Here is a 144,179-nt window from a genome sequence, read left to right as displayed (position 1 = left end):
CATAGATAGCTTTTACAATGTCAAGGTAAGTTCCTGTTATCCCTAGTTTTTCTAATGTTTTGAACATAAAGAGATGCTGTACTTTGTCGAATGCTTTCTCTGCGTCTATCGAGATGATCATATGGTTCTTATCTTTAAGTCTATTGATGTGGTGAATAACATTTATTGATTTCCATATATTGAACCATCCTTGCATCCCAGGGATGAATCCTACTTGATCATGGTGTACAATTTTTTTGATGTGTTTTTGTATTCGATTCGCCAGAATTTTATTGAGGATTTTTGCATCTAGGTTCATTAGAGATATTGGTCTGTAGTTTTCTTTCTTTGAGGTGTCTTTGCCTGGTTTCGGAATCAGGGTGATGTTGGCCTCATAGAATGAATTTGGAAGAGCTCCCTCTTTTTCTATTTCCTGAAATAACTTGAAAAGTATTGGTATTAATTCTTCTTTAAAGGTTTTGTAAAACTCCGCTGTATACCCATCCAGTCCTGGGCTTTTCTTGGTTAGTAGTCTTTTGATTGCTTCTTCAATTTCATCCATTGATATTGGTCTGTTCAAATTGTGTGTATCCTCCTGACTCAGTCTGGGCAAATCATATGACTTAAGAAATTTGGGGTAAAATTGGGGGTTCATAACCCACTTCAATCTAATGTATGAAATATGATATGTCAAGAGCTTTGTAATGTTGTGAACAACCAATAAAAAAAATAAAGAAAAAAAAGAGAAATAAAAACAAAGATATACAAAAAATAAAAAATAAAAGGCATAAAAACACACTGAAATAGGAGGTATCATTTAAAAAAAAAGAAATTTATCGATGTCTTCACTATCTTCTATTTTATTGGAATATAGGTTTTCAAGATAATTTCTAATTGTCTTCTGTATTTCTGTAGCATCTGTTGTGATATTGCCTTTTTCATCCCGTATGTTAGTAATTTGAGTTCTCTCTCTTTTTCTCTTCATTAGCATGGCTAATGGTCTGTCGATCTTATTTATTTTTTCGAAGAACCAACTTTTAGTTTTGTTAATTTTTTCAATAGTTTCTTTTGTTTCAATTTCATTGATTTCCGCTCTGATTTTAATTATTTCTTGCCTTCTGCTACATTTGCTGTTGTTTTGATCTTCCTTTTCTAGGGCTTTGAGATGAAGTGTGAGCTCATTTATTTGTTGGTTTTTTTCTTTTTTTGAGGAATGACCACCAGGCGATGAATTTTCCTCTTAAAACTGCTTTCATTGTGTCCCATAGATTCCGATATGTTGTGTCTGTATTTTCATTTATCTCTAAGAATTTTTTGATTTCCTCCTTTATGTCTTCTGTAACCCACTGATCATTCAGTAACATATTTTTCATTTTCCATGTGATGTAGGATTTTTCCTTCCTTCTTTTATCATTGATTTCCAGTTGCATTCCATTATGATCAGATAAAATGCATGGTATTATCTCCACCCCTTTATATTTACTGAGGGTTGCCCTATGGCATAATATATGGTCTATTTTTGAGAAGGGTCCATGTGCTGCTGAGAAAAAAGTATATCCATTTGATGATGGTTGATATATTCTATATATGTCAGTTAAGTCTAGGTTATTGATTGTGATATTGAGTTCTATAGTTTCTTTATTCAACTTTTGTTTGGAGGATCTGTCCAATGGTGAGAGAGGTGTGTTGAAGTCACCCATAATTATTGTGTTGTGGTCTATTTGATTCTTGAACTTGAGGAGAATTTGTTTTATGAATGTCGCAGCACCATTATTTGGTGCATAAATATTGATAATTGTTATGTCTTGTTGGTGAATGGTTCCTTTTAACAGTATACAATGTCCTTCCTTATCCCTTTTGATTAACTTAGTCTTGAAGTCGATTTTATTCGATATGAGAATGGCCACCCCTGCTTGCTTACGAGGAGCGTGTGCATGGTATATTTTTTCCCATCCTTTCACCTTCAGCCTGTGTATGTCTTTTCCAATCAGATGTGTCTCCTGGAGGCAGCATATTGTTGGATTTGTTTTTTTAATCCATGATACCAACCTATGTCGCTTTATTGGAGAGTTTAAGCCATTAACATTCAGAGTTACTATTGATATATGGTTTGTAATTCCATCCATGTTTGATTATTTATCCATTTTTTAAAAAATTTAGTTGTTTCTCCATGATTATCTTTCCCCTCGCCCTCTGTCTTTACCGAGGCACTTCCCACTGATGGTTTTGGTTATTGTTTTTCATTTCTTCCTCATGTAGTGTTTTGCTCAAAATGTTTTGTAATGCTGGTTTTCTGGCTGCAAATTCTTTTAACTTTTGTTTATCATGAAAGATTTTTATTTCGTTGTCATACCTGAAGCTTAATTTTGCTGGATACAGAATTCTTGGTTGGCATCCATTGTCTTTCAGTGTTTGAAATACATTGTTCCATGACCTTCTTGCTTTCAGTGTCTGTGATAAAAAATCTGTTGTTAACCTTATTGGTTTACCCCTGAATGTAATCTGTCTCCTTTCTCTTGTAGCTTTTAATATTTTCTCTTTGTTCTGTATATTGGACATCTTCATAACAATGTGTCTTGGCATTGGTCTACTGTGATTTTGTGTGCTCGGTGTCCTGTATGCATCTTCAATTTGTATATCCGTTTCCTTTTTTTATTTCTGGAAAGTTTTATGTAATTATTTCATTCAGCAGGTTACTCATTCCCTTGGTTTGAATCTCTGTACCTTCTTCTATCCCGATGACTCATAAGTTTGGTTTTTTTATGTTATCCCATAACTCTTGGATGTTTTTCTCGTGATTTTTTACCAGCCTTTCTGAGTTGGCTAGACTCTTTTCAAGATGATATATTTTGTCTTCATTATCTGACGTTCTGGCTTCTACTTGCTCCACTCTGTTAGTGATACTCTCAATTGAGTTTTTAATTTGGTTTATCGTTTCCTTCATTTCTAGAATTATTGTTTGATTATTTTTTATAATCTCTATCTCCTGATAAAGATTATTAACTTCTTCTTTTATCTGTTTATGTAATTCATTCTCAATGTGTTCTTTCGCTGCTTGAATTTGCTGTCTTGTATCCTCTTTAAGGTTCCATTCCATCTGTCTAAGGTGTTCCTTGAGTTCTTTATATGACCATTTTTCTGATGACTCTAGGTCCTCCTGAATATTTAGGCTGTCCTGCATTATTTGTACTCATTTTCTTCCTTGCTTTTTGAAGCTGCTCATGTTACTTCTTGTTCTGTTTGACTGCTGAGTTACTGTTTACTCCTATAAATTTATTTGATGCTTGGGAGGAAAGGTATTAGAAGGGAAGGGAAGAAGTCACTAAAGAGAATGAGAGTAAGCAGGTAGAATTCAAGGAAGGGGGGATAAGATATTTGAAAAGAAATGCAAAGACAAAAGAAGAAGAAAATAGGAAATAAAAAAAGAAAAAAATTTTTTTTAAAAAATAATAAAAAAATTAAAATTAAAATTAGAAGAAAAAAATTAAAAAAAAATTGTAAAAAAAATTTAAAAAAACAAGAAAGCAAAGTTCACAAATGTGTAAGCATAACCCTGCCATGACGAGTTCCCCTAGAGTTGAACTCTCAGAGTTAAACAGTGGATTTCTGCTTTGGTGAATTGTGATGCTTTGTATCCACCCTTCTGTATCTCTAATTGGGAGCAACAATTTGTTCTATGACCTAACTTTTCTGGTGGAACTATGAAGAGTTGCTGGGGTTTCCTTTATTTTTTTTAGTTTGTTCAGCCTTTTACTTCTTGTTAAGATGGAGTGGAGTCATTAAAACTCCTTTATGTGCAAGACTGGTTTACATAAGTCCTCAATTTTTCATCACTCTTGTTAATAGACCTTAAAATACATAATATTGAAATCCATGTGCAATCTGCATTTGGGGTAAAATTGGGGGTTCATAACCCACTTCAATCTAATGTATGAAATATGATATGTCAAGAGCTTTGTAATGTTGTGAACAACCAATAAAAAATTAAAAAAAATGAAAAAAAAAATGAAATCCATTGAGCATGCTACTGCTTCTTCACACTATTCCTGAGAGATGAATAGTTTTGCAAAGGCTTTGTCCACATATAATATCAGCATTCACAAGAAAATAATACCATTTTAGTTTAAGTATGATGTGTCCCCCAAAAGCTCATGTGTGACACAATACAAGAAGATTTAGAGGGAAATTATTATGTTATGAGAGCCTTAACTCATTCAGTGTGTTGGGGACTAACTGAGTGGTGACTGTGGGCAGGTAGGGTATGGTTGGTGAAGGTGGGTCATTGGGGCATGCCTTAGGAGTATATACTTTGTCCCTGGAGAATGGACTCCCCACCTTCCTGGTGTAATGTCCTGAGCTGCTCTCCTCCACCACAAAATTCTGTCATGATGTTCAGCCTCACCTCCGGCCCTGAGGAATAGAGTCAACTATCTATAGACTGAGATCCCTGAAACCATGATCCCCAAAATAAACTTTTTCTCTTCTGATTGTTCTTGTCAGGTCCTTAGATCACAGCAATGAAAAAGCTGACTGAAATATTCAGAAAGCACAAAATGAAAATCAAACAGCATGTAAAAGTAAAATATTCCATGAATCCATGATGAATTGAGCATTCACCATGTGTAGGTTCCCTAATACATTTCCAATGAAGCAGAGATACTTTTTTCTCCTTTAAAAAGGATGTACCAGTAAGAAATTATTCTCATAAATTAGAAGCATTAAAATTTAAAAAAGTGTTGTTAATAGACAACATTGGTAAATGTTTTGGGGTATGATGCAGGGCGTATATGAAACTTCTCAGACCCAGAGGCACAGGTCTACTATCAAGAGCCTTTTCATACTATTGAACAGGATGATGGCTGGACCTCAGTCAAGGTTTACTCTTTGTCAAACTTATCTTCCTTCTGCAAAATGAAAAATATTGCTTCCGAATGAATCCATTTGGACTAGTAGAATATCCAACAACTTTTGAGTCTAAGTGTTTTTAGAAACAGTTTTGTTCTTTTGAGCTGCTTAGTTTAAAATTAAACTTGCCACACCAAGCAAGATGATTGCCTCAGAGTTAGTCCCAGAAAATAGGTCACCCTCCATGTCATGCTCCCTTCATCCCTGCAACTGCCTCAGATGACTCCCAGCACATGCAGGCATGTCTTTCTTCAAACTAACCGATGGTAGCACTTCCTTTTGAGCCAGATGCAGTATTGTTAATTTGCTGGAAGACATGCTATTATTAGCAAGACTGGCCTTACACAAAGATGGGGTAGGCAGCCTCTAGTGTTATTTCAGTGACAATGGGAAGGCACCCTTTGCCAAAAATATCTCTCCAGGCTGTTCTCTGAGGCTTAAAATCGTTTAATGAGGACTTTGCATTCCCTTCCAGAGTTGGATATAAAGATGATAAATTAGATACCCTTGAGAGAGAGAAAAGGACTTCCACAGTATTTGACTCTTATCCCAGCAAAAACACTTAACTATGTTACTTTATAATTTTTCTGTTTGCTTGTCTGTCTATCCCCAAGAGATTGTAGATTCCTTAAGCACAATGACTGGGTCTCAGTCTCCTGACTTCTCAAGACTTTTACCAACCTGGCAGAAAACAAACTGTATACAAAATGGCAAAAGAATGGATTGATGAAAGAGCAAACTTCTATTTATCTAAAGGACTAAGAAGGAACACTTTCTTAGGAATAGAGATGAGAGAAAAAATAAAAACATTATCAGGGCTCCAAAATAGGTGACTATCTCTCAAATAACAATAGCCATGACTACCAAATGCCCACTACTGAGGATATTGTCATCTTTCTGGTCCATTGTTACTGCATTCATTTACTTTTCAAGGCACTACATATTCGGGTTTATATTTTTTTTAAGAAAAAAAAAAAGCAAACCCATTTTCTAAATGTTTCATTTCTAAAGAAGCAAAAAAGGCTGAGCAGAGTTTGGCCTCCCAAGGATTGGGCTTTGTGACTCTTTTAGAAAATTACCTCTCACTGCAGGAGGTGATTTGTGAAAACTAACACAAAACTCCAACCTTATATGAAATAAAATTTGTTCAAAGTTCAAGCCTGTATTGGGGAAATTAGAAACATCAGCCCACCTGGTTCATTCTTACATTCTGTCTTTAGAATAAGAAGCACACTGCACAAGATGATCTGATTGCAATAATCAGGTTCATGATATTTTAACACAAACTTAAAAAAACCCATACATTAAATTTTCAGCTCTTAAAAATATCAAATAATTTGTTAATTTTACAAGTATTTATTGAGCACCTGCCACATAATAACCTCTGCTCTGAGTGCTGAGCATTTAACAGTGAAGAAGAGCAACAAGGTCATGTCCAATTTATGACTCCCAATCCATGTATGAGTTTGAGCCTTGTTTAAAAGGATGACGTGGTGAATGGAATAATGCCAAGAATGTCTGTGGTATGCATTGTTTGTTGATAAAGAGTAATATTTTAACTAGTTTTTTTTATCAAAATTACTGTCACAAATTGACTGTGTCAATAGTAATCAGAGTTAGTGAGGAAGACCATATAAGTCTTCAATGGTATATATGTGTGTGTGTGTGTGTGTGTGTGTGTGTGTGTATGTGTGTGTGTGTGTGTGTGTGTGTGTGTGTGTGTGATTCGTTTGTTTCTTGATAATATGGATTGAACCTAGGGCTTCTTAACCACTGAGCCACATTCCCAACCCTTTTTATATTATATTTTGATACAGGGTCTCAGTAAGCTGCTTAAGGCCTTGCTAAGTTGCTAAGGTTGGCTTTGAACTTGCAATCCTCCTGCCTCAGCCTCCTGAGCCACTTGGATTACAGGCATGCACCACTGTTTGACTTGTACGTCTTTGAGACACTCTTTACCACAGACAGAAGAACATTTGATGGTGTACTGCAAGCCTATGCCCTAATCTGGCTCTATCATGACATAAGGCAAATTAGTTAAAATCTATGTACCATTTCTTCAAAGACAAGGTGAGAATCATCTTCCCTGCTATTTTGATGCCATAAGACAATTTCAATGATAGGAATTATGTTAGTAACAACAACAGCAGTGAAAATTTGGGCACACTTATTATGGGCCATACATGTGCTAAGCCTTTTTTTAATCATCTAATATTTTCAACTGCATGAGATTGGTGCTTCAACTTTTCAATTAGTTTGTAGGTGGATAACCCAACTTAGAGAGGCTAAGTCATTTGTTCAAGACCAAATAGAAGTGGAAGATGGGATCCAAACTTAGATTTGATCTTTTCCAGGGATGGGTGTAACTCATTGGTAGTGTTGGTAGTGCAAGGTCCTGGCATGCATAAGACCCTGGGTTTGATCCCCAACACTAAATTTTTTTAATAAAATTAAATTTAAATTAAGGATATGATCTATTCTAGACCCTGACCTAGATATGGAAATATAAATGCAGCAAAGCAATTTAGCACATTTTATCAGAGATGGATATTAACTTTTTTTTAGTTGTAGTTGGACACAATACCTTTATTTTATTTATTTTATTTTTATGTGGTGCTGAGGATCGAACACAGGGTCTCGCATGTGCTAGGCGAGTGCTCTACGGCTGAGCCACAACCCCAGACCTAGATATTAACTTGATTGTAAATAAATTTGTGATATCCTGAGCTCTAGGAGCTTAAGGGGAAAAAATGGATAATGGTTCTCTATTTGGGATCTATCATCCAGCCTTTAACCTACTCTAACATATTATTGGCAGGATCTCATAAAAAAATTTCACACTAAGACTCTATTATCTGATAAATGGTTTACTATGTTATCCTTCTTAGATCATTAAATTATATTAGGTAATATGAGCCACAAGAATTGTGAAGAAGGCATTTTTAGAATTAGGAGTCTCCTTTAGTGCTCCTTATATTAAATTCATAAGCAATCACTTACTCTGCTTCTGCATAGAACCAATATTGCATAGATTCACTAAAATTATTTGCACAAGCTGAGACAGATACTAGAGATCAAAATCTGGGAGTGTGTTTAGAAGTTTACTTTTCCTGAACTTTCTCTAATTGTTTATATAGGAAATACTTGTTGAACATATACTACATGCAAGAGATTTTTTTTAAGAGAGAGTGAGAGAGGAGAGAGAGAGAGAATTTTTTTTAATATTTTTTTTATTTTTTAGTTCTCGGCAGACACAACATCTTTGTTGGTATGTGGTGCTGAGGATCGAACCCAGGCCGCACGCATGCCAGGCGAGCGCGCTACCGCTTGAGCCACATCCCCAGCCCTGCAAGAGATTTTTATAAGCAGCATTTCATTTGATGCTTGTAGCCTCTTTGTGAGCTAAGTATTATTATTTTCAACTTTTCAGATGCATGAACTAAAAATATAAAAGTTAGGCAATTTGTACAATATAATATAGCTAATATACACATCAGAATAATAAATAATCTGACATATGTGATTGGTGTTCCAGCCAATAGGCATATCTTACTTTCTCTCCTATCAGATCCCAATGTTTTCAAAGCAACAATATGTTCAGACCTAGAAGATAAACCACATATCATTTCATCCAGCAATGCATTCCTGTAACCCTATGCCAATGAGCAAAACTCAGCTGAAAATTCTGAAAAAGCCTTAGGAGGAAAGGTTATTTTGGTGCCACTGCTGTCTTTTTGTATCTTGTTTTGGACACCATAGTGTCACAGCATGGTATGTGGAACTACACAAAGGAGCCATTTTTAGTTCATGAGGAAAGTTATCACTGTCTCACAGAAGAAGACAGAATTCAAAGCATTTGGCTCCTTAATGACACTGTGGAGATGCAGATCAATCTGGGGGCCACTTCCTTCTTGACTGCTATATGATTCAGCTGCTATTAATTAAGTAATTTATTATCTGTAACCAGAAGCATTTTTAACAACTACTGCAAACTTGAAAATATAACAAGAATCAAATGAATGTTGTACCAATTGAGTGCTAGTTAAGAGCAAGAAAAGATCCTGTAGGTTGAGATTTTTAGAGTGAGGGATCGAAACTAGGATGATTTAGAACTGGTTCTTGAAGGATGGTAGACATTTATAAAGATAGAGAGCAAGAGGAAGAGTATTTCAAGCCAGGGCCACATTTGTCTTATTTGCTTCTGTAGCTCCAGTTCCTTGCACAGTTCACAGTTCATAGCAGGTGCTCAATACATGTTTGTGAAATGACTTAATAAATGAGCAAAGACATGGAACCAAGAAAGCACAGAACACTTTATACAGATAAGGGACAAGGAAAAATATATGGTATAAGGAATGGCGGGAGCTTAATTTAGGGCACAGGCTGAAGATTCAGATTTGAAGTTGTCCCTTGAGAGATTTGTCTTTTACCTTACCCCTTCTTTTCCACCCCAATCTTATAATCATAATAAAATCAATCAGGTAATTTGACATGGTGACCTATAGTATGTTTGGTTGACAAATTAAGAAAGTTGTGGGTCAGAAGAATTGCTAGGTGGCCTTATAAACCCAGAAAACATTAAAATAAAGAATTTGGCATTTGGAACATGACTAAATCAGTCTTTCAGCCTAGAGAGTAGATCCTAAAACCTCACCCCAATGTCTTTTCCTCTGAAAAGAAATATGTTTGTCTTGAGGAAGTCTTTATGTTAAATGGTTGCTTCTCTTCTGATAGTGATTTCTTGGAAACTGAGCTCTGACATCCTTAATGGTATTCTTTTGCAGTTGCCATATTGAGTGCTCTGGTATAACAGACAAAATCATTGATCAGGAGCTAATACTTTCATAATAATTAAAATTAGCTTACCAAGGTCATTTTCTACTCCAATGCAGTGAAGTGAACTAATCTTTAGAAATATAAAATAACACATAGATATAATAATAAAATAAACCTCATCAGTAATAAGATGTTCAAACCATGAAAAAGTTAAGATTGAATTGGAATTCCATGAAACAGATCTAATAATCACCAAGTAAATTTTGTCCCTTGCCATTCTCTAAACCTCAACTCCACTTTCTAGTCCAAATCGTCCTTCTTTCTCCCTAGCAATTGTGGTTCAGGAAAAAGTCAGAAACTCATCCACAACAATGTATCAATGTCTGATAATAACAGCTGTTATTTACTGAACACTTTTCATATGTGAGGTGCTATTATGAGTGCTTTACAAATATCACCCTTTAAAATACATATAATCTTATGAGATAGATGTGATGATCATTTCATATTCTACAGGGGAGGAAATAAAAGACTGTGAGAGGCAATGCAACTTATTCAATATCACTTGTCACACAGTAGGGCTTATATTTGAACCCAAGTGTTTTAATCAGCTTTTTCACTGCTGTGACCAAAAGACCTGACAAAAACAACTTTAGGAGGAAAAGTTTATTTGGGAGCTCACAGTTTCAGAGGTCTCAGTCTGTAGACAGCTGGCTCCATTCCTCAGGGACCAAGATGAGGCAGAACATCATGGTAGAAGAGTGTGGCAAAGGCAGCTAGGGACATGGCACCAGAAAAACAGAGAGACTCCATTCAACAAGCATGCTTATACACCCCCAAAGACATGCTCCCAATGACCACCTCCTTCAGCCACACCCTACTCGTTCACAGTCACAACTCAGTTTGTCCCTATCAGGGAATTAATGCACTGATTGGGTTGAGGTTCTCATAACCCAAACATTTCACCTCTAAACTTACATTGTCTTACCCATGAGCTTTTGGGTGACACCTCATATCTAAATTATTATACCAGGTGTCCACCTGGAAATCTGTTAGGTTACCCACCATCCTATGATATCCCTCATACATTTATTTTATTTTATTTTAATATCAGAGATAAAACCTTAGAAAAGAAAAATGAAATCCTTTAGGATGAATTTCATTTTTCAAGGGAGGGGTATAATTGGCTTGATGTTTCAATACCTTTCCATCCATTTTGGATATGCACTGCCAGACTAAGGACATTATTTTAGGTAATTTTTCCCCCAAAGATCACTTAGCTCCTGAAATCAACTATATTGATTTGGTTGATGTTGCTGTTATCCATCTTCTCACACAACCTATCAAATGGCTTTTGTGTTGATTGAGTATGAGTTCATGCTGATTTAACAAGTTTGTAGCCTACAGTTATTTTTGTGCTGTATTCTCATAAGTGCGTGTTTATTTGTATTCTTCTTGAATTTCTTTTTCTAACTTGATTCCCTGCCTGTCTTGTGTTTGTCTCACATGTAGACAATAACTCAGAAAGACACAGATCTTCCTACAATACCACTATGTAAGGAATACCCTTTAGTTTAATTGCCCAAACTGTGGACAAGATCGTGATCACACTCCTTGAAGAGCACCATTTCAAATACATCAGTAATAAAAAAAAAAAACAATTCTTAGATCAAGACCTACAGCTCAAAAGTTACTTTTTTCTTTTTTCTTTTATTTATTTTTCTGTGGGGATTCAATTGAACCCAGGACCTTAGGCAGGTGCTCTACCAGTAGGCTACCATCCCAGCTCTATTAAAAGTTACTTTAACAAGAATATGTTTACACACCAAATAATGCAAATAATTTCAAGCATCACTAACTTGGAATTAGGTTGTGCTTTCTTTGAGGCCCTTCATGAAACCTTAAGCCAAAAGGCTCTGTCCTGGCTCTAGCCCATGTTGTCATTTTTTTTCCTTTGTGATAGTGTTAGAATGCTTGCCTAGCATGCATGATATCCTACTCCAATGCAGTGAAGTGAGCTAATCTTTAGAAATCTAAAGTTATATATATATATATATATATATATATATATATATATATATATATATATATATATATAAAACAAAATAAACCTCAACTGTAATAAGATGTTCAAACCATGAAAAAGTTAAGATTCAATTGAAATTCCATGAAACAGATCTATTCCTGGGACCCAGGATATCATGCATGCTAGGCAAACATTCTAACACTGAACTACATAACCACTCCCAAGTTGTCTTTTCTTTATCCTGTCTTCATCCATGATCCGTGCCCTGGTTTTCTTAGAGTTGATATACAAATTTCAATCTCTCTGTATACAATTATTCAAAATCCAAACTCTTAAAGCAGTGGTTCCCAAATATCAAAGATCACCCAATGCACTAAATCAGAAACTCTAGGTAGTGAGGCCTAAACTTGTATTTTAAAGCAACCCAAGATATTCAGCTGGATTTGGGAACCATTGGAATAAGTACAGTTTTTATCAAGTACATTTCTACAGCTCTTGTTTTGTGTTTACTACTTCCATGGTATTTGTAAATGTTTATAAAATTAAAAGTGGTGAGGTTTTCCAGCATGCTGTCTCCAAAACTGAATCTATTACAGCTGCCTACAAATATTTTCTTCTGTCTATGCTATGGTGGGGAAGACTCTGTAGATGGCCTTCCTAAAATGTAGTTCACATAATATTGACGCCCTCCAGAATGTTTATAAGTGTCCTTTCCTAGTAATTCCCAATGTTCTGTGGTCAAATGTGTTTGAGAAATGGTAGGCTGAAGAAAGGTAAACAAAATTTCTTACTGGAGTGACTCTCAGTGCTAATAATATGCCAACATTTAGTATGAATGCCACAAGAAAATGTATTATACAGTATTTCCAAATTAATGTTTTAACTGTGGATATAACACATGTAACATAAAATTTACTATCTTATCCATTTTTAAGCATAAAGTACAATAGTGTTAACTATAACATCAGATCGTTGTGCAAGAGATGTCTAGAACTTTTTCATCTTGTATGACTGAAAATCTATACTTATTGACCAACAACTCCCCATTTCCCCCCTCCTCCCAACCCCTGGAAACCACCATTCTACTTTCTATTTGTAAGAGTACAACCACTTTAGATACCTCAAATAAGTAGAATCAGGTAATATTTATCTTTTTTTATGAATGGTTTATTTTGTTTAGCATAAAATTCTCAGAGTTCATCCATGTAAAACATATGACAGGATTCCCTTGTTTTCGAAGACTGAAAATATTCTGTTATATATTTCAGTTCTTTGGGGTAGGTTCCCAGAAGTGATATTATGGGTTTATCTGGCAGTTCCATTTTAATTTTTTGAGGAAACTCTATTCCACTTTCTATAGTGACTCTGCCATTTTACATTTCTTTCCCAAATTGATTTTGAACATGGAAGCTTTTTCCCTTGGAATATTTATCAGTATTTCAGGGAAAATAAGAATATCAAAAGGCATAGTTTGGGAGACACTGTTATAGTTGGCCTTGGATTATATTTTTGGGGAGCGGGGTTTGGGTTTTGAAAAGGAAAAGAACAACTTCTAGGCTGAGTCTACCTCAAAACATACTCTCCCATCATGCTGGATATTTTATGTGGTTTGCCTCTAGACAAACTACCCTCAAGAAGTTCACAACTATTTAGGGGAGAAAGAACTTATTAACATTCAATAGTTAGTACAATAAAAGTATTTACTCAAGGTTTAATAAATTAGTATGTTATTTTTTAATAATGAAGTAACATGGAAAATGTTTGAATTTAGGACACTTAAGTAGTATTGATCTCATTTATAGGCTCTGAATTTGCTTTGGCTTATAGGAAACACAAGGACAGGTGGTCTTTATTATCCAAGTACCCATTATCCAAGTCCCAAAAATTTAGAGGATGTGAATAGAAACAGATGTCATCATAGCACAAATTTACTAATGAACTAGTTACTTCAAAATTAGCCTCTATTTAAACATCTCTTCCTGCTTAATATGAGCCCATGTTGGCCAGTTTCTAACCGATTTTTTAAAAATTATGTATTTATTTTAATTAAGTATATATGACAGCAGAATGCATTTTGATTCATTGTGCATAACTGCAGCACAACTTTTCATTTCTCTGTACACGATGTAGCGTCAAACCCTATGTGCAGTCATACATGTACCTAGGGTAATGATGTGCATCTGACTGATATTTTGATAAAGTCAGACAATGCAAAACAAACCAGTTTCAAAGAGAAATTGCAAATCTTACAAAACATTTTGGACTGCATGAAGTTGATGAAAGTGATGCTGAAGAACAACACTGATCACATGTACTGTCATTGAAAACTGAAGATCTTGTAGAGAAAAATCAGCTAACAAATGAAGAAAAGAAAATTAACAAAAATTGTATCGAAATACATACATCAAAAGGAATTTGTTTGATTATTAAAGGACTAGAAGAAGTCCTTGGAGAAATTAATGAAGTCTTTGAGTGTTTTAGCCCTTTGAACATTTTATTGTAAAAAAAAATGCAAATCTCTAAGTTTTGCCCAAGCTTTGGTACATCTTAAACTTTATTTTCATAATTTTTAGTTTTCATATTATGAAATTGTCACTATTAGGGTTTGACTTGACTTGTGTATATCATTACCAGTCAAACAGAACATTCCTTTATTCTGCTTGGGAAATTAGCCAAACACATTGCATTTTCTCGGTTATTTTGGGAAAGAATGGTTTCACTTGGAGGCTTCTTTATTTACTTCAGTTTGCAAATATTCTAGACATTTGCAGGTGCCAAATAAACAGAGTAGCACTCTACTTCATTTATCTCCCCCTTCCAGATGGAGTACCTGGCATAATACTGAGCATTTAGTTGGTGCTTGAAAAAAAAATAAAAACAGTGATTAAATTAATTTGAATCCCTTCCCTGAAGATTCACAATCAAGAAAGTTTAGCCACTTTGATTTCCCAGGCATTTAAAATAAGTTCCAAAGCAGACACAACTGAATACTTGTTCAACAAAAAAGGGAGAACTTTGTAGACAGGCTCACATGAGGTCCAGTCATTGCAAGCATTTTGTGGATACAAAACATATAAAGATGTAATCCATTATCCCTGGACAGTATGACAGTTTGAGTATGTACGTGGGCTCATGCTTCAGTTTTCTCAGGGAGATTCACCTGGGACTAAAGCACATAATTTGTTCAGGATTAACATTGTATAGACATGATTTGAATTAGAAAAAGTGTAAAGGTTACCACTGCATTTGTGTCTTTTTTAGAACATTTATGTTTTTAAAATTTATGGTATTTCTCTGTATGATTATCAAGTAAATAATTTTCTATCATTCATAAAGTTAATCAAAAGTATTAATGCAATTGCTAACAATGAGATATGCTTGAATTTATTTTATTCTTCTTGATTAAATGTCTGAAGGGATTTTTCTACCAGTAAACTAAGCACATAATTCATAATTAAAGTATTTGCTAAAATTTTTCCTTCTTTGAGGAAGCTTTTAATTTATGATAGAAGAGACTATAAAGACAAAGTACTTCAATAGCTGGGTGTGGTGGCACATAACTATAATCCCAGCATCTTAGGAAACTGAGGCAGAAGGATTGCAAATTCAAGCCCAGCCTCATTAATTTAACAAGACTGTGTCTCAAAATTTTTTAAAAAAAAGGCCTGGGGATGTAGCTCTATGGTAAATAAAAATGAAAAGTACTAATAAAAAATAAAAAGACAAAGTACTTCAATAGTTGAATTGTGGGACCACAGCTACACCAAGAAGGATAATTTACTCCTTGGATAAGCTTTTTTTTTTGGGGGGGGTACTGGGGATTGAACTCAGGGTTACTCCATCACTGAGCCACATCCCATCCCTATTTTGTATTTTATTTAGAGATAGAGTCTCACTTAATTGCTTAGTGCCTCGCTTTTTGCTGAGGCTGGCTTTGAAATCATGATCCTCCTATCTTAGCCTCCCAAGATCCTGTGATTACATGTGTGGGCCACCACACCACGCTCATGGATAAGCTTTTAAAGGTATGATCAAGACAACTAAAGTGGTCTAAGCAATTATGAAGTAACATTCCCTTTGCATTGGCAGAGTTGTTTGTTCCTTCTCTTCTACGCTGACCTAGCCTTCAGTGGGGTTACCACTGGTAAATATGGTGCCTACCCAGGAAAGAAACCACACAAAATAATTCATATACTTTTCTCCATCACTGAAAAAGAGAGGTTAAAGGGAAAGAGAATTTTATGGCAAAAATATAATGACCAAAATTGTTTCTGCCTTCAATAAAAAAGTGATGAGTTGTTAAATGTCTGAAAACTTAATGGAGGTTAGTGTCTATGTAGAACATGATGATAAAAACAGCAGTTCTCAAATTTTCTGTCTTTAAGGGGAACCAAAAACAAAGTCAGCAACATCCCTACCCACTCCCATGTGCTTCTGCATCACTGCAACCCACGCACATGTTATCTCAGGCAGCCAGCATCATGTTTGAGAAGCTTCCTATTTGCCTGCTACTTCAACTGGGATCTTGAGATGGTTTGGAGACAAATCAGAATGCAGAAAATTTCAGGTTCTCTAAGATATTCAAAGACCTTATAACAACTGGAAAGTTTTTAGAAGTAATTTTTTCCACAAGAGTTCCTTAGTGCCTGAGATTTTAGTACATGTTTCATTTATTCAGAAGACATCCAAAGTAAATGCTAATTTGAAGGGGGAAAAGGCATTAGACTCATACTTCTTTTTTGGCTTTGCTGTAAAAATAAAATCCTAAGAGGACTATGTGTTCAGTGTGCCACATGTTGAAGAAAAGTAACATTCATCAAGCTCATTTCCTGCAGAGCAAACCTCCCACATCCAGTCCATCCAAAACATCTGGATAATTGGCCCCAGCCTGGTGGGAGCCACCTCACCCCCCTCTACACACACACACACACACACACACACACACACACACACACACACACGATTCCTGGATAATTGTTGATCATTAGGATGCAAAATCATCTCAGAGCTCACCTTGGATGTCTCTTCTCCTTTCTGTCTCACCTGCTATCTTTAGTTTCAGCTGCTTACTGACTACCAGAGCATGTAAAGACATTCAAAATAATGCCATTTGAAATAAGTGTTCCATAATTTAAGAAAAATACACAAATCCACAGATGGTATGAAGACTTCTCTTCCTCGTGGTGAGGCAAATGATATTTGCTCTTTTCTTTTTTTATTCAGTTCTTTCTCTTCAGTTCTTTGGGGCTCCAGAATAAAGTAAATGGTTCCTAAGCCCTTCTCCTGCTGATTTTATACAAAGCACAACCCAGTGCTTACCATTTTTTAGATTGTCCAAATCATTAAGATCAGGGTTTCTTATCAGAACAGAGTAGTTATCTTTCTAGATTGAAGGAGAAATTGAAGGTAGTTTCCAAATCTTATGTAATTCTAGGACTCAATTTTAAATCCCTTTAAGTCATAGGTCTTTATATAACCAATATTTTTCACAATGTGTAGCACATAGTAGGTTTACAATAAATATTGGAAGAATGAACAAATGAATGAATAAAGGGCTGTGATTACAATCTGCTTTAGAAATCATCTGACAGAGGTGTCAATACCAATACTCAATTGATATGCAGTTTCAGCCTTCCAAGATTCAGGGATTGCTAAGTCACCTTCAACTATTGGTGTTCACTGTCTTCTGGTTGTTAAATATTTTTAATATCTCTGTTAGGAATATTTTCACTTTAAACATGTTTTCTTACAGTGCATGCATAAAAGTCACTCAAAATGAATCAGACCTAGGTATTAAACCAGAAACTGTGACTCCTGGAAGAAAATGTACGTTCAACACACCAGCACATAAGCACAGATAACAACTTTCTCAATAGGACACCTAAAGCTCAGGAAATAATGCCAAGTGTTAATAAATGGGATGGCATCAAATTAAAAATTGTTTGCATAACCAACAATTAAGAATGTGAAGAGACCCTGGGCACGGTGATGCATGCCTGTAGTCCCAGCAGCTTGGGAGGCTGAGGCAGGAGGATTGTGAGTTCAAAGCCAGCCTCAGCAATGGCAAGGCACTAAGCAACTCAGTGAGACCCTGTCTCTAAATAAAATACAAAATAGGGCTGGGGATGTGACTCAGTGGTCGAGTGCTCGAGTTCAATCCCTGGTACCCATCTCCCCCAAAAAATTAGTAAAGAGAGGTCAGAATCACAGTCTAAAACAGCATATAATGTGAGAGATCCACCGTAACCCCAGAAGAAATTTCTAATTTTGCTGACTCCTAGCACCCAATCTTTATCAGTCCAGCCCAGATTAACACTTTTTTCCCCATGAGCCTACTCCCTCACTTGGGCCTTAATAGCATCAAATCTAGACTACTGGCTAAAAAGAAACTTCTAGCTTCAGGGTCTACTAAATTTTCCTCTTCCAGTAAGCAAGGCAGTGTTTTGTATAATTAGGGGCAGGGAGAAGATGTATGGATGACACTCTGATGCTAGGTTAGTGTACCAAGATATTTCATTTGACCTGGAAATAGAGATTTTAAGTGCCAGATAGACTAAGACAGTGAGTGTTTTTGACCATATGTGGGTCCTAAACATATGCCATTTTAATCTCTCTTGCCTTTTTAACTTCTCCTAAGATCATCATTGTTATGGTTTGAGTTTAAAATGTCCTCTCAAAACTCATATATTGAAAGCTTGGTCCACAAGGGAGCAGTTTTCAGAGGTGGGGCTTTGGAGAAGTGATTGGATCATGAAGACTTTAACCTCATCAATGGATTGATACATTGATGGAGTCAAAATTTAATGAGCTATTGGGAGATGGTAGAAACTGTAGGAAGTAAGGCCTAGTGAGAGAAATCAGGTCACTGGGGGCATGCCCTTGAAAGCTATTATCTTGTCCCCAGTACCCCCTTCCCTGCTTCCTGCCCACAATGTAGTGAGCAGTTTTCCTCTACCATATGCTACAACTATAGTATTATGCCTCCCCACAGGCCCTCAGCATTAACAACAAGTGACCATGGACTAAAATCTCTGAACCCATAAGCCAAAATAAACCTTTCTTCCATTAAATTGATTTTCTCAGGTATTTTTGTCACAGCAATAAAAGGCTAACAGACATCCTGAGAAAAATTTTCAAACCACTAAAAATGCACATTTCTATCCTTAGTTCAGAGACGAAAGTATTAAAATCCTAATCTACACCTCTCAGTCAGTGCTTTCAACTTCAAGGTACACCAGTAGAGTCAATATTGCTCAATGGTTTCTCACATTATATATTGTATGTATATGGAGGATATGATGAAACTATTTTTTTGTATGGGAGAGTGAACCCAGGGATGCTTAAGCACCATCGCACCTGGTTATAATGAAACTCTTGACTGTATTCTGACATTATTTCTTTTTCTAGCTTTATTATTATTATTATTATTATTATTATTATTATTATTATTATTATTATTGGTGGTGGTCATGGTGTTGGTTCTAATGATTGGACTTAGTGGCAATTTACCACTGAATTACATCCCCTGTACTTCTGAGTTTTACTTATTTTAAGACAGGGTCTCACTAAATTTCTGAGGATGTTACTAAGGCTGAGGCTGCAATCTTTCTGTGTCAGCCTCCCAAGTTGCTGGGATACAGGTGTGTACCACCTCTTCTAACTCTATCTGAAATTTTTAATGTCCCCTCCAAGAAAGGATTCTGAATTCTGAAACAGCATGGATCAATGTTTACTAAATCAAAAGAGCAGATGCCAATATTAATCCTACTCAAAATATGCAGAGAAACCATCCTGACCAATTCAACAGAATACAAGTGGCACTTCCCCCAAACTCTATAGGTCAAATACCCATTATGACTTTGGAAGGATATTTTAGCATTGTATTAACTGACTCATGTTCATAGAATACAGCTCATCTAAAAGGAAGGACCATATTTACAGAGTTTGCCATCAAAAATCCATTTTAAAAAATGTCCTAGCAGTATCACATTATCCTACATTACTTTTCTTTATATAAGCATTTGTACTTCAAGGTAATAGAGAGAGTTGAAGCATATTCAGAGAGTAGACAGCAAGATGCTTCTAAATGCTGCAGTATTTAACAGCAGCATGAAACAGTGGTTTTGAGTGTAAGAGACATGCCTTACCTTGTTAAGACACTTTGCACAGCTCTTTCAAAGGACCATCCTCCAAGCTTCTTGCCCCTTCAGCAGTAAAAATATCAGAGTTCATGTGGCTGAAGAGCTTCACTAGTACATGCAGTGTGACTCCTCCACAGAGATGTTTGCACTTTTAACAGTAAGAGTGTGGTATAGTAACCTCTTAGGAAGTGACCCAGAAAACATTCACATCTGTAGACATAGTGGTCATAGGAGGGATAATACATTTCTCAAAGTGTCATCAAAAAAAAATTGGAAGTATAATGGTACGGGCACCAGTTACATGTATTTACTTATCAACCAAACAACTTGAGGTTATAAGCTCATATTTAAAAGGTAAAAGCAAGTACTTTAAAGAAACAGCAAATGGGAAACAATAAGATCAGTGACTACAAGTGTATACTTATGGTCATACATAAATGTGCTTAGGATTTTATTTAAAGCTATCCACTGATGAAAATGAAGGACAAAGCTTGATCAGTTATAACTTCACTAAGGGCAGGAAAGAATTATGAGAATACAGTCTTTACATCTACTTTAAAAAGTGCTGCTTAGATCCTAAAACACTTATCTACACTTCTTCAAGTTTTAATATTAATAACTTAAATATACTTATTAAAATTATATGAAATGATCCTAGAAAATCATTTTAGAATGCAAGGGGCACTATCAATTGGGAAATCCCTCCACCCTATAGATCAGGGATAGAGCACTCTAGAATTGGTCCCAAGGTTTCCTGTTCAAATGCCCCTCCCTGCCCATGGCAATTCTCTTGTTCTTTTCAGACACCTGAAGTAAGCTCTTTCATATTCCACTTCTCTCTATCTCTAAACTTCACTTTTGCCATATCTTCACTTTTTAAACCACAGTATTTTCATATTGCCATTATTAAAAGAAAAATTGGGACCAGTTCAATATAATAAAGTCTACTTGAGCAAAAGAAAAAAAATTAAATTCTGGATCCAGGTAGTATTCCAGACCAAAGATTGTTTTGAATTGAATGACCCACCCCATTACATGTACAGGTTATATTTATAGTCACAGAAAAGGAAGTGTCATACAGAAAGAACCTGATTGGTAAAACTTGGACTTTGCCTTATGTGGGCATAATTTGGGAGCCTTCATCTAGGAATTGGCTAAATGAAAGTCTACTGTGATTGGTTGAGGCTCAGTTGCTTAGTTATAAAAATATATATACCTTGATTAGACTACAACCTTTTTGCATATTAAGCTGGGTTATAGTTTACTACACAAGAATTCCCTTTTGGGCCAAACCCATGTTACAAGTGCACATGCTGGTTTGAACCAATTAATTTCACTTCAACACTATTCATCCTCTCTTCCTGCCTCTCATAGAATGAGGTCCCAGCATCTTACCATGTTGTTTAACTACTCATCCCTGTTCTATTATTCACTCATTCTCTTAAATCATCTTCAATTTCTTTTCTCTCCACATATAGACATGCCCAGTTCTTCCTTCACTCTCACATTTTAAAAACTCCTATTATTTACCCTGTATCTTCCTTCATTTGCCATCCTAATTCTTCCACCTCTGCATGAACATTTATCAACTGGTACCTCCATCTTCTCATCTTTACCTTTTGCAATCTGATTTTTGTCACAAAAAGTCCATGGAAATTCCTCTTTCCAATATACTTTTTGTTCATTCATTGAACAAATATATATTGACCACCTTCCATGAGTCAGGCACTATGCTGGGAATATGAGAGCAACATCAATAAAATTAAGTCTCTACCATAAAGCCGCAATTTGACAAAAATGAATACACATCTCAAGCTAAAAGATATCTCCTTCCTTTCCTCTTTTAGAGATATTCAAGTTCTACTTCTCTGACCCTCTATGGCATTGCTAACTCCTCCTCTAACTCTATAATGTGAGTTTCTCCAAAGTTCAGGCCTACAATTCTTTTCGCTTTCTGCACTCTCTCCCACAGTGGTCCCATTCCTGTTTTAGCTTCAGCTTTCTCCTTAGCCTCTTCTCTACAATTCAATTACCATCCTAAGAGACCATCATACATTTAAAACAAATTGCTGGTAAGGGACACCAAAACACAATTAGAGAGGAGGAATTAGTTCTGTTTTTTGTAATAGCACAGTAGGGTAATTATTGGTTAAAACAATCTATGATATATTTCAAAATGACTAGAGAGAAAAGTTCAAAATAACCAACATGTAAAAATGATTAATGGTGGAAGAAACAGAAATGCTTATTGCCCTGATTTGATTATTGCGCATTGTATACATGTATAGAATTATTATAATATACCCCATAAAGATATACAAATATTATGTCTCAATAAAAAAATTTAAAATCAAATTGTGAGATAACATCATAGGATGCTTTTTGATCATAAACTTGACCTGTCAAAAAAGGACCCAAAAATAAATAATAAAAGAAATAACAGTGGCTCAGTGGTAGAATGCTTGTGTAGCATGTGTGAGGCACTGGGTTTGATTCTCAGCACCACATACAAATAAATTAACAAATAAAATAAAGATCCACCAACAATTAAAAAATACAAAAAAAGACACAACAAAGCAGAAGCTCTTTTTACAGACTTCAATTTATTCACTAATAAACTTTTTAAAAAGAGTAGTAACAAAAGCAATCATTGAGTACTTTCTATGTACCAAGTACTATTACAAAATTACTTGCAGTTAATGTCACGATACCTCATAATGACCTTCCAGAAGGGACATCATTATTATCCAAATTTTACAGAACAGGAAACTGAGACATGAAAATAAGCAAACTTATCATCAAGTAAATGAGGGGGGCAGGCTTCAAACTGAAACACACTAGGTTAAACAGTTAAGGCCTACTCATCCAAGCAGCAGAAATTTGAAATTTTCAAATATTAATGCTTTGTATGATTCATTTTTCCAACTGTCCTTTCTACTAAATGCCAAGGACATCATGACCCAGAAGCTGGGGTTATAGGAAGTTGAGTAGGGGAAGGAAAGTTATACTTATTTTCTTTCTTTAATGGGTACCAATGAGACATCTAAACATTTCCTTTATTATACAACATAATTATCTCTGAGTTCATCCATTCATTCAATTGTTTACTTTCCATTTGTTCAAGTTGTTACTATGAGCCTAAATTTGAGGTCATTCTGCATTTTGACAAAAAAAAAAAAAAAACATAAACAGGGCTGGGGATATAGCTCAATTGGTACACACACACACACACACACACACACACACACACACACATAGAGAAACAAACAATTGGGGGGTTGAGGGACTCTTTTATGAACTCTCCATGGGAGCTTTTGCATTTCCACGGCCAATAAATACTTTGGCATGGCAATTAACTAACTCTGCTTGTACTCTTTGATCATAAGAGCATTAAAGTCTCACTTTTTATGTCTATACATGTAGTGATATATGAGCCTAACAAGAAATGTGAACACGTTAGTCCTTTTCGTATGGGGAAGAGAAGAAATACATTGAGATTTACATAATCTGTGTATATACCACACCCATTCTGTACCAACAAAAGCCCCAAGGGAACAGATCAGGGAGGGAAAAAACCCATCTTGGCTCAACTGAGGTGTACAATGATGATAATTCATATTACATTGACACTCCAGACTTCAAAGTATGTTCACAGAGACATCATTTCATTTTATACAAAATGAAAAACAAAGCTTGCTTTTGGCAAGAGAAGTCTGTCCTTTAGGCATCCAGCCAGGCCACCCAACTTATATCCTTAAATGCCACCCCTACATCCTTTTGTCATTTTCTTCTCATTCTCTGTATCCTTTAGATGTACATTTCTTTCTGTACTTATGGCCAATCACCCAATGCAGAAAGTTTTTAAAAGTGTGTCTATCATAATCATTCATCCATTCATTTAAAAAACATCTATTAAACCCCTAATATGTGCTAGGCACTGTGTTAGGTGTTGGATATACAATTGTTTGCAAAAACATAAAGTGCCTTCTTTAATTGGGGCTTGCTCCACCACTATCTTCATCAGTTTGGGTTCGTATAGCAGAATGCCATAGGTTGGGTGGTTTCAACAAGAAGTGCTTATTTTTCACAATTCTGGAGGCTGGAAGTCCAAAGTCAAAGTCAAACATGGGGCCTTGGGTGGGGGGAGATAGAAATCAGTGGCAGAGTGCTTGCCTAGCATGTCCAAGGCCCTGGTTCTATAGCATCAGAAAAAATAAAGTTCCAGCATAGCCAGATTCTACTGAAAGCCGTGACCATATGCACTGGATTATAAGTAACCATCTTTTCCTCATTGTATGCTCACAAAGGAGAGAGAGATATAAAGCAAGCAAGCTCTTGTGTGTCTTCTTACTGGAATACTAAACCCATCATGAGGACACCAACTTCATTATCCAACTACCTCCTGAAGGCCCCACCTCTTAATACCAACACATTGGGTGGTAGAATTTCAACAGAGGAATTTGTGGGAGGGCACACAAACATTCAGTCTATCACAATCACACAGAACACTACAGACTGGTCAGAAGATAAGTGTGCTGGCTCCACTTTATTAGTTTTTAATATCAGATTTGTCCTTTCAACTCTGTTTTTTTTTCTATTTCTCAGACTTGGAAATACAGTTTCTTGAATTGGCTGTCAGAGCTTAGTTCATCAATAACTCTAATTTGACACTATATTCCATCTTTGGCATGCTATTTCCTGTATATAATAGTCACAGGTCATGCCCATCTGGCTTTGTTATTTCTACCTCAACAATAAGAGTACAACTGGACCAACAGCCCCATTATGGAAACTAAGATAGGATCCTTGCCTCCTTTCTTTGAATTCCTGCCCTTATAGCTTTCTCTTTTATCCTATTATTCTCTCTTCCATATTGCTTTCATTTTCCCATTCTATCTCTCCCTTGGCTCCCCTTCTTTGTCCATTAGCCATATCCTTTAAAACCCTGGTAATCCCCACTGGTAATCTCCAAAGTCATTCTACAATAAGGCCCAAAGACACATAATACATTTTTGCAGTGCTAAAGATGAAGCCAGGGCCTCACACATACAAGACAAACACTGTACCACTGAGTTACAACCCCAATATCTATAATATATTTATTTTCCTTTTTTTAAATTTTATCATTCCCATAGTACACTTAATGAACTGTGCACATTTTCCATATTTCCTGGATCCCAAAGCTATTGCAGCTATCAGAGAGCCCAGCTTGCAAAACCAGAGAAACCTGCTGTCATCAGAGTCTCCCAAAGCCACTCATCTTCTCTGGAATGTAGGAATTTTCTTCAGTAGTCAGCTTTCTAAAAACATCATTTTCTGGGTCATTTGTTCTTCAGGATTGCCACTGTTTTTGAACAAACATACAAGCTTCCTGCTTTGGGAAGTATAAGGCTTCAGTTTCTGGTCCTCACAAAGAGGATTTGAAAACCTCTCAAATTTCACAGCATAAGAAGATGCCCACATTGCCTCTGTGGAAGACTGCTTCCAGATCCTCAAACATGTCCTGGAAACAATGAAATGTAGTAAGACAAACACTGGATTGCCCCCCTTGCTATGCTGTTGATTTACTTATAGACTCCGGACAAGTCATTTCCAATAGGCTTCAAGTAACTCATACACATGTACAGGCCATTTTAGGCCATGCTCTGGTTGTTTCCAGCTCACAGTGTCCACAAGTCCATCTCTGTAGCCTCTGTAACTAATTAGATTTCTGTACCCATTTTATTCGACTTGAACATTCATATAATATTTATGGTTTCCTAAATACTGTGACAGTGCTAGGTAGAGCTATTTGAAAACAAACAGATAGATGAAACCAAACAAAATAAAAGGCTGGCTGCAGGTGCTTGTGTTTTTTTTTTGTTTTGTTTTTTTTTTAAAGAGAGAGTGAGAGAGAGAGAGAGAGAGAGAGAGAGAATTTTTAATATTTATTTTTTAGTTCTCGGCGGACACAACATCTTTGTTGGTATGTGGTGCTGAGGATCGAACCCGGGCCGCACGCATGCCAGGTGAGCGCGCTACCGCTTGAGCCACATCCCCAGCCCAGGTGCTTGTGTTTTACATTTAGACACAGCTAATTTCAAAAAAAGCAGATTGACAGGAGTCAGTGTCATGGAAACGGCCTGTGAATACTGTAAGAATCACAGGTAAGCTGAAAGCACCATTGCTGTTGAGGAGCTAGAAGCAGAGGCCTCTGTGTAGACTGTGATTTTCTTCTTTGAATTAAACCACTCCAGTAACAGGAACCAAACTGCAATTCCCTTAGACATTTAAATGACTCACATATTTCAGTGCTTGAACATCAGCTCTGTGAATACCTAAAATGGGACTAAGTGAAAATTGGATAACATTTGCTTGACATTGTCATTGGCCTTTCTCTAATGTCAAAGATGGATTTGCATAATTATGCTGAAAGCTAGGAAACTGCCCCCAGCAGGAGCCTTCCTGGCTGGTGTTAGGTTTTAGTTCTACTCCAGCTGTGACTCTCAAAATAAAGAAAATCTCCTTTCAGAAATGAACAGAGTGCACACTTGCTAAGAGAGTGTAGTAACCGCTTAACGACAATTTACTTTGCATACTGATTTCCGAGGCCTAATTAAGATAGGTCTGATAAGCAACTGATTGACTGAACACCCTTGTGCTTGGTAGGAAAAGGGCTTCAGAGAGGACGGAACCTGAGTGATGTTACTTCATAAGCCTCTTCCTGATTAAAATTCTTTCAAGCTAGCCAGATGCCAGATAGAAGCCAACTTCTAAAGACTGCCACTGTAGCAGGTGTGTGTCTGTGGTGCAATCCTGATTTTCCAAGGTCACTGCAGTCCTAAAATGTCCCTTTTGAATGTCTCCAAAGGGAAAAGGCTGAAGCAGGTGAGGCCTCTCCAAAAGTTCCCCAACTTTAATCCCCTCCACAGGGGACTCACTAACCTCAGGCTCCCATTGTCCATAAGCTTTTTCACTTCCAAACTCTGTTCTCAAGAAGGATTCAAAGCCCTTTAACAATCTAAAGAATTACTTCTTAGGAATCAAGGAATCATCTCAATTATTTTTATACTTTCAGTTGTAAATAACAACAGGTCTGTTTTGTTATAATTGTAAATAACATAAATAACACACAAGTATTTGGAATATGTTAAGAAGAAGAAAATTCTTTTTTTTTTTTTTTTTTGTACTAAGGTTTGAACTCTAGGGTGCTTTATCACTGAGCTACATCCCCAGCCCTTTTTATTTTCTGAGACAGAGTCTCACTAATTTGCCCAGGCCTGTCTTGAACTTCCAATCCTCTTGCCTTGGCCCCCTGAATTGTGGGGATTACAGGCATGCACCACTGCACGCAGCATACATATTTTAAGATCCTGGAACAAAGCTGCAACTAAAAGTGAACATTCCGTTTGCAATCAATTCACAGAGACATACATTGCCAAGGGCAGCAAGCTCACCTGACACTTGTGAAATCATAGCATTTAGATCAATCATAGGATCAGTTTTCCAAAGCATATTTTCATGAGACCTAATAATATATTTTATGTTGATGTTTTGGGGTTTACAAAGCTATTTATATGCTTATTGTTCACCTTTTCCTTCATCAAAGGAATTTCTTTTTCTTTCTTTTTTTAAATTTTTTTGTTCATTTGTTTGTTTTGTTTGTTTGTTTGTTTGTTCTGTTTTTCTTTTTCTGAGATAAGCTCTAAAGTTGCCCAGGCTGACCCCAAACTTCCAGTCCTCCTACCTCAGCCTCCCAAGTGGATGGAGCTATCAGTTCATGCTACTGTGTCCAGCCCAGAAAGGATTTATATCCTAGCTCTGGGTTTCATTACACAATTATAAATATTCAGAATTATGTCATGGGGAAAATCACAGATGAAAAGTAGCCCTCTTCCATTTATTTGCACTGCTTATTATGTTCAAAATGTGATTGTTTCTTTGTTTGGTTGTACTGCTTATATGACACCATTAAACAGAACCTGTGTGTGTAGTTCTCTGACCATGTTATCCTGTCTTGTACAGAGAGAACTTTTAACAGACTTCAAATGCTGCAGAGCACAACATACCTTCCAGCTTCCTCTGGTCTGAACCAGAGGTTACTACTTGTGCAATTTGCTAAACAGCAATTCACTTTAGAAAAATTTCATAAACACAGAATAGGACGATAGACTGATTCAGAATCTCTGATGTTTTTCAAAGGGCAAATGTTTAGCTTTGGATGTAAAAAGGCAGCAGCAAAAACAAAAACTACATCCATTTTTTAAACAGATTGTTACTGTGATTATAACACATCATACTTGTATAGCACCTTATATTTTACAAAGTCTTTTTACAACCATTATCTCATTTGCCACTGCCACCAACCCTGTGGGATAGCCGTTCATTAATATAGGCATTTGACAAATGCAGAAATTCTTGGCACAGAAATGTTAAGTGACTTACCCCAGGATATACTGTGACTTGGTATGCATAAGAATCAGTTGACTTTTGTACCAGATAAATGAGGAATGGTGATATCTGAAGAGCTCAGGATTCTGTCCTCTATGAGTCCTCATTGTGAAGAAAATCTCACAGCAGTGTGGAGGATTCTCATCTTTATTTCAACTAGTGTTTGCAGAAGCAACACACATGTGGGTTGCTCAGTGCAACTGGCAAGATACAAATGTAACAGGTAATGTTCAATAATGAACTAATGCTCGGCATGATCTGCCACATAATCAATGTGCAGTGTGACCCAAGAACCACAAAGCACAAAAAGTGTGAATTCACTTGGATTTCATGATTTTTCCTGATCAATTTAGTAAATTAAAACCTGCCCCTTAAGCCAGGCCTGGTGCTGTGCATATGTAGTCCCAGCTGCTCAAGAGACTTAAACAGAAGGATCACAAATTTGAGGCCAGTCTGAACAAGTGTTGCAAAACCCTGTCTCAAAACAATAAGTAAAATAAAAAATGAAATAAAAATCTGCCCCTTAAGTAACTCAGGGAATAATTTTCTTACAGCTTTTTATTAACCATCAACCAGACACCTAAAAAATATTGAAGAGTAGCCTGTTATTGAATATTCTATGAGAGAGCTAAATCTCAAACATTAGATATCCTGCAATATCTATTAGGAATAATTTCCAAGATCTGAAATAACCATGTTCTCCAGTTTCCCTGATGTCTAACAATACCAATTATCAAGAGCACAGGGATACTTCCAGATCCCCTTCCTACAGAATTGTTTTAAAAGCAAAAAAAGAAAAACAGAAATGGAGGTCAGAACATATTCCATGAAGGTGGTCTTTCAAAAAAAGGAAATGGGAAGTTCACAGCATTTTTAGCAAAACTTTGCATTCCTTAGAGATATTTTAAGGTAATTTAATATTCAGTATTTTAAAGGCTATTTCTATGGGGAAAAGATCTATTCACGAAATTTTATTATTGAAAAATAGCTACTAAACCTGCTAGCTAAAATGTGTTTATGTGAAAAGCTGCACCCTGGAGAAGGTAATTACTACTTTTATATGTTTCCATTGCCACTGCTCAATTCTCATTTTCATAGCTTAAAAAGAAAAACAGGTTTAAATAATGCAATGCTTATTAGCATATGAATATGGACTTAATTGTCCCTTTTTGACTCTAAGAGGTAATTGGGAATGTCTCCTATGTAAGTGGGTTAAGGAATGCACCACGTGCAATTATAACTAAAAACTTTCATTTTGAAAATTGCAACCTTATCTCATTGTCTTTTAGTAGCACAATAACTGCCTGTCACTCTGTACTTTCCTTAGAAGATCTGTTATAGGAGTATGTGTACAGTAGTAAAAACAAGTATATTCAGTGTATTGAATTACAGCAGAGTCTGTTAGAGCCCTGTAGCACTCTGTAATATTGCAGATATGCAGGTTTCATCAACAAAGCCAAGAGGACAGTTGAAAAATGACAAACAAAACCAAAATGGTTATTTGGCACCAAGTAGACTTTGAGAAAACCTCAAGGATTTTGTTGTTGTTGTTGAATTCAGCTTCTTTTTGAACTGGAAAAACCAATTCAGGAAGTGGCATAGTCTGAATGTTCTAGAAGTTTCTCAGAAATCTCTTCAGTGACCTTTTCTGAGATTCATTGAAAAATGTTTTCATCTAACACTGCAAGTTTCTCCTTCCCACCAGCTTAGAAACAAGCCTGCTGCATTTTAAAATGCATGCTAGAAACCATTGAGATTTTTATTAAATTTGCTTGATGATTATAAACACTCATTTTTAAAACTCCGGCTCATTTGTATATGTGATTGCTCAACCTGCTAAAGTAAAGAATTTTCTTGAATAACCAGATTAGTTTTTGGCCATGTATTGCCAAATGCTAGTTTGGCTAATTGTATTTGTTTGGATTGTTGGACTTTCATCCAAAATGACTAATCAAAGTGCCATTTCATAGATCGCATATATATGAATTTCAAAACATCTTTGCTATGCACACTTTGTATCACATGGAGCTAGTTTTCAGTATATTTGTTCTATGTTATACTGACATCTATGGACTCCATAAAAGAAATTCAGTTTTTTAGAAAAATTGTTTTGGCTGCTTATAAGCAACTTAAAATGCATCTCAACTATGTAGACTTAGAGTCCCTTGATCTATTATGTGTGAGCTACTAGTTGATCTTTGAACCTTATCACTTAGGTCAAAATCATAACAAAACTCTTCTCCCTACCTACATCAAAACTGAAGGAAGAAGCAACAAGGAAGTCTCCATTAGTGAAGAATGAAGGTCTTCTCTTTAATGAAGGGTGGCCCTTACTGGTAAAACAATAAGGAGGATTCTTTTAGTGCACATGAATCCATTTATAGTCTTCATGCAAAAATATCCATTATTATAATGGCTGTGTGCCAAACACTGTGCTAACTACTAGGGATAGAAAAATTGTACACTAAACTCACCCTCAAGAAAGTCATAGTCAAATGAAAGAGACAGAGAAATAAACATGCAATGTACAACAGATTATGATAAGTACTAGGATAGGGTGTGTTTGTCAGGACAGGCTAAATGCTGTAACAAACCTCAAGATTTCAGTGCCTGAAGCCAGTAAAATTTTTTGTTGTTTTTCACTCAAGTCAAAGTCCAATGTGGTCAAGAGGAGTCAGAGGCACCTCTGCTCAAGCCAGTCATTCAGGAACCCAAATTCCTTCATTCTTATAATACCACAGACTTCAATTTATGATCTCTAAAGTCATTATGGAGGGGAAAGTATGTGGAGAAAAACAGCCACTCTTACCTACCTCAACCCAAAGAGACTCATTACTTCTGCTCACATTCTATAGGGGAGAACCAGTCAGATGTCTCCACTTAAGTAAAGGAAAACTGGAAAACATAGTCCAGCCTGTGTCCCTAAGAAAAGAAAACAGACTCTGTAAACAACTATTGCTAGTTATATGTAACCTGTGGTAACTAGGTAACTAGAGATAAGTAGAGAAAGCCAAGAATCAAATTGTTAAAATTCTATCAAATTTTACTTATTTTATGTTAGAATCATGGGTGACAACTATGGAAAAGTAGAAAAAAATAGAGGATACAGTTAATAAATAACCAGCTAACTAGATAATTAGAATAACTGGCATAAGCCAAAAGGATCAGAACATTTGTATTTCAACTCTAAATTTTCATTTCTCACTTTAATAACTATTGATACTAGGTATAGCTAGTGGTGATTAGATAACTAGTTAACTAGATATAAGCTAGAATCAACTAAACCACTAAAAATTTCATTCCTGTCAAATCTAACTTGTTTGAGCCCAGGGTATGGCACATGCTAGGCAATTGCTCTACCAATGAATTACATCCCCAGTCCTAGGGTTTTTTTGTTTGTTTGTTTGTTTTTTGGGGTTTTTTTTGTTTTGTTTTGTTTTTTTGCTTATTTTGTTCTGTTTTATGTGTGTGCATTTTTGTTTTTTCTTTTTCTTTTTTTGGTACAGGATACTGAACCCAAGGACCCCTTACCACTGAGCTACAATCCCAGGCATTTTTAATTTTATTTTTGAGACAGGGTCTTACTAAATTGCTAAAACTGGACTCTAACTTGGGATCCTCCTACGGCAGCATCCTGAGTCACTGGGATTACAGGTGTGCACAACCCCATGCTGGGCCCTAGCCTTATTTTTATTTTTGTTTTGAGACAGAGTCTTTCTAAGTTGCTGAGACTAGCCTGGAACTTGATATTGCAATCCTCCTAATAACTAGTATTACAGATTTGTGCCAGAGTGCTGACTTCAATTTTAACTTATTATTTATTGTTAGAATAGCAAATGAGGACTATAGAAAATGAAAAACATTATATAACTAGTTAACTAATATCAAGCTAACTGATAGCTAGATTACTAGAGACAATTAGAATAATAGGAGTTAGCCTAGAAAATTAGAATCACATATTCCTTAATACTAGTGTCTTATTTCTTATTTAAATAACTAACCATACTGGTGGTAAACTGGCAAATAGTTAACTTTAAAAGTTAAAGGAAATAGATAGTTTAAAAAGTTAAAGGAAACCCAAAGGCTGAAAAATGCTTTCCTCTCAACTTTAATTCTTTATTCTCATTTTGCAAACAACACCCACCTCTGGATCTCCTTATATGTCTCAAATTGCCCCTTTATTTCATTGTAAACCCTCTCTGTTCTTACTTCACATTACTCTCATGTTGAAGACCAATTCCTTCACTGGTTGCCTATTTTCAAAATTTCTGCTCCAATATCATTTGGGAACTAATACTGCTAGATTGGTGCTCAGTGGTTAGTGGGCCACAAAGAACCAGCAGTAGGGTCCTGTTTACACAAAACTGGAACACAGACTATCTCTGAGTTATAGAGCGATCCAGGTAACCAGATGGAAGGTGACCAGCTTGACAATGGCAGTTATGAAAAACACATTTGCAAATGACAGAAACCCAAATAAAAATCACTTGAAGAAAAAAAAGGTAATTATTGGATTATGTAACTAGGAACTCCAAGGTCAATCTGGAAAATCTAGACCAGACATTCAAATAATACTATTAAAAATATTTGGGCTGGGGATGTGGCTCAAGCCGTAGTGTGCTCCCCTGGCATGCGTGCGGCCCAGGTTCGATCCTCAGCACCACATACAAACAAAGATGTTGTGTCCGCTGAAAACTAAAAAAAAAATAAAAATTCTCTCTCTCTCTCTCTCTCTCTCTCTCTCTCTCTCTCTCTCTCTCTCTCTCTCTCTTTAAAAAAAAAAAAATTTGTGTCCAGGGATGAATGTATGACTCAGTAGTAGATTGCTTATCTAGCCTGCACAAGGTCCTGGGTTCCCTCCCCAGCACCACAATAAAAATAAATAAATGAATAAAAATTTCAAAAGAATATCTCTGTACCGCTTTTGCCTTCACTTTTCTTTGTTGTTGGCCTCATTCTCTTCTAAGGCCGTTTTTTTTCATATGGCATGAATGATGATTTCCTGTGGCTTCCTTTCTTCTTCTAGATTTATTTATTATTTATTTATTTTTGGTACTGGGAATTAAACCCAGGGGCAATTTACCACTGAGCCACATCCCCAACACTTTTAATTTTATTTGGAGACAGGGTCTCTCTAAGTTGCTTTGGGCCTTGCTAAGTTGCTAAAGCTAGCCTTCAACTTGCAATCCTCCTGCCTCAGCCTCTCAAGTCACAGGGATTGTAGGCATGCACCAGCACTCTAACTCTTCTTCTGGATTTATGACCTAATAAGCAAGGCATTTTTCTCTAACTCAAAATTAAAATTCTCAAAGGAGGACTGTGATTGGCTAAACTTGCTCACATGATTAATCCAGAATAATCAGTGCAGTTAGAGGAATAAAGTTTTATATTTAGAGGGCCCTGGATCAGAAGCCCTGGGCCAGTGAGGTGGGGCACTTGATTCACAGCTGCTTCACCAGAATCATGACTGAACAGAAGGAGAAGTTCCCAGAAGAAATCAGAGTGCTAAGCAGAAAAACCAAGATGTTATCAACTATAGGATCCAAGCACTTGTGATCTTATTTTCTGAGCAAAAAGGTACAGATTCAGACATATTTTCAGATGTTCTTCAGGGATTGGCATAAATTGAAACTAAGCTTATTCTGGGATATTGCTTACTGAAGGGTATTTATGCTGTTAGAACCTTTGTTACACAGTCATCTAAACAAAGACACAATAGGCATAGTTGGGATTGGAAGATACAAAAGCAAAAAAAAAAACCCACATTTGATGTAGAATGGAGTATTTTGAATGATGTTTAGTACGTATCCATGTAAGAAATGTCCAATGATAGCAGTAAGGCTATTTTCATATTTTGCTATAGCAGGTATAAAAATGGAGTAATGGCTCAAAACTCTGTAAATCATGTACAGAAGAGAAGTAATCAGTAAAATGCCAAATATAGACTTTCCACATCCAGGAGATGAATTTGGGGCACAATTGAAGATTTAATAGTCAAGGAAATATAGTAAGCAAGACATTTGCCTAAGAATGCATATTTGCACAATCAATTTTTTAGAGAATCCAGTTTCAAGCTCCAAAGCTGTGACAGATTTATGATCAAATATAGAATTATGATGCTTCATACACAAAACAATGATGAATATATTGAATTATATAATGCCTATCAAGAGCTTAACACAATGAGCACATATTAAATATTCAGTTAATGGCTCTATCCTTAATATTACTATGTACATCATATAATTCCAGGTATTTCATACACATGTGACAATAACATATTTAGGTAGATATTAACAACCTATCTTGGGCTGGGGATGTGGCTCAAGCAGTAGCGTGCTCGCCTGGCATGCGTGCGGCCCAGGTTCGATCCTCAGCACCACATACAAACAACGATGTTGTGTCCGCCGAGAACTAAAAAATAAATATTAAAAATTCTCTCTCTCTCTCTCTCTCTCTCTCTCTCTTTCTCTCTCTCTCTCTCCCCCCTCTCTCACTCTCTCTTAAAAAAAAAAACAACCTATCTTAAATAATTTGCTAAGATAACAGAAACTGTCAAGCCCAGAGATGGAATTTAAACCTAGGTTTATCTGATTCTGAAGTTTGTGTTCTTACCATTAGGGCTGAGGCTTCATATTGTGATGTCCTATGAAGCCTAAAAAGAGTAGGCAATATATGGTATGTTTTTGGTGATCGTGCTGTGACCCTTCATAGTGAACATCCGGATTCTTTACAAGATTAGAAATCTGACTTTCAGAAGTTCAAATTGATATTTCTGAATTGAATTGATGCTGACCTTCGATCTGTACAGAATGAAGTGTTCTATTCAACCAAGCAAAAACATTGCAGTACATCACCTTATTTCTAAGTAGACTGATAATCCCACGCTGTTCCAGTCCTTCATGAAATACAATAAATCTATGGAAGAATTCAGGGTTGTTAGAAACAGTAAAGTGTTTGAATTGGTGTTCCCATTGTGTCTTCTCAGTCTGAAAGGTATTATTCTACTCTTCTTTCTTCCAAATTTATATCATTTGTATGTCTTTCAGAGACTCAGGCAAGAGAAAACATGGTGTGTAGGAAGTTTTGAATAAGAGGTATCAGTTATCCCTGGGTGTGGTGGTGCACTTGGGAGGCTGAGGCAAGGAAGATTGCAAGTTTGAGGATAGCCTCAGCAATTTAGTTAGGACCTAAGCAACTTAGCTAGACCCTGACTCAAAATTGAAAAAAAAGAAATGGCTGGGAATGTAGCTCAGTGGTAAAACACATCTGGGTTCAATCCCCACCACTCCTCCTCAATAAGAGGGGAGGGGTATCGGTTGTTGATCCTGGACAGTGAATTTTCAATAATAATTATGGAACTGGTTCTGTGCAGGTGGTCTTGAAGAACTTGAATTTCATTAAATCTTTTGATAAAAATCACCACTCCAGGCATCTTGGAGATAGTCTAACTGCACTTAAAGATGAGGACATCTCCTTGACTTTATGCTTATTAAAGTCCAGTTTTGAATGTTGCATTGCTGGTTTGCTGCCTCCCGGGCAACTTTTGTTGATTCCCAGATGGTTGATATAGACAGGATGCCTATTCATGGCACTTCTGTGCTCCATAGAACACTTGGGTCCCAATACACATACATAAATATTGCTAGGGAGAAAAAAATATATACATATATATATAATGTTCAAAATATCTGGGGAAAAGTGGTTTGAATGTTCAACAGTTATTATTTATGATGAACCTCCTAGAGGTTTCTTTTATTAAGCTCATATATGCTATGAATCTTTCTGGGGGGTGTACTGAGGATTGAATCTGGGGACCTAAGGATGCTTTCCCACTGAGCCATTGAGCTGTTTTCTCCTGCTCTTTATATTTCATTTTGATACAGAACCTCACTAAGTTGCATAGGCTGTCCTGCGACCTGTGATTCTCCTGCCTCAGCCTCCTGAGTCACTAGAATTATAAGCATGCACCACTGCCCAGCTGTGCTATGAATCTTTAGGAGAAGCCTGTAGAATGAACTGGATCCAAATCCATTTGACGAGGGATTCTTTATTGTTTCTTTTTGATGACTACATACCAGTTTCTTATAGAAAACTAGTATGAAAACCAGTATAGAAAACCAGAGAACATTGGTCTGGGTTAGCACAGAAATAGGTATGACACAGTCAATTGGTATCCATACTGGAGAACCAAGGCACTGTCAGAAGTTTCTGGCAGTCAACTCACACATTCCTAAATTAACCACAGAAAGCTTGAGAAGAGTGCTTTTCCTCTCCAGGGAGCATGTCTGACAAAGCCTTTCAAGTTGAAGAAACAGGGTGTCTGAGCAGGGTTCTGTGATCTCTGGGTCCATGTGGGCTACCTATCCTCCCAATGCTTTGCCCTGTCCCTTCTAGTGGCTGAGGCTGGGCTTCCTTGGTTCTTGGAGTACACTGCTATCCTTTCACTGACTCTGGAACTCTCCTTTATATTCTAGTGTTAAGGCATTAACCCTGACCTCTTTTCTAATTTTTATCATATCCCTCTCCCTGGGGATCATCAATGATTAAATGATAAAATGTGATGAGTTAATGGACACATTTATCTTTTAAGCAATAAATTAAATTTGTAGAGTACACATGATTCAGTGTCTTTGGCATACACTTTGCAAATGTTAGTCCCAATTAGATATCAAAAACTTCTTTAACAAAATCTGCCATCTTTCTATGCTTTTACTTTTCATTTTAGTGTTATTTGGAGTTTTTTTTAAACCACAAACATGAATTTCCTTTATTGTAAAAGTGAAAGTAACTAAATCAGCCAGCCACAAAGAAACCAGTACTTCCACTCACATGAGGTACCTAGATAGGCATAGAGACAGGAAGTAGAATGGTGGTTGCCAGGCGAAGTGGAGAGGAGGAAGTGGGAAGTCAGCATTTAATAGGTACAGAGTTTCAGCTTTGTAAGATGAGAAGTGTTCTGGAGGTTGGTTGCACAACAATGTAAATATACCTAACTTTATTGAACTGCATACTTAAAAATTCTTAAAATGGCAAATTTGGTGGTATATGTAGTTTAGCACAATTTATAGTCCTAAACAATTTAGTGAGACCCTGTTTCTAAATAAAAATAAAAAGATCTGGGGATATGGCTTAGTGGTTAAGTGCTCCTGGGTTCAATTCCCAGCATCAGAAAAAAAAAACATATTTTGTTTAATTAAAAGAACAAAATGAAAACATTTTTCTCCTGTCCTTCTGAAAAATCTCCACCTCCCTTTGTCTTCCTTTAAATCTATTTTCCATACTTCAAGGAGACTGGTGATTCTGAACACAGCATTTCCTATTAATTACTGGAGGATAAAATGCAAAGCCTTCAGCCTGATATGCAAGGGTCTTCACGTAAATCCCCTCCTACACCCACCTCCTAACACTGACCCATATCCTACCTTTGCAACTCATACTAAATTGCTTTTATTTTTTAAATATTTCTTTTAGTTGTATATGGGCACAATATCTTTATTTATTTTTATTTTTTGTGTGTGGTGCTGAGGATAGAACCTAGTGCCTCACATGTGCTAGGCATGCACTCTGCCACTGAACCACAATCCCAACCCAGTTCTTATGTTTTCAGAATATGCTATTTCATGATTCTTGTCCCTGTCTAAATGTGCTCTCAGAGTACCTTGTCTGCCTGCTGAACACATTATCCTTCAGGACTAGGCTTACTATCTGCTCTGTGGAGCTTTCTTGGCCATGCAGAACACTGCTCTTTAGTCTGACCACTCTCCTGGGTAGAACAGTCTTATTACTGCAGGTAGCATGCTGCATTGCAATGATTGTTTTATGTCTGTGTCCCTCAGTAGACTTGGATTCCCTCAAGGCCTCAATAATGTTTATATCTCCAGGGTTCAGTGCCTACTACCTAGGAATTGATCAGTGTGTGTTTGTTGAATGAGTGAATGAACATATAGATGTGGAAGTGCAGCTGGGCACAGTGGCACATGCCTGTAATCTCAGAAACTCAGGAGGCTGAGGTAAGAGGATCACAAGTTCAAAGCCAGCCTCAGAAACTTAGTGAGACCCTGTTTTGAAAAATAAAAATAGCTGACGATATAGCTCAGAGGTCTTCAGTACCAAAAAAGAAGAAGAAAGAGAAGACGAGGAAGAGGAAGAAGAAGAGAATGAAGAGGAAGAGGAGAAGTAGTTGTAGTAGCAGTGGTAGTGGTGGTAGTAGCACAGACCAGAGAATTTTATCCCTATCTCCACTGCTGCTATCAATAAAAGTTCTGATTTTTTTTTAAAGCTTACCACTCTGGGATATATACTCAAAGGAAACAAAGTCAGCATACAAAAGAGATATACCTGCATACTCATGTTTATTGTGACAATATTCATGATTGCCAAGATATGGTAGTAGCCCCAGTGCCCATAAAACAGATGAAGGTATAAAGAACATATGATATATATATATATATATATATATATATATATATATATATATATATATATATATACATACACACACATACATACACACACACACAATGGCATATTATTTGGCCATAAAGAAGAAAGAAATCATATAATTTTCAGGAAAATAGATGAAATAATGTTAAGTAAAATAAGCCAGACCTAGAAACACAAGAATCCCATATTTTCTCTCATATATGAAATCAAAAAAAAAAAAAAAACAACAACATAAAAAACAACAACAACAAAAAAGACCTGAAAATAAGAGAGAGACTATCAGGGAAAGAGAAGGGGATATGAGGGGGCAAGAGAAGGTAGATTTGCATGTAAGGAAATATCACAAAGAAACCCATTAATCTGTACAATTAATATGAGTTAAAATGATTACCTTAAAAGATGCAAAAAAAAAAAAAAAAAAAGAAGATGAAGAAAAGATCCTTAAAGAAGCTCCATGTTGCCAGAGAAGCAAGCAGACCACTACCTAATCGTGTTGGGGGAAAGGAGATGGCCAGGACTAAATGCCTAAAAGTCTTTGACTTCCTTCCTTTTCCTGTCCCTGAAGATCCCACTTCTGTCTTGAAACCTAACACACTGTCTTAAAAAAAATTGAGTGTTTGAGCATGAGGCAGTACTGGAAGAAAGTCATACAGGAAAGGGGAATTTATTTGGGTAGTCCCATATTAAAACTCATCTAGCATGTGCAAGGCCCTGGGTTTGATCCTCAGCACCACATAAAAATAAATAAACAAAATAAAGATATAAAAAAAGAAAGTTAAAAAAACCTGAACTTTGTTTTTCATGCTAATGTTATATATGATGTGCAATACTTTACTTAAAGCACATTGTGGGTTAAATAGCCTTGGGTGGACTTGTTTGGGAATATGCCCATTATTTATAACATTGTTTATATGGAAAAATTATTTCTGAGTTAAAAAAAAAAACTTTGAGATTTAACTTGAGAACTTCCCTAACTCTATTTGAAAGTATATCAAGTGTTATCCATGGGTATCTAAAGGTTTATTTAAAAAAAAGTTTTGATTAGGAGAAATTGACTATGGCAATATTTAGTTCTTACAGGCATTATGATTAGATTATAGCAATCTCATTCTGCGATGCTCAAATTATCCATTATTGGGACTAGCATTAAATTTTATAACAAGCAATTAAAGTGAAGTTGAAAAATGCAAGTTTCCATTTTAAGCTAGTCTCATAAAGGTCCATCATCCAATATACCCTATGATGGGTCACACAAGATGCCTGCAACTTGCTTCAGGACACAAGCAGCCTGTTAAAGTGACGCATCCTCTCTCAAGCAGTTTTACAGCAAAATGTCAGACTATGAAAATGACTCACTGGCTTACAGTTTGTCATCAGAATAAAATAGTCCTTGAAATAAAACAGTCTTCTGCAGGACCCTCTACATATAAACAGATGCATCTGAAAACCCATATGACCTAAATGATTATTTCTGGTGATTCTCCTTCCCACATTCAAATGGTTGTGATATATTACTACTGCAGTTGAAGGCTGCAAGGCCATATGCATGATTTCAGAGGCAACAGTTCATTTACTGACACTACCCAGCGAAGCTGAAGAAAGAGGCTTTCTTTAAAAAAAAATAGAAGTAGAAGAATCTAAAACTGCTTTTAAGAATCACCCATTTTCCTGTTAGAAAAACAATCATGAATATCTGTCAAATACTAATGACAGTTTGTCAATCACACCCCAAACCCAGCCCTCCCTGTTTTCAAGAGCTTGTCTTCTTATTGTAAAACTAGCTTTTAACTATTTCCAAAGCAACAGAATTATATTGCTGTTATGTGTGACTGAAATGTGTGACAGGTTGTTTGGATTGTAATTCCAAGGCCCCAGTTATGACCCTATCAGCTAACACACTCTCCCCAAACTCAATAGAGCCTTGTGTCTACATAATGTCAAACAAATGGTAGGGCACTAAACAAATAATGAGCTGATTCAGTAAGCTGTGGCATGTCATAGGTTGTGCCTACACCATAGCTTAGTAACTTGAAATTGTTCTGAAAGACACAGCGAAACCTGCCCCATGGCACCACCAGGATGTTGAAGAACTGTCTGAGCCACCATCCCACATCTAATCTCAATACACCGAATAGAACATGCTGAACACATTCATTTGCTAAATATTTAAATGAATGAAACCTAAAGACAGACTCTCAGGTCTTTCTGAGATGGAATAAATTCACCTTTTTCCTATTTTAACCATCTTATTTACCCTCATTTAAAACAATCAACCACTCAAATGTCAGTAATATTTTCTTAAGTGTTCCCCTATGAGTATCTTAGGTTATTGGCCATTTAAGGGGATTGCTCTTGTTTGGAAATTGATGACTCGGAGCAGGACTGGATTCAAAGGAAGCCATACATTAAGGGGTCTATGGAGAGTAGGAGTGGGTAATGGCTAAAGTGTTCAGAGAAGGTAACTGAGAAGATCTAAGGCTTGAGCCCTGCTTTTTAAAGATGGGCTAAATTTGTCCTACCTCTTAATCCATTCTTTCATCCTTCCCTCCAATATCAAAACAAGACTGGCTACTTACTGACCAATCTCAACCTTGCTGTCATTTCTATGAATATTTTGAACACTTATTGTCACATTTAGCATGGATGCAGTTCTACAGACTGACACAGCTAGTATTACAATTTATCCAACTGGATTATAGTTTACTTGAAGGAAGACCTTGTTCTCTAATTTTTTTCTTTTCTTATTTCTGGGAATTGAACCCAGGTCACTGCATCATTGAATTACTGGGGAGTCATTTTTAGATTTGTTGGGGGAGGTATTGAACCCAGGACCTTGTGCATGCAAGGCAAGCACTCTACCAACTGAGCTATATCCCCAACCCTAGTTTTTGTTTTGACACAGGGTCTTGACAAATTTCCTAGGTTGGCCTCTAACTTGCCATTCTCTTGCCTCAGCCTCCAGGGTAGCAGGGATTATAAACTGCATCACCACACCCAGCTTTGTCCTTTATTTCTTGGGTTATCTGAGCATCCCTTCTTTTCCTGCTCCTGCTTGATGTTTCAATTCTCTCAGGACCTTCTGACAGGTAAAAATCATAACAACAAAATCATAATTCTGCCTTCGCTAAGGTTTCATCATTGACCTTCCTATTACTATGTTCCTTTTCCTAGGTGGTATCATCTACTCTCAAGATTTCACCCATCAGCTGAGTGTGGTGGTGCATGCCTATAATCCCAGCGGCTCCAAAGGCTGAGGCAGGAGGATCACAAGTTCAAAGCCAGCCTTAGCAACTTAGCAAGGCCATAAGCAACTTAGTGAAATTCTGTCTCAAATAAAAAATTGAATAATGTTGAAATAGGCCATTTGTAATTGGAGGCAGCTGTGGAGTTAGAATGTGGCTCAGTGGTTAAGCGCCCTTGAGTTCAATCTCCAGTACCAAAAAAAAAAAAAAAAAAGGATTTCAACCATCAACTGTAAAGATAGCCTCCAGTGCTGATTTTGCTTCTGAATCTCAGTCCCACTTCTCATAACTGACTAACCACTTGCATATTTTGCTGCCATCTCATACTTGACATAAGAACAAAATCCTCCTCTAATTCCCAAACTGACTTTTCCTCCCTGACATCAAGATTTCTACCAATGTGGGACAAGTCTCCAAATTGATATCATTAGTTCAGTTTATTTCATAAAATGTTGATTGGGTGTTTGCCATGAATGAGATATTGAGTTCACAAATGGTGCTATCATTGTTAAATCTTCCCTCTCATTTTCTGTGCTCAGTACATCCTGAAGTTCAGTAAGTTCTTCCTTTGAAACATTAAAACCGTCTTCTCTATTCCATCTGCCAATTACTCCAACAGTCCCAGGATTGGAAATCTTGGGCTTATGTTAGTACAGCCTCTGAGCTGGTCCCCAGGCTACTTATTTCTCCTTCCCTTGCAGTGGTTCTCAAACTTTGATATTAGGAATATTTGGGGATCTTTTAAAATCTTAAGGCTCAGGCTATATCCTACACCACTAAATAAGAACATCCAGAGTTAGGAGACAGACATCAACATTTTGTAAAGTTGCCCAGATGATTTTAATGTGCAGGCAAGTTTGAGAACCAACCCATGATTATTCCATCCACTCACTGCTACTGGGACATCTATAGACACTCCCTGCATTATGTAACTTATTGGCTCAAAAACCTTTAATATCCTTCTACTGAGCAACTTCAAGACTCTTTACAATCTGATTCAATGGTGCCTCATGAAACCTGTGCCTTCCCGCTTCCATTACCATCTGCTAGAATGCCTTTCTACTGCCTATCCAAATCTTACTCATTCTTCAAGTTCCAGTTCATTTAGGAAGCTTTCCCTAAGGAATATAAACCATAGTGATTTTCTACCATCTGGGCATTAATAGCCCTTTTTGCATATATATCATTTCCTAACAACTGCCTTGTATTGTAGTAATATTTTCTGCTCTTAAGTCTATGTCATTTCCCAAATTAATATTTCATATTTTCCAAATAAGTTTGTATGTCCTTGGGGACATACTCTATATCTAATATATGCCCCACTGTACCTATTAGAGTGCTATGAACATTAAAGACATTCAGGGCCTGATATGGCAGCACATGCTGCTTCAGGAAGCCGAGGCAAGATGATTGCTTGAGCCCAGGAGTTCAAGGCCAGACCAGGCAATATAGTGAGACACCATCTCTTCAAAGAAAAAAAATCCAATAAATATATTGATTGATTGCTGTCCATCCTATCAAAAAGGCGATTTCAATCGACATGTAACAAACTTTATAAGTTTTTCGTGTTATAATAAAATTATTCAATATGCTTAATCTTCTCTACTCTTGTCAGGAGGCTGATTGACAGAAAATAAGACACCATTTTCAGATAAGGCTGCTTGTCTTGAATACCTTTTCAGTGTAGCCAAGGCATGTACATATACTGTATACAATAAACACAAGGGCCAGGCACAGTGCTATATGCCTGTAACTTGCTGGGAGGCCGTGGCAGGAGATTGAAAGTTTGAAGCCAGTCTCAGAAACTTAGCAAGGCCCAAAGCAACTTAGCAAGACCCTGTCTTAAAATAAAATATGAAAAGGTCTTCAGATGTGGCTTAGTGGTTAAGCACCCTGGGATCAATCCCCACTATCAAGAGTAAAAACTAAAAAAAATAAACACAAGGGAGGATATTAACATTCCCACCTTTTCTGTTCATGTGAATGCTAATTCCATGTATCAAAGATAGAAATATTATCCCTTTAGTCTGATCTTCCCTTTCAGCCTTCTCAGGGCTCAGGACTGTAATCACTAGAGGAACCAGAGAAGGGGAAAAAACCTTCCCACTGACCTTCTGCCCACTGGTCAGAAAGTCAGGCTTCTAATAAAGATTTCTATGTTCAGAAATGTTGAAATAGGCCATTTATAACTCGAGGCAGCTGTGGAGTTGTCTAAAGAGCAATAGACCTAGGAATCAGAGGAGCTGGGTTCTGTCACTACATAGCCCTTTAACATTAAGCAAGTCACTGAGCCTCTTTGGATCTGTTTCTTCACCAGTAAAATGGGATCAGTAATAAACAGCATAGTGTTTGGGAGATTATTAAGTAAGATGTATATGTGATGGTCTCTAACACATAGCAGACAACAAATGATAGCAGGTTTTAATAACAATGTTAAAATATTATTTGCATATTTAACACAAAATGCAAAACTTTAAACAAAAGGCAACCATCCAGCTTCTAAAAGAATGTTTCAGACATTTTTTTAAAAATTAATGTTTTGGTCTGGGGAGCACTTGCCCATCATGCTCAAGGTCTTGGGTTTGATCTCCAGTACTGAAAAAGAAAAAAAAAAAAAAAAAAAGGTGCCCAGTGGCTCAGGATACCAAGGCGAGGCACTAAGCAACTCAGTGAGGTCCTGTCTCTAAATAAAATACAAAATAGGGCTGGGATGTGGCTCAGTGGTCTATAGTGCCCCATTAGTACAATCTCCAGTACTTTCCAAAAAAGGTTGAAGGCAGGGTAAGAAAGAGAAAAATTAGCTTTTTAAGAGTTGGGAGTGTTGGTCAGTGGTCGAGCATGTACTTAAGACACACAAAGTCCTGTGTTCAATCCCCAGAACCATAAAAAAATGAAATTAAAATTAGTTTTTTATCTGGAAATAATTTCAAACTTAGAATAATTACAAGAATAAAGCTGCACAAAAAATGCCCACATGCTCTTTAACCAGATCCTGTTATTAACATTGTAACCCGTTTGCTTTACCATTTTAACCCATCTATCTAAATTCTTAAACGATTTGAGAGTAAGTTGTATGCATCATGGTCCATTGTCCCTAAATGCATTGGTGTGTATTTCTTAGCTAGAAGAATATTCCCTTACATACCTCAGTACAGTTAACTTCAATAATGCCAACATTGGTACAATATTTTATCTAAGCTACCATCTGTTTTCTAGTTTTGTCAATTGGCCCAATAGCATATTGTCTCCTTCCCATTCAGGATCCAGGCTAGGATGAGGTAGTTCATTTAATTGCCATGTCTCCTTAGCTCATTCAATCTGGAACATTTCCACAGCAGTTCTTTGTTTCTTATGATAATAGATGTTCCTTCAATTTTAAAATTGGGAAAAGATTCTTTTGCAAAATATAGCAGTGAAGAACATAGGCTCTGAAGCCAGACTGGCTGTATTAGAATCCTAGTTGTGCCACTAATTAACTGTGTGATTTTAGTGGAGTTACTTAAAGTCTCTGTGTCTTAGCTTTCCCACACAAAATAGGATTGATAATCCTATTTCATAAGATTGTTGTAAGGATGAAATGAATTGATACACAAAACATTTGAAACAATGTTTAGTATATGGTAAGAGCTCAATAATATTAGACATTAATACTGTTATAATTATAATCCCAATGTCAAAAGAACAAAATTTACTGACTGCCTCTTATGTACCAAGTATATTTATCAAGACCAGAGTCATAGAATTTTAGACTTAAAAGGGGATTAAAGATCATTGATTCTCCACCAGGTGACCCAGCTATACCATTCCTCAATATTTATCCTGAAGAACTAAAGTCAGCGTACTAGAGTGATACATGTCTACCCATGTTTACAGCAGCATAATTCACAATAGCCAATTTATGGAATCAATCTATGTTTCCATCAATGGATGAATGGATAAAGAAAATGTGGTGTATATATACACAATGGAGTTTTTCTTTATTCAGTTTTAAAGTAGAATGACATTATGGCATTTTCAGGAAAATGAATGGAACTTGAGAACGTTAAGTAAAATAAGTCAAAGTCAGAAAATTAAGGATAATCTGTTTTCTCTCATATATGGAAGCTAAAAAGGAAAAAGGAAAAGAAAGAGAGGGGGAATCTAATGAAAATTTAAGAGAGACCAATAGAGTAGAAGAAATGGACCAGGAGGAAGATGGAGGGGAAGAAAAGTAAATACTGGGGGATGATATTGGACAAATAATATTTTTATACTGTGTTCATGGATGAATATGTAACAATGAATCCCACCATTTATGCATAATTATAATGCACAAATAAAAATATGAGTGGTACTTCCCAAAAAGTTATATTCATGTCCTAATCCTCACAACCTATGAACATGATCTTAATTTAAAAAAAAATCCTTTGCAGATGTGACTAAATTCAAGACCTTGAGATGAATAGATCATCTTGGATTATGTAGGTAGGCCCTAAATAAATGGCAAGTATTTTTATAAGAAATAGAGTAGCTGGCTAGCTGTAGAAGCACATGTCTATAATTTCAGTGACTAGAGAGGCTAAGAAAAGAGAATCTCAAATTAAAGGCCTCAGCAACTTAGTAAGACCCTGTTTCAAAATAAAAAATAAGGCCTGGGGATGCAGCTCAGTGATAGAGTACCCCAGGGTTCAATCCTTGGTACCAAAAAAAAAAAAAAAAAAGAAAAGAAAGCAAAAATCACAGGCAGAAAAGAAGGAGGCAATGAAGATGAAAGTAGAAATTAGAGTACAAGTCAATAAATGCTGGCAGCCACCAGAAGGTAGAAGGGGCAAGGAACAGACCAGAGCATCCCTAGAGCCCCCCAGAAGAAGCCTGACCCTGTTTATACCATGTTTAGGATTCCTTGCATCCAGACCTGTCAGAGAATATATATCTGTTGTTTTAAGTCACCAACTTGGTAGTAAATTGTTATAGAAGCCACAGTAAGCAAATACAAACAAACATGTTCACTCACAATGTTGTAGATTTCAGTCTGCAAATTCCAGGTTGAGAAAAATGTACTTTTACCCAATTTCATCATTTACTTAGCAGGAGCCAGAGATTCAGGTTGACCCACAGCTAGGTAATGAATTGGGGGTGGGAGGGCAAATTGTGGCAATCCAAAAGACCCTAGCATAGGCTGGGATACAGCTGAATCACAATAAACACAGCCATATTAGCTGGGCCTAGCAAGTCAAGGTACTAGGCTGAAACTTTCCCCTGTACTCCATCTGCAAGTCAGTCCCTCCTGCTTTCTCAAGAGCCTCCCTTCTTCCTACCCCTGATATTTGCAAACTAGTGAAAATAAACATAGTCACACTGAAAGAATTTGAACAAAAAGCACTTTAAAAATGAAAGTAAGCAGACCTTACACAATGGGGGTGGGCATACCATTTGTCCAAGTCAATTAAGTGATTGAAAACATGACCGTTCAAAAAAATGATTGTACAAACATCTTTTCTTGCCTAAAAAAAAAAATTAAAAAGAAGAAGAAAAAGCGAGAGCAAGACCATGTAGAGATCAAGCCTGAAACTATGTCTGCAGAAGGTTTATGCTCCTCAAACTTAAAATCCAGGAAATGGTTGTAAAGTTCATGTTGTATCTCTAAAGATACATTGAATCCTAATCCCCAGTACCTGTGATGTGACCTTATTTGAGTCTTTGCCAATAAAGTAGAATTAAGGTGAGGTAATTGGAATGAGCCCTAATCTAAATAAGGCTGGTGTCCTTCAAAGAAGGGGCAGAGAGAAACCAGGTACAATGGCACATGACTGTAATCGCACCCATTTGGGAAGCAGAGGCAGGAGGATCACAAGCTCAAGGACAGCCTGGGCAACTTAGTGAGATCCTGTCTCAAAATAAAAAATAAAAAGAGCTGGAGGCTGGGCTTGTGGCACAGACCTCTAATCCCAGCAGCTCGAGAGGCTGAGGCAGGAGGATGTGAGTTCAAAGCCAGCCTCAGCAATGGTGAGGCCCTAAGCAACTCAGTGAGACCCTGTCTCTAAAGAAAATACAAAATAGGGCTGGAGATGTGGCTCAGTGGTCGAGTGCCCCTGAGTTCAATCCCTGGTAACCCTGCCTCTGGCCCCTGCCAAAAAAATAAGGAGGTGGGGATACAGCTCAGTGGTAAAGTGTCTCTGGATTCAATTCCCAGTACTTAAAAAAAGAGACATAGAGAAGATAATACCATGTGAAGACACAGAGGCCTACAGCACACAGAAGGAAGACAGTCCTGTGAACATAGAGGCAGAAATTGGTGGTATGGTGTCATAAGTCAAAGAACACCTGGGATTGCCAGAAGAGGAAAGAAAGATCCTCCCCTGGAAGTTATGAAGGGAGTCTGGTCCTGCCAACTCCTTGATTTCAGACTTCTGGTTTCCAAAACCATAGGAGAATAGATTTCTATTATTTTAAGCCACTTGTTTCCATTACATTGTTATGGCAGCCCTGGAAAGCAAATGCAGGCCTCTATTTGGTATCTACAAGAAGTTTACTGAGCAACCACTAAGTATCAGGCACTATGCAAGGCCCCAGGAAAATACAGGATAAGACAGGTTATTTCCTTAGTTTAAAGAATATTTCAGTTTTCTATGATGGATTACACCACTGCAAATACTTTCCCTCCCCTGTCACCTAGAAACCTCATCAGTTTTTTTGTCCTGTTAGCTCATGTGTGTAGAGTATACAGATGCTCTGGAGACCAGATTTCTTCTGGCATTTCTGAGTATTCCATTTAATCAAAAACGTAGACATTCACACAGTTCCTTCTTCTCTAGGATGGCCAAAGGAGGGAGAGCAGGAAGGAAAAGGAGAAAGGATCTTGTGTGGCTTTCACTCTTTTCTGCCCTTATCTTTTCTGATGAATTAATTTGTATTCCTGACAACATCTTCCCTGCTCTAAAATGAGGAGCTCCTCATACACTTTATGAAACTCTATGCAGGAACCACACTGTGGCACTGTTTCATTCCTAGAATTGAATAAAATGCACAGATCATTTTATGTCACAATAAGAGACCTTCACTTCATCAGTTCTGGTGTGTGTATGGGAAGCCTATGGAAGGTCAATTTAACGTTAACTCAGGGCCGGGGATGTAACTTAGTGGCAGAATACTGGCCTAACATGCACAAATGCCCAAGTTCAACCCTAGTAGCCCCCACGCCCCCCCACACAAAGTCAACCACATAACAGAGCCTAGGTCTCATATCTTAGGTCCTTGTTGCCACCACAGTAAGCCCTTGCTAAATTGATGAAGTAGGAAGTATTTGTCTTTATTGTATGCTTATAGTCATGTTTAAAGATCCCACTTTTGCCAGGCATGATGGCACAAGCCTTTAACCCCGGTTGAGGCAGAATGATCCCAAGTTCAAAGCCAGCCTTAGTAAAAAGTGAGGTGCTAAGCAATTCAATGAGACCCTGTCTCTAAATAAAATACAAAATAGGGCTGGGGATGTGGCTCAGTGGTCGAGTGGCCCTGAGTTCAATCCTCAGTACAATTTTTTTTTTTTTAAAGCCTACTTTCTTACTTTCTTCTTTTTTGCCTCAGTGTTAGGGATAGAACCCAGGGCCTCATACATGCTAGGCAAGCTCACCCCCAGCCCAATACCCTATTTTCTATCATGTTTTATCTTCTTCCACCTTCCCACCCACAGTAAGCTGCTTCTTACCTTCAGATATTGTCACATTCTTGTTTGACTATCCATGATAACAGCCTACCAAGGTACTGACTAATAACAAGAAGTCAGCTTGAGGTACAACTCCTCAGAATAGTAGCTTGTTCTATTTAAAGGGGGGTATATTGACCACGTATGATGGTCCACACCTGTTATCCCAGCTACTTGGGAGGCTGAGGCAGCAGGATTGCAAATTCCAGGTCAGTCTGGGCAGTTTAGAGACCCTGTCTCAAAATAAAAAAATAAAAAGGGCTGATTCTGGCTTGACTAATTATGCAGTTGGGTAAATGATGGTATCATTCATGGAGATGGAGGATAAGGGCAAAGGTAGATGAGAATGATGGGTAGACATGGAGGCAGATGGTGTTTCATGCTATTCATTCTAATGTTCCAGCAGGCAATTTGATACATTGATCTTATAAGAGATCTGGTAGAGGATAGATTTTGGAATCATCATTCAATGTGTTCACTTGTCATTCTTTGGTCAATAAAAAGTCTTTGGCTTAGGAATCCCAACTTCTATGTATAACTATAAAACTCTAATTAAAAAAAAAAGCTAGGGATGTCAGTGGTGGAGTGCTTGCCTTGCAAACCCCTGGGTTTAATCCCCAGAACTGCAACAAAGTGGGAATAAATACATTAGAGCTCAAAGCAACTTCAAAACCAAGTAGTATCTAGCTCTGATGATGGACTGTCATATAGTGGGTGAATCATTTGGGGCAGGGGTACTGAGCCCTTTCATGTTCACTTATTCAGTTCCAAATGACACATGTTGACCATGTACTCATTAACCAATTTGTCACACATTTTCTTTCACACAGTTCATTGTGTTCTCCACGATATTGCAAAGTAGATATTTAAATCGTAATTTTAAGGTAAAGGAAACTGAGGCCCAGAGAACTATAATGACTTATCCCTGGGCAGACAGCAGGAATGTGTCAAAGTCTTAGGTTTTTTGGATTCCCAGTTGAATACTCATTCTTCCACATCACACTGCCTCATATGACATATTACAGATACAAGGAATGCCTCCTGTGTGCAAGATTCTGCCTTGAGTCAGATGATGCAGAAGTTAGTAGTTCCCTCTTACCCTCAGGGATACATTCCAATATCTCCAATGGTTGCCTGAAAGCACAAATAGTACCAAACCCTATCTGTTCTATGTTTTCTTTTATATATACATATGTAATAAAGTTTAACTTATAAATTAGGCATACTAAGACACTAACAGGAGTAATTATCAATAAAATAGAAGAATTATAGCAATATACTAAACAATATAATAAAATACCTAACATAACCATTTGTACACTTTGGTGCCATTATTAAATAAAATACAGGCTAATTGAACACAAGCACCGTGATGCTGCAACAGTTGATCCGATAACCAAGATGACCACAAAGTTACTAATAAGTGGGTAGCATATACAGCATGGATACATGGGCCAAAGGCATGGGATTCATGTCCCAGGTAGTACAGCATATGACAACATGAAATTGAATCACACTACTCAAAACTGCACAATTTAAAACTTATCAATTTTTATTAATGAAAATTTGCATTAATATTTTTGGACCTCATTTAACCATGAGTGACCGAAATCATGGAAAGCAAAACTACAGGTAAGCAACAACTAACATATAGCATGTGGATACCCTCTAGGAACTTAATATCTGTTCCTATCAAATCATATCATGCAGCCAGTGCCTCAAGACCAGCCTGCATCACCAAACTATCACATAGGCTATTTTACCCAGGTCTCAGGTCTCAGGGAGGTCTGAGTTGGAAGGTCACACAAAGCTGGCTATAAGGGGAAGGAGCTTGATGATCTTTTTATTTATATGTTTTCTTGTGACTGAAAAATCTGAAAATCTTTTTCCTTCAATAAATAATTTCTATTTTTCCCTGGGTAAGTAATAGCTTCTCATTAATCTTCATTACCTTTTTTTACCTGGTTTCCCAGAAACTGAGCTGCTTCTCTTCATTAAAATGAACTATTTCTCTGTCGAAATACACATTCTTGTATTGCCAGGGCTTGCTTTCTTCAATGATGGACAGTTTCTGTAGGAACTTCACTGTGACTTTTACTCTGGTCATATCATCCCCTAACGTTTCACATAGCAGTATCTTCCTCATACTTTAGATCCTCTGCAACTTTCATATTTTCCTTGTTCTGTATCTATCAAACAGGCTCTCCAACTGGGCATGATGACACATGCCTATAATCCTAGCATCTGGGGATGCTGAAGCAGAAGGATCACAGGCTCAAGGTTAGCCTCAGCAACTTAATAAGACCCTTGTAGAAATTAAAATAAAAAGGGCTGGGATGTAGCTCAATGGTAGAATGTTCCTGGGTTCAATCTCACTACTGCCAGAAACCAAACAGAAAAATAACAGACTCTCCAGAAAGGATTATATATTAGCCCTTTATACTTCACTGTGACTATACTCTATCCATTTCATTCACACACTTTGAAGGATCTAGTGCATGTAGATATTGTTTATTGAAAAGAGACATCAGCTCTTTCCCTCAAGGAGTTCATTGTCTATTGAGATACACATGGATAGACCATAACATTACAATATTGTAGAAAATGATTTGCTTTGTTTTCAAACTATGAGCAGAGTACCATACGGATCACAGAGGAAAATCTAATTCACATTAGGAAACTTGAAGGGTTTTTCAGAGGTAATGGCTAAGCTATCTTGAATGACAAGTAGAAAATAAAGAAGCAGAAAAAGAAGAAGGATTTCCAGAGAGTGAGAGTCTAATTTGTGCAAAGGCACTGGGGCATAAACAGGCATTTAAGGAAAGAAAATTCTGTGTGAACAGAACACAAGAAATGAGTTGGGGAGGAGAGTGAGATAAGCTAGGTTTTTGGGTCAACCTAAGTTTTGGTTTTATCTTGAAAGGAATATGGGGCACTACTGAAGACTTGCAAATAGAATAGTGGTGTTGGAGTTCAGAAAAATGATACACCAAAAGTATGGTACTCTAGCACACTGAGTACTTTCAATTAAAGGAGATTGAAAGAGCCTCAAAATCCAGTTCTTTCTCTGACCTCTTTCTATCCTCCAATTTTCTTCCTTTCTTTGTTCCCCAAAGTGAGTCACAGAAATCAGAATTCCTCTCCCTCAGGATGGGTCATAGGAACTAAAACCCTTCTCCCTCAAAGCAAGACACAAAAGCTAAGAAGGTCATTTTATCTATTCTTCCTTAAAGGCTTATTCCAGAGGGGTCATGCTCTATAACCAGGAGAAAAGAGTGCTACACAGAAAGGCCAAGAGGAATCTGAAAAGACAGGCCTTGCTGGCTTCCCTTGTCTATTACCATAGATCTTATCCCCTTATCAAGTCACATTTACACAGAGCTGCTCATTCTTCATCAAAACTAAGCCCAAAATTTTCCCTGGATATTGGGGTCTTCGTATCTGAAAGTTCTTATGTCACATATAAATTTGATTCAATCAATCTGCTATGCTTTCCTCTCCTTAACCTGTCCTGTTATAGAAATGTCAGCAGTGACCTTTATGATGGGTGAAGAAAGCTACCACTCTTTTCCACCCCTACAGTTGCAAGATCAGATTTTTAACAAGATCGCGCTTTCAGTAGTGTGCATGAGGGTCATGAGGGTGGGATGGAACAAAGATGCAGAATAGGGAAAGCCAGACCCTCTGATGAGGGTCTCAGAGTTAGACAGTGACAGTAGGAATGGACCAGGAACTAGAGATATTTTAATGGTTGTATATGGGTGGTGAGGGAGAGGGAAGATCTTTGTAGATACCCTGTGATTCTGGCTTGGCTAATTCTGCAGTTGGGTAGATGGTATTGTCATTCGTGGAGATGGGGGATAAGGGCAAAGGTAGGTGAGAATGATGGGTAGACATGGAGGCTGATGATATTTTGTGTTATTAATTCTAATGTTCCAGCAGGGAGTTCTAGCAGGCAATTTGATACATGGATCTTATTAAAGATCTTGCAAAGGGTAGATTTTGGAATCATCATTCAATGTGCTCGCTTGTTATTTTATATATGTATATATATATATATATATATATATATATATATATATATATATATACATACATACATATATATGTATTTATTTATTTATTTATATGTGGTGCTGAGGATTGAACCCAGGGCCTCACACATGCCAGGCAAATGCTCTACCACTGAGTCACAACTCCAGCCCTTACTTGTCATTCTTTAGGTCAATAAAAAATCTTTGGCTTTGGAATTTTCCAGAACAGCTGGAAGAGGCATATCTTTTTAAAATATGTTTTTTAGTAGTTTATAGGCCTTTGTTTAATTTATTTATTTATATTTGGTGCAGAGAATTGAACCCAGTGTCTCACACATGCTAGGCAAGTGCTCTACCACTGAGCTCCTACCTCAGCCTAGAAGAGGCCTGTTTTAAGGGGAAACAACTGTGAGATACCCTTGAAACACTTTCACAGTCTTGTCTTGGCCAATGGCTAAATATGTTGTTTCCGTCTAGTCTAGCTACTGTTAAACCAGCATAGGTGTGTGGCTTTGGTTGCAAAATGAGATATAGGTAGCAGTTAAGGCCAAAGATCCAGGAAAGTCAAATTTGGTATTTGTAAGTCTTGTTCCCTAGCCAAATGTACCACGGAGGACTGCACCATCTCCAAAACCTCCAAAAGAACAAGTTCCAATTTGGTCTTATCTTACGTAGTCAGACTTGACTTTTCCAAACCTCCGCACAAACTGACTTCTCCAATCAGGCTAGTCCACTTGGTTGTGCTGCAAATGAATCAAACTTGTTTCAATTATAAAGCCTTGCTAATGCTATTGTTTGTAGGGGTGGAAAGGTGTGATACCTTACCTCACCCATCATACCCAGCTGACACTTCTATAGCAAGATGGGTTAGAGAATGAAAGCCATAACAAATTAATTGGATCAAAGTTTTATGCAAGCAGGAGCCTTCAGAAGTGAAGACTCAAATATCCAAGGTAGGCCGGGCATGGTGGCTCATGCCTAGAATCCCAGTGACTGGAGAGGTTGTGAGACAGGAGTTCAAAGCCAGCCTCAGCAATTTAGGGAGACTCTAAGCAATTCAGCAAGATCCTGTCTCAAAATAAAATATAAAAAAGGGATGGGGATATGGCTCAGTGGTAAAGGGTCCCTGGGTTCAATACCTGGTACCTCCCCATACACAAACATACACAAATACTCAGAGAAAACTATTTTTATGCTTCAATTCAATGAAGAATGGGCATACCTGTAGAAATGCAATTGCAAGAAAGTATGTGATTGAAAAGTAATTGGGGGGCTGGGGATGTGGCTCAAGTGGTAGTGCGGTCGTCTGGCATGCGTGCGGCCCGGGTTCGATCCTCAGCACCACATACAAACAAAGATGTTGTGTCTGCCGAGAACTAAAAAATAAATATTTTTTTTTAAAAAAAAGGAATTGGGAAAGCCAGCCGAGGCCAGTGTGTTTAGATTCCTCATGGCCTCTCTGTATAGCATTCCTTCCTTCTGGGATAGGTCTTGACATTTCTGGAATGAGAGTCTTCAAGGGAAAAAGGAGAAAGGAGAAGGGAGAAAGCAACCTTTCTATGATTTTTTGCTTGCTTTGGAGGAGAGGGGGTCTAGTTTCCATGACTCACTTTAGGGAGAGAAAGAGGTTGGGGAGACAGGAGGACAAGAGAAGGTCAGGAAGAAGTTTGGCATCTAGCCTCCTTCACTTCAAAGTACTCAGCACACCAAAGTGCCATATTTTGTGGGGTATCATTTCCAAGTGCTGGGAATGCCTTCCTCTAACCATTGCATCTGTAGTTATCCAAGGAACTTTATTGAACACCGACTATGTACATTCTTTGCTAATAAAAGTTCATACAGATATTTCCCTTCTCTTTCTTAGTATAGGAAACACAGTTACAGTGATCTTGAATTAATTTAAGGAAAAAAAAAATGACAGTTTGAAAAGTATATATGTGCTGTGGGACAATCAGAAGATATATTTGAAACCCAGGCTATTCACTCATCTGAATTGCATCAAAAAACCTGTGTATACTTAGTTATTTTGTTCCTCTAGCTACCCTGGAGTCTAGGGGAGCCTGGGTCCAAGTTTAGACTTCATGGCACCAATCACATGCTAGATATCTAATGGTCCTTCAGTAAGTATTTGTGTTTGGACTAAGGGCTAATGTCCTTTGTTTGAGTTTGGCTACATTCTTTAGGTTTGGCCCACCCTCAGGAAGTATGTAGGTAGTGCACAAGGAAAACCAATGAGAGAAGATTAAATTCAGCAGAAAATACATTTTAACAGAGGAGATTAGCCCTTCTGCTGAGTAAGCTGAACCCTAGTAAACTGATCCTGCCTTCTTCCAAAGAACTATGGAAATAAATCACCTTGTGGGTGAAACAGAGTTAGTCTCCATTTGCAGGGGGATTTTAAGTGTCTCCACGGTTTAGCCCTCCACAAAATCTCCTCATACTTACCATCTGCTCTGTCTTCAAATTACCCTGAGCATTTTTCTGAGACTGTGAAAATGAGCAAAGAGCTCTCACTTTCCAAAGTGTCCACCAAAGCCAGAGGGATATTAATTAGAGGCAGAAGGAGAGGGAGCAGGGAGCTGTCTTGCAGATGGAAGTTAGTTTATTCCTTGGGAAAGAAATGAAATGTGAGTTCAGGAGGCAGAACAGAAACCTTTTCAACTTTTCATGGCTAGACTAGAAATTGAATGGAAGGGATAGATGAGACGGTAAAGTGGGGTGATAAATAAGTCAGAAATTTCCTGTAACCTTGGGAAGAGAAGGTGATACAATCAAAATAGTAACCCTGATTTTGGATATTAAAAACTCTAGTAGGAGTCAGCCAACTTTCTCTGTGAAGGGCCACAGTCAATATTTTAGGTTTGTTAGTTGTGTTTCTATAGTCTCTGTCACATATACTTTACTAAAACATAAAGTAAATAAATCAATCTTAGCTGGAGTTGCAGAAAACTAGCCACTGGTAGACAATCCTTTGTTCACCTTTGCTTAAGAAGTGTGTCAATTTCAGTTCACTTGCAAGCTGAAAAAGATTTACTGAACTTAGGTATTAGGGGCTCAGGATATGGTTCAGTGGTGGAGCATTTGCCTACTATGCATAAGATTCTAGGTTCAGATCCTTAGCACTGCTAAAAAGAAAAGGTTGAATGCCTACTGTGGTGAGTTCAATTATGCAAAAGCAAAAGTTAAAAGGATTCAGAGTGAAGAAAAGGCTAACCTTGGCACTAACTAAGCAGGGCTACCAAAAGGCAATTACTCTCAGCAGGAAAAACTTGCTGGAGAGGGGGCAAGCTTCAGTGAATCTAAGGGTTTGTGCAAAAGCTATTCAAAGTGGAGAGGAAAAACGGGGGCATGGGATCTGAGCAGGACACTGAGCATCTGGCCAAATTAAAGCTGGGTAACTCCCTCAGGAGCGTTGAGAGCAGACCCAAATACAGGCTGGAAGCTGGGGTCAAGGAGAGGCAAATGCTGAGGGTGTTTTTTGACCACAAAGGCAAGGGAAGTCCTGGGTTTTGTAATTACCTACGAGCTGAGACTGTACTTTGGGAATAAATGAAATCTCTGCAAAATGTAACTTACCTGCCTGGGATCCATCTAAAATACCTCATAGGGCTGACCCTGATGGATGTCAAGAAATTATGCCTGAAAAATTGGAGTCTAGGGACTCTGGGAGTTCTGGTACTGGAGGAGGAAACGGTTGGAAAAGTGCCCTTTCCCCTTCCCCCAACAAGAAGCTTGTTGAACTAGGGAGGGAGGCCACAAAGCTAGCTGGAAGGTAGAAGCTACATAATATCTAAACAGCACTTGATAATAAGCTTTTGAGAAACCAAGGGAGGTGCTCCTCCCACCCCCAGATGCTGACTGAAAAGACCCCAGGGCAACAAGTCTTAAGCCAAGATCAACCTGTCAAGATAGGAAGAACAATGCTTCCCCCACCCAGCAATGGCCCAGGGCTACAGGGTTTAAGACTGAATCAATGCTTGGTGCCTAATTGGGAGGGGGAGAGGGTTACTTTGGGTGGTAACCCTAGGTGTCCTAAAAACATCCATATATTTCAATTTCCAAGGTGTTTTCATAACCATTGTTTAATCTGAAGCTCCCCTCCAGCCTGTGTGGGACCAAGATGTGACAGTGATTAGTCTCTCCATTTTTAAGGGTTAAGCTACTTACCCAAGTTTGTATAGCTTGTAAGTAGCAGCACCTCAGTCAAACCTCTCCTTTTACTTTTGTTTTGTTTGGCACCAGGGATTGAACCCAGGGGTGCTTAACCACCCAGACATATCCCCAGCCCTTTTTAATTTGATTTTTGTATAACTTTATTTTTTGTTGAATTTTTTTATGTGGTGCTGAGGATCAAACCCAGTGCCTCACATGTGTAAGGCAAATGCTCTACAACTGAGCCACAACCCAGACCCTTATTTTTTATTTTGAGACAGATTGCTGAGGCTAGCTTTGAACTTTCAATCCTCCTACCTCAGCCTCCAGAGCCACCAGATTACAGGCATTTGCCAACGTGCCCAGCTTCTGTTTTGCTTTTAATTGACACATAATAATTGTACATGTTTATGTGATATGATGTTTCTATACATATATTGTGTAATAATCCCATGAGAATATTTAGTATATTTGTATCTCATATATTTATCATTTCATGTGGTGAGAACATTTAAAATCTGTTCTGTTTTGCAATACTGAATATCATCACCCTACTGTGCAAAAGAATACCTGAATTTATTTTTCTTTTCTGACTGTAACTTTGTACCTGTTGAATATCCTGTCCCCAGACTACAAATCCTATACTATTTTACCAAGGTGGGAAATGACTGCTAACGAGAAACATTCTTTGCAGAGGTGACCCAGTTGAGGGATGGGAGGGGTGGAATCCAAATGAAAAATTGGAAGATAAGGATCATGATATTAGGGAAAACTTAATAATTCTGGAGGTCTGTGAGTCAAAAAGACTTTTTAATTGAAACAGTTAAATGTTGCAGGGAAACAGGGAGCTGAGTTTAAAAACCAACTTTGAGGATAACCTAGGAAAGCCACTGAAGTAGAGTTAGAATGGCTTCAAAGGGATTTCCTTTAAGATAGAAGAATACTCTGGAGCAATGACCTTGCCTACTCAGTTGACTGTAGATGCCGAGAAAAATAGCTTTGATTTTGGATTTCAATGCAAAGTATAATGGGAGCATCCAAAAGGATTATAAAGGACTCATTTACACACACAGTGTCTTCATGAAATACTTTTGCTTTACCCAACAAGCATCTACTGAGCATTTATTACATTCCAGCTACAGTTTGGTGCAGGGGTATAGTAGTAGTTAGACACTGTCCACAAACTCCAGGGAACCTACAGTCTAGTTGGCAATACAGAAAATAGATTGCTACAAAACAACATGATAAGGAATTTGACAGAGACAGGGACTAGAAGGAGAACTGAAGCTTAGAGAAAGGGAGGAAACTTGGGAGGAGGTGTGCAGGGCCCACAGCGTACCCTGCCACACTGAACACCCTGACTTAATGCCTGCTTTACCCTTGAGGTAACTGAAATGCTAGCAATGTGATAGTACATGAAATATGACTCTTGGTGAAATTAACCACACAACATGTGAAATGGAAGTCAGAGTTATGTTGTTCTGCAATAAAGTAAAAATCACAATGAAAGAAAATCAAACTAGAAACTATGAATTGTGAAAAACTAGGAACGGCATCTCTCTCTCTTCCCATTTGGATATAACTATGCGTCTGGAAAAAAGACTATGAAACTAAAGGGATGGGGCATTCAACTTTTGTTAAATGTTCTGTTGGTTCATGTCACCTGGCTAAGCACATGACAGGAGCCATTTTAGGGGAATGTCAGGATTCCACATTCATGCTCTTTGATCTAGAGATAATAAAGGAGGAAAGTTTATCCAAACAGAGGCGGATAAACCTACAGCTCAGGGCCACCCTGGGCTAAATTTTACCATAGAAGGAACTGCTACTGAGGAAGCTATAGTAGAAAAAACAACATTATCCTTCAGGATGGAAAAATCCACACAACCCCCCCCCTGTTATTGCTACACTGCAAGAATCTTAAGTACTTTGTTTAAGCCACTTATTGTCCTTTGTACATGGCTTGTTTTTTTGTGGGGGGAGGGCGCAGGGCGCAGGGCTGGAGATCAAACCCAAGGCCTGCCACATGCTAGGGAAGTGCTGTACCACAGAGCTACATCCCCAAACTCTAGAGATTACCAGGCTTTGTCAACTAAGTTTTAACAAGGTCGTGATTGCTTTACTAAAATACACTCCTCCTCCTCCTCATAATAACTACTATTTATTGAGTATGTACTGTGTTATAATACTATAAGGACAACATGAATCCTCAAATATCCTTAAGTACTACCCAACATTCCCATATATATCTAAAATATAAATTCCATAAAGGCAGGCATTTTGCATATTTTTTCTACAAAGGTGTTCTAAGTGCTTAGAATAGTGTTTAACACCCAGTGGATTCTCAGTATACATTCATTCAACCAATAGGTTAACAAATGGAGACTTGAGATGTTAAGCAACTTATTCAAGGTCACACAACCAAATATGGGGATTTCAATCCAGTTCTATCTGGTTCAAAATCTCTTTGTTTCTTCAACTATATTAGGCTGCTTCTTGGAAGCTCTATTTCTTGCTTTTTTATTTTTCTCTATTTCTTGTATACAGTTCCCATGGTGGTACAGGAAGGGACACTACCCATTAAGTCACCTGAAATTGTCTTCTTGCCATCAAAGACATTGAACAGCCAGTCACACTCTCATCCCTAGCACTCATTTTACCTTCTGCTTCAGGAGGTAACGCCAATATTTTCTAGGTATACTTCAAAACTTTCTTAGCAAGGCCCTAAGCAACTCAGTGTGACCCTGACTCAAAATAAAAAGTAAAAAACGGCTGGTGATGTGGCTCAGTGGTTAAACACTCCTGAGTTCAATCCCTGGTACCAAAACCAACCAACCAAAAACCAAAAACTCTCCATTATACACCACGATCAAAGAATTAGGATGTGGATGATAATTTTTATGTAACTTTTTATTCCAGTATTCAGAAGATTTGTCAACTTTCTGACAAGCATCAGTAGTTAACAGTTGCAAGGAAACTTAAAGATCCTATAGTCCAAAACTCCCACCTAGTATTGCAGGAATAACTCTTGAAAAGTCACTAAATTGGATCAGCTTACAGGTATTTCTAAAGGGTGGGCAAGAGGATGCCAGAGTGTGCACAAAGCTACAGGAGACAAATAATTTCCCTTTAAGTGCTTTAAATGTTATTTTATATTACAACCTCTTCTAATATGCTTTATTGGAATATATAACTCATATGAATGTTTAAAGAGGAACTGGAGATGAAGGTAGGCAGGGCAGTTACTTTTTAGGGAGTAATTTCCTAAAAAATGATATTTAAACTGAGACCTGAGCCAGTCGAGATGCCACACTACTGTAATCCCAGCTACTTAGGAGGTTAAGGTATGGATCAAAAGTTCGAGGTCAGCCAGGTGTGGTGGTGCATGCCTGCATTTCTAGCAGCTTGGGAGGCTGAGTCAGGAGGATTGCAACTTCAAAGCCAGGCTCAGCAACTTAGCAAGAACCTGTCTCAAAATTTAAAATTAAAAAAAAAAAAGCTGGAGATGTGACTCAGTGGTAAAACATCCCTGGATTCAATCCCCAGTATGAAGAAGAAGAAGAGGAGGAGGAGGAGGAAGAGGAGGAGGAGGAAGAAGAGGAATAGGAGAAAGAGAAGAAGAGGAGGAGGAGGAGGAGGAAGAGGAAGAGGTGGAAGTAGTGGTAATTTGAGGCCAGCTTGGGCAACTCAGCAAGACCGTCTCAAAATTTTTTTTTTAAAGAGAGAGTGAGAGAGGAGAGAGAGAGAGAGAGAGAATTTTTAATATTTATTTTTTAGTTCTCGGCGGACACAACATCTTTGTTGGTATGTGGTGCTGAGGATCGAACCCGGGCCGCACGCATGCCAGGCAAGCGCGCTCCCACTTGAGCCACAACCCCAGCCCCTGTCTCAAAATTTTAAAAGGGCTGAGAATGTACCTTAGTGGTAAAGTGCTTACCTAGCATGGGTGAGGCCCTGGATTTATCCTCAGTACAACCCCACCCCCCACCAAAGGAAAAAAAAAAAACAGCTGAGACCTGAGAAATGTGATTGAGTTAGTGACATGAAGAGTGGGAAGATAGCAAGTCTTTAAGCAACCTAGTGAGATGCTGTATCAAAATACAAAATGAAAAGGGCAGGGGATGTGGCTCAGTGATTAAGCACCCCTAGGTTCAATTCCTGGTACAAAAAAAAAAAAAAAAAGAAAAAAAATGTGGAAAGCCAGGCACACATCTATAATCCCAGTAGCTAGGGAGGCTGAGGCAGGAGTATTGCAAGTTCACGACTAGTCTCAGCAATTTAGTGAGGCTCTAAGCAATTAAAGGAGATTGTGTCTCAAAATTAAAAAACAAAAGGGCTGGTGGTGTAGCTAAGTGGTTAAGCATCTCTGGGTTCAATCTCCAGTACAAGGGGAAAAAATGAGTGGGAGGATTGGGAAGGCTAAAGGAGAGGTTCATGGGCAGTGCCATAGGCAGAAAGAATAGAGGTTCTGAGGCAGGGAAAAAGTGTAGAATTCAAAGTCAGAGGTCCAAGTGTCCCAGGCCAATGCTCTGTTATGTTCTATATATGTTCTATTTTGAGAGTATCTCTTGCAGCACCTCCTATGTGTCCACCAATCCACTTGTATCCTGCCAAAACACTGTGAGAATCTGGGGGGGGGAGGTGTAACAATGGGAACAGAGATCTCTACAGCTGTCCCAGCACCACTCCAAATTTCATAGCTGAAATCAGGAAGCCAGGAACACACATCCAGCATTTGCTTAAGGATTTTCAACAGTTACTGAAACCATTCACTGCTTTAGATTAGAAACTACTTGGTAGAAAAAGTAAACTCTAGCCAGCCTGAGGTACAGAATATTACAAACAATAGTGCCAGCTGATATCTGTATATGGTTGTCATTTTAGCTCTAGGTGCTATTATGATTCTTATTTTACAAACAAGGAAACCGAGACTCAAGATTTGCCTAAAGTCACATAGATAGTGAGGAACAAGTCTATGGCCATACCACCCTGAACGCGCCCGATCTCTTCTGATAGTGAGGAACAAAACAAAAATTGGAGATCTAGGTCCTTCAGGTGCTAAAGTTGATATGCTCAGCACCACACTGCCTCGCTGATCAGAGTCAGAAGAAAAGAGTGACTAGGAAGGCCTTACTTCTTGGTACTTTAAATCTCTGTGACCCACTAAGCAAACCCAGCATCCTGCCTCCTGATATACCCTAAGATTGAGGCAGGGAGATAAAGAAATAAATGGTGCCAAGTGACTACTATATGCCAAGCATCATGATAAGACCTCCAACAATGTTATTTCACTTAATCTTCACAGCAACCCTTTATGGTGCAGAAATTCTCCCCATTTTACAGATGAGGGAACTACTGTCCAGGATGCTGAAGTAATTTACCTTGTTGGTCAATTGTGGAGTTGCGACTGGAATCCAGGCTTGAGCATCTCCAGAAGCCCATACCATTCCCACTAGAGCACACTAATGATGGCTTACTATTTAACCCTACCCAGATTAGGTATTTGCCCTTTAGTGAGGGTCTTTCCTATGCACATTTCACAGGACAGTGGTGGACCTGAACAGAAGGGGTCCGCAAGGTGGGCCTGCCTTAAATCACACCAGAATGGCATTGACCTGCCTTCTCCCTAGAGTTCTGAAAGTGGGGCAGTGAGCCAGGGAAGATAAATCTCTACTCCAGTCACAGCCTTCTTCTCCTCCAACTGGGATAACAACTCTCAGACACTCAGGCAACTACAGAAACAAAGAGAGCGGGGAATCAATCAAGGGTTTATTTGCAAAGGGTAATGTCAGGGGATGAACTTCCTTTAAATCCTGCTAACTCTGTACATTTAGCATGCTTACAGGTTTAGGAATTTGATTTTTCTCTGACTTGCTTTAGAAGATTTGTTTGTATCATTGATTGAATTATATTCTCCCTCTCAGCTCATCACCTTTCAGAGCACAGACTTTGATGTGTGTTCCTCAGCCTCCCCTACCTTTTTGGTCCAGCTAAACTAGGACTTTGCAAACAAACCTACTGAGAAGTATCACCAGCCTGGGCCTTTCCAGAAACTCAAGCTGCTGAAGGAGATATGGTATTTAGTTAAGCTGAAGTGAAGCCCTGCATAAATCATAAAAAGACAAACCCAGGTTACTTAAACAGGACCCTGAGAGATGCTTGGGGAATAGACTTGCAAGCAGCTTTATTTTTCTACAGCCAATTTACTTCCAAAATGCTAGAGCCCACAAGTACCCTACGAGTAACTTGGCTCCCAAATGCTGGATCAGGTCTTGGCCTTGGAGCACAATTCTGATGCTGTTTCCTGAATTCCCACATTACTGTTTTCCACACATGAATCAAGCTTCAAACTTCTGTGTATGGATTGTGCATGTGTGTGTGTGTTTGTGTGCTTGGAAAGGGTAGATAGGGAAGGAAGGGGATCCAAAAGGAAGAACATTTAACTCAATGCTTATATTGCATGTGTCCCGTTGTTCTTTTTCTGTTCAGATAAAGCTGTTCTTTTCTGATTAGCTGCTTCTGCATGTACAGGGCTAGGAATAAATAGGAGCCTGATTTTAGGAGGTGTCTGGGAGAAGGCAGCTTTTCAGTGTTTGTCTGATATATCTGCAGAGTGTTTTTTTTTTGGGGGGGGGAGAGAAGGGGACAGTTATGTGTAGAGACATAAATCCTTGGGATTTATTTTCCCTAGTGTATGTGCTTGCTTCTGCTTTTGTTCCTAAATGCATTTAAATGATTTAGTTGTTCACCAGGCAATTAGAGGAAGATGTGCTCATTTCACACTCACAATGGACCTGGTGGGTGGGGGACAATGTCATGCAATGCAAAGCGCTATGGTTTTATGGTCTTTCCTTCAAGAAGAATCTAGTCAGGGATTGGGGAATAGACTATAGGCCACATTCTCCTTACTTATATTGGGCAAAAATTTTGAATGCAAAAGGTAGAGATTTTTTTTATTAAGATACCTATTTTGCCAGAATGAAAAAAAAAATTAGGAATATTTTACTTTATATGCATTTGACTTCTGGTTTCCTTTTGAAAACCATAATTCCTGGCTATGTGGACCTGCATTGCCCTGTAGTGGCGATTAGGCTGCCTCTTCATATGAATCCTACTTTTAGTTTCTTGGCAGTCCCTATCACAAGTATTTCTTTTTTCTTTCTTCTTTCTTTCTTTCTTTCTTTCTTTCTTTCTTTCTTTCTTTCTTTCTTTCTTTCTTTCTTTCTGAGAGGGGAGGAACTGGGGACTTAACAAGTGTCACTTTACCATGGAGCCACATCCCCAGCCCCTTTTTTATTGTTTTATTTTGAGAAAGGGTCTCACTAAGTTGCTGAGGCTGGTTTTGAACTTGCAATCCTCCCACCTCAGCCTTCCCTGTCACTGTGATTACAGGTGTGCACCACCACACCTGGCACACTATGCCCAATCCTCTTCATCATCCCAGACAGAAATGGTCTGCATCAAATGCCATTTTCTCATTTCCCTTCTCCCAGACTCTGATCATCTCTACTAGACTTTTGTTTCTATGAATTTGCTATTCTAAGTTCCTCATATAAGTGAAAGCAAACATTTGTCCTTTGTGCCTGGTTGATTTGAACTCACCTAATGTTTTCAAGGCAGACTTTAGTTTTTCAAAGTATAGATGTTAATGATTAGAGCATAGATATTGTGTTTTATTGCACAACAGAGGAGCTGCATTTTGTGGACCAAAAAAAAAAAAAAAAAAAAAGAAGAAGAAGAAGGTCAAGCAGGGCAAATAGTTTGGGATGGAAAATCATGAATTTTAAGATTAAAATGATTCTCCTTTTTTCCATATTACTATATGGATTTTGTAACATGTAGTACTCAAGCAACTCAGTGTCTTTACACAGGTGTTTTACAGCTAGTGGTTAATTCTCCTGGTATCCCCCAGAGGGCTTTCCATATTTTACAGTCAGGATATGAAGACATAGGGATGCTGTGGGGATTAGTTAAATGTGTGTGGCACAGTTTGCTGTATAAACTCACTTTCTGGAACTAGTTTTTACTCCCTTCTCTTAACTTCCACAGCTTTTACTGTCAATACCATTCATTTAGCACTTAGCATATGCTTGTTAGTTGTCTTTTTATGTATATATCCTGAAAGGCAGGAGCCAAGTCTCATACCTCTTTGTTTTTACAGTCCTGTCCATAATAGCAGTTCAATTGATGTTTGTTGATGTTGGCCTCCCCCCACCCCCTTTTAAGTAGAGCAGACAACACATAGCTTTAAATTCAAACTCAGTTTAAACAAACTGAAAGGTTTTCATGGTAAAAACACAAAAGGAACTCTTGCGTGGCAGGAACACCTAAGACGCTTGGAAGACCCAGGTAAAGCAGAGGTACCCAAAAACCTGTTGTTTGCCACAGGCTAGAATTGACTCACACAGGGCCTGATTCACCTTTAAGTTCAGAGCTCTGCTAACTCTACTCCATCAAAATTGGAATTTGAAGAAGAGTCATGCTGAAGGCAGTGTTGAAAAGGGGGTGTTGAAATAGTCATGTTTTAGGGGTTTCCAATGTATGAAAGCTTCAGTATCTGTGGGAAAGGCATGTTGGAAAAGTCTTTTCAGGGCAACTTAAAGGTTTGGGGCAGGCATATTACAAATTTGGCTGTCAGGCCTTTGCTACCAGAACTTTTTTTTTTCCCCTAGCAACTTCTCTAGTGACAAGATGGAAAATGATCTAAATCCCATCTTAATAGGGTAGTGGGTAAAATAATTTTTGTACAATTTGTAATAAAATACTGAGTTATCATGAAACAGAATGAAGTAAAGGTAGTTATTCTGAGATGGAAGGGTATTCAAAATGATACATTGCTGAGTAAAGAAACTCAAGGTGTGTTTCAAGTGCTGATCCCACATTTAAGGGATACAATGGAAAGCAAAGTGGTAGAGAGGAACTTTTCACTGTGCTCCTTCAGGATGGTTTTACTTTCATTTTGCCATGTGCAAATTTTATTTTTTCCACTTTAACAGCATAGGAATTTGTTTCAGAACCCAGAATTGAACACAGAAGCTCTCAACCCCTGAGCCACAACCCCAATTCATCTTTTATATTTTTGTTTAGAGACAGGGTCTTGCTAAGTTGCTTAGGGCCTAGATATGTTGCTGAGGTTGGCTTTAAACTTGCAATCCTCCTTTCTCAGTCTCCCAAGTCACTGGAATTACAGGTGTGTACCATCACACCCAGCAGAATCAGCAATTTTAACAGGTATTCTGTGCCATTGTGATCAGTAGTGGTCTTCTAGCATATTCCCTCCCTATCTAGTTTTCTTGTCCACACCTTTAAGTAACAAGTTAGAATAATCCTGCCTCAAAAACCAGATGTCTCCATGTTTTAAATACTCAAAAATCACCTTCTTCATGAAAAAATCATCCAAATAACCTCCCTTTCTTTACACATAAACTGAATCATACGAAGCACCCACTTTGCCAGTTTTCCTGCTTTGGAGTCAATATCAACAATTCCTAGCACAAGCCTGACTGCACACTCCATGACATGCCATCTGCTCACAACTCTTCCTGTACTCAGAAGGATATTCTGAGACCGTGTTCATGGTGAGATAGTGTTTACCTTGTGCTCACTCCTCTTGCATGCCTTGATCCATGGTCCTTCAGAAGGCTCCCATTAGGCAGACTTGAATTGGATGCCACTCTTTCATTGGTATGAGTTCATTACCATGATTCTGTGTTTTCAAGGCCTTTACATTTTGACTTGCTTCCTACTTGAAACATTTTCTAGGAAATATGGATGTGTAAAGAATGGTGGTTTCCATGGCAAATGTTCCCTCATATTTATTTTCTCAAGTTCAATTCAGAGATACACAGCATGATTTCCTCTTTCAGTGCAGTACCAGCACCACAATAGATTTAGGTTGTATCACAATTGCAGAATTGTTTAAGAAAGAAATCTCACCCACCCTGGTTAGAAAATGCGTAATTTATTATTCTAACTGCAAGGAGTCAACTTAATACCCACTCCCAAAATTGTAGGAAAAGAATTAACTTTTTAAGCCACAAAACCTACACAATCTTGGAATAAACACTTAAAACAGATGAGCAGAATACTTGATTCTCAAGCACATGTGAGACTCTCCACCATGTGTCATATGCAAGTAGAACACATACATGTGTGGAATGCTTTGTGGTGTACAGAGTTTTCACATACATTTCATTTTATTTTCACACCAGTGCCATTAAATTAATAGGGTATATCTTATAGCATTTGTTTAGATAGGAAAATTAAGGTTCAGAAGCTAAGCCACTTAAAAGTCATACAACTAGCTAATAAATGCTAGAGCCCACGATGAATTCTTCCTTTGGTTCTAAATTCCATGTTTTTTTGCTATCCCTAAACTGTTTCTTCATGCTTTCGTTTTCCCAGATGTAAAATGGTAGATTTTCCATCTCCCAGGATGCTATTGCACTTAACCCTTTGTATTCTTAGGCAATATCAATTTTCCTCAGTTTTTGAACACCACATTGACACTTAATTTACTCTCTTAATGAATTAAGAGGGAAAGTTACCTATTCCCAAAGGGTTGGACAGTGCCATAAACATAAAGGTGTACTGGAGTCAGCCGACACACTGTCACACTCTTTCATGAGACTAAGAAACAAACGTCTCATCTTTCTATTCCCAGCAGTAACTGGGAGAGAACACAGAGCCAGACAATAGCCTCTTGTGTAGTTTTATTAATTTTGAGGGCGGGTGGGACGAAAGAATCGGATTGGCGATTTAAAAGACCAATCACAAGCAATCCCAGTCCAGAACTGGCCAATAGGTAGCTGCAAAAGAATGGTGGGTGGGACTTACGCATAGGGCTCGCTCCGCCCAGGCCTGTGCTCCCAGCCCGCCCCATAGGTGGAGCCTCTGCAAAGGCCCGCCCACGCCTCCCCCCAACCTGCCCGCTAGGCCTGCCACCAGGAGGGGGGTTAGGGCCCCCGCCTGCCAAGGAACCGCAGCCGGGAGGGGGGGGGCGGGGAGTGGGAGGCTGTGGGTAGTGAAGGAAGAAAGGAGGGTGTCTCTCAGAGCTGTGATCTGGGTGGGAGCTTGCTGGTAATAAGAAGCAATAGGGAAAGGAAAACGAAGGAGCATTGCTCCTTCCTGCATTATTTTAAATAGGTTTGGTAGAAGCTGCTTTTCAGCATTTCTGTTGTTTTTCTTCCTCCCGCTGCGAGGAGGGGAGCTGCACTGACTCTCCCACGCGACTCTGATGCGCTGTTGCTGCGGATTTTTACTGTAGTAACCTTCCTCCTGGTTAGTCCCTGCGTGTACACACATAGGGCTTCTGTAACCAAGTCGTGTCCCGCTGGTGAGAGGATAGTGAAGGACCCTTGCTTTCACCCGAGCTCCAGGACCCCGCCGTTCAATTGTTTGAAACTTCCCCGCCCCCCGGCCCCGCCTCTCTTCCGTGCCCGTCCCCCGCCTTCCAGGGTCCGGGCAGGCTCCTGCCCTTATTTCCCCGCCCTCTACTCCGCCCTCCTCCATAGTCCACCCCCCTCGCTCCTGGGCGGTCCTAGCCGCCCTCTACTCCGCCCTCCTCCATAGTCCACCCCCCTCGCTCCTGGGCGGTCCTAGCCGCTCACCGAAAGAAGAAAAGCCACCCATTCCTCCCCCTCCCCTAACCTCCCATCCTTTGCCCAGGAGCTGCCTTCATCGCAGTCACGCCCCTTCCTTCCGAGGAGCTTTCTGGCTGCCTAAACTGGTAGACCCCTGAATTACTCCTTCATCTCCTCTCTTTTGCCTCCTTTCCTCTTAGTTCCTACCGCCTCCCCCACACTGCCACCACCTCCAGTCTGTCTAGCTTCCCACCATCCGCTGCTCCACCCTCCGGCCCGGTATCCTGCCTGTCCACTGCCGCCAAGGAGATCCCGGACGGAGCACCGAGGAGGGGAGCAGCCAGGAGTTGGGGCTTCCCCCCTGCCCATCCCTGGCCTCTGGCCCGGGACCGAAGCCACTTCAGCTAGCAGAGAGTCGTCATCGTCATTGCCTTCAGGGGTAGGAGACGCGTGGTTACTTTTCGCGGGGAACTGGGACCGAAATCCATGGTGTCGTGAACTTGATTGTGCCCTCGGCGTGAGTGAGTTGGTCTAGATGTGTGTGGGGATACCCGAATGTTCTATTTTTTTTTGCAGCTGGCCATGAGTTTTCTGGGATGTACAGCGAGTTAAATTGAAGAGTGCGCACTCCTCTCCCGTCCTACTTTGGCGAGGAGATGCTAGAGGGTACCACTACTTGATGGTACTTTTACTTCCTTGCCTCCTGTGTATCTTGTAGGTCTCTAGGTAATTAATCCTTTAAGGAACTAAAGACCTAAGGGAAGCTGAGGTCTACCTTAACATCCAGCATGAATATCCGTGCTTATCTCAGATAACTAGAGGGCTTTCTAGGTTTGGGGTGGGGGCACACCCTCCCTGACCCCCAGGCTGTGAATTCTTGAAGTTTTAAAGGCTGGGAGTAATCTACAACAGAGCTACCTCTTGTGTGTGTGTGTGCTTGTGGGTTTTGGTGTTGGTGTTCATGGTGAGGTGGGGGTTGCCTTTCCCAGCTTTATAAGATCTGAAGATGGCAGTAAGTAATTTTGCACTGTCAAGCAGGTGCCTTGAGTTTCCAAGCCTGGTGCTTCAACAGTAAAATGGACTTCTTGGTATATGAAAATGATGAGTAGGAAAAGTGAGAGGGAAAATGACAGTCTTTATAAACTGTGAGGGGTCCCTGATAAATTACCGTTAATAACAATATACTGATAATTTTCAGCAAGTGACTCATTACAAATTAATGGTAGAGGAAAAGGGAAAGCTTATGTGAGAGTGTTTTTCAGTCTCTAGTATCATTTAGCAAAAGTTTTCCCACAGCTTGAGTTGATTTGTTCAGTTCTCCCTCTCCCTACCACGAGGAGTGGACATTGGGAGGTGGTTTAAAACTTTTATGAATATAACCTTCTCCCATTCAAAAGGAAGATAATTAGTCACCATAATCTTCAGTGATGAAGGGCTAAGGATATTTAAGTGTCCTTGAGCTAGGCTTTGTGAAAAGTTCTTTCTCAGGTCAGCTTTTGTGAAGCCTCCTCAGTTAGACCTTTCAGTACCCCCATTTAGTAACTATGAATAGTCTGTAATGCCGTTTTGGACATGGGATAAATTTTCACCTATCTTCCACCTATCTTCAAATGGACAAGGACATTAAGGTCTTAAGAATGGTGGTGTTTAAAAACCTGTTACTGAGATATCCGTGGCCTGTTGCTTATTTGGGAGCAAGCTATTATATTTAAAATAATTCCTTTGGTTGATTTTAGTGGGGGAAAGGAAAGCAGGAAGGTAGAGAAGGAAAGTTACATGGCGACAGTTTTAAAGGCTATCAGGTTTCGGATCAGCTGGGAGGGAAAAGTTGGCCTGACCAAACTACATTTTGTAACTGGCCTGGGACATTTTAATAGCCAGGTGGTTGTAGAGTAGTTGCATCTATTTACAGAGGATAACTCAGGTTCCAGCTATTCTCTATGGGTTTATCCGGTGTCATTTACAGACACTTTCTGGCACGACATCATACTTCATTTGAGGTTATTTCTTTCTTTGGAAAAGTTTGTGGCTCTGTAAAATTTGCAAGAAGTTTTTTTTTTTTTTTTTTTTTTTTTTTTTTTTAAACTTCACAGTCTGGATGAGAAGTAAATGTGGGACCACAGTTGTATGTACAGTAACTTTCACGTGAACGTTGTGGGGCTGCTTACCTATTTTAAAAGGTTTTAGAAAGGGAATTTAAAAAATTCATATTCAATACCATTTGGGATTTGGAACTTAAAATCTCATTTCTGGTTTATGAAGTAGGATTTATTAGACTGATGCATAACTAGGGCATTCTGTGGAGTTGCCTTTTCTGAAGTTTTATAAAGAATGAAGCAGAGAACCTTCTAATGGGACGGCAGAGGGATGGATGCTCTGACTTTGAGGTCCCATTGAGTGCCAGAATCCTAAGTGGGTACATCTGCTTCTGGGCCTCTCCTAAGAGCCCTCTTCCAGGGCCTGTGCCTTCTTTAAAAGGGTGTCTTTGTAATTAAGCAGCCATTCTCCCCCATCCCCCTTTCTTCCTTTGATCCAGCTTTTTAAGGCCTTTTTTCCTCCATTTGAAGACAAGAGGAGTTTCTCACACTCTCCTGCTCCCCTCTTAAGTTTTCTTTTCCTTTACCCCAGAAAAGTCCCCTGAAGTTCTCAGGATGGTTTGAAATTGTTTTGTTTGGGACAACGGGGTGTGGGGGATGTTACCAATGAAGAAGAACAGAGGATATATTCCCTCTTGGAAAATGCTTGTGGCCAGGTAGTCTCCTCCATGGAGACTGAGCATTTGGAATGCATGAGAACAGTCTATTCTTAGGGACTGTCTGGTAGAAATTGTCCTTTGCACCCATTAAGCCCAGCTTAAACCCACTGAAAGGAGTGGAGAGAGGTGTGTGTGGTCGTGGCAGAGCCTTTTAGGATGGTAAATGGGTAGATGTTTCCAAATCTCCTATTACATCACCTCTTTCTCTCATGGATTCAGTGGATTTAGAGATCTGCTTGACAAGTTAATTAGCTAGAGACTAAACCAATTTGTTTAGAATTGTGATCCATTGATTTCCTGTCCCCAGGAATTTTTGTTGGTGTTTTACTATGATGTGTTGTCTTTAGTCTTTCTTACTTTTCATTCCTTGCTGCCTTTTGTGGACTTTGGTCCAAAATCGAGGGTCCCACCCCCATGTCAGAGGTTACAATTTGGTCCAAGGAACTAAGGGGCCATTAAACATGCTGGCCATACTGCATTACCTCCCCTATACTGGGCTTCTGACCCTTTTTAGGCCGGGGAAAGGAGAGAAGTTGCCCCTTCCATACACATAACACACAATCTTAAAAAAAAGAAAGAAAGTAAAAGAAAGAAAATAGGTCTTTTTCTTTATAGAAGAATCCAACAGCTTTCTTTGAAAGAACTAACTTTCGTACTTAGTGCCTTTAAATGGTAACTTGATATATACATAAAAATTACTATAACTGGATCTTCTCAGGAACATATTTATTGCATAAAGAAATACATTAGAAATTGTTGTAATGATTATTGCTTGAATTAAACGAGGTCATTATTTGGCTTTGAAAGTTTTTTTTTGTTGTTTTTATGTTGGTTGGAGTTAATTGTCTAAGTCATTCTGACTTATAATAATGCTGGCCATGTTAGCTCCGGCCCACAACTGTTTGGAGAAGGGAGCTAAGATTACTTTCTGGAAATAAATTGTATTTCATGGATTTTGAACAAGTCTAAGGATGGGATGTCTACTTCATTTCGGTAATAGATTTTATTTCTAATTATTGTATTTGACTAACACAAGGATCCAGAAAAACATTTCTAGTAACTAATGGTAACTGATGCCATTTTAAATCTGAGAATCTATGGTAAGTTCTCCTATGAGCCTATTGCTGTGAATGACCTGGGCTGTAGGCCCATCTCTAACTTGGTTTACCACCCTTGGCAATCATCCTCCACTGTAAATTGCGGAGGTCAGGCCATGTGATTTTGAGAGCCAGTTCTCAGAAATTTTTGGTTCTCTCTCTAGCCTTCATTATTGGATGCAAATGTGAATGATTGCTACTAGAATGAGGTGCTTTCTAGAAATACATGAGGTGCTTTGTTAGAAATTCAATTATGTAGTCATCCTGTTTTTTTTAAAGAGCCTGTAAAGATGTATCAATATAAATTCATTGTTTTATAGTTTAACAACATCAAATTGAAAAGCTAAGATGCTGTGCAAAACTTTATCAGAAATCCCAGCATCCTAACAGATCACCTGCATTCATTTTTCCTGGTTCTTTTAAAGTCCTTATGCCTGTACTAAAGTGAATTTTACATAATTATAAGTCATAGAAATAGACAATGTTGTTTTAAAATAAGAGTTTACCTAAGTCCTTGCTTTGTAAACCTGTGTAGAGGAATGAAGTTGGAACCTGACCGAGTACACATGAAGCATCACATACATTTTGTTTCTGTTTTAATAAGTAATCACTAATCAATTTTCTGTGATTTGGGGGTTGTTGATAAATCTAACAAGGCTTTTACTTCTATTCTTATGACTGCCTGTTACCCTCCCCCATTCTTTTAAAGTAACAAAACAAACACAAACAAACAAAACTCACAAACAAAAACCAGGAACCACATTTTATTTTATCTAAATCATTGGCAATGATTCTTAAAGCACTGTATTATGATATCCCGTTAAAATGGTACAAATTTGGGTAGACTATGAAATCTCTGGAATGAGAAAGAAGCTGGCCAGCACAGATAAGCTAGTTTTATAGCTTTGAAAAAAAATATGTTTAAATCAGCCTGAAAAAATAGCAAGAAAACTAAGGACTAAAGGCATTTAAATAAAAGATATGTAGGTGCAATGAAGTGGCTCACACACAATGGGTTCTTCACCATGTAGTGAAAGTTCAGTTCTGTGGACCTTTAATTTTCCTTTGATAACAAAGTTATAGCCAACATGAAATCTCCAATTTTTGATGGGGTCAATAATGAACTTTCTCTAAAATAGAAAAATAAGGTATGGATCTTTCATATTCATAAGGTACCAAGTGAAGTACAAGAATATTTTTTATAATATGTGCTCACGGGGAAAAATTCAGATGGATCTATTTGCTAATATTTCCTAAGGCAACTCTTAAAAAAATCTACTTAAAAAAAAAAAAAAACTCCGTGGGCTTGCTTGACATTTGTAAAGTCACTTTCACTCTTGCCCCAACTCCATGAAATGGCATTAGCCTGTGTGACTTGAAGCCAGGATCTGAGTCTCTCTGCCCAGTCCTTTTTGACTTGCCATGTGACCAAGGGTAGATGAATTAGCTGCTCTAAGCTTCAGTTACCCTTCTGGGAAGCAGGGATATTAATACTTCACAGAGGTGTTTAGGCATGCTTCATATTGGGTGCATGCTTTGAGGTCATTGGATGAAAGGTGTTTGCATGATGGTGGCAGAGCAGGCTTATTATAGGGTCCTGAGCAGGTGTTCACTTTTAATGAGCTTTGCTCTCTTATAACATACAGTGCCCTTTGGTGCCCCATTGCCTTACTGACTATAATTAAGATTGACCCTACATTTGTATTATTGACCTTCTCAGCTTTTTGAAAAACAATGAAACATTTTCAGACTCTGAGGTAAATTGAGGACCCAATAAGAACTCCAGCCACTGCTGGATTGATGAAGAATAGCTTCAAAAAGAGACATTTGTTGGAATGTGCCATAGTGATCAGTGAGTTCTTCAAAGCTCCTCCAAAATGTTAGAGTAAAGCAAATCTCTTCATGTCTGTGTTTTAAGGGAGAAAGTTTTGAGTAATATTTGCTTGTGACAAATACTGACGATAGCCAGTAACTGAAATCCAGCCATTGTAGTGTTTTTTGTACAGCTGGTTTTTATTAATGATGGAATATTTATGCTTGCTGTACAATTCGTGGCTCATTTCCATGTGTATGTCAGAACTTAAATACCCCCCAAGGCAACATTAAGATAACATTAAATATAAATGTGGCCAAGCTAGAAAGGGTGAATTTGGGGGGCTCTCCCTTATTTTTAATGGTGTTGGTACAGATCGCACCAACTTCCCCCCATTAGGCATGGATACTGATTCATTTTTCCCTTATAATATCCGATAGCAAACTTCACATTGTGATCCTTTTGATATGGACAAATGATTTGCTCCCCCCTTTATAATGCAGATGAAACTGATGTATGTGTTTTTTAAGAGCATATTTCTCCCCCCCCCCCCACTGCACATGCTTCTCATTATCCAAGAGGCCTGGACTCAATCAGTAAAGGAGCAGAGAAACCACATAATTGAAAGGAGAATGACGGTGGTGCATACTTGGAATATTTGTGGGAAGGGGATTGCTGACATCAGAAAATGTAGTGGCCTGAGTGTTAACAGCATTGAAGAGAAATCAGCTTTCTGGGTTTCTGTGTATTGAGAATTATGTTTAAGGGTATAGAAATATGGGCCAGGTTTGACATCCTTTTACGAAGTTGTCCTGGAAACTTTGATCAAGGTTGTTATAGAATAGTTCAATTAAAACCTTTCCCATTAGGAAGCTAATTAGTGCATCCCTTACTCATTTTGGTTCTTTTTAAGGGGCATGGATTTACATTGAGTTAGTGACTTTTTTTCATGTGATAGCAAACTAAGATAAAAATCACAGATGGGGAAAATTATTTAAATTGCCTATTTTAAAGAAATTGAATTTCCTCTTTATTACATTTAGGTTTTCAGTTTAGATTTTTGTTTTACTCTGTTTATACGCAGTGATCACATTTTAGTTTAGTAGCCAGTTTAACTTTCTGGATCATGGGCTGTAAACCAAAGTGTATTCATTTGAGTTTCCCATGTGAATTGGAGAAAGACAACTAATCATAATAAACCATTTTATTAAGGTAATATTTGATTTTCTTTCCTTCTACAATTACTTTCTTTCTGCTCTGTGTGTGTGTTGAGAGAGAGAAGGAGAAGAGAGGGAGGGACTGGGGAAGGCAGATTGTTTTTTAAAAGCAAACAATTTTGGGAGCTAAGAAAATATTGATGACCCCCTTTACCCCCAAGAGCATTCTGTCTACCTCAGGCTGCCAGTTAGGCTTTGGTTAGGGGAATGTGATGTTTTCTGACCTGGTGCTTTCTGGGACCAGGCTAAGCACTTCTCTCTTGGTAGCCTGAAGGAGAGGGGTTATGGTGACAATAGGAAGGCAAGATTGCTAGCAGTCCCCTACCCTCGCCATTCTAGTGATGGAACCCAGGGCTTCTCCCATGATAAGCTAGTGCTCTACCACTGAGTTACATCCCCAGCCCAGCCTAACAAATTCTTTCTACTATACTCCATCTTTTTTAGGGGAATGAGTACTGGCCTCTCAGGTTTCAGGGCCATTTTCAGTACAGTAGATGCTCTATAGTAGAATATATAATTTGGGTCTGCTGTGGTTTTCCTTTGTCCCATAACTTGTAGGGACCAGTCATTCTGTACATATGTTCCCTGATGCTATCCCCAGGGTATATGTTTGCACTAGTGTTTGCAAGTGGGCAAGTTGGCTGGGTTATGTGATTTGTCATCTAACTCATCACTCCATAGTCCTCCTTGGGAAGGAAGAGTCTAGTTAGTTTTGCGGTGGCAGCTCAGTCAAACCAGGTTGCTAGTGCTTGCAGGCCAGTAGCAGGAGGAGGGGCTGCTCCTGCCTTGGGAGAGTGACTCAGGCCCTTTGGCATGAAGATATGAAATTCTGGCCCCTGTCCATGCACCTGCTGGATGCCACACCTGCACTACACACCTGAGACCCACTCAGACACAAAAACCAGACCATAGGAGGAGGGGACTCCCTTCGAAAAGGTTCAGCAAAACAGGGAGCTCCCCTGGGAATTACATTTAGCCATCCCAGTGTTGGTTTGCACAGACATCTTATATATTTTCTGCTGGGTGCAGCTCACTCACTTGCTCAAGATATTGTTGGAGTGCTAAAGGAGTTTGCTTTTTGAGTGGATTTTTCTTGTGAACTCTCCTCTTAAGAACCAGAAAGCAGTCTGTAGAGGGTTTTGTCTTATAGTTGAACATAGGGCCGAAAGTCAGACCTGGCTTCTCATCCTGGCCAAATTAGTTACCATTAGCTATCTGTTCTGAACTTGAGCTTCTCCAGCTGTAAAATGGAATTAATTGTATATGCCTTTATTTCTGCACAGAGCTGCTGAGAAGGATAACAGAAGTGAAAGAGTGTTTGACTTCTTAGAAGGAAGACTGAAGAACTAAAGGTAATAATAATAAATCCCATGTCTTTCATATCTTTTCTTCTCTTGCTGTTGCCTCTAGCAAAATCTTCAGGAAGGAAGTTGTTATTCACTCAATATGCAATATATGAGAGAGAGAGGGGGGGAGAGAGGGAGGGAGAGAGAGGGAGGGAGAGAGAGAGAGAGAGAGAGAGAGAGAGAGAGAGAGAGAGAGAGAGTGTGTGTGTTTTAGGTGTTTGTGCACATACAGTGAAAAAAATCACACACCTAGTCTGTGTCCTCTAATATCTTACAGTCCATCCATTTTCATTTCCATTTCCAGCTCAATACATTGCTGTGATTTCTGCCTGGACACTTAGAAGCATAAATGGAGAGAATTAACTTTTATTTTTCTCTCTGTGTGAAGCCGAGGGCTTCCATCCTTAGAGCAATGTGTTATTTCAATGTTTAGATTGAAAGTATATGGTGGCTAGGCTTGGTGACTCAGTCCCATAATCCCAGCTATTTGGGAGGCTGAGGCAGGAGGATCACAAGTTTGAGACCAGCCTGGGCATCTTAGCAAGACCCCATTCAAAATAACATAAAAGGGTTGGGGATGTAGCTTAATGGCTTTTCACCTAGTGTGTGCAAACCTGGACTGCCAAAAATAAAAAAAGGATAAGGTATATGGAGGGGGGAAACTTGGAGTAAATAAAGGAATTTCTCTCACTTGCACATTTGCAAAGTGTATAATCCTCGAATGATAAATTTTTCTAGGGTCCATCCTCAGTTTCATGTTTGAGTCTCTTCCATTTCTACTCTGTATGGTCCAAACCTTTTCTTAGGATCTTAGCTATTACTCATATGCTAATGACTCCCAAAGATATATCTCAGCTTGTCTTTGAAATCTAGTTAGTCCCCACATTCCATGTCTTGTACTCAGTTCATGGAAGTTTTCCCCTCAGGGAAGCTTTCAAGGGAGTGCTGAGTCCTCCACATTGTCAGAGCTGTTTGTTCATACCTCTGTTTTCCATTGCATTGTGACTCCTCTTCTTGCTGGGAGCTCCTTGAGGACTGGGTTACATTTTCTTTCTCTTTTTTTCCTACCCTGGGGCCTATATAACACCAGGTATGGCTATAGTTAAGTGCTCCCTCAATGCCTATGGAAAATAACACTGTGATCAGTGCTGTAATGATCATGTGTACAAAAGCCAGTAGGATCCTAGAGAAGAGGGAATCAGTTTTCCATATTGAGCAGAATTGGGACAGGGGGTACACAGAGATGGTAGAAAGCAAAATACCCTTTTCTGAGAGTTCTGGCAAAGAAGTGAAAAAAAAATGCTTGTTATGGCTGCTCTCCCTAAGCCAGGGCCATCTCTGGCCTGTTGCCTCCTCTGCCTCAGTACTGGATAAATTTTATGATTGAGTCTACAAATAAACCTCTGTCTAAAACATATTGACTATTTAATACAGGTGCCATTTAGTCATTTAATATTAAATAGAGCTGACCTTAAAAGTGCTACCTTAACTGAGGCTGTGAATAGACTTATTGGTTATATGTTTAGTTTCTTCTTTTTTTTTTTTTTTGTTGGCACTGAAAATTGAACCCAGGGGTGCTCTACTCATGAGCTACACCCTAATCCCTTTTAATATTTTATTTTGAGACAGATTCTCATTAAGTAGCCAGGTCCAGGCTGGTCTTGATGTTGTGATCCTCCTGCGTCAGTCTCCTGAGTCGCTGGGATTACAGGTGTGGGCCACAGTGCCTGGCTCATGTATGTTTATTTCTATCCAGTAAAATGTCCTTTAGGATATATTGAAAATTGGGATCTAAAAACTAACAAACTCAATTCTCAGAATGTAGCAGGCTATCTCACTAGAACTGAATGTCTTCAAGCTGACTGTCAGATCTTTCCAAGGGCAAAAATGAAAGATGATATAAGCCATTACAGGCCATGAACCTGTTCTCACCCACCTGATGCTTTTACTAATTAGCTTCTTGGCCGAATGGCAATTTGGGGCAAGTGCATGCAAGCTGGATTCCCAGGGGAGCCCGCATTCCACTCTGCCATTTCGCAAGCTGCTGGGATACTACACTGCTTCTCTTGGCCTCTCTCCCTCCACGGAGCCCTGCTCTGCTCTTTTGGAGAAATGGGAGCAGGAGAACTTTTCATTAAGTGAGCTAGAGATTTTATGGGGCTTTGGTATATACTGGTTGTAGTTTTTTTAGTGGGTTGTCTAAAAACATTCATACATCTTGACCTATTAATTTCACTTCTGGGATTCTATTGTTACGAAACAATCCAAAATATCAAAAAAGACAAATCACAAAGTTGTTTTTGTAACATTATTTAGACTATCACACAAGACTGGAAGCCATTTAAATGTCTTAATAATTGGAGAATGGGTAAGTGAATCTTGATGCACTCATTTAATGAATTATTACACAGCTATTACAATGTTTGTTATGAAGTCTATGCTATAATGCTTATGATAAAGTGAAACGAAGGATCCAAGATATTGTGTACATTAGTATTTCATAGATTCGTGGGTTGTGGCTCAGTGGTAGAGCTCTTGCCTTGCACATGTGAGGCACTGGGTTCAATTCTCAGAACCACATATAAATGAATGAATAAAATAAGGTCCATCAACAATTAAAAAAATTTAAAAAACTATATAAGAAGAACTGAAGGGAATATTCTATGATGTTATGTTTGGATTGAGGTGCTGGGATTAATAAATGATTTATTTTCTCTATTATAATATTTACATACTATGCTTCTTTTACTTGTAAAAGAAAGTATAAATAAGAATAAAAGTGTGTAGTATGCCATCAGAGGCAAGAGATTGGTAAAGAAGGCATTTTCTAGGTGTATTCCTGAACTTTTCTCATTTTATGCTCAATTTGATTTTTTGGGCCCCTTACACTTTTTCTGAGGTGATAGGGAATGAGATGTGATAGCATGGTTGAGTCTTCTGAAATGGATGTGGGTGTTGGGGATGGAGGGGGAGTGGCAACAGGATTCTCCCTGCAACCCAGTATTTCATGGCTCATTTCCACTTTAGGGTTGATCACCTTCATTGCCTATTAACTTGTTCAAGTTAACTGCTTCAGAGCACAGTAAAGTATAACCAGGACTCAAAATTGACCAAGCTTTTGAGTTACCATCTTAGAAACAGATCTCTCACACTGATCCTCAGTAAGATTTGGAAATATCGAGTCCTAGCTGTGGTTTAAAGATAATTTTTCAGCCTAATCTAGGAAAAGGTAGAGATAGGAGCAAAGAGTTGGGGCCAACTCTTTTCTTAAACCTTTTCTTAAGCTAATGCAGAGTTAAGTAAGAGCAAATGCCAATATAGTATTATGGTTACAAGATCGAGAACAAGAACCTGGGAGCATTGATCAGTGGGGATTTATGTACATATCTAAGTCTCAAGAAGAGAGATTTTGCAAGGAACTTCTGCCATAATTCTAGCTAAACACTTTCCTCTTACCTCTTAAAATTTCTCCTCTTGTTATTAATGTTTTACTTCCAACAGAACTGGGAAAATTAGTGGTGATGTTAAGCCAGATTTATAATCTCTTAAACCAGAGTATATTCAATTTAATAAATATTTATTAGGAATCTTCTCTGTACTAGCTAATAATACCGGATAATATATTGTAGTGAAAGGGCTCTTACCTTAGCATTTTGTCCTAGCTGCTCGGGAGGCCTTGAAAAGAAGATTTCAAGTTCAAAGCCAGCCTCAGCAAAAGCGAGATGCTTAGCAACCCATTGAGACCCTGTTTCTAAATAAAAAATACAAAATAGAGCCGGGGATGTGGCTCAGTGGTCGAGTGCCTCTGAGTTCAGTCCCCAGTACCCTCTCCCAAACAAAAGAAAAAACAAATAAAAAACTCTGCATTCTGGTTTTGGTTCTGACCTCTTCAGCATCGTCATTTCATAGAAAGAGGTAGGTGGGCCATTAAGTGATCTCCTAAGAGTCTTTCCGTGACTTTGATGATTTAGGGATTGTTGCAAGTAAAGGCTTTTTTTTTAACTTCAGAAAATTGCTACTGCATTTTAGAAAAGGCTATTTTGCAATAATAATTACAGGAAATAGCTAACTTTTGTTGAGGCATTACTGTGTTCTAGGCACATAGATTCCCTATGAGGTGTGAGAACTGTTATCCCTGTTTTGCAGATGATGAAATTGGACTTGGGGATGTTAAGAGGTAGTTAGTGAGCCAGAGATCCAGGATTTGAACGTGGGCAGTATGGCTCTAGACCACTTAACCATAGTGCTTCTACTGCCTTTTGAACCTTTAGGGATAACCTGCAAAAAGACTATTCTTTCTTATCTCCCAAAGGAAATGAATTTGTATCCTGGGTTTCAATATCATTTGGAAAAGTATTTTCTGTAGGACATTTTGGTACTCAATATGGACCAATCTGAAAGGATATGAGAATTCACTGGTGCCTCTTGCTTTCTGTGAGAGGTTGTAGAGTGTGTGTATGTCTGTAATGTATATTTTATGATCAAATATATGGACATAGTTTCAGGGAAAACTTTGAACTGGCTCATTTCCATTTGGCTGGGAGTATAATTGTATAAAACAGGTTAACTAAGATTTTACAGAGAAACAGGTTTTCTGGATTTAGATTCTCCATCCTGGTTGGTGGAGTGAGGGGCCGGAATGAGTAACGGAGGCAGAACAAAGGATAGAGAGGAAGTTCTTATAGGCATATTGCAAACTGTTTGTGAAGGGGGAAAATTTGGTTTATCCTGGCCACCTTGTAATGTTGATTTTTCTGTGACTTGGCTTGAAAAACATCTGGGCTCTCACTAAGGTGTTTTGGCTCAGTCTCCCAGGTATACTGGGAGGGGCCAGTGACTGCAAATGAAGTAAGAATTTAGTTTGCTTTGCTATCCTGTTATAGAAGAAGTGGATGTAAAGATTGATCTTACACTTTTTGAAAAAAGAACTATGAATATGCTTTCTTCTCCTTTCCAGTATCCTCAGGGACAGTCTGTGTCCAGAAGGAACAAGGTTATTTTATTGATTGAAGATGATGTCAGACCCTGGCAGTGGCATGATGAAAGCTGTGGGCAAATTAAAATTTGCAGAGTTCATATTATTTTAGTTTTGTGCACTGGACAAGAAATCTTTCTTTTTCTTTTCTCTAATAAATAAATGGTGTAGTGTTTTTCTTCTTGTGAGACTATCTGACTCTTGAAATATAGATGAACATAAATTCTTTTTTTAAAAAAAGTGATAAACTGGAGAGGACTCTGCAAAGTTTTGCTCTCAGGCTGATTTCTTTTTCTGTTAAACACAAACCAAAAAGGCCTGGGATGTGGATGGGGGAACAATCTGTGTCCAGTTTACAGAAAGTGATTTGGGTTTTGAAAAGGGTGTGGAGGAGAGAGGACAAAATTAAGGAAAGAAAGTGAGATTTTGGACAAGTGTAGTTTTCCCACTGAGGAGCTGAGAGTCAGAAGAAAGCCAGTCACAATGGGCATGAGGAACCTAAGTAGTTCTGGAAAAGAATTGTATGCTGGTTTCTCTCCAGGGGCTCAAGTTTAAAAGCCTTGGGCTGTTTTCTGATGTTTCCCTTGAAAAAAAGACAAATGTTTTGTTCAGAATCTGACAATAGAATCGGCGGTTATTTACCATAGCTCTGTTAACAGTCCAGCTTTGATTCCAATTAAAGGTTGTTTCTCTGCTTTGAAATTTGGGGAGACACCCTAAAATAATTATTTTGAAGATTGGAGATGATTTTTCTTTCAACTGTGATTATACATTGGGCCAAAACAAGATGGAAAGACAAATTTCCATGTTTGTTCACTCTATATCTGCTCACTTTATTTTTGGCAATATTGCAAGGAAATAATGTTAAATTAATCATTGTGTGGTTTTTGTGGATTTTTAGAAAGAAAATTTACATTTTGGACATGTTCCAAAAATACAGAGATGCTCTTGTGCTTTCCTTGCATTGCTTTGCTTTGCAAACAGAACCTGTGGTATGAATTAAAGCTTTTCCTTTAAGTGATACGAATGAATCATGGCTAGGTCAGCATGTGGTTCATGTGCATCTCACCTAAACACAAACTCCTAAGGCTTATAACCATTTTGAGTGGACCTGGTGGTATCTTCAGAAGGTCAAAGCAGAAATTATAAATGAGGATTGTCTCAAATCCACATCTGTGGGATGTTTGCATCTCATCTCTATAAGATGAGTCTGGTAGACTCCATTTGCTGAGACACTGGGGCAGAGAAAGTGTTGAAAAAACATTCTGCTTGGAGAAGAGTTGCTGTACTAGGTTTAGAAGGGCCATCATCTCTCCTATTGGAACAAGAATGAATGGGCCTCCAGGCATGGTGGTGTGTGCCTGTAATCCCAGCTACTGGGGAGGCTGAGGCAGGAGGATCACAAGTTTGAGGCCAACCTCCACAACTTAGTGAGACCCTGTCTCAAAAATTTAAAAAGGGCTGGGGTATAACTCAGTGGTACAGCACCCCTGGGTTCAATTCCTAGAACCAGCACCACCACCACAACATCAAAAGAGAAGAAGAAGAAGAAGAACAAGAAGAAGGGATGAGCCATTGATCAGGTGATCTGATTATGAACTTCATGAGCATCTGCGGGTATAGCTCAGCACTGCCTAGTATGTGCAAGGCCCTGAGTTAGATCTCCAGTACCAACCAGACAAAAAAAGATTGTAAGCTCCACGAGGGCAGGCTGACAAATATCTGGAATGGTCAATATGCAATAAATACTAAATGACTTGGCTGAAAAGAAGTTTTCATTTTCCTTCTGCCCATCTGAGGCTGAGAAAGTCAAATTGGGAACATGACAAATGTTCTTTCTTTTGATCCCAAATCTGCCTTATGATGACCATCTTCCTTTCTGGGATGTGGGGCCGTGAACTTCATGAACCTGCCTCGCTGTACTGACAGCAATTTCACCTTGTACCTTAGGGTGAAAGTGGTTATGGTTTTTGTCGTCATCCAGCATCCCAACGGATGACTTTCCTAGGCCATGGGGTTAGGATGGGGCAATACTTTTCAATGTCAGACCTGAGCATTTCTGTCACTTGGAGACAAGCATGACCTCAATAACAGCTGCTGGACAGTGAGGTTGCTTTTCCTAGTGGAGATGGATTTTGGCCACTCATTTAAAAGCCAAGCACCATGGGAAGACAAGTCATTCCCTTGGAGGGAGTGGTTTAGTTAACTGCTGGCTGTTGGTGGCAATATAGAAACGACATTTTTATTTCTCCCTCCCTTCCCCTCCTGAACATTTCAGAGTGACCAGTGGTTGGACTCTTGGCGGCGCTTACCCTGAACCTGAGTTTTAGGGGAGAGGGAATCTGCCGGTGCGGTTTCTGGAGCTGCTCATAAGCAAGAATTCCCTATCCTGATCAAGGCTTTAAGCCTAAAAGAAAGCAGAAATAGGTATGGACATTGGTGTGTGTATATGTGTGTATATGTGCAGGCATGTGCCTACGTGTTTGTGCAGGTTGGGGTGGGTGTTGCATGGGAGGGGGTGGCATACTCTTCTGGGTCTGGGACAATGCAATGTCTACATTTCTCTACTGTGCAGAGCTACACCCCAGCCTTGATTCCTTTTTTTCTTTTTCCTTGCAAGAAGAAAAATAGTTCAGTAGTCATCTCTCCAGTTTCAGGCACCAAAATTTATTTTATGTTATGCTTGCCAGCCTATTAGAAAATCCCAATTTGACAATTCAAACATGAGAGTCCTAGAAGGTCACTGGGAGGGAAGGAAAGGACTAGAGAGCAAGTTTCTAAGCCTGTTGGTGATTGGTGTGCACTTCCCAAAAGAAAATGATAAATGGGACTTAAAAAGGGGGGTGGAGCAAATTGCTGTGTAGAAAAATTGGAAATCAAGTAATGATAATCATTAGGAAGTAAGGGAGAAATGACAATGTCCATTGCCACACATATATTCTGGATCATTCCCTCCACCAACTAAGGGAAGGGGTTGATGTTTCCAGAGATACTGGAAGTTGCTTAATCTGCTATAATAAAGGGCCTAGGAATCAGGATTTCAGAGTTTTCATCCAGAAACCTGAGGCTGACCTTTATTATGACTTTCCATGTGACATTGTGTCCATTGTTACAAATTATTTCAGATCTTTAGAATGAAATTTTCATTACTTAGCATCAATATTTAATATGACAGACTAATTTTCTCCAAAGAATTTTGAAGTAATGCATTTGTATACACTATATAGTGCTGAGAAAAAGAGAAGGGCTGTGTGTCACCTGCCACTCATTTTTCAGATGAGGAAATGAATGGCAAAAGAAATAAGAAATCACTTACTTAGGTTCCCCTTTAGACCAATAAATAATATGATTAGAATTTGAATCTCAAGTTGTGTTACTATGGTTATCCATTTTACTCAACCCATAATAATTCCTTAGAAGAACTGGTGGTGGTAGAGAGGGAGACGGTAATCATATCCTTTCCAGAAGGATGATCTTTTCATTTTTTTAAGTCTTTAATGTTGACAGAGGCTCACTTCAAATCAAAGAGGTGCTTCTCTTTTACACTCCAACTCAACAACAAAAATCTCAGTGACAATCCCTGGATGGGTAAAAGACAAACTTTGTCAGTAATGATTTTACCAAGTCATTCTTTACACCATGGAGCATCCAAAGTGGACAATACAGGAAAAGATATTTTTTTTGGAGTAGAGAAATGGGAATGAATGGGAGGTGGAGGGGAGAGATGGGAAAGGGGCAAAACAGCAGAATGAAGTTAACTAAACTATGTCATGTCCGTGCATTAACATATCACAATGAACTCCATTTTTATGTATAATACATCAATTAGAAAATAAAAATCCGAATGATCATCTTTAAAAAAAGAAATATGCAAAACAAATACAGCTTACTATAAAAAGTATTTTTTTAAAAAGATACATTGCAAAGTCTTAGAGATTGAGAAAAAAAGATTTGCATCAAGGCAGAGATCATACCTGTCTGGTGTGAGCCAAGATCTCTTAACCTTTAATTTATTTTAGTTCTTATTTAGCATATTATAGCTCCTGTCACACATTGAACTGCTTTACAAATCCCAGCTATGGGATAGCTCTTCCCATTCTTCTGTCTCCACCTCCACAGCCATAAGACTTGGATTTTTAATTTAAATAGAGCACAGAGAGATGAAGCCTGTGAATGAGGGCCTTGGAAAATTGCCCCCTCTCATCACCCTGCTTGACTACTCCAGGTCACCCCCGTCTTTCAGGAATTAAGTCAAGATTGAATACTTAAATCATACTAGATGTGAAAGTGGAAACAGAGCTCTTTTGCCTCCACGTCCCTCATCATATCAGTGCTAGAGCCAGGAAACCCAGCAATTACGTTGTTATTTCTAAATTCAATTTTTCTACTTTGTTTCTGCAATGGAATCCTCACCCCCAAATATCCATGTTCTTCCCCTTTAGAGGACTGATTTATCCAACAACTGGGTGTTAAGCTTCCTGTTTCCCCTTCCCAGGTCAAGGGCAGCCCAGGTGCCCAATTTCTCTCTCTCTTCACAAGGCACCACCAGCGATAGAGATGAGAAATTCTGAGGAACAGCCAAGCGGAGGAACCACAGTATTGCAGCGTCTGCTACAAGAGCAGCTTCGCTATGGCAATCCTAATGAGAATCGCAATCTGCTTGCCATACACCAGCAAGCCACAGGGAATGGCCCTCCTTTCCCCACTGGCAGTGGGAACCCAGGCCCTCAGAATGATGTGTTGAGTCCCCAAGACCACCACCAACAGCTTGTGGCACATGCCGCTCGGCAGGAGCCCCAGGGCCAGGAAATCCAGTCAGAAAATATTATCATGGAGAAGCAGTTATCTCCTCGAATGCAGAATAATGAAGAACTCCCGACCTATGAAGAGGCCAAGGTCCAGTCCCAATACTTTCGAGGCCAACAACATGCCAGTGTTGGAGCTGCTTTCTATGTCACTGGAGTCACTAACCAGAAGATGAGAACCGAGGGACGTCCATCAGTCCAGCGGCTCAATCCTGGGAAGATGCACCAAGATGAAGGACTAAGAGACCTCAAGCAAGGACATGTCCGCTCCTTGAGTGAACGACTTATGCAGATGTCATTAGCCACCAGTGGGGTTAAGGCACATCCACCTGTTACCAGTGCTCCCCTCTCCCCACCACAACCCAATGACCTCTACAAGAATCCCACAACTTCCAGTGAATTCTACAAGGCCCAAGGGCCACCTCCCAACCAACATAGTCTGAAGGGCATGGAACACCGAGGCCCCCCACCAGAATATCCTTTCAAGGGCATGCCACCCCAGTCTGTAGTGTGCAAGCCCCAAGAGCCAGGGCACTTCTATAGTGAGCATCGCCTGAACCAGCCAGGGAGAACAGAGGGGCAACTGATGAGGTATCAGCATCCCCCTGAGTATGGAGCAGCCAGGTAAGAGAGTTCCCTTTCTGTCATTTCCTGACCTCATCCCTAGCCAGCCCTTCTGCTGAGTGTTGGGAATATTAAGGGAAGGAATGGGCAGGTGTAAGGAACTCCAATAGCAATGCGTGGCTTACCTGTGGCTCAGTAAATTGCCTGTCAACCAGAATTTTAGTCTCTTGAACCATAATTAGCACTGTATTGACATTTCCTTGACTTATAGGTTGGGTATGGACTTGGCCACATAGTGGATGAAGAGGAGCACAAGTCTTGATTTCATTAGCTCTTTGCTGCCCTATCTCGTAGGATCCTGAAGGAAGGGTCAATGTTTCTCTTCTTGTGCATTATTAAGCTCTTCTTTGAGAAGCAGAAGCAAATGGTCTTGGACTTTACTCTGCAACATCCTATCACTTCCACACATTCCCATCCATAAAACTCTCATCATTTATTTTTGTGAACAAATCTGTTTTCCATTAGTTGTACATTTTCCATAGAATTGCTATGATTCTTTTGGACATTGAATAAACAGTCAGATATTATGGCGAGGGGAGCTATATACATGTTCAGGTTCAGAATATACTTCTTTGTAGCTCATGAAGTTTGGTCTGCTTTGTATTTTTTTCTGTAGAGAGTTTGTTAGTTGCTTGTTGTGTTTTTAAACATCTAAGTTAAATTCACATCATATCTTGTAGAAGTTTGCCAGATGCTAAAATGCACAAAGAGAAATGTTCCTATGACTTCTGTTTTATAAATTTGGTTCTCCCTAAATGTACCTCTTATATATCCAGCCAGTTGCCCCATGTCTTTATCCACCAGATTTTATGATTTCGTGGTTTTCTTCATTGTTCTTATTGTTACTCTTTGGGCCATGTTGCTGATATTGATATCCATATTTCAGTATATGCAGCAGGCAAAAGTTTAAGTGGTGGGCAACAATATTGGCATTCTGTGTGCTATTCCTGCACAGGGCAGGAACATGGGTAATGAGGGGTGGCTATAAGTTCAAAGTCCTGACCCTAGGTTGACACTTTTCCATAGGTGACCCACAGACTAGATCTGTGATTTCTCTCATGTCTACCTCTTTCCCTCCTAAAACCCTCTTGGCTTGAAGTTCACTGGGTGACTCAGGAGAGAAGACACTCACTCAGGGGGTAGAGAAGAAGTAAGAAGAAGGTACCTGTCATTTCCTGATATTTCCTTTTCTCCCTCTCTGCATCCTGTTTTTTTTTTTTTTTTTTTTTTTTTTTTTTTTTTTTTTTTTTTTTAACCAGAGGCAATTTACTTTGAGCTCCACCCCTAACTTTTCCAGTTTAGGATATTCCCCCCATTAACCCTGGTTGATTTCCTAAAGCCTTTGTACCTTTCAAAGGGTAGAGGCCTAAGTTCTGATAAGTGTCTTAGAACAGGAAGTGGGGTAAGGACAAGTCCATTCATCTTGAAACCAAAGCAAGAACCCAATTCTCACCTGCCCAGTGAAACATAAGACCCAGGGAGGGACTGTTCTGTTGGACTGCAGAGCTTGGTGGAAACCCATTCAAGCCAGAAAAATGTCAATGAAGCTGGCAGTTTTTGTTTTGCTGTTCCCATCAGTATGGAAGAGTCTGTGGGACTCCCTCCAGTCTGTGGATGGGCTGACGTCTGCTGCGTTGTGGGTGTGGAGCAGAAGCCAAAGCCCCACTCAGCACATGGCCCGCCTTCCCAGGAAAGCTATTTTCAGAACTCATTCACCAGTATTGTTTGTGATCTGAAATGACTCCCACAGTGTTTGAAGCTAGATGGAAAAGCCCTTTGATCTGCCTAAATAAATAATGAGACAAAGAAGTTTTTTTTCCTTTCCATACTGATTAAACCACCAGAGAAATATAGCTCCATGGATCTTATAGAATGATGCCTATCTTTTCTCCTACCACCTAAATTGACTGTGACTCTCACTATCCCCCAAGCAAAAAATACCACGCTGACATGTCCTCTCTTTTCTTCCCTTTCTTCCTTTCTTTTCCTCTTTCTTTCTTATGGCCTGGGGATGAAACTCAAAGCCTTCACACTAAGCATGCTATCATTTAGCCACATCCCCAATATACAGCCCATCGTGAGCAGTGTTTTTCTAACATTCATTTCTCGATGGCACAGGGGCAGAATTATTAATATGCTTGGTGAATAATCAAACCTAAAACAACCCAAGTCAGAGGATCCCCTATGTGAAATTTGGTTGGGCACCAGGCAAGTTCTGGCTGCAAGCTCTATACTGACCCTGTGTGAGGGAGTGGCACTTATTGACAGATTCCTGGCAAGAGGAGGTAGTTGAACGTGCTTTCCAGAAGCACGCTGCTGTTAGGTGGTGACATATTTTTCCTCCTTTATTTCCTTTAACCAGCTAGCTTTATTGTTTGTGAGTACCTTTCCAAGTAATTGTTGCTAGCACCAAACCTTAGAGGACTAAATTTTTAGTTCTTAATCCACAAATTAGAGATCAGTATGCAAAGCTTTTTGAACAAATTGCTGTTAAAAAACCCAAAACTTTTTGTTTGCCTTTAGAGGTGCAATGAAATGCTGAAGATTTGCTGTAAAAATGAACAAAATGTTATAAACAATCTTTTGATTACTTCATCTTCCCTATGCCCTCCTCCCTGCTTAGAAAATAAATATCTTGAATGCCCAAATCTCCAGATGGGAAACAAGGCCAAGCCATCTGAAGCATTTTACAATTTTTGAATCTTTGTGTTTCTAAGTGCTCTGAGCCTTTTCTACATCCTGGGTTTCTACATTTATCAACTGCTTTTAAAAATTAAATCATTTCTATTTAAAAAAGTAGCCACCTCCTTTCAATTGTTGAAATCATGCCCAGATCTGATGTTTCTTGAAATCTTTGTTGAGTGGAATCTCAGGGTGACCTAACACTGTAGTTCAGAGTAGAGCTGGTTGTGCAAGCAGAACCATCCGGAATTCTCAGCCTGCTCCAGGATTCACAGATTCACCATTACAGAGCCTGGGAGAGGCATCATTCAGGTGGTGAGGATAAGTTGTACTGCAGGCTGTTGGTGGCACCTGCTCTGATAACTGTGTGTGTGCGGGGGGGGGGGGGGGCTTGATGTGTGGGCAGGTGTGTGTGGACATGCATACTTGTGTGTCTGGGAAGGGTGGGGACTCTTCACTCATGGAGTGGCAGGGTGGAAGGTACTATGTCAGATGGGTGGAATGTCTTTTACTTTCCCTTTGTGTCCTCACAAGCTGTTTCTTGGGGTGGGGGGAGCGGATGTACCACTCCCAGCCCCTGGCTTTGGGGAGGACTCTAATTTTAGTTGGTGGCCTCTGTCCTGCATGAATGGCTTTGTCCTATTTTCTGTAGAGCACCAGAGGCTAAGCTAGTTTTAGGAAGGAGCAGGATGAAGGAGGAGGGAAGTGGCAGAGAGGCAGGCCAGGTCTTCCACCAGGGTCATGTGATTCTATTGTCTGCTGGGTGGCTTGCTGTTCCTGGTTAATGTGTCAGCAGGGAGTGATTCCAGCTGCTGTGGGGTGGAAGGACCTGGAGAGTGTCTCTCTCATGTGGTTGCCACTTTTATTATTATTATTATTATTATTATTATTATTATTACTCTTATTATTATTTAATCTTCAGTGTATTTTGCTTCCTATGACATTGCCCATATTTCTCCCCCCCCCCGACTTTTCCTTTTCTCATCCCCATATTAATACTGTCCTGCTTTTTGGTGATGGGTGGACTGCTGGTGACCAGATGGAAATTTTTTGCTGGAGGGCTTTCTCAGATCCTTTGAGACTGTCCAAGACACTGCTTGTTTGTCAATGACGGACTACCTTAGTTTTCCCACCATCACAGTGTGCTGAGATCTGTTTCCTTTCCCAGCCTGGGGGAACTGAGGGGCAGCCACCTTTCTCTGTTTATCTTCATCCTGGGCTTATCTGAGGAAACCTTGTGGCCTCCTCCTTCCCGAGCTCCGAGCAGCTCCCGGTGATGGCTGTGTACTGTCTAGGGCCTGGAAGAGCCTTCTAGCCTCCAGGCAGAAGGGAGGCCGATGGCTGAGTCTATTTGAAATAAAGGCTTGATTTGCTTGATGGTGCCCAGGGGAGCTCTGGGGAGTAAACCCAGTTCAGAACTAGGCAGTAAGTCTTTAAAAGAGAACACCTCCCAGGCGTCAGGCTTCCAAATCCTTGAAACCAGGACAAAGGTTAATGTAGTGATTTTTCCCTTAAATTTCAAGAAATATGAAATTGAAATTGTAAAATTTTAGTCCCTCTTTTCTGCCCAAGAGATGCAAAGGCCCCCAGCAAATCCTGGGACATTGTATCTTAACTCTAGGAACACATACACATTATAACATCACTTACTCAAAGAAGAAAGAGAGGACATTGTTCATTTTACCTATGTTGAAACTGAAAGTCCATAGAATAGAAAATGGAAACTCTTTGCCAAATAAGTTTATAAATGGTGCCCAGGCTTTTGTTGAAAAGAGTATCTTCAGCTCTTGGAAAGAAAGATTCTATTTGGCAGCAACTTTCTAGTTGTGATCTTGAGTACCATTCATATCAGTTGTTTGTGCCCAAGTATATTGTGTGCCCTCTTTAATATTCAGCAGGTATAGTGACACACACACACACACACACACACACACACACACACACACACATACACACACACACACATGCACACACACATGAAATTGGAAGAATATGGATGTACCAGATGCATATGGAGCTAAGGGAAAGAACCAGGGTTTGAGCAGTTTTGAGGGCTTTTGTGAACATCAAGATTATTTGACATCCACAAGCAAGTGTTTGGAATGATTTGGTAACTGTAAAAATCTCTTATAGTGAGGAGCTCTTGTAGGGATAGATAAATGAACAATAGTGGTAACTGGAGTGTGTGTGGGAGGCATGTGCTTTAGCATCTGGAATGCCAGTTAAAAGTTAATTGCTGGGCTGGGATGTGGCTCAGTGGTAGAGCACTTGCCTAGCATGTATCAGGCCCTGGGTTAGATCCCCAGTACTGGAAAGAAAAAAAAAAAGAAATAAAAGTTAATGGTTCCCAGTGATTTGTCTCAGTTCCATCATAAATTTTATGCATAGTAATGCAAAGATTAAATGGGTAGCTTATAAGTGCTATGTTAACAAGGTCACCCCATCAAAATTGGGAGCTGGATAAGAGACTGTCATTCCTATTGAGCTAAAAAATATGAATTCCTCAGTATTTTTGCAGTTCATTTGGAATCTCAGGAAAGAAATGGACTCAGACAGATTAAGTAATTTGAAAAAAAAAATAATTTAAATAAGGAGTAGACAAGGTCTCTGAACTCTTCCTGTTGGGATCCAAATTCCATGCTCTTAGCCATCTGTCTTCCTTGGATTGACAAGTATCAACTGTAGGACAAGCGTCCCCAGGACGTGGGAGCATATGAGGTTAGTTGGGCATGTGCTGCAAGGAGGGTGAACAAGCTTTTTGTCTTCGGTGCACACCATCAGATATTCTTTCTGGTAGTGGTGTTTGGCTGGAAGTGTTCCATCTACAAACTCTTGATTTTTTTTCTTAGTGCTAATAGTCATTAGGTACAAATTATTTGTACCTGGGTATTAGTATTTTGTACCTAGTAATTAGATGAAAAGTTGGGAAAGCCACATTAAACAATGTACCAAAGTTGTCTTTCTGAAACTCTATAAGCAATAAGCTGGAGATCTGAACATCAGTGCATACATATCAATGCATTATGGCAGTGGAAATAGCCAGGAAATATGAATAAGGAAAGAAGTGCCTTGGCACTACCACTAATTCACTCTGAGCTTAGCACGTCTCTTGTTTTCCATGTGTCCAGGGATGGAGCTGCATGAAATAATTGCTTTAAGACATTTCTGGCTCTTATATTTTGTGATTCAGTACATCAAAAATAGTATGATGATGTTGCTTGTAACCCCCTCCAAGTCTTGGTACTGTTATTACTAATGGACATTATTAAGTTATCAACAACTGAAATGAATAAATAAGAATTATTTGGTGTTTTAGTGTAAAATTCTACATATTTTTGAGTGTTTTTTTTTTTTTTTTGATAAGTATGAATTCTCTAAGCCAGGTCCAGGTAGGAAGATGAAGGGAAGTTTTGGTAGCTGTTGTCTCCAAAACAAGTGAGACATGTTTTCTAAATTTGAATCTTTATGTGTGCTGGACCACATACATAATGTTATTTCTAACATTAGGTTTAGTTTAAAATAATAACTTAAAATTTACCTTGTAGAAGATCATTTAAAATACTTATCAGACTTGTACATTCCTTAGATTTTCACAAAATGACTTTGGAGGTCATCTGGTTCTATTATCCATGTGATCTCACCTGTATCTGTCTGGCTCACAGGATGAGCCACGAAAGAACTGTAGAGGTTTCTGCAGGGATCCTATAGTCTGACTCTGCCTGCTTCTCATTTTGCAGGTGTCCTGGGGGCTCCAGAAGCCTCCTCCTATCACTTTATTTTTGCTCTACTGGGGATTTAACTCAGGGGTGCTCTACTACTGAGTTATATCCCCAACCCTTTTTATTGTTTTATTTTAAGACAAGGTCTTGCTAAGTTTCCCAGGCTGGCCTTGAACTTGAGATCGTCTTGCTTCAGCCTCCTGGGTTGCTGGGATTACAGGTGTGTGCCACTGCACCCAACCTCATCTCACTTTCTTGTTCCCTTTTTCTTCAGTGCTTCCGGAGAGAACTTAACCACAGCCTCCCTTTTGTGTTTTCCAGGCCAACGCAGGACATCTCCTTGCCATTGTCAGCCAGGAACTCTCAGCCTCACAGCCCTACTTCTTCCCTGACATCTGGAGGTTCCTTGTCCTTGCTTCAGTCTCCACCATCTACCAGATTGTCTCCGGCCCAACATTCCTTGGTTCCAAACCAAAGTGACCACTCAACTCACCTTCCTAGGCCACAGCAGCATTTCCTTCCTAATCAGGTTCACCAGGGCGATCATTACCGTCTCTCCCAACCTGGGCTGAGTCAGCAGCAACAGCAGCAGCAGCAGCAGCATCACCATCAGCAGCAGCAGCAGCAGCAGCAGTCAGGAGAAGCCTATTCAGCTATGCCTCGTGCTCAGCAGTCAGCTTCTTATCAGCCCATGCCAGCCGATCCTTTTGCCATTGTTTCCAGAGCCCAGCAGATGGTTGAGATCCTCTCGGATGAGAACCGGAACTTGCGGCAGGAGTTGGAAGGGTGCTATGAAAAGGTGGCCAGATTGCAGAAGGTAAGGTTCCCATTGGGGGATATTAGGGTCTCCATTTAAATCTTACTAGTAGAAAGCCATTGTGGTGGTGTATACTTATATTCCCAGCAACTCAGGAGGCTGAGGCAGGAGGATCTCAAGTTTGAGGCCAGCTTTGGCAACTTAGTGAGACCCTGTGTCAATTTAAAAAAAGAAATAAAAAGGGGGCTGGGGTTGTAGCTCAGTGGTAGAGCACTTGCCTAGCATGTGTGAGGTGCTGGTTTCGATCCACAGCACTGCATAAAAATAAATAAATAAAATAAAGGTATGTGTACATCTACAAAAACCAAACAAATAAATAAATAAATAAATGGGAATGTAAGGGTGGTAAGCACCCCAGAGTTCAACCCCTCGTATCCCTCCAAAAAATCTTAAAAGTTTCTACTTGTGGGTGTCTGAGGACAGGCAAGTGTTCAGAATTTTTGTGTCTGAAGGTCAGATATGGGTCAAACTTTGGCATAAGCCTTTTGCCTCTCTATGTCAGAGAAGTAATAGTTTACATTTATACTAGGAGAAAAAAAGTATATAATTTTTCCAGATGTCATGGCCCAAAAGAAAACTTAATTGCTCTAGAATTCCAAAGTGAACAGGGATACCTCTTCATAAGGCCAGGATCCCTGTGTCAGTAGAGAACTTGCCAGCACTTGAAGGCTTTTGGTATTGATTATTTTTGCCAATATGGATTTGAATCTTAAATATAAAACCATAGTTCACAGTTCTTCAAAAAATTCTCACCAGCTGAAATTAAAGCCTGCCTTGCCTTGTTCTGGAAAAGGATGGGAGTTCTCCTAATCATTTTTTTCAACACTGACCCCCACCCCCATCCCCTGTTTTGCTTTGGTTCTTCTCTGAACTCAGATTCAACATCTGCTTTCTTTGTCTGGTGTGTATGTCAGGGAGCAGGAGGGGCTTAGCACCACAGCTGGGCGACAGGTGACAGCTCTAGGCTGAGGAACTAGAAAAAGGAGTGTGTGTCCCCAGTTCACATTCTTCCCTGGGCCCCTCCTATCTCCTGCAGCTGGGACTTTAGCTCTTTAGTGCTCCAAGCTAGGAATCTTAGTTCTTGGCCTCCAGTGGCTGTTGGTGAATACAGTTTTATGTCCTTGGCAGCCACTTGCAGTTTTGTCATAGTGGAGCTCTTGTGGCTTGATTTCCCTATCTTCTGCACTTTTGAGGGAGGTGAAACTAAAGGTGAGGGAGGGAGGGAGGGGACGTTGTCTTGTATTGTTGAGCAACTCTGTCCTTAGGAGACACCAGGTGGAAATTTCAGGGGCCTGGATGAGGCTGAGAATTTGCAAACAGGTCTGGGTCTAAAGTAGAGGAAGGCTTATCTTTAGCTAAGTATTTTTATGCAGCTAAAAAAGCTCTCCCTCCTCCAGTTTCCTTAAACCTGAATGGGGCCTGCTGAAAAGTGGAGTGAGACCTCTCTCTCTCTCTGACTTGACCCTGGTTTTGTATTTTTTCCCTCTTCTCATTTTAACTGTGTCTCTTCCTCCATCACTTTGATGCAATAAATTAATTCTATCATACACTAGATACACAGTTTGGATGATTAGGTTAACAGTTGACACCCCTCCCCACACTCTCCATTCAAGGTGACCCCAGCCCCATCACTAAAAGATGAACCCAGATCTTCTATAAGCCCTCTTGCCACAGGATTTATGGTAATTTTGGGGGGTTGGGTGGATGACAAGGAAGAAGAGTAGCATAGAATTTTTGTTGGTTTTTATTGTTGTTTGCTTCTCTGGATATGAAAATATATTTCAAATAAGTGTAATTGGCATAGCCTGAGCATCAGGAGAAATGGAGGCCAAACTAGTACTAAGGTGAAGGACAGGGACAAGAGAGGGGAGAAGAGGAAAAGGAAAGTGGGGGAAATAAGGTAGATACCAGATGGTGCTGGAAAAAATAAGAAAGCAGAGGCTTATGAGGGTAATAAGTAGACAAAGTCTGGAAACTCACTATCACCCTCACTTTCCCCTGTCCCCACTATCCCCCTGACCATGCCAGTGGATATGCCCTTCTGTGAATTGTGTCATGGAAGGCCCTATTGACTGATGTGAAACTTGCCTTGCCTTTGTGAAGTGTTATGATTTGGATATGAGAAAAACCCCGTAAGTTTGTGTATTGGTGTAGGAATATTCAGAGGTGAAATTGATGGACTGTGAGAGCTATAGCCTAATCAGTCCATTCTAGTTTGAATGGACTGAGGGGTGGTAACTGTAGGCAGGTGGGTTAAGGCTATAGGAGATGGGTTACTGGGGGTGTGACATTGGGGTGTATATGTCCTTGGTGAGCAGAGCTCTCTTTCTGCTTCCTGACCCTGCCAGAAGCTGAGCAACTTTCCTTTCCTGGGCCCTTCTCTCATGATCTGCTGCCTCCCTTAGGCCCAGAGCAATGGAGTTGGCCCACCATGGAATAAACCTATGAAACTGAGCCCCAAATAAACTTTTCATTTTCTAAGTTGCCCTTTTGGGGTATTTTGGTCACAGCAATGAAAAGATGATTAATGCATGAAGAGTACAGTATCTCCACAGGGCCCGGGGGAAGGATTAGTACCAGAACCTGCAACAGCAGTCTAAACACCTTGAGTGAAGTTACCAATGCCTTCCAAGTGTTGCATACTGTGAGAACCTGGAAGCCTCCCTCCCTCCCTCCAGACTGCCCAGAGCAGGCCAGTACCAAGCCTGGTCTTTCAAATGGAAATGTTTATTTTCTCTACCCAGCACTTGAATTTCATGCAAAAGCTTCATCACACACAGGCCTTACAGATCTTGTCTCTAAATGCCATTCACCAGCTTTCACCTTCTGTGCTGCTATCTCAGTGCCATCTGCAAGGAGAAAAGCACTTTCAAGTCTGCTCTTTTCAGTGGTATAAGCCTCATTTGTTTGTAGGCAGCCCTGTCTCAGGCAGGATTTTGGAGATGGGGGCAGGTTGAATTGAGTTGTTTGGTAGCCCTACCTTTCTCCCCACTCTCCCACTGGGGCCCTGATATTTCTCCCCATAAAGCACCCTGAGCTTTGTTAAGGAGTTTAGTGGAAAACTGAGAAGGAACACAGAATGGTTTCAGGAATCAGACTTAATTTGAAAATTGACTAATAGGCCGTGGGGTTTGTTTGTCTTATACAAATCATATGCAAATAATTTCTGTGGTTATTACATGTGCAGTGGAGCTATACTGGTTAAAGAAAGACTCTGGAGTCTAATTTCTTGTTTTCTTCCTGATTCTGGTGGATTCAGGACAAGACCTTTTGTCTTTGTGGGCTTTTTTTTTCCTTTTTTTCTTTCATTTTACGAGATTTGCAGGGGTGTCATAAAACACAACTCTAATCATGAATTTCTGTTCAAAAATCTGTACTGGTTTCCCACTGACTATGGGATAAAGTCCAAATGCCTGGCATTAAAAGCCTTTTATGATCTGACTCCAATCTATCTTCACAGCCATATCTTGCCAGCTTCCCTCTGTGTACCCCACAGTGTCCAGCCAAATGAGGCTACTGGTCATTCTGGGAATGCATTTGCTCACTCAGAATAGAATACCCTTCCCCTCACCTCTGCCCATTGAAATCTGACCCAGCCAGCTTTGAGGATCTGACTCTAAATGCCACCTACTCCCTGAAATTGTTCTCCTCCCCCCACCAGGAATAATTTATTTCTTCCTTCTCTGTATTTTATAGCACTCCTCTTTTTCTCCTCTCCCTCTGGTGCATGCCAGACAAGCAGTCTACCACTGGGCCACATCCCTAGCCCTTTTTATTTTGGTACAGGGTCTCACCAAAGTTGCTCAAGCTGACCTCAAACATGTAATCCTCCTGCTCCAGCCTCCTGAGTCTCTGGGATTAAAGAGTGTGCCACCTTTTCCTAAAAGTAGATGTTGCCCTATATTCTTTGACTTGATTAGATTGAAAGCTCATTCATATTCACACACCACAGTGCTTTAACCAGTTCTGATTACTGTTTGGCCCTTGCTTAAATGTTTTTTAAAAATAATACTGAAGTTTCAGATTTTTAGGGCCTGTTTATTCCACTAGGTAGATAACAGGATAAATTGAAGTAAACATGTGAAAGCCCTTTATATGCTATGAACTTAAGATATCCTCGTATTATATACTTTATTATTAATATTTTCAAAATCAAGGAAATATTTATTCAGAAATTAAAATTTATAACCCTTATAATGAAGTTCATTCTATCCTATCACCTTTTATGAAGGTAGAAGTCATATATACATATATTGTTTATAACCTCAGGAAGTCTTTTTGAAATATACACTTACCAAACTTTCCATTGAACTTGGAATGTTTTCCTTGAAAATTTTCTCTTGTGGCTGTGTTCTTATTGCCTCATGGCCATCTGGGAGAAACTGTCACTGAGGTTTTGCATATGTGTTTTCAGACCATCTTCCCTATCAACCTCTTATCATTACCACCTTTCTTGCTTTTTATGTTAAGGTGGAGACAGAAATCCAGCGGGTCTCAGAGGCATATGAGAACCTAGTGAAGTCATCCTCCAAAAGAGAGGCTCTGGAGAAAGCCATGAGGAACAAGCTGGAGGGTGAGATTCGGAGGATGCATGACTTCAACAGGGATCTGAGAGGTGAGCAAACCGGGGGGCCTACCTTTGTATTTGTGGGGGCAGCTGCAAGGTGATGCTGGGAAGGGCTGACAAGGATCTGATCAAACTCTTCAGGATCATCCAACCTTTTGGTGTGGTCAATGGTAAGTTGCAGAGACTCTGCCAGGCTAAGGTGTGTGTGTGTGTGTGTGTGTGTGTGTGTGTGTGTGTGTGTGTGTATCTGGAAAATTATTTGGTCTCAAGCTTGCTTAGTGGGGAGATAATTAATTGCCCGCAATTAATCGGGCAACAATTCTTCCTGATATTCTAGACCCACCTAGCCCACCCCTACCATTGGTGCAGCCTCTCTTCCTTTGTAGGTTTTGCATAGGTATGTCTTTGGGCTGTACAAGCTTGAAATAGTGATTCCCTTTGCTATTTGCTAGGGCTCACTCCTTTCTTTTATTTTTATCTTCACCTGATGATATTGAAGATGCTGGCAAATGTTTCTACTTTAAATCACCATCAACACCTTTAAAACTGCTGCCCTTGGGGATGTTATTTTCTGTCTTTGGATTTCAGTTATCTGTAAAATCAAGGGACTCAACTAGATGTTGACATGGGCCATTTCTAGCTTTAACATTATATGATTTTAAGAACTTCACAGGAACTGTGATGTTCTTTTTTCTGGTTAATGAAAGTCATCTTTATAAATTTGAGGATGGAGTATTTCATTGAAATGTACAATTCTACATCTATACCAAAAGGTCATGAGGAGTGAAAGAGTAAAGTCCTTATTCCCTTCTTCCCTGCTATTGTTTTGGAATTCCTGTTTGTTAATCTCTGTGCGTGTCATCCATTCCTACTACCTGATGAGAAGATGCAAACTTGTTTTGCCAAGGTCAGTAGTTAAGAGGGCAAACAACATGTGCTTGGTAATTTGTATTTGGGGCCCTGTTGATTATCTCCAAATTCCACAGAGCGTCTAGAGACAGCCAACAAGCAACTTGCGGAAAAGGAGTATGAGGGGTCCGAGGATACCAGGAAAACCATCTCTCAGCTCTTCGCAAAAAGTAAGTCTGAAAGCTTCAGAAGCCAGTGTGAGTGGGTGGATGGGAGCAAGGTGTGTGAAATGGTTGCCTGGTTCTCCTTAGCTTTCAAGAACAGCCAGGATACAGCGAATATCATCTAGGGATTCTTTTTCCTGGTGAAGCATGAAATTGGAAGATTCTATTCTATTTCTTCTAGGCCAAGAAGTCAGCTTGACACAACATCTAATCATATCAAATGGCTTCCTCTGTATTAAACCATAGAACTTATTGGAATCCCTGCCATTGTTATGGCTAGCTGAAGAGAGGACCTCAATGAGCATGGGGTCCCTTAATGTTGAAGGGATGTTCTTAAAAGGTTCTATATGCTGTCTCTGGTAGGGATGATATTAACATGAAAGATTGATGAATAGTGTCTGAAATAGCTAACCTGCTGCTGGGACTCCCTTAGTTAAACACTTAGTATCATATCCTATCACACTTTGACAGATTGCAAGGGTAGCTAGAGGCATGGCCTGAACTAGTGACTCCTGTTGCAGAATTGAAGGGTGTAGGGCAGGCAGAACTCCATCTTCCTTAGAATAGTGTTTCCTTTGTCTGAAAATACTCCTAGGACCCTAACGATGAATTAATCCTCTTCTTTATCAAGGTCCCTAATGAACTCCACCTAGCTAGACAATGCCTAATTCTTTCCAATTGCTATAATAAAGGCAGCAATAAAAACTTCATAATAGATTGAGTCCACAGGGAGAGTAAACTGGGAGGAAACAGATGAACTGCCCTCATTTCTGCAGATACCCAAACTTGGTTTCCCCCATCCCCAGCCCCCCTCAGTGCAGCCCCTGCTGTACTTGTGCTTGGTAGGGACTTGTCAATCTTCCATCTTTGCTGGGCCTCCCAATGACCCTTTCAAGTCATTCTATGCAGCTTCCAGTCAGCTTTTACAAGTTTGTTTGATCTTTACTTACAAAGTTCCCCTCCCTGCCTGGGTTGCTCTCTTGTGCTTTGGCTTCAGAACAGAGTATTTCTTCCTCTTTTTCTTTCTGCCCCCTGTTCCTTTGTCAGTAGTCTTAGACCAAGGAATGTCGTTTTTCTGGTGTCATCGATGCCCAGTGTGAATTGTTGTGAAGTTGCTTTTGTGGTGTCACGGTTGCCCTGGAAGCTAGTTCAGTGACAGAGAGAGGGTGGCAGCCTCCCAGAACAAAGCAGAACAAAACAAAACATATGGATTCTTGCCCTGGGTTTGATAGTTCGTACTCCTCTCTGTGTAGAGATGGTATTTCAGGTGTCCTAGGAGCTCTGCTACAGTTTTATAAAATGTGATAATTTACTAGATCAAACTACCTTAACAGCAGGGTGAAAAACTGTCAGATAGCTCTAGAACTAGACAGGGAAGAGAGCATGACTCTTGGCCATGACTCTTGGCCTCCTTTATTTCTTTTGCCTTTGGATATCAAGAGGGCCCTGCATTTGGAACTATGGCAGAAAGAAAGAAAGGCCTTTTGAAAAGCCTCCATGGGGTGTGCACTCCAGCAATCCCAGAGTTCAAACCAACTTGATCCAGAAGGCAGTCCAGCATAGTAGAAAGAATAGAATAACTTGGGCTTAAATAAGAGCTCCACTCCTTATTTACCAATTGTGGGTCCTTGTGCTAGTTAGTCATGCTCTCCAAATCTCTGTTTCCTTATATGCAAAATAGAGAAGAGAATAATACCTGTCTTGTATGGTTGTTCTGAGGATTAAGTCAGTACAATACCTGGTAAGCAACAAATGTACATTTCTTTCCAAGGTACATCTGCTCACACAGATGTATGTAAAGTCACAGTGGGAAGGTAGAGTGAGGCTGTCCTGTGGAAGTTTCTTTTAAGGTTCAAAGTCTTGAGAAGAAGGACATTCAACCTTCAAATCCAAATCCAACTACTTATTTGAGTTTCTGGCAAGAGATCTGTTCTAGTTATGAGGAGAGGGACCTAGAAATGCATAACTACTTATGCCATAAGTAGTTTATGTATATGTCATTATGTAACTATAATATAATCCTAGATTCAGAAACATAGATCAGACAAATGTCAACCTTCTCAATCTGAAAACTAGTATAATGCATTTGTCACATCTCAATGAAAAGCATATATACATATATATGCCTTTCATTTTATATATATATATATATATATATATATATATATATATATATATATATACACACATACATACATACTGGGACTTGAACCCAGTGGCACTTAATCACGGTGCCACATCCCTAGCTCTTTTTATTTTTTATTTTAAGATAGAGTCTTGCTAAGTTACTTAGCGCCTTGCTAAGTTGCTGGGGCTGGCTTTGAACGTGCAATCTTCCTGCCTCAGCATCCTCAGTTGCTGGGATTATAGGCATGTGCCATTGTTCCTGGCAAAGGGTATATTTTGAAACTGCAGATTTCCTTTCATTATGAATCATTGTGAGATCATGATGATTATCTTTATAGAAGAAGTTCCTCTGGTGTTTCTTTTTTGCTTTTGGATGCTTGTTTCATTTAAATAAACTTATCTCTTTTGATCCTTAACAATTATCATGAGGTTAAATAAGATGGTATTGTTATCTCTGTTTTAATCTCTAGAATTTTAATTCTTTCTTAGAATTTTCATTTTTCTACTTACATTACTCATCTATTCTTACATTCTGTCTACGTTTTCCATTAGAACCCTTAGCATATGAATCGTAGTTGTTTTAAATTCAGGATCTGATAATTCTAGTATTCTTGCCTATCTGGCTCTGGTTTTGATGCTTTCAAACTCTTTTCCCTTTTAACATGTCTTGTCATTTTTATTGTCATTATTGAATGGCAGACATGCTGTATGGTATAAGAGGAACTGTGGTAAATAGATGCTTGAATAACACCTGCCTTGTAAGGTTGTTCTGGGGGCAGTACACCTTTCTGATGTGGTGGTAAGTTGGAGGGGGAAGGGAAATGTTCACTAGTCCTATGAGTGCTTCTCAGTTGTTCCCTCCCTAAGAAGGTTTCAGGATGGCCAGAGAGGTTAGAGTTGGGTATTTCCTTCTCTCATGCAGAAGGCTTGAACAGGCTGGAGTTGGGTATTATCTTATCCTAGGTTGATTTGAATCTGGAAAAAAAATCCAGTAGGTTAGGCAAGGCTAAATAGTTTCTCTCAAGGGTAAGACTGGTTTAAAAAAAAAACAGAATACTGTGCCATATTTCATAATGGTTGCTTCCCTCACTCGGCTGATGACACAAGAGGATTTTTCTCTGATCTTCACTGTGACCTGGTCAATCTTCTGGAGGTAAGAGCTCACAAAAGCACAGAAGTTCTATTATGACTGCATCCCTGGAGTTGTCTCTCAGGTTTGTTCACACTGAGCCTCCAGCAATTCATCAATTATAGTTCAGATTTTCCTAAATCTCTACTGGTTCCTCCAGAGGTTTCTAATCCTGTGATTCTAAGCTGGCAACTTGTGATTCTCTGTGTCTACCTGTCTGTCTCTCCAATTTTGACAGAAGTTTGCCCTGTGAATTCACTTCTCTGAAGGATCTAAGTGAAGTTATTGATATTTCAGTTTGTTCAGCTTTTTGATCATTGTTAGGATGGAGTGGTGACTTCTAAGTTCCTTTTATACCACAACAGAGACCTGAGGTCCTGTTATTCTGTTTTAAAAGAAGGGAAATCAGGACATGGTTAACAGTTCGATTAACTGACATGTTCAAGTCAATAAAGTTAAGGAATGGTAAGGGCTAGAATCTTGGTCCTCTTAAAACTTCTCAGAACACTTTCAGGATTGAGATATTTATTGAACCATCCTTGCATGACCAAGATAAACACCATTTCATTTTGTTACATCATTCCCTGGTACAAATTTTGGCAGATTATTTATTCTCAGAAAAAAAGCATACCACTTCAGCCAGATATTCAATTTTATTTGGGCAGTTTTGCAAAGAACATTCTTAGGGTTATTTTAATTTTCTCTACTTCTGTGACTCTTTTCCCCATTCAATTCTCATATCTTTCACTTATCCTTCTTGATGAGACTCTTTAGTGGTTTACCTATTGCATTTTATGTATACTAATCTGCTCCTGAATGTGACTAACAATTGAACAGATAGCATTGACATTTTCAGGAGCCCATCTGAATAAGACATCTAAAATTAGGACCAAACAATGGAATCTTTAACTGATTATTGGGAGGAATAAGAATTACTTCATAGGGCTGGGGATGTGGCTCAAGCGGTAGCGCACTCGCCTGGCATGTGTGCGGCCCGGGTTCGATCCTCAGCACCACATACAAACAAAGATGTTGTGTCCGCTGAAAACTAAAAAATAAATATTAAAAATTCTTTCTCTCTTTAAAAAAATACTTCATTGAATAAATTAATTTTTAAAAAAGAATTACCTCATTGAGATTCAGTGAGAGTAAATTCCAATGGAATATTGAAGTGGTTCTGATCAGCTATGGGTACTAGAATAAGGAACATCCAATATAAGAAGGCAGATTGAGATAAGAATAATATATGGACCAAAGTATGAATTTTGTTTAGAGACTACATATAAACCTATATAAATTTATTAGAATGCTAACTTGTATCCATCCTCCAAGCCAAAAAGATCATTATGGATCCACTAAACTCTTTCATTCTTTTTTTCAATGTTATTTTTGTTAGAGCTTTATAGTTATACATAATAGTGGGCTCACCCTGACATACACATACATGCTTGGGAACCAATTTCAGTTCCTGATCCCCCCCCCCTTTCCCTCCTGCTTTTCCCTCCTATCCTCCCTCCCCTCTCCCATTCTCCTTCCTCTACTATTTTAAACTTCCTTTTACTCATCTATTAATTTGTATTTGATTGGTTCTTTAGTTATCCTATCCTTCCCGCCCCATTTTCTTTATTTTACTCTGGCTTCTATATATGAGAGAAAACATTCAACCTATGAATTTCTGAGTTTGGCTTATTTCACTTAGCATGGTAGTCCCTATTTCCATCCATTTATAGGCAAATAGCCATAATCTTAAAGTCTTTCATTCTAAAGTCAAAGATCGTGTCTACACACACATACACATACCATACACACACATATATATGTATATACATATATATACATGGTGTGTGTGTCTATATATTATAAGTACACAGGTATATCATCTTATTTTTAAAGAAATCTAAACTTTCAAACTCTGATAGGTAGACTTAATTCTGCTAATTTATCATAAAGGGAGAGTCTCAAGTAGAGGAATTTTAGGAGGTGAAATGTCTGCCTGTATTCCTCTGATCCTGATGTTTCTGATCCCAATGTTTTCCCTCTAACTTTTCCCTGTTGGTTCTGACAGTCCCTCCACACCCAGTCTATGCTGCAGGAGAAAGAATGGGAAAGAGCATAGCATGGCTTCTAGTTTTATCTTACTGTTTAAAGACATTGACTTCCCAAGAGAAGCAGATTCTGAGATAAAGTGAGCTATGTTAGGGATGGTTTTGGATTAGGAGTTCCCTGGAGAGGACATGTTGTCAAATAAACTTCATCTCAGAAAAAATGTTAGTGTGTAAAGGGTAGGATTGAGATTTTATCCGTGTTATGAAATATCAGGGTTTTTTTGTTTTGTTTTTTTGCTACTGGGGACTTAACCCAGGGACACTCAACCACTGAGCCACATCCCCAGACCTTTTTTGTATTAATTAGGGACAGGATCTTGCTGAGTTGCTTAGGGCCTTGCTAAATTGCTGAGGCTGGTTTTGGACTTGCAATCCTCCTGCCTCAAGTCTCCCAAGCTGCTGGGATTACACCCATGTACCACCATGCCTGGCTATGGAATATCATTTTTAGATTTACTTGATACACTGTGATGAGGAAATAATGGGAACAATTTTGTTGGGCTCAATTGATCTTTTTTCAGTGCAAGAAAATTTTGAAAAAATAGGGCTGGGGATGTGGCTCAAGCGGTAGCGCACTCGCCTGGCATGCATGCGGCCCGTGTTCGATCCTCAGCACTACATAGAAATAAAGATGTTGTGTCTGCCGAAAACTAAAAAAATAAATATTAAAATTCTCTCTCTCTCTCTCTCTCAAAAAAAAAAGAAAAGAAAATTTTGAAGAAATAAAATTGAAAAGATGACTAATTTTCTCTTCTGATATATGTGTGTATGTATTTATCCTTCTTTGTATAACGCTTCATATTTTCATGACATTTTATATCTACTTTCTCACTGTTTCTGCACAAAGACCATTAGGTGACTTTTCTAAATTTACACAGAAAGTTTGTGATAGAGCCAGTGTTATAGTCTATATCTTGGGTATCCTGGTTCTTGAAGCTCTGTGCTAGAATAGTAGCATGTCAAGTAATGTGTCCAGTTTGTCAATTTTGCTTACATAAGGCTTTGAGCCAACTCTGGGATGGAAGTCATGATATTTCATGTCCTGACAGATAAAGAAAGCCAGCGGGAGAAGGAGAAGCTGGAAGCAGAGCTGGCCACTGCCCGTTCTACCAACGAGGACCAAAGGCGACATATTGAAATCCGAGACCAGGCTCTGAGCAATGCCCAGGCCAAGGTGGTGAAGCTGGAAGAAGAGGTATGTTTTGCTCAGGTAGCATGTGAGCCTGAGGGTGGGAGAAATGGCAAAACAAGAACACTGGGCTTATATCTTAGTGGTAGCTTGAGCAATCTTCCAATAGGAATATGCTGCTTCTAGTTATAGTTGTGTTGATGTGAGTGGACTTTGAATTCTTTTCTTTGTTGCAAGTTCCCCTTTTTCTACAGAATAGGAAATCACTAGAGTCGGGGGCAATTTCTATTTACTCATTTATATAATAACCAAACTGCCCTCCTACTCCAAGTTCTATATACTTAACCCTGCTTGTGAGATATATATTAGAGTGCTTTAAAGCTTTATTTTGGAAGAACCAGAAAATGATTCCAGATATTTTATTTTTTTATTTTTTTTATTGGTTGTTCACAACATTACAAAGCTCTTGACATATCATATTTCATACATTAGATTGAAGTGGGTTATGAACCCCCAATTTTACCCCAAATGCAGATTGCAGAATCACGTCGGTTACACATCCACAATTTTACATAATGCCCTATTAGTAATTGTATTCTGCTACCTTTCCTATCCCCTACTATCCCCCCTCCCCTCCCCTCCCATCTTCTCTCTCTACCCCCATCTACTGTAATTCATTTCTCTCCTTGTTTATTTTCCCATTCCCCTCACAACCTCTTATATGTAATTTTGTATAGCAATGAGGGTCTCCCTTCATTTCCATGCAATTTCCCTTTTCTCTCCCTTTCTCTCCCATCTCATGTCTCTGTTTAATGTTAATCTTTTCTTCCTGCTCTTCCTCCCTGCTCTGTTCATAGTTGCTCTCATTATATCAAAGAAGACATTTGGTATTAGTTTTTTAGGGATTGGCTAGCTTCACTAAGCATAATCTGCTCTAGTGCCATCCATTTCCCTGCAAATTCTATGATTTTGTCATTTTTTATTGCTGCATAGTACTCCATTGTGTATAGATGCCACATTTTTTTATCCATATTCCAGATATTTTAAAGCACTCCATGGATCTTGAAATTAGAATGGTCCTCATCTATTTACACTTAATGGGAAATAATCCCCCTCTTAGTCCTAAGTCCCCCTCTTAGGTCAAAAATATATCTTTGTGGCTGTACCTTTTGGACTTAGCATATTGGTTTGGCAAAAGTAGCCGCCTTGGGAAATCTGGGATAGGATAAGACTAAATTTATGTCAGGAGTACTGACCATGATCTTTGCTGTGGCTTAATGATTAGTTTTTAGCACATAGTTATGTGATGGGGGTGAATATGTCAGCTATTACTGTATCAGGATGGAGCCCCAAAACTATAACGCATACAATTTATGTATCTGATCAGTCTTGATGGAAATGTTACTTGCCTGCGACACTAAACTGTTCATGTCAAATAGAGGGAACTTTGTTGCTGGATTGTCCATTGATGTCAGTTGACATTGCACTAAAGTACTACTCCCAGATGCTTTGCGCTTCTGGGAATGGATATATTTCAGTGAACATTGATGCTAAAGAGTAACTTTGTTAAACAAATTTTATATCTCAATTCTATTCTAAAATTTATGTTGTTTTAAGTGGGAAATGCCTTCATTATAATAAGCTGGAAGCTTTATAAACTTGATACAAAATTAAAGTGTTAGGGACCAAATACCATTCTGGCTATTGTATGTGAGGTATCTTTCCTGCCTTCATTCATTGTTTGCTTCCTGTCCCCCAGTAAGAATGGTTCTAGATACTGGAGATCTCCTGACTTACAGATTTCCTCTGCTTTCCTTTTTGGGTATTAAAATGCTTGCTGGGCTGGGGATGTGGCTCAAGCGGTAGCGCGCTCGCCTGGCATGCGTGTGGCCCGGGTTCGATCCTCAGCACCACATACCAACAAAGATGTTGTGTCCGCCGAGAACTAAAAAATAAAATATTAAAATTCTCTCTCTCTCTCTCTCTCTCTCTCTCGCTCTCTCTTAAAAAAATAAGTAAAATAAAATAAAATAAAATAAAATGCTTGCTGCAAATGGGATATGGGCTCATACTTTACCAGAAGGTAATGCCATCTAATCCATTATATCCTTTAACCTGATTGATTAAGTGTTAACTTCAGGATAAAATAAAATAAAATAAAGTTGAACTTTTTCTCCATCAGTATATAATATATGCTCAGAAATATGCTAAGTTGCTTCATGAAAAGTGAGGAAGTCTTGCATTTGCCAAATGTCTGTGTCTAAGGAGCTTAACACACCCTTTGGCCCTCAGTACACCTCATATATTCCCTTTCCTCTTTTTTTTTTTTTTTTGCAAGGGATTTCCAGAGAAAGTTACAGGCCAGAGTAAGACTGTATTCTTTTAGAGAAGGACAAACTAAGAGACCTGCTGAGAAGTAGCTTGCTAATGATCACATGGCAGGTCTTGGGTAGAGCCAGGAATAAAACTGGTATCTCATGACTCTTCCTTCCATAGACCCTGCTGCCTGTCTCCCTGTCTGAATCATCCTTTGGTTCAACTCCCAAAAAGAAAATGTGGGTACTTGTTCAGATTTAGTAACCTCTGCATCTTTTTAAAATTACCTTTTTATTGACAGATAATAGTATATCTTTATGGGGGTAAAGTGTGATGTTTTGAACCATTTTATGCATTGTGTATTGATTGGCTCAGGATGCTTAGCTTATCCATCATCTCGATCCCATAGCATTTCCTTGTTATGAGACCAATACGTTATTGTTAACTGTATTCACCCTCTGTGTGAAGGACCATCAGAATTTATTTCTCCTATCTGATTATGGCCTTGTACCCATTAACCCTATCCCTGCCTCTTCAGTACCCTTCCTGGCCTCTACCACTTTACCATCAGAATTTGCCTAAACTGCTTTGACATTATGGTATATATACAGCACTGCTCCCCTTCTGGGAAGGGTACTCATCCAGTTGGAGATAAATGAACAAAATACTGCAACCTTCTTGGTTTTCATTGTTTGAGGATACAGTGGGAACTGGTTGTTAATCATGGAAATAATATGTGTGTAGGAAGAAGATGTTCATCTGTAGTTCCCACTGAGCAGCCCTCGCGGAAACAGTTGCCTGAAATATATATCTGGCTTCAGACTTTTCTGGGCATTTGTTCCAAAGATTTCTAGTAGTTTTCCAGGGACTTGCCCCAAAATATGTAGTTTTACAATTTAATTAAGTTCTAAATATTGGCTGGGATTGAATGAATGTTGTCTAATGGCTAGATACCTCAAATGAGCCCATTAATTATTGTTAATTTTTTAGTCTTCATCCAACTTGTACTTTCCTATAGAGTCTAATTGTTGGGGAATTCTGAGTTGCTGTTGCTAAAAGAGGTGGAACTTTTGACTGGGAGAGTAGGCTCACAGCCCTGTTTCTATCCAGTGGAATCTCAGAGGCCACATAACATCTTCCAAAACAAAGCCAGATCATATCTCTAACATATAAAAGCTTTCAAAATCATGTCTCAGAAAATTAGACTAGTTCTTGTGGTTTTGCTTTGTTCTAGCAGCCTATCAGAGCCGAATTTGCTCCTGGGTAGTGTTTGTCCTGTCTTTCCCATATGTTCAAAGGAAAATTTTCCTTTCTATCATCCTCAAATGTACGGACTGCTAAACAAAGTATTGCTTTTGTTCTGTGACTCAGTCACCTTTAGGTCTCAGTCATCATGAGTTAAAATTTCCATCTATGGAATATTAGGGAGGTATTTAAGGTATGTATTCTGGAACAGAACTGGTAAGCGTTCTTCATTGTGGTTCCTGTACAAAATATCAGTGAACATTTCTAAAACAAGAAAGGTATTCATGAGTACAAGAGTTATCTCTCTGTCTGATGGAGATGGCTCAAGAAAAGCCTTGTTTGGAGGCAGAAAGATATGCTAGATGATCTGCCTACATCCAGTGTAAACACATAACTTAGTTATGGCTCACAAATGGCAACCACAAATTCTCCTTTTTTCTTAGGCCTTCAAAGTTCTTCCAGTGAGAATGTCTTCAGTCCACTTAGTGAATCATAATTATTTAAAATTTCTCAAAATAGGCCTTTTGTGTGAGGGATGTTTTCTCAGCTCTCCAAGCTCAGGGTCACTCAGGTAACTAGTTCTCATTGCATCAAGATGGTCAGGGAAAGATTATAGCTACTTCAGTGGTTCCAGGGTCCTTGTGTTTATTTATGTTTTCCTCTCTAGAAAGACCACATTTAGATGCCTTCCCTGAAATTCATTCCATCCTTCTAATCCCATTAAGTCACTTGCCTGGGGTTCTCTGCAACCACCAAGCCCTATACAGAAATGTGGTCTCAGGCTCACAGAGAACCTTTCTCTTGGAAACACAACTTCCATTCTCTTCAGAGTTCAGTGTAAATTCTTTCATGGATGCAGCTCTGCTGTCACCCAGGGAGGTATTTTGCTGGGGAGGGGATATACCTGTTTTTTGGTGCATCACTGTGACCAGGCCTTGACACCATTCTACAGTCTGTACCGCAGGCTGCCAAACGAGGTTCTTTCCGTCTTCACCCTTATCTTTCGGAACACGTAGGTCCTATTGAAGTGGAGGCTCATTAAACTCCAAGTCAAAAGAGCTCTGTGTCCTACAGCAACTACGGTATTCTCTCATTCAAAGAGAGTCTCCCCACCCCCTACCAATTTAACCTCACTGGAGAGTTTCAACGGATGCCTGGCATATCCTCTCACAAGGCTAAAGGCAGCCCAGGCTTCTGGCTGGCTGCTGTCTTATGAGAATCCAGAATTGAAGCCATCGCTTGGGTAATTGTTTGGGGGATGGTGGGAAAACGGCCTTGGCAAGATCAAAGAGGGAAGATGCTGGGGGAGGGTGGTTACTGAGCAGAGAGTGCACAGGAAAGGATACAGAAGAATGTGGGAGGGCTGGCAGAAAAATCCAGTGAGCCTTGTTCTTTGGATTTACACTAGAATGAAAGCCATAGAGATTCAGGAAGAAGGGGCCCAAGTGTTAACCTTTTCATCCAGTAGCTGCTGGATGATTTGATCATCCCATCAATAGCTCTTGCTGGAGTACTGAGAACATTTTCCAGAGCCCTTTGCCAATCCACCCTGTTCTCCCAAACTTCCTTTATCTTGTTTTACTCCATTTCCACCATTCTTAAGGCTGATATTTCTTCTTTATTTCTAGGTCCCATTCTACTTTATGTGTTTTTCTCTCTTTTGGGGGAGTGGGAGTATTAAAGATGCATAAGTTTCTGCTACTGGACTTACCTATGTAGTACCATACCTAGTCTTCTTCCCAATAGGGAAACATGTCTTAAGCATAGACATTTATATGTCTAATGCTAAAAAATAATTTTCAAACAATAGGATATTGTTGGTGAAGGTAAAATTTACAAGTGGTCATAATGGCTTATAGATTTGGATGGAAGTTCTGCGGGTGTGAATTCTATGTGCATTTAGAGTATTGATAGGATTCAGATGAAGTTTGTATTCATCCTGGCATCTTCCAGGGTGTTCTGCTGATGAATTGTGGATTTATTTGATGGGCACTTCATCGAAGGATGTCATGTCTCATATTTATGACAGTGTATTTGTTTTGTAGTAGGTGTGACTGCATCTAATATGCTAGCAAGCAAGCAAGAAATCATGTCCCCGTCTTCAATAGAGATAGAGTGACCTCTCTGAGATCAATTCTTTCAGTCTTATGATTTTGGCTTTTTAAATTCCCAAGTTGGAAATCTTATGGATTTTTCTTTAGTCTTCTTTATAACATGAGTTCTGTTCCCCATAGAACAAGCTTTTAGAGGTGGCATTTTGCTCTTCAATTCTTTTAATATCCACCCGAGGACCACAGCCTCTTGGCAATGAACAGAGGCAGCATACTAACAACAGGGTAGTGTTACCAAATTGCTTAAGTGTAAAAACTTACTTGGAGCCAAAGGCTCCAGGGTAAGACTAAATCAGATAAAAATAAAATCACCAAAGGCTGTCGTGGAGTAACAGAACTAGTAGCATGAAGGAAAGTACAGTTATGCTGGTGAAACTGTAAATATTAGGCAGTAGAAGGGAAGAGGCAAATCAGCAATAATGAAAGCACTGGATTTAGTTTTGTGTTATTAGCCTCACTGCCCTTCAGATGGAGTGTTTGTATATGTTGGTGTTTATCCAACTAGTATTAATAGTTTGCCCCCTCTACTTGCCCATCTGTATTTTTTAACCTTTAAAAATATTTACAGATATTTTACTTTATAACTCTAGGAACTTTGCAAGTGTTATCTTTCAGCAGATTAGGAAATTAAAGTACAAACAGATTAGACCATACAGTTAGCGATAAACCTAGGAGAAAACTCAAGATACCTAATCCGGTTCTTCGTCCACCAGTGAATAAATGAGAGAGTTAATGATTAAGTCACTTCTTTGGAAATGGCTGAGACAAATGGTTCTCTTTAGGAGCCCTAGACATGATTTTGTATATAGCTATCCTTTAAAAAATAAGTTTGAAAGACACCCACAGTTGTTGGAAGGAGGAAAGGGATGTCATCACGTGGTATTCGTTGCAGGGATCAGATTTTCCTGAGTCAGAAGCAGGTTAAGGAATCTGCCAAATGCTTGGGAACAGATTCAAATTATTGCAGAAGTGTGATGGAAAAATATGATTGATTGAGCTCAAGACTATTTGCCTTATTCTTTAATAGGTTGCCTTCCAGCTGCTCTTTCTCCTAATTTTACAATTCCCTTTTGAAAACTTATCTCTGAATAGGAAAGATTTAAAACACTTATCTTGACTTGGCCAAACAAAGTAAATACATTTGTGAAGGTGTGTGTTTATTATTTGTATATTTGCAGTGTTGTAGCTAATCTAGACTATGCTCATTTTTGTTCTTGTCTGTAACAGTTATTTAATATTAGCTGGTCACCAAGAATGTAGACCAGTGAACTAGAACTAGAAGAGAGCTATCAAGGGAAATAGTAGGGACCTGCCCTTATATGACTGAAGGGATACTGATCTCCAGTGTAGCAGGGACTTTGTCTTACTTCCCACTACATTACTTTTGCTCTCAAAGATAGAATAGGGACTGATACATAATAATCATCAGGTAAATTTCTGGTGAATAAATGAATCCACACATGAATAAAATATTTAAAAATAACTGAAAGTATATTCATGATGAAAAGCTTTCATGAAAAGCAGCAATCAAGGTTAGGAAAGATTATTTCAAAGAACTCTTGGAGAGTTTAGTGATTTTGTGAGGAAGAAAAAGGAAATGATCAGACTAATATAAGATTTGATAATTTGTATAGTAGACATGGTAGAATTTTAAGGCAGTAAGAACCTAGAGCATCAACAAAGGCATTTTAAATGGCCATACCAAAGCTGGAAACGGGATAGTGTGACAGTAGACTGGGTAATGAATCAAAATGCATTAAGCAGTTTGAGAAATAAATGAGAAAGAGCAGCTTTGGTCTAAAAAGTATAGGAGGTGGTGTAAAGGTACTTTGGATATTGGAAATACCTAATACTAATGGATTGGAAGTGCTAACAGTAATTGCTTTTATTCTTAAATAAGATAGTACCATGATATCCTACTTCTGGAAGTCTTTTATAGCACCTGTATGCATTGACTGAATGTGCAAAACATGAGTGTCTAGATGGGGAGAGCAATGAAAGAACTGGTAAGTTGGTATTGTAATAATTTAGTTGTGAAATAAAGATTTAAATTATTCATATTGGCTATGAAAATGAGAATAAAAGAGATGTTGATTAGAATTAAGACATAGTGATAGTTGGATATGGTGGTTAAAGAAAGTGGGAAGAATAATAATTCTAAGATTCTGAAACTGGAAAATGGGTAAAGTGATGATGTTGACTGAACCATCAAAAGGATAATATTTGGGGGAAAGTTGAAAGCAGTCCTAGGGCATGTTAAATTTTCACAGTGAGACTTCTTGCAGTCAGGTAAGACACTATGAGAACATTAAAGTATGAATATAATCTCTTGTTAAAAGTGTGGTATAAAGGAGCTGTCCTGTAGTGCTAAAGTGTTGAGCAAATTTTCTCAACCTTGGCATTAACGACATTTGGGACTGGATAAATCTTTGGAGATAGTGAGAGGCAGGGACTATTTTGTATTATGAGATATTTATCAACACTCCCAGTTTTTATCCATGAGTAGCAACCATAAGTGGCTATGGCCACCATAAATGTCTCCATACATTGCTTAATGTCCCCTGCAAATGGGGACATTCATTACCCAGTCTACTGTCACACTATCCCGTTTCCAGCTTTGGTATGGCCATTTAAAATGCCTTTGTTGATGCTCTAGGTTCTTACTGCCTTAAAATTCTACCATGCCTACTATACAAATTCTCAACCCCTAGTTGAGAATCATTGGTATAGAGACACAAAAAGTAAACTATCTTAGATTGGATCTTTGAAGTACAGTAAGAGTAGGGCCAGTGGGTTGGGGGAGAAGGTGGATCTAAAAATCAAGACAAAGAGTAAGAATAGTTTGAGGAATCATATTTAGAGAACATAGATTTAGGGAAAGGAAGGGAAGGGAGTCTTTTTTAACAAGTTTTTGAAAATTGGCATTTGGTTAAAAAAAATTGAATGGATGAATGATTTCCACCACTCACTGAATATCCATGGGGGAATTTGGTTGAAATGATGGATTTACTTGGAATTTTCCTAGGGGCTCATGGTTACAAGTCTTGATTAGAAACCCAGAGTGACTGATCTGTGGTTTTGAAAACTCATTTTCCACATGAAGGCCTGAGCCATTACCATGGCTTTGGGAATTTTCACATGAACCTTTACTTCCTTGAACACTGAAGACAGAAAAATCAATCATCTAAGATCCTATGGAGAGTATACATATTACACAGTCTGAGTCTTGTATGTGTACACACACACACACACACACACACACACAAACTAAAGCACACCTTATGTTTTTACCTCCAAGAATGTTCTTATACAGAATTCTACGATGCTGTTTGCCTTGTCCTCTTGGATAGTGGTAAGCGTTGAGGGTGTCAGAGGGACTCCTAGATTCACAAAACATTTAGGAGTTCAAAGACCTTTAGAGAATATTATGTCCTAAAGCAGTGAGGGGTGAAACAGCAAAAGTTATTTGGGAACCATACTGATGCATCAATTATGAAAAGATGATGAAGCGAGGTAAGGTAGGAGGACCATTCGCTAGGGAAGACAGATAACACACAAGAAGAATCAACATGAATACACACACAGCTGTGGCAGTCCTTTTTGAATGAAGTTGGTAGAATCCTAAAACATACAACGCATAATAGAGGAGACAGTGAATGCAACCCATCTGCCATGGTAGCCCCTTAAGCACCTCAGCAAAATACTAAAACCCTGAAATACAGTTTGAAAACCTTTCTAGGAAGTGGCAAACTTTTTTTTCTGTAAAGAACTAGATAGTAAATAGTTTCAATTTGGTGGACCATGCAGTTTCTGTTCAATTGCAACTGCTCAGTTCAGCCATTGTTCCTGGAAGACAGCCATCAACAAAATGTAACTCATTTTGCTGGTATCGAACCTACAATTCTCCAGAGCTTCAGTTGGCTTGCTGTTTTGGTTTGCTGACTCCTGAAACCCTCTACATTCCTTTTAACAAGTGGATACTCTGAAGCTGAGAACAGGGAAGCAAGTTGTTGTTAATTGCAGAACTAAGACTAGAATCCAAGTCACCTGAGAGCCACCTTGTTACCTTTTCCTTTCATTGTGCTAATAGAAATTTTTGTTATGTATGTCTATATGGACCACAGTTAAATACTTTATTTGTCATGAAGTGAAAGTATTTCTCCCAAATAATGCCATTTTGGAAAGAATATGGTGTGTGTGTGTGTGTGTGTGTGTGTGTGTGTGTTATTTTATTTACTTTTTGGTACCGGGGATTGAACTCAGGGACACTTAACCACTGAGCCACATCCCCAGGCCTTTTTTATATTTTATTTAGACAAGGTCTTGCTGAGTTACTTAGGGCCTCACTAAGTTGTTGAGGATAGCAGTGGAGTTAAACAGTATAGATCTTTGTTGGATATATCTATAAGGTCTTGCATTGGTAGCATCTAAGAGTTGTCCTTTTTTGTTTTTTGTTTGTTTGTTTGTTTTTGATTCCACAGATTGAACCCAAGGGTGCCTAACCAGTGAGCCACATCCCCAGCCCTTTTAATTTATTTTTGAGGTAGAATCTTACTAGGATGCTTATAGTCTTACTAAGTTGCTGAGGCTGGTATCAAACCTGTAATTCTCCTGCCTCAGCCTCCTGAGCTGCTGGGATTACAGGCATGCACCATCACACCCAGATAGAATTGTCCTTTTCTATCCTGACATATCTAGGCATTAAGTATTTCTGAGGTGATCATGGAGTTTTGGGGTGAGCTATACTTTTTCTTTTTTTAAAGGAGGTATAAGAATTATGCTGGTAACAATGGTCCTGGTACCTTGTGAAGAATAATCCCAGTGGTAAACTGTAATGGGATTTTTCTTAGCCTGTTCTATGGAATTTGTCTGACTTGCATGACCATCTTCAAGGCACTCAGAGAACTCCCTGGGCCTTAATTGATTTTCACTTCCATGGGGTTGGCTCAGTGACTTTTCTTATTGAGGTGTTTTTGTTACAATATTTAGGTTTCCTTTTTCAAGAAAGTAAGAACATGAGAAATCCACATGGCTCTAGATTGCTTGTTTTTCAGTTTTCTTAGCTTACATTGCAGTACTTTGCCATCAAGGCAAGAACTGCATGCTGTCTAAGTTTAATTGCCTTTAAGTATAACTGCTGTAAGCCTTCATAATTATGGTTAACATTCTCCACATTAATGTTGCACTGCTCCCTTAGGGTTTTCAGAGTGATTCACAAATAAATGCATTCAACTTTAAATAGCTCACGAGGATTATAGAACCCCAAAGGTGAAGGATGGAGAATGTTTCCTGCTGTCCAATTATTCAAAGCTTAGCAAATAGGAAGGCAGAGGCATCCATGACCTTAAAATTTTGGTTGCCCTAGTCAGTGTTGTTACAAGTAGTCACGTATCCCAAGAAAGAAAAGTTTAAACTTATTGAGAGAAAGAGCATGATGATTTTGTTTATTTTATTTCCTAGGAAAAAAATCTAATGGATAAAAAAACATCTAGGCTTAGAATTTGTTTCAACTGGTTTATAAGATTAGATTGAACAAGGCCTAGAATCAAAGGGAATGTCAATAAAGTCTGGAAAAAAATTAAGTTTGTTTTCCAGTTACCTGGGCAAAGTATAGCACAGGTCTGGTAGGAAAATATAAGATAGGTTTCTTTTCACCTGCAGAAAGTTCAGCAATTCTAATTTGGGGAAGGGACAGGTATAACACAAGGAGCATGTCCTAACCAGTCCACGTCAATACTGTCTGAATGGACATTCTAGGGAATGGCAGTTTGGAATCATGACCACAAAGGAGTTGTCTGGTCTCTGCAGTGGGGGATTCAGATTGGTCCTTTGCCTTGGCCCCAGCTAAATGGACATGGGTAATGCTGGTTGGGTGGGTAATTTCTTACATTGCAATTATCTACCTAGGTAGCTCAAGGGCTTGGGGGAACTTGTTGAAAAGTTAGAATTAAATTCCTGAATTTAATTCAGGTTATTGATAACATTTTCAACTGAAGTCTTAACAGTGACGGTCTATCTCCCTGACTTTAGCTTCCATGAGAGTGGTGACAGAGATGCCCCACTTGGAAGAATTTCCTCTTTAGAAAGAGTCCACTAGTTGATTTATTAGCATTGAGGGGTATCACAAAGGTATTCTGAGAAGTATAATCTGTTCTTATGCAAACGAGGTGGCAAAGCTGTTGTTTCCTCTATCTTCTTGGGTGTCTTCACAGTTCTTTTTAAAGAACTGTGAGGCCCTCCTCATTCCTTCATTCCTGTGGAGCCAAGATTTGACTTATGAGTTACATGGGTAAAAATAATTCACTTTATTATTCCCAGTTTGTTTCTACTTTTACTTTTGTATATGAAATATAGGCTTGCAAAGATGAAGAACTGTGTTTGACTTGGGCATAGTTTGATTGATTGATTTGAATCTTTAGGAATCTTTGAAGGTCCCAGAATAAAAAGTTGAGAGGCTACAGTACAGAGTCATCAATTCACGCTCATGAGATAGAAATCTCAAATAATCTTGGTCTTTAATAAAGAATGAGTAGTCCTGGTCAATGGGGATACTAAAACTTGAACCATTGGTTCATAGCTTCCTTTTGAGAAGCAGAAGAAACTTTCCAGGAAAGTGGTGATGGATTATATTGAGAACTTATCAGACAGACTTCAAAAAGATAATTCTGGCCTCCTTGTAGTTGCAGACTTTCTTACCTAGAAGTGGAACAGCAGTATAACATGAGATGGGTTTCCTTTACATACCAAATTAAACCTTTCTTCCCAAAGAGTCCCCCTACTCCCTTTTTAGCACTTCTTTACACTAACAACTAAAATAAGCTATACCTTCCTCAAGAACATTCTAGTTGAGAGTGAAGAAGCAGAGCAGAGGCAAGAACATCCATTAAGTGGGTACCTGAAAAACTTGCCAAGACATGTTGTACTTAAGGGAGTAGACTTAGGGAAGATAGAGATAGGGAAGGAGAAGGAGATTAAAGAGGGGCTCCTGATTCCATTCCTTCTTTGTATTCTCTGTATGAGAAATATAAATCAGCCTGCTGCACATCACAAAGGACCTTGTCATTTGTTTCTTTTTAGAGCTGGATTCTAGGACAGGAAGGGAGCTAAACACTGCAGGGATCTGCATAACTGACTTTGTTGCCCTCTTTCCTTCCATCTTGCAAATCTCCCCATCTGGGATTTCCAGCTGAAAAAGAAGCAAGTATATGTAGATAAAGTGGAGAAGATGCAGCAGGCCCTTGTACAGCTCCAGGCAGCATGTGAGAAACGTGAGCAGCTGGAGCACCGACTCCGGACACGACTGGAAAGGGAACTGGAATCCCTCCGAATTCAGCAAGTATGAAGAATCTAATAAAGATGGGGTGCAGGGGGAGAGGGAAAAGGGAGAAAGGGAGAAGGAAATATATGATTTGTGGTTATTTTTCAGTTGGCATTTGGCATGAACAAAAAAGCAAATATTTGCTCATCTTTACGTTTTTTGCCCCACATACCTCGCTGAAGGCTACCTCCCCATTATAAATAGAATGCCTGCTTCCTTAGCTTCCTATTCCTATTCCAGCAATCCCCCACCATCTCCAGTAGTAGGGATTGAATCCAGGACCCCATGCATGCTACATAAGTGCTTTTCCACTGGGCTTCATCCTCAGACCTTCTCATTTTTTTTTTTTTTTAAATTTTGGGGCAGGGACTTCCTAAATTGTTGAGGTCCTCACTAAGTTGCTGAAGTTGGCCTCAGGCTTGTGATCCTTCTGTCTCCCAAGTCTCTGGGATTGCATGGATGAGCGACCGTGCCTGGCTCCAGCAAAATTCTTAATGCTTCTTATAATCTTGCACCTTTTATTTTTCATAGGAACCAAAACAGTAGGCCCTGTAAGAAGTGAAACTACTATACAAATAGACTCTGAGACATTTTAGAATTAGAAATGGTCTTCAGGAATCACCTGGCCTCAACTTTAGAGGAGAGAAAAATCAATATCCAGAAAAGATTGTATGACTCACAAAAGATCACAGAAGTTAGGGCAAGTTAGCAACTAAATCCTAGATTTTTGAAATCCCCATTCCTGCCAACTAACTGGCTGGCATGGCAGTTTTCACCCTATTGATCCACTTTTTGAGTATCGCGACATTTATACATGGCAGGCTCTTTTTCTGACCAAAGGAGTCTCACATTCAAGTCCAAATCCCACGGTCTGAAGAGAAGATCTGAATTCCCCTTTCTTCTTTCTGAATCAGAATCCAAACTAGAAACTGAGAATGTAGCTCAGGGTAAGAACACTTCCTTGGCATGCACGAGGCCCTGGGTTCAATCCCCTGTACCACCAAAGGAAAAAGAAATTCAAGCTGAAGTTGCTTGAAGTAGCCTTTCTTCAAGTGGAACTTGGACACTGTGTTTCTTTCTCTTGTTAATCTGAGGGGTCTTGGTATCTCCCTCAACAGCGCCAGGGCAACTCTCAGCCTACCAACGTTTCAGAATACAATGCCACTGCCCTGATGGAGCTCCTTCGGGAAAAGGAGGAGAGAATTCTGGCCCTGGAAGCCGATATGACAAAGTGGGAACAGAAGTATTTGGAGGAGAATGTGATGAGACATTTTGCTCTGGATGCAGCAGCAACCGTGGCTGCTCAGAGGTGAGGAGGTGGTTGAGAGGGCCACTGCTTGAAGTGGGTGATTGCTAAGAATTGACAGATAACTGATTCATACATTTTCCAGTGTATGATTTTCTCTGATGCTCTAGTCTTTCCTCCAGTTTTCTTCTGAAGTGTGTGATTTTTTTTTTCATCTGGGGTTATGCAGGGACTGAATCGCTTCGGGGACAGAGGATCAGGAATTTGAAAATCAAAGTTGTTTTATGGACTTACTAGAATAATAGTAGCACTTGCCTCAGAAGCCAGGAAAATTACAGATGGGATCGGCTAAATATTGGTACACCTCCCTCCCCAGAGCCACTTTCTCTCAGCCACATGTGCACACTGTTTAGCCCTAGGGCTGGAATGAAACCCCCTTCAGAGAAATGCCACTCAGAACCTAAATGTCACTCAGTAGTGGCTGCTGCCATTTGATAGGTCTGGTTTGTCCTGGGTATGTTAAAGGCTGTGCTGAACATGAATCCATCCCTGCCCTTTGAGAAGGTCTAAATTTGAAGGCCACATTCTCTGTGTGCTTAAGATCATCACATGTGAGCAGTCCCATTCCATCTGATACTAGGGAGAAAGTGGCGGGAGGATTTTGGTTTCAATTTTTTATTTGTCCTGCTTTATATATTATAAAATCTAAATTATTGGCCTTTGGAGGAAACAGTTGTTCTTATAAACAACTTATAGTTTGTCTTGCTGCTCTTCATTATCATCAGTTGAAAAAGAAGGAAAGAACAACAAAAACTCAGTTCAGGTTCAGTTCAGGTGATGATTTTGGTCATGTTGATAATAGCTCCTGATTTGGAGTTGGGTATCAAAGGTGTGCTATGGCATATTGCTCCTAGATAGATTTCTATCCAGAAAGTTTTTAAAAACCACAGTGCTCTTAACACTTCAGTATATGGTAAGCCAATAGAGCCTAGAAAAATGCCCACCAGACTTTGGGCTGCAATATATGTGTGGAAGGGGAAAATGGATACATTTATTTTTGAGTACTTCTCATGCCCAATCAAATGGGGTAGGGCATCAGTGCTTAAGGAATTGTACTGGTGCTTTGTCAAACTCACTCCTTATTCTCTAGGAATACACCTTACGCCTCTCTAATGTAACCAGCTTGCTTTCAGATAATCTCTATATACACCTTTAATAGATAGAAGCTACCAATGGCTTGATATTGAGTCTTCAGGGGCTAAACATTCCCTGGCTTTGTTTCTTGAGAAAGACATGCTCAGTACTTTCCAGGTACCCCAGCTGTGCCAGAAGACGGTCATAAGGTTTGTAGACAGATTCAAAGAACAATGAAGTATCATTTTACCTCTAGCTTCCAATGAAACACCGGTGCCCAGCACTTGTTCAGAGATTATTCATGAAACCATGACACTGAAAACAGTTATTATTGGGAGGTAGGGAAACATAGGGTAATTTTGTCATGTTTGGACAGAATCTTAGAAAGATGCAACTCCTAAGTGTGTGTAGTGTGAGAAAATACTAGAAAGCAGGGTGCTGATTCCAGGTCAAAAAAAAAAACAGGAAAGCTGGATGGGGCTTATCACAGGGGCGTGGGGCTTATATATATATATATATATATATATATATATATATATATATATATATATATATATAAACACTACCCTCCTTTCTCCTTTTAAAGCATTCATTGATTATTAAGGGAACTGCCCCTTTCAGATGGATGACCAGGATTTGTTGGTTCCCATAAAAGGTAGAATTAATTAAAATTGAATTCCTTTAAATTATCAGGTAGAAAGTTTTCATGTAATCAATGTTTTTGGAAAAATATGTGCTTATCATTTAGCATGAGAAAACACAGCCAGTTCCCATTTAATAGGAACATTTTCTGATAGTTGCACAGGCAAACATTCCAGATTTGAACTGTGTGCTTTCTTTTTCTTTTCCTTTTTTTTCTTTCTTCTTCTTTTCCTAGTGGTGCTGAAGATTGAACCCATGAACCCAGGGCTTTGTGAAAGCAAGTGCCCTACCACTGAGCTGTACCCTCAACCCTTTTTAAAAACTTTTGAGTCAGTCTCACTAAGTTTCTGAGGCTGGCCTGAAACTTAAGATTCTCCTGCTTCAGCTTTCTGAGTCTCTGGACTCGGAAACATGCACCACCATGCCAGGCCTTCATGCCATTTTTGCATGCTACCAATCCATCCCATGGGGGAGACTGAAAGATTGAGATTGTATTCAGATTCTTATGAAATGAGAGAATTGAATGAGGTGATTCCTCCAGACCCTTCTATTTCTAGGACTAAACTATATTTATCTTTTTAGTTGTAAATGGACACAATATCATTTTATGTATTTATTTTTATGTGGTGCTTAGGATGGAACCTAGTACCTCACATGTGTGAGGCAAGTGCTTTACCACTGAGCTATAGCCCCAGCCCAAAAACTGTTTCTAAAGGTAGTACCTCTTCTGCTTTGCTATGGAGATTGGTCTCCTTTTCCTCTTTTGTTTTTCATGATATTACAAATTTGGGAGGATCATTCAAAAACTTTATTTCTGAACCTGTGAACAAAAACTTTTATTTCTGTGGGCTCCTCTGCCTGTCTTGCCAAGATCTCTTCCCATTCCTTTTCCATTTGTTTCCCTTTTCCTCCTCCCAACCTAAATGTAGGTACACAGCAAGCTTCTGCTTTCTGCCCCTTTCTGTGGTAAAAGCTTATATTTGCTTTCTTTCAAAATAATTTTTAAGTGCCTATAATATTGGTTGTGTATGGAAAGTGCTCCAAATTTGTTTAAGGAGAGAAAGAAAGACAAACAGAAAATAAGAGAAAGGAAGTGAAGAAAATGATTTCTAAATGTATAATTTATATCCCTAAATTTAAGTCCTTGTTTTAATGTACTGCTTAGTTTCTGTGTATGCTCCTAATGTCTCAAACTTAATATATTCCAAACCTAATAACTCATAGGTAAATGAAGAGTTTCACAATTAGGAAATCTTACTTAGATGGTGTCACTGGTGGTGGTAGAAGATAGAATATTTTTTCAATAGATTATTAGTTACACATTTAAAAAATCTCATTTAGTTGTACATTTTGGTTCATGTTGGTAATTGAATACAACAGTGTAGCTGCCACCAGGACATATTCTGAAATGACCTTGTGCCCCTTGAATTTGATCCCCCTTTCTCCGGACAATGACTGATCTTCTTTTTGTCATAAATTTGCAATTTTCTTTCCTAAAGTGTCATATAAAAGGAGTTAAATTGTGTTTACCCTTTCTTTTTGAATTTTTGTGATCAGCATTAATTATTTTGAGGCCCTTCCAGGTTGATGCATGTATTAATAGTTCATTCTTTTTTATTGCTGAATAGTGTGTCATGGTACCAGAGCTTATTTATTTATTCACTTGATGATGGACATTTGGATTGTTTCCAGTTTGGGGACATTGTGAATAATAAAAGACATTTTTAAAAATATCTTTATTTTATTTATTTATTTTTATGTGGTGCTGGGGATCATCAAACCCAGCGCCTTGCCCGTGCTAGGCAAGCATCTACCACTGAGCCCCAGCCCCAGCCCCAGCCTCAGTCCCAATAAAAGACATTTTAACATAAAGAAAAGACAAATTGATCTTTTCTCAAATGAGAAGACATATATTAGGTCTTTTTATATCCTTCCCAGCACTTTGATTCTGTAGAATACCTTTTGTCAAAGGGAAAGCTGTCAATGAAATGATTTCAGACAGGACCAGAGTATGAAAGCTAAGTTTAGCCTTAAAGGGTCCAGGGGAAGGCATTTAACCCATATGGAGAGTGTTGGCATTGCCCTTCATCCTGAGATGTATCTAGATACCAGATTTACCAACTCTGTGATATTGGACAGTCATATGAGTAGGTAAATTTTACTTGATAAAAAGTTAAGATGGCTAGTGAGGGGGGAGAAAGCAGTAAATCAATGATTTTTTGCTTATTTAAAATTAGTATTTGATACTTAAATATTTTTTCTTCAAATGAATAATGGTGATTTATATTATTTATAAAAATGTGTAACGCTTATTATACGAGGTGCTCTTCTGAGCATTTTACTCTTATTTCTTATCCTCAGAATACTTTTAGGGAAAGTGCTGTTGTCCATTGTACAAAAGGAGGAAACTGAGGCACAGAGGAAGGGGTTAAATAACTTACCCAAGATCACACACAGCTACTAACAGGTGCAAGAACCAGAATTTAAATTTATATTTTTGTTATCTTAGCTGCTGTACTCTACTGCCTCCTAGATATGGGTATAGCTCAAAGATGGTGAAATTGGGATCATTAGCTCTTCAGTAATACAGTTTGAGACTTATTATTTGGTACTAGGGACTGAACCCCAAGGTGCTTTACTATGTAGGTAAATTTCAAGTCCTTTTTTATTTTATTTTTTTTTTTTATTTTGAGGCAGGGTCTCACTAAGTTGCTGAGGTTGGTCTTGAAGTTGGAATCCTCCTACCTCAGCCTCTTGAGTCACTGGCATTACAGGTGTTCACTCTCATGCCTGGCTTGAGATTTATTATTTACACCCTTGGAAATATTATAAACAATCAAAATAATACCTATATCAAGGCTCCTCTCTAGATGCTTAACATAGATAAGGGAAATTATGATCGAGTAAAATTCTCTCTTCATCCCCAGAAGACCCATTTGACTATGCAGATTTTTAAAATGTTTTTTGTAGTTGTAGATGGACGGCATGCCTTTATTTTATTTGCTCAATTTTTATTTATTTTTTATTATTATTTTTTTAATCTTTGTTTTTTTGGTTCTTTTTATTTTATTTATTTATTTATTTATTTTTATTGGTTGTTCACAACATTACAAAGCTCTTGACATATCATATTTCATACATTAGATTGAAGTGGGTTATGAACCCCCAATTTTACCCCAAATGCAGATTGCAGAATCACGTCGGATACACATCCACAATTTTACATAATGCCCTATTAGTAATTGTTGTATTCTGCTACCTTTCCTATCCCCTACTATCCCCCCTCCCCTCCCCTCCCATCTTCTCTCTCTACCCCATCTACTGTAATTCATTTCTCTCCTTGTTTATTTTCCCATTCCCCTCACAACCTCTTATATGTAATTTTGTATAGCAATGAGGGTCTCCCTTCATTTCCATGCAATTTCCCTTTTCTCTCCCTTTCCCTCCCATCTCATGTCTCTGTTTAAAGTTAATCTTTTCTTCCTGCTCTTCCTCCCTACTCTGTTCTTAGTTGCTCTCATTATATCAAAGAAGACATTTGGTATTAGTTTTTTAGGGATTGGCTAGCTTCACTAAGCATAATCTGCTCTAGTGCCATCCATTTCCCTGAAAATTCGATGATTTTGTCATTTTTTAGTGCTGCATAATATTCCATGGTGTATAAATGCCACATTTTTTTTATCCATTCATCTACTGAAGGGCATCTGGGTTGGTTCCACAATCTAGCTATTGTGAATTGTGCTGCTATGAACATCGATGTGGCAGTATCCCTGTAGCATGCTCTTTTAAGGTCTTCAGGGAATAGTCCGAGAAGGGCAATAGCAGGGTCAAATGCTTAATTTTTATATGCAGTGCTGAGGATCGAATCCAGTGCCTCAAATGTGCTAGGCAAGTGCTCTGCCACTGAGCTACAACCCCAGCCCAATTATGCAGATTTTGAGTTTCAGCTCACAAATGGCAAATTTCTTTCCTTTTGTTTTTTGGTACTGGTGATTGAACTCAAGGGCAGTTGACCATTGAGCCACATCCCAGCCCTATTTTGTAGTTTACTTAGAGACAGGGTCTCACTGAGTTGCTTATCATGTTGCTTTAGCTGAGGCTGAGGCTTTGAAAACTCTATCCTCCTTCCTGCCTCAGCCTCCAGAGCCACTAGGATTACAAGCCTGTGCCACTGCACTAGGCAGTGAATTTATTTCTAAAGAGCAGCAAAAATGGTAACAAGATAACATAGCTGATTGACCATATAATATTTTAGTATGCATTTACTGAATCTGATGATTACCTTTCTCTAAACTTACAGTGTTTCATTTGTATTTTGGGTAAAGTAAATTCGGGAAAAAGGAAGAAATAAGGGCAGGAAGAGCAGAGGTAGAAACTCCTCATACACGTCACACATGGTGACCTATTCCTTCTTGTCAGCGTCTCTCAGATACCATTCTCTGCTTTCTTCTCATTCTGCCTTCTATCTTAGTCATCCCTGTTCTTAACTGTGGCTTCTCTCTAATAATAACAGTGGTATTAACTCTGTAAGACTAACTCTGGCATCTCCAGGATTCAAGTTAGAGTCTCAAGACAGTTACACTCCAATGTCCCTAAAATTGCAAGCTGTCACAGCACTTTCTAAACATCATCTTCTCAGTTTCCTATGACAGCAAATGGTATGTCATCTTTCCTAGATATTGTAATTAGAAATAAAGTTTTCATTCATTCTTCCCTCTCCCTAACACCCACATCCAAATGGTCTCACAGTTCTTCCAATTCTACCTCCTATAGCCCATTTCCATTTCCCTTCCCACTGCATGAGTTCATATTTTCCTTATCTCTCAATGGGATTATTGCAATCACCTTCCCAAATTGTCTGTCTGATTCCAATGTCTCTCTCCTCTAATCCCTCCATCACACTTCAGCAAGAGATAATGTTAGTGTCCTAAAGCTTGGCACACATCAGTTCATTCCCTTAGAAAACTAGCTGTAATAATTTTCAATGCCTCTTGGAATAAAGTCCAAGTTCATTCCTAGAGTGGTTAATTATTTACTTTGTCTTGCCTTGAAAGTTTCCTGAAGTCAGAGCCTAGTCTTTTCCACATTTCTACCCTCAGCAGCCTCCCAGTAACTTCAAACACTGATCCACTTATGGTAGAGTCCATGTATTAAGTAAATAAAAGGATCCTGCCCATAGGGCAAGATGGACTTGAAGTTTAAACGATCACTAAGTATTTAAATCATGAGGTCATAGGTGTCATTCTAGAGAGGAATTTGAGTAATGTGATTGGGATTACTTCTTTGAAGAAAGGAAGGAGAGAGAAGATGACTAGGATGGGGTATTCACAAGAACTGTTTACTTAAGAATTTGAGATGGGTTATATAAAGTTCAGGGATATGTGGTTCAGAGTTTGCAGGTTATGTTTTGAGAATGTAGTCAGCATCTCTGTCCTGATGTTTTTAAGGATGGTCTCAGAGTATTGGAAGTAGCTCCTTCAAACACTATGCTTGCCTGCTTTTTCCTGGGCCATTGGATTACTACTAGTCCTAGTCTTCTAGAAGGAAGATTGATGCTGAGGGCTGTCCTGGCAGCCCTGTAGGAATTCATTTAAGTGCCCCACATTTTCAGTCTCCATTCCTGAGGAGTTCACAGTGTCCATGTCAATTAGCTGGCAGGGCTCTGTGTACCCAAAATGGTCTTTTATGCAATGAAAGTGGCAGTAGGCCAGCACTAGTTCCCACAGTGACAAACCGTACGTTCAAGTCCCCAGTGTCCATAGACACCATGCTCTTTTCGAGAGGCCTGGCTCTAAAGCCTCAGCCATCAGTTCACATTGGCACTCTGCAGTGCAGGAATAGCCTCTGGGATTCTACCAAGTGCTGGAAGTTTTTCAAGCCATACTCTCCTGTATGTTATTTTTTTTAACCTTTGCACTTCTCACTTAATAATAAATAGCTTTGTTGAGTGCCTTTACAGTGAATGATGCTTTATGATTTTACATGCATAGTTTTATTTTATCCCCTGTGACATGAAGATACAATTATGGTTTCCATTTTGCTTATGAGGAGATTGGGGCATGGAGCTGGTAACTGACTTTCTGAATTCATTAGGCTTGTCAGTGGTAGGGTACTTGGGGAAGCTGGGACTTGATCCCAGTGTCATCTGTAGTCAGAATCCTGTTCTCAAATACTACCCAACATTGTTTCCTCTCAGAGTATACAGTAGGGCTACAAGCAGGTGAATTGCACCAGAGGAAGCATAGAATTCTGAGGTGCTAAAATATTTTGAATTTAGCAAATGTTGAGAGAGCCATTGCATTCCTCCTACTTTTTGCTCTCCATTCCAATAAGTGGTTTCAGCCTCATATAAGATGCAAGCTCTTGGGGGGGGGGCAGTTGTTTTGCAGAGGCTTGCCAAAATTCCCCAACCTTTATATCAATTTTCTGCTTGTTCATTCTCTTGCCACTTCACCCCCATCTGCACTGGTCACAATCTGGAAGTTAAGAGAACATAGCTAGCTGCCAGCAGAAAATGTGCCCAGAGTTCTCCCAACCTCTGTTCATTGTTGTGGGAAATGTAGCGATGCAGGACTCTTTCTCTCTCCCCCTCTCTTCCTATCCCCACTCTCTCCCATTCCCTTTTCCCTGTCTCTGGGTCTCTGTCCCTCTCTATTTCCCTCTCAAATACATCCATTTTTCATCATTAATTGGTTTTGAGCAAATGGCCTGAGACACTTTCAGATGGAACGTGATGGTCCCTTATACAGTTGGGATTCTGGCAAGAGAACAGTCACATTGATGGGGTAGAGTCATTGATTTGGTGCTAGCATGTTCCAGATGTAGATTAGATAAGGAATCGGGAGGCAGTGAGTCAAAGGCCCTCTTAGTCCACTCACACATCCTACCTGATCTTAGCGGTTGACGTGCCTATTATTTGTTTCTAGCACTCATTCAGGTGTAGTTACTGATATTCATCTGCAACAATAAGCCACTTAGTAACCCTCTGATTTCCTTTATAGTCTAACTCTTCCCTTTTCTTGGCTGTCATGAGAGTAAAGTAGAATATGTACAAATTCCTGTTACTTGGTCATGATCTAAAAACTTGAATGGGCTATCTGCTAGGTTTGGGGAGGACATCTTTTCCAGTTCTGAAAACAAGCATGTGCACATTTCATAGAGTTCCTCACTAACTCTTGCAGCCATGTCCATGATAACAACCTCTTCTTCTACTCTGAAGCTGAACCTTCCTATTTTGGAGACTCTTAACACAATAACTCACTCAGGGAACCCAACCGTTCCTAATGTGATTGATTTCCAACTCAGGCTTTCTAGGAAAGCGTCCTTCAACTTAGGAGGGAAATAACATCTGTTGATTTTGTTGCCTGCTTGTCTTAATTATTGCCATTTTCCTCCCTAGGGATACAACGGTCATCAACCACTCTCCTAACACTAGCTATGACACAGCTCTAGAAGCTCGAATCCAGAAGGAAGAGGAAGAAATCTTGATGGCCAACAAGCGTTGCCTGGACATGGAGGGCAGGTAAAATATTGATCTGGACCCTAATGCATCTGAGAAGTTGGTGTAGAGACCAGATAGGTCAGTAGGGAAGGGTAAGCATCTTTATTCATGGCTGGAGAAGATGATTATGCAGCCTTACCCACCCTTCTATACTGCTATCTTCCCTGACAGCTTGTTACTTAGAGTTTGAGATGTGATGACCCTGACCATTCCCACTAACTGGCCCCTGGCCTTCCTAATTGCTTGCCATCTGCCTTCTGCCAGAGGTGAATTATTGACATTTTCACTCTGAGCTATTCTTCTAGCACTACAACCCAACCCTGTTACACAGCAGACTACTCAGCAAAAGAACATCCATTCAAACTGTCATGTAGGCCACCTGATGCCTCTTAAATCCTCAATTTTTTTGGCTTGAAAAACTTCCAGCCCTTCCATTTACTTTTTTTTGGGGGGGTACCAGGGATTGAACCCACAGGTATTTAACCACTGAGCCACATACCCAGCCCTTTTTTATATTTTATTTTTAGACAGGGTCTCCCTAATTTTATTAGAGCCTCACTAAGTTGTAGTGGCTGGCCTTGAACTCATGACACTCCTGCCTGAGCCTCCCAAGCCACTGGGAATACAGGCATGCACCACCACGCCTTGTTTCAGGGTTATTTACTTATTACCTGAGGTGGTAGCTCATTCATAGAAGTCTTCAACTTCTCACTGAACACATTTCCATTGACTCAACTTCTTTGAGACAGCATCAAATACATGGCTTTTCTCATATCCCGCTTTTTTCTTTTTTGCCAAGACTCTACTTTGATTATAAGGTGTAAGAGACAGTTCCTGAATATTCTGTTGTATCCAGATGGATGTGCAGAAGGACTTTTTTAGAAAACCCTATAGCACACCATTCCTTGTCTTCTAACGTAGAACTCAGACTAGGCTATCCCTTAGTCAGAAAGATAATGGGAACTCAAGTACACATAGGTAGCAAGATCAGAGCCCAGAGGTGGCAACAAGGTTGTTTTTTTTTTTTATTTGTTCCTTTTAGTTCTATATGGCAGCAGAATCTGTTTTGATATAATTATAGAAGCATGAAATATATTTTATTCTAGTTAGAGTCCCATTCTTATGGATGCACATGGTAGGTATTCACTGTGTTGTTTTCATATATGTACATGGAAAAACTATGTCATGGAAACCTATGTCAGATTCATTCCAATGGATTTTATATGTTCTTTGTCTTGGACTTCTAGGATCAAAACACTCCATGCCCAGATTATTGAGAAGGATGCCATGATCAAGGTACTCCAGCAGCGCTCCCGGAAGGAGCCGAGTAAGACAGAACAGCTGTCATCCATGCGGCCAGCAAAGTCTCTGATGTCTATTTCCAATGCTGGGTCAGGCTTGCTCTCCCACTCATCCACCCTGACTGGTACACCCATCATGGAAGAAAAGCGGGATGATAAGAGCTGGAAGGGGAGCCTAGGTAATAACAGCAAATAAGGAAGATATAGTGACACATTTCAAGAGAGTCCTGACTAAGTGACCCACATAGCAAGGAAAAGGGGCCACTATCCACATTCTAGAGGGGAAGATGATGTAGGTTGGGTTTTCTCCTCCAGAGGGGCTAGCTGTATCAGGAGTTCCTCCACACTCTGAATTCTCACAGTGAAAACATTGAGACCAAAGCCTAGCAAACATGAATCCTGAGTTCATTTGGATAGGAAAGAAGATAATTTGGAGTTCATCTTAAAGTTTCTCAGATTTGGCCTTTGCTGCATGGGACCTTTGTCTTTAACCAAAGCCCATGTGGCCTTTGTGTCATTTAAAATTTCAAAAAATTTTAGCATTTCTGTGTTTCTTGGAAGATCCAGACTCCTCATTAAGCTAAATGGAGCTGGGTGACAGGATTTTTGTTACCAAAATGTTCTGATATGAGAACAGAATGTACTTTTTCATTAGATTCCTGGGCAATAGCAGCAGCATCTGGAGTAGCAGCAACTGCTGATATATATGCAATATATTGCGATCTATAATATATTATAAATAATACATATAATATGTATTATATACAATATAGTAAATATATATTTTATATATATACTTTATATATATGCTTAATATATATATTTTATTTGATCTTTCCTTATTGTTTTTAATATCTTCCTTGGTCCTCTGACCCTTGAAGTGTCCTTTGGCTAGAGTAAACATTTGAGGAACCATAGTCATGGTCTGAACCATAGATCACACTGTAAGCACTCCCATGTGTGTCTACAGGCTTCTCCCCTCCCTCATCCTTTTCAGCTCTCTGGTAGTGTGTGGTGTTGGTTAAAACTGGAACCAAGTAAAATTTTGATAAATTGGTGGAACTTAATCACCATTGAAAAAATAAACCAACACAGATTCACAGGACAGTTAATATAGTGTGCTGAGAGTTGAATAATGAGGACCAGAAAGGATCTTCCAAGGCAGAAGACAAGTTTTCACCAAGGTGGGAGGTGGCTCATTTTGGAACTTTACTGGAGGCAAAAAATAAAGGATTTAGACTCATTTGAATTTCTCCTGAACTCATGCAAGAGAGAATAGCTAATCAAACATCTGGATTGGAATCACCAATTGTTTCTTATTTGTTTATATTTTTTGTATTGTTTTTCATTTGTAGGCATTCTTCTGGGTGGAGACTACCGTGCCGAGTCTGTCCCATCCACGCCTTCACCTGTGCCCCCCTCCACTCCCCTGCTCTCGGCTCACTCCAAGACAGGCAGCCGAGATTGCAGCACCCAAACTGAACGTGGAACCGAACCGAACAAAACTGCAGCTGTTGCTCCCATCTCTGTTCCTGCTCCAGTTGCTGCTGCCACCGCTGCTGCCGCCATCACTGCCACCGCTGCCACCAACACCGCCACTGCTGCCACCAACACCACCACCATGGTAGCTGCTGCTCCAGTTGCTGTTGCTGCTGCTCCATCTGCTGCTGCTGTTGCTGCTGCCCAGTCTCCAGCAACTGCTGCTGCTATTTCTGCTGCTGTTTCTCCAGCTGCTGCTGCTCAGTTTCCAGCTGCTGTATCTGCTGCTGCTGCTGCTGTTGCTCCTGCTGCTGCTGCTGCTGCTGCTGCTGCTCAGGTTGCTCCAGCTGCTTCGGCTCCGGTTCCAGCTCCAGCTCCGGTTCCAGCTCCAACAGCGGCTCAGGCTTCTGCTCCGGCTCAGGCTCAGGCACCAACTCCAGCTCCGGCTGCGGCTCCTGCTCCAGCTCCAGCTCCAACTCCAGCTTTGGCTCAGGCTGAGGCTCCTGCAAGCCCAGCTACCGGTTCTGGAACACGTCGTTTGTCTATAACAAGTTTGACCTGCAATCCAGACAAGACAGGTAATAATAATTCTGCATATCACATAGTTTCGAGTTCTGTCCCCAAGTACAGATTTATTTGCTGGTGTCTGATGTGTAGGTAGAGGTGGCTGTTTGGATTGAGCTTTTCATGTTCCAAAGGGAATTTATCAGAAGAGGGAAAAGAAGAAGGTTTGAGATGGGAGCAGGCATGAGTAGGTGCTAGTGTTCTAGTAATGTAAATGAGAAACTTGCCAAACAAATTTCCTTGCTATCGCTTCATGAAGGTTCTAATGCTATCTGTAGAAATTTGTTTTTTTTTTACCTTGTCCCTAATGTTTTCTGATCCCTTGTTTCCACACAGATGGCCCTGCTTTCCACTCCAATACTCTGGAAAGAAAAGCTCCCATTCAGATCCTGACCCAGGAGCCTGATACAGAGATGGTGGAATATCTCATCTAAATAGCCCAATCAAGAGCTGCAGTTTCTCAGCAAGAATGAATTAATCATTTTCTTCTTTTGTTTGTTCTTATTTTGAGGGTGAATACAAGGGTTGGGGGGAGGGGATGTTTTTTAAAGGGACTTTTTATTGGAACAATGTAGTACTTTAGTCATACCATATGAACTCCAGTCTATTCTTGATTCTCTAGGAAGTACTTCTAAAAGATAAATTGATCAGAATGTGCTCTAAAGTTTACTGTTTGGAGTTATAGAAATATTGGGACTGTTAACAGGTAGATACACATCCATGTTTTCAATGTGCTTAAAGTTGCTTAAAATGTCCCTATTTGAGATCAGTTTTTATTGAAGAGCACAGTATGTGTAGAAGACAGTGTGGAACATGTAGTATGTAAGTGGGAAGCCAGAGAGAACTTGAGTGTGTGCTGTGTTCTCTAAACAGCAGCCACAGAAAACTCTCGCTTCAGGCTCATGAAATGGAATAATTTTAGTAGCTGCGTAAGCTGGAGAAAAGGTAGGGAGTATTGGGGTATGAAAGGGTGCTAGAGCTAATTCTCTCTCCGAGTTGCCCAGCTACCCTGCCCTAGCAGATTGTATTGATCTTCATTTCAGTGGTGCTTTGGAAGTGGATTTTTTTTGGTTCCCTCCTGGAGCTTCATGCATTCATATATGTACTCTGGAGTTATTTATGCATTTGGATAATTAATATATTGCTTTCAGATGCTAGGAGAGTAAATTAACTGAGTGATGCACAACTTCCTGTCTTGTAGGGAGTTAAACATCCGGTGCCTTGATGGAGAATTTCATGAGATTTTGCACACAGACTTCTGTGGTCTGGGTGTAGCCATGAACAGTGCTTACTGACCTTTCATACAATCAATTGGCTTAGTGTTTATTTCTTCTACAGCACAGATTCACTGATTGGGTCACCAGTCTCCAAATTGCCAGCCATGGGCAAAGTTAGGAGCATTTTTGTTGACAGGTTGAATGCTTTGAATTTCTGGTGACTACTTTAGAATAGTTCATTTTGTTTTCCTAAATTGTTAGCATATGTCTGCATAGGCATATGTGACTGTCACCTCCAAGGGAATATCATCAGAAGTCCAAAGTACCATGCTGCAGTCAGAGGAGAGGTTGATTGCAGCAGTCTCTTCAACTACCTCTTCTCAGTGCCAGTGACTCCATCTTGGAATCCCTTTGGGAAGCAGTGGGAAATGTGCATGTGGGCAAGAACCAAAGGAGGCCTTGCCATAGTGCTGCCTCCAGGGACACAGAGGGATGCCAATTGCCATAGGCCCCTGCCCAGTGTCACCTTTCTGCCCTTCATTAAGGTGACAGATCTGCAGATAGTGTCATTAAGATCAGTTTTCAAGGGTATAGGGAGGGTGAGGGGGGTGTGGGAGGGTGCTAGGTAAGGGTAGGGGTGGGTAGATGTTTGGGGATGTATTAGTTAAAATCCAGACTAATAGAAGAGTAGCCTGATGTATTATGTCATAAGCCATAGTGGTGGGAAGGAACTGTAGCAATGTAGCTCTATCCCCTGATTTTAGTGGTGAGGAATATGAGACTTGGAGAGGTTCAGTGACTCTTTCAGGATCAGATAGCACATCTGTCCATTTTCCCAATTGCCATGCTTATTTTGGGAACTCCTATTCAAAAAAGAAGAACCTATTTTAAGAAAAGGCATCTTCATGGTCCAGGATATATGTATTTTTAAAGCATCCCTGGTTTCAGTAGTTTGTCCAGGGTTCTGAATTTTTCTTTTGCCTCTCCTGCAGTGCCTTCTATAAGATTTTCCCTTTCCTGATCCCCATTTCAATATTGAGTTGTGTGAAATGTCTCCTTAAGAAATCAACTCCACTTTTTTTCTCTCTATGACATTGGGTACCTTGGGTGATCTTACAGGGTTCCTCTGTGAGTATAGGAATGGTGTATTTACCAGTATTCTTTTGTAGTTCATAATTATCTTCTAAAGGAATTACTGTGTGTGTGTGTGTGATAGGGATGGACAAGAGGGAAGGTATTTTAATTTTCAGCCAGTCTTTTCACATTTTCAGTAACAAAGTAATCATCCCACACATTAGTCCTCAATTATAAAGTGAATGACAAATAGAAATTAAAAGAGCAGTTGTGCCCATTCTCATTCATACTACCCATTTAAGAGAGCCCCAAACCTCAAAATAGTAGAAGCAGTAGATAACAAACTTCAGGAGAGCTATTTTATATCCAAGCAAATAAATTTAAAAAATAATAAATCTTTCATGGTGATAACACATTGCTTGAATTTTGGGGGGCTCTGGGAGCCATGATTGTAGTCACATTCTATAAGGTGACAGATGTCATATCACACTGTGTGGCAGCTATCTCTTTAGATTTGTGTGTTTGGGGGAAAGGAGGAAGTTCTTGCCTAAGTACTATTTTGAACTTTCCAGAACTTTTCTGCCCTTTCACAATAGAGGCAGTCCCTCTTTGCTCAGTTTTCAGCCCTAGGTAATTTGCTAAAATAACATTTTACATCTAAGAGATGAAATAAGACCATGTTGATGTATCCTGTTTATGCAAAAGATAGACCCTACCCATTCAGAATGTCTTTACTGAAAGTGTCATTTCAAAAATTCAGGTTTATGGGAGAGATCTCAAGTTAGCCATCTTTTCACCATTGTGTTTCTGGAATCCACCGATCTATGTATTTTACTGGCACCTCATAGAACAAGAGGGTGACCTTGTTGTCTTAACTTGTACTGCCTGGTGGTCTATGGGGACCTTTGATTTCAGTTGTACACCAATGTCCCATGTCCAGGAAAACTTCGTTAGAACAAATTTTACTTGATCAAAAACTCCTATTAACAATGTTCTGGAATGAAAAGTAGCAGCTTGAACTTTCTTTTAAATTCATGTATCTTGATTATTGTCTTAATGAAGGATTTAAACCCAGTGCTGCTTTTGAGCTTCAGGGTGACAGGAGAGCAGGAACATGAAATATCTGGCATAGGAAATATACCAAGAGACCCATCCTGATTTCCTTTTGTTGTTACACTGTTGGGTGGGTATAACAATTAGGAAATGAACAAATTGATTGTGCAAACTACTTTTTCTGAAGAGCCTAAATCATGCGACTGCTTGAAGTATATTATGCATATATACTAACTTGGATAAATTTAATTCTCACATCCATAAGCCATACAATCTCCTGTTATCTCAAATGCTCATTCATATATGGAATGTTACTTAAGATGTGTGCCTTCTTACTGAAAGTGTTTTCAAGGGAAGGCATCAGCTGTGGGCTAATTGCCAACAATTTCAGTCCTCCATGATCCTTGGAATATATCTTCCAAGTGCCATCTATCATCAGTAGGACAAGTGTCGGGAGTTTGTTTATTTTCTTCCAGTAGCAACGATGGGTTACATGGAGCTCTCAAACCTTCTTCTGGCCTCCCTGGTGATTAATGGCATGTGTTTGTAAAATGGATAGCTGGGGTTGGCAGATGGCTAGAGAAGAATTGCTTTTGATTTTAAATGTATGTGATCCCATAATGATTGTAATCCCATTCTGTAATCAATGGAGCTAGTTCCAATAAAGTGAAGCAGGTTTAAATCCACTTTGTGCCTATTTTTTCACTGACAATAAAGTTAGCTGTTTTAACATGCAGTACCGTGTGGAAAATGCTTTGGTGTTTACCAACAGAAGATTTCTTTGTGCTATATTAAGTGATTAATTTCAATTCAGTTTGCAGAGAAATTGCCTTTCAAGGACAGCATGTAGTAGAATTTGTACTTTCTTGAAGTATGGGATATGATTATAGATTATAAAGTATTAAGAAAACGCCACAGGCCACATGCTTTAATTGGTCTCTTTATATAATCAGGCAGTATATATTAAAAGCTTTGCATCTTTTCATCTCCTAGTTCCAAAGGATAAAATGATAGCCACCCAATGTAGAGAACCAATTTTTGGTTAGCATTTTGGAAGGCCCCCTGATAGCCCTTTTTTTACCCTTGTTCTTATGCCAATTCATCAGTTTTGGTTGAGGGAACTTGTTATTAAAAGCACATCAAAACCACAAACAAGTTGGCTCTTTACTGAAAATGTTGAAGCTGCCTTTACACTGCCCTTTCTGGGCTTCCTGTTTGCCAGTGAGTTCCAAACCTGACTGGTGAGGAAAAGATCTCAAAAGACAAGGTTGGGGTTATACCTCAGTGGTAGAGCACTTGCCTAGCATGTGCAAGGCCATAGGTTCAATGCCCTATTAAGGACTTTGAAATGGCATGTTTTCGTTGTGAAGTTGGTCTGATGGTGATGGGGCAGGTCTAGAGAATTCATTCAACTATAAATTTGGTTTCTTCTAAGTTGGGCTTCATCCCCTCCATACTTATGGTGAGGTATTTGGAAACTCTATGGATGAAAGCCCACCCCTCTTTTTTCAGGACATAGAAAATGGTATTAAGTGAACCACACCTTACAAAACTTTGCAAGGCATTCATTCCAGAACCATCTTGTGTCCAGTCATTAACAAGTAGTCACTTGCAAGAAGAAAAAATAAGTGTTTCTTCAAAATTGCAACATCACACTATAGGAGCATTTCTAAATATTTTTCAGTATGAAAATTTAATCTGGTACATGCCTGCTATTATACCTCCCTTTCTGCAGGCTTTCTTTTTTTTTAAAGAGAGAGTGAGGAGAGAGAGAATTTTTATATTTTTTAGTTTTTGGCAGACACAACATCTTTGTTTGTATGTGGTGCTGAGGATTGAACCCGGGCTGCAAGCATGCCAGACGGGCGCACTACCGCTTGAGCCACATCCCCAGCCCTCTGCAGGCTTTCTTATTGAGATAAAATGATGTTCATAGCCTCTATGAGATGCACTATTGCAAAAAATCGCCTCCTGTTTTCCACCTCCTCCACCTCCATCTTACCCTACAAGAAGGTATTTATTGGAGGAAAAGAATGTAAATGGTTTGGTCTTAGAATACTTTCTACATCAACTGGTATTTGAATGAAGAGTTTTCACTGACAGGACTACCTTTCCAAGAAGAAAAATATTCATAATACCAAAATGTCATACCATCTCACATAGTACTCATTTCTTAGGTGAACCAACTGAAAGAAGCCTAGCGTATCGATTTTGCTCCCCATGTTTTGTCATTTACTAGTCACTTCTACCATTGGATTAGAGCATGTGCGAGAATTGCTGAATAACTACTTACTATATGTTGCCATTGTAGAAAATAATCCCTAGAATACAAAACTTTAAAAATACAGCCCATAATTCTGGTTTATTAAAGAAAACACGCATGCATGCATGCATGCATGCACACACATGTGCGCGCACACACAGAGTTCATTAAAATCTGTCAAATGGCAAAAGTTTGAACAAGATACAGAATCAGTGCACATGAGAGAAAAATGGATGATTGTTGTGATAACATGGGGGAATGAAGAGAAACAAACCTGAACTGTAAAGGATGTATAGATGTTAATCTAATGAACTAGGGACCAGGGATGAAGATTACATGTAGGAGGGACAGCATGTGCAACGGCAATCTCACTTTGTCAGTTCTAAGATGAAACACCCTAGGGTCTTTATTTTAACAACCTCCTCATGGAGACTTATAAATTCAGATTATGGAATGTATTAGTGTAGAAATCAACAGAGCATGGAGTTCTAGACCTGTATCAGTCACTTAACAGACATTTACCTGTGGACAAGTTCCCTAACAGAATCAGAGAGGTTTATCAGTACAATGGGTATAAATACGTATTTCTGTGGACCTCAGGGAGAGGGGGCAGGAGACTCTCACTTTTTGAGACAGTATATAATATATATAAAAATTCCAGTCAAAACAATGGGCTTAATCCATAAAGAAGATGTGGTTTGATGTTTTGTTAAGAAAAATACAAACATATAAAAAAGCAGAATAGCTAGGGCACCTCCATAGACCTGTTATTGGGCTTCAACAATTACCAATCTTGCTTCATATATTTCACCTACCCGCTCACCTTATATGATTTTGAAGCACATCCCAGACATCAAAGCATGTTTTTTTAATATTTATTTTTTAGTTGTAGTTGGACACAATATCTTTATTTTATTTATTTATTTTTATGAGGTTCTGAGGATCGAACCCAGGGCCTCACACATGCTAGGCAAGTGTTCTACTGCTGAGCCACAACCCCAGCTCCCATCAAAACATTTTATCCATAAATATTTTAGTATGTATAAAGAAGAAATTTTTCCCATATTTTAGTGGTGCATTATAGTAATTCATAAGTGGGATTCCTTGTAAGGTGACATTTTTAATGAAAAAAAATGTTAAGAGCTACACCTGGAATCAAAATAACAACCCACTAAACAAACAAAACTGACAGCATGTTTATGTTTGCCTCTTACAAAGCTTCGTTTGATTCCTCAACTTAAGGCCTTAAACCAAAACCAGTGGTCTCAAAAACAAGGATTCATTTTTCCTTAATCCATATGTCAAAAAGGCAGTATATTTTCTTTAAAGGCTCCCCAATGTAGTTTCTAAGTCATTATTCTTCCTCCACTCATATAAAAAGCTCTGGCTCCTTTAATGTTCCTGTCATCCAGCTGTTCCTTGTTTACACTCATCTGCTGATTTGGTCACTGTCCCTAGTGCACTGATGATTTTGGCCTATGGATCACAGTTATATCTCCACCCCCAAACGACCCAGCCAGCATGCTGGCCTTTCTGCCAGTTCCTTGGCCTCTCCATCTCCTCTGACCTCCACGTCCACTGCACTTCAGTCCTCTGTGTTCATGGCCAACCCAGAGCTGGTCATCACTCAGCGCTGCTCCACTGTGCACATCATGTCCTTCAGTGCCCTGCTCTCTGGCCAGTTTCCCATCTTCCCAGTTCTTCTACTCTGACTCCATCTGTCCATTAAGTCCCTTGATACCTCTGTTTCTCTCCAGGCTTTCAGCCCATACCTTCCTGATCTGGGCCTCATGCTCAATCACCCAAACCTTCAATTCATTTACACCCCCTAAAGCCTCAACTATTCATTACAAGTCAGAAACTCTCCCTCATAGCTTATATCCAATCTATTACTGATTCTATCAAAATAAATCTCAAAACCAATCCATTTACTTTTTTGCTACTCTAATGCCAACAACCTGTTCAAAGCCACCAGTCTGACTATTTCAGTAGCCTAATCATTGATCTGCTATTCCCACTCTTTTATTCTAGTGTCTATTTGGTAAAAAAAAATGTATTTCATATCATTTCCCTGCTTTTTCCCATTGCAATGTAAATAAAATGGGACTACAAAAGGCAAAACAACTGATCCAAGGTTTTATAGCTGATAGATTTGGAACTAGGACACTGGTATCTTGGACTCTGTTCCATTAGTATCATTTTTTTTTTTTTTTTTTTTGTACTGGGGATTGAACCTAGGGGTGCTTTACCATCCAGCCACATTCCCAGCTCTTTTTATTTTTGGAGACAGGGTCTTGCTAAGTCTTTTAACTTGCAACCCCCCTGCCTCAGCCTCCCAAGCCCCTGGGATTACAGATGTGCACCACTGTGCCCAGCCATTAGAACTGTTATTATGCTTTGTTCTAAGTTATCTTCTTTTTCTCATGCTTGAAGGACACAATTAACATAGCTTCATGATTTTTTTCCTGAAAATATCCTAGAGAAGTGTTTTTAAAATTTTATTTATTTAACCCATGCACAGTATTGATCACCTGTTATCCCAACAACTTGGGAGGTTGAGGCAGGAGGACCCCAAGTTCAAGACCAGCCTCAGCAACTTGGTAATACTCTGTCACAAAATTAATTTTTATAAAATGGCTGGGGATGTATCTCATTGCTAAAGTGCCCTTGGGTTAAATCCCAAGTACCACAATTTTTTATTTATTTAATAAAATTCAAATGTTTTAAAACTGGTACATAAAAATATAAAACCCAACATATTACTTATACAGATTCATTAACATATGAATGTGATGTTTTGATACAGGGTAAACATATCTATCTCCTCAATCATCAATTATATTTCACAGTGAAAACATTCTATATTTTTTCTACCAGATTTTTGAGTTATACGGTACATTGTTGTTTTTTGTAGTCACCCTTTTGTGCAATAATACACTAGAGCTTCTTACTCCTAACTGTAACTTCGTACCCATTGATCAAACTTTCCCTATCCCTCCATCTCTGCTACTCTCCATAGCCTCTGAAAGCTACCATTCTACTCTCAACTTCTGTGATATCAATGTTTTATGATTCCACGTGAGTGAGATCAAGAGCAGCATTTTGAAGTCCTCTCTAAGCCATCTGTCTCAAAATCACCTCAGGTGTTTATTCAATGCACAGTCCCTGTCCTTGTCCCTAAAGATGCTTATCCTGCAGTTCTAGAGTAAAATCAGGCCCGTTAATTTGCATTTTAGCTCCTCCTGAGACTACATAGTTTGAGAAACACTGGTCAAAGATTTCCTGACATTTGTCTTACCATTTGTCTTCCCTTGGATAGTTCCCCTGTAACATAATAGACGCCCAGTTGCATATGGTCAAATGAATAAATCCACTGTGAGTATTAACATACCTTACTTCAGTGGTCAGCCATTTTATTTTCTTTCACTTTTAGTACCTATGGTGAAATGGTTGCCTGTTCTCACCAGATAAGACTCTAAGTGTTTGGATTTACTGCTCTGATCAAACACGGAATGTTGTTAGTTACTTTTGTTATTGGTTTATAGTCCTTGAAACAACACCACCACATTTGTGATTTTGGCCAGTTCACTTAGCTCCAATGACCATTCTGTAATATGAGGTCACTGGATTATGATCTCTAATGCCCCTTCTGGCTCTTATACTCCATGATTCCATGAGACTAAATACTGCTTCTGAGATCATACATTCTTTCACATGGATCCAAAATTGACTGTGAGGCACAGATAAAAGACATTTTAAAATGTGCATATGCTGAAAAATTCTATAGACCTTCACATCTATCTACCAAATCTCAATTTCTTCCTTCAGGTTCTGTCCACACTTCTCCCATCTTGGCTGTACCTACTCCATTCTCCCACTATGCATGTCATTTCTTCAAAGAAGAAAGGTCCACAAGAATAAATTTTCTAAAAGCAGCTGAGACTTCAAACCAGAGGGAAGACAGGATAGTTAACACTTCTTTGAACACGTGAATGTAATGTAATTCGCATTTGTCTAGTTATAGGAGAAAAGTGGAACAAACAAAGGAGAATAAAAGAAAAGTATGCAAGGCATGTGATATGTTGCAGTAGATGACCAAGAGAAGTATGGCAAATGCTGAGCCACCATGATACCCATGATACTAGCAAGAGGGGGAAAGAGGAAAGGGAAATAACTCTTTCGTGATCTCTCAGGTATTAGAAAGTAGTTGTGTGATAAACATAACTTATGTATTCTTCCCAACAGTTATAAGATCCAAAAGAAAAAGAAAAGAAGGGTACACATCTTTCAATACTATTTTTTCTTTCACACCCCTGGGATAGATGCACATTTTTTGAATCC

The 144,179-nt window shown here is 39.1% G+C and overlaps 1 protein-coding gene across 4 annotated transcripts; it reads left to right on the top strand.

Annotated features, from left to right (window-relative positions):
- Positions 1–69,415: 69,415 nt before the first annotated feature.
- Positions 69,416–136,918, top strand: AMOT (angiomotin). 4 transcript variants are annotated; one of them, XM_081277384.1, is made up of 15 exons: positions 69,416–69,833; positions 77,560–77,628; positions 84,876–85,024; positions 87,093–88,026; positions 94,567–94,647; positions 94,749–95,244; positions 99,715–99,859; positions 100,798–100,890; positions 107,295–107,440; positions 120,233–120,382; positions 121,483–121,673; positions 130,786–130,908; positions 132,135–132,367; positions 133,544–134,245; positions 134,568–136,918. In XM_081277384.1, exons 4-15 carry the CDS (start codon positions 87,155–87,157, stop codon positions 134,663–134,665), a joined length of 3,330 nt encoding a protein of 1,109 aa, XP_081133510.1. In that variant the 5' UTR covers positions 69,416–69,833; positions 77,560–77,628; positions 84,876–85,024; positions 87,093–87,154; the 3' UTR covers positions 134,666–136,918. The 4 variants fall into 4 exon arrangements, with proteins under 4 accessions (XP_081133510.1, XP_081133509.1, XP_081133512.1 ...); XM_081277383.1 differs by having other exon boundaries at positions 69,416–69,915; XM_081277385.1 differs by having other exon boundaries at positions 69,828–69,911.
- The last annotated feature ends 7,261 nt before the right edge of the window (positions 136,919–144,179 follow it).

This window comes from Spermophilus citellus (assembly GCF_964194105.1).
Source record: "Spermophilus citellus genome assembly, chromosome: X".
Classification (NCBI taxonomy): domain Eukaryota; kingdom Metazoa; phylum Chordata; class Mammalia; order Rodentia; family Sciuridae; genus Spermophilus; species Spermophilus citellus.
This window is presented reverse-complemented; position numbering and strand designations above follow the sequence as displayed.

Bases quoted from the DNA above. Each gene is read 5' to 3' on its own strand.
- AMOT (XM_081277384.1), top strand. From the start codon at position 87,155: ATGAGAAATTCTGAGGAACAGCCAAGCGGAGGAACCACAGTATTGCAG. The intron at 99,860-100,797 runs GTGAGCAAACCG...CAAATTCCACAG, and splicing joins CTTCAACAGGGATCTGAGAG to AGCGTCTAGAGACAGCCAAC. The intron at 120,383-121,482 runs GTATGAAGAATC...CTCCCTCAACAG, and splicing joins AATCCCTCCGAATTCAGCAA to CGCCAGGGCAACTCTCAGCC.